Source organism: Motacilla alba, chromosome 20, assembly GCF_015832195.1.
Source record: "Motacilla alba alba isolate MOTALB_02 chromosome 20, Motacilla_alba_V1.0_pri, whole genome shotgun sequence".
In the NCBI taxonomy this organism is placed as follows: domain Eukaryota; kingdom Metazoa; phylum Chordata; class Aves; order Passeriformes; family Motacillidae; genus Motacilla; species Motacilla alba.
Window position 1 is genome coordinate 12759304 of NC_052035.1, and position 144179 is coordinate 12903482.

The 144179-nt window shown below is 43.9% G+C and overlaps 3 protein-coding genes and 1 long non-coding RNA gene across 4 annotated transcripts; 2 read left to right on the forward strand and 2 right to left on the reverse strand.

The window, feature by feature from the left end:
* Positions 1 to 10528: 10528 nt before the first annotated feature.
* On the reverse strand, positions 10529 to 18096 carry RAE1 (ribonucleic acid export 1). Its single transcript, XM_038158741.1, has 12 exons — positions 17963 to 18096; positions 17400 to 17496; positions 17163 to 17267; positions 16501 to 16593; positions 16042 to 16128; positions 15547 to 15633; positions 15249 to 15320; positions 14632 to 14739; positions 14219 to 14325; positions 14039 to 14114; positions 13368 to 13562; positions 10529 to 11867 (listed from the first exon to the last, which is right to left on the reverse strand). The coding sequence occupies exons 2-12, from the start codon at positions 17487 to 17489 to the stop codon at positions 11781 to 11783; spliced, it is 1107 nt and encodes a 368-aa protein (XP_038014669.1). The 5' UTR covers positions 17490 to 17496; positions 17963 to 18096; the 3' UTR covers positions 10529 to 11780.
* A 1460-nt stretch (positions 18097 to 19556) lies between these two features.
* SPO11 (SPO11 initiator of meiotic double stranded breaks) lies at positions 19557 to 32171 on the reverse strand. Its single transcript, XM_038158970.1, has 14 exons — positions 31639 to 32171; positions 30674 to 30818; positions 28497 to 28610; positions 25834 to 25922; positions 25172 to 25238; positions 24857 to 24965; positions 24143 to 24229; positions 22800 to 22836; positions 22467 to 22576; positions 21483 to 21582; positions 20940 to 20977; positions 20221 to 20297; positions 19917 to 20028; positions 19557 to 19676 (listed from the first exon to the last, which is right to left on the reverse strand). Exons 2-14 carry the CDS (start codon positions 30769 to 30771, stop codon positions 19557 to 19559), a joined length of 1158 nt encoding a protein of 385 aa, XP_038014898.1. The 5' UTR covers positions 30772 to 30818; positions 31639 to 32171.
* Positions 32172 to 43750: 11579 nt separating this feature from the next.
* Positions 43751 to 46444, forward strand: LOC119710426. The gene is made up of 3 exons (XR_005259547.1): positions 43751 to 43972; positions 44435 to 44616; positions 46285 to 46444. It is a non-coding gene; the product is annotated as an uncharacterized LOC119710426 (long non-coding RNA).
* Positions 46445 to 55337: 8893 nt separating this feature from the next.
* Positions 55338 to 97198, forward strand: BMP7 (bone morphogenetic protein 7). The gene is made up of 7 exons (XM_038158997.1): positions 55338 to 56356; positions 79743 to 79935; positions 89891 to 90039; positions 91227 to 91424; positions 93072 to 93148; positions 93786 to 93896; positions 94409 to 97198. Exons 1-7 carry the CDS (start codon positions 55840 to 55842, stop codon positions 94556 to 94558), a joined length of 1395 nt encoding a protein of 464 aa, XP_038014925.1. The 5' UTR covers positions 55338 to 55839; the 3' UTR covers positions 94559 to 97198.
* The last annotated feature ends 46981 nt before the right edge of the window (positions 97199 to 144179 follow it).

Consider the following 144179-nt stretch of genomic DNA (forward strand, 5'->3'; position numbering starts at 1 on the left):
ATTTTTTCCGCCTTGTTCTTGTGAAAAGCACTCGTCCTCCTCAAAACACCTACAGATAAAATCCCCAGCCATTAGATCAAAGCTGTAGGAGCTTGGCAGAGCCAGTTTGCTGACACCTCCCCGTGCTTTTACTGCAACAATAGGAGTACCTGAGAAGAGAAGAATGTATTTCAGCTTTCTTTGAGTCATCTCAAAGATAACTCCTGTAAAGGCAAGCATACCTCGAAGTATGAAGCTGCCTTGGGGAAGGCAGGACATTGCTTAGCACAAATCTAAGAGTAGACTGCAAGCAAGAAGGAGAACACAGACCTGATATAAGCCATTGTAGGGGTGCATTTAGGCCTTTGTTGTTATTAAGAAATAAAACTACACAGGTGAGTTGGTGAGGAGGCTGAAAAGTCATCTTTTACAGTGGTTGTACATCCATCCATATCCTTAATGTACAAAATTTGTATTGTAAATCCAGAGCATCCTATTCTCATTCAGATTGGGAAGATTAATTTTATGATAATTCAACACAGTTAAGAGGAGTCACTGGGTTTTTACTTACATGTTAATGCATTCCTCGAGGCTTATGCAAAATTGATACACAAAGGCTCCTTCTGGTGGACTTCAGCAGCGTTATCCAAGAGGTGGAATGGAAGAGCTGCAGATCACCAAACCAATGAGCTGGATTCCACTGACAATCCTAGAGGAGGTGGCACTGCAAGACCACCCAGGTACAGAACCATGGAGAAATGCTCCCTGCCTAAAGGACAAAATCCAAAATATAGCAGGAAGTTGTACCTTTGGGAGCACAAGAACAGGACAGAGGTGGGGAAAGAGCAGCAGGGATAATGTTCCCTGTTCCTTGGCCTCTGCAAAGCTCCAAATTCCCTTCTGTTCTTGTCCCTCCCTTGGCAGTAAAGCTCTGGTGCTCTCCTTGGAATTTGTCTGAGCATTTTCCTTTCATCCCTCAGTGTCTTTGGGAAAATTGATAGGAGACACCCCAGGTCTGATCTGCAAGCCAGTGAAGAACCTGCCTCATTTCTTAGCAAACTGATGGGCTTTATTTTTAAAATGGAGCAGGGCTGCTGTGGAGCTCTGACCTTTTTCAGTTCCTGCATGCTTAGCCAAGACTTCATTGCTGTAGAGCAGTGCCCTTGGGTTTTGCCATGGATACCCGCTTACTGCAACAACAGCAGATGAAACATCCCCCTTAGAAGCTCCACAGTTAAATAAGTTAACTGGAGAGCAAGGGACTTACTGTGGGAACTGTTTGGTTTGTTGGTTTTACTAATGCTCAGTCTGGATGCTGGCCACCAGCGAGGCTGTGAGCAGGGAGATCTTGAGGGAGCTGCATTCAGTGGCATTTGGTTTAGGTTATTGCAGGGAATTCTGCATCTGGGCCCTCTGTCTCAGATTTTTTGGTTTGGTGCCCTGAGCACACCATAACAATTGCTTAACCCAGAGCTGCTGCTGCAACAAGAATTGAAAAATGAAAATCATTCTTCATTGTAACAAAATAGTTGAGCAGAGGAGGCTCCCAAGCAGGGCTGCTTTTTTGGCTTTGGTTTCTGTAGGAATCCTCCAATAGGACTGTTTCCTCTTCTGAATATTCCAGAACTGGGCATGCTGAGTGAACTCTGTTTCCTTTTGCTGGCTACACTGGTTACACAGAAGCAGATCATCAGCTCTAGTGGGCATCCAGAGTGATCTGATTTATTATTCCAGTAACCTGCATTAAAAAAAATATGGATATGGACATTGGTAACTCTGGGACTGAGAGAACAACAAATGGGACACCTCAATTCAATTCTGCTGGACCACAAACATATGTTAGAGTGTGACTAAAGGAAATCTCATTAAAAATCTAATTCTACTTCCCCAAACTTTCCTGCCCACCCATTTGATGTCCCTTCAGAAAATGAAAATTGCATATCTGTGCCATGAGAAAGGACAAACAGAATCATGGCAATTGCAAACAAGATTCCTGAAAAAGAAGAGGCTTGGAGGAGACATTGCAGAGCTCATAACTGCTTGGAGGATCTTGCCACAGGAAATGCACTGCAAGCTTTGGATATAAGTCTAGATGAAAATAAAGGCATAAAACATGGCCAAGGAAACTAAGAGGCTGTGCCATCACATTGCTCATACCTCTGCAACTGCCAGCAGGGAGAATGTCGGATATTCAGGAATCTTGTGCTTTTCACCATCACCATTTCCCAGGAGTTTCTCGGAGCACAGCTTGGCACTTTTCCTTCCACACGCCCTTGTGCCAGCCATGTGTGTCAAGGGGAGCATGAAGCACCTTTTTGGGAGCAGGAAGGACTAGGGCAGCAAGGAAAGGTGCTTCAGTGGGCCCTGTGGTGGTGTCCCCGTGGTGAAGATGTGCTGCTGCCACCCTGAGTGGGCACACCTACATTTCTTAGTGCTTTTTACTCTGCCCTTGGGGAATTTCTCCTCAACCATCTTCAGCTGGCTGTTTGTCCAGGTCCAGCTCCTGGGAGCTGTGTGTACAGACTCTCCCCAGCCCTGGCAAAACACTCTGGGGAGCTGGAATGACACTGGGCTGGGGATTGTCACAGTGTGACAGCAGGGAGCTGGGCTGGCTTTCTGAGCAATCAAAATACTGCCCTTGATTAGGATGGTGGCTTGTTTGCTGGCATTGCTGGCATCTCTGCCAAATAGTTTTGTCATCATCAGTATTGTAATGGCCTAGAGCAATGGTAACCCTTGCCTTTCCTGTGACCTTGGGGATGATCTCTCTTTGACATCTTAGAGAATGACTAATGAAAAGTGCAGATGTTCACATTGCAGCTAGATTGTGCAATAAATCCAGGAAATCCTTCACTAGCTGATCTTAGCTTCTTCTTTACTTCATAGAGGGCAGGAAAGGGATGATAAAGGGTTAGAAGCAGAAAAGCAACAGGGCAAAGCAAACAGCTCATGGTGGTTTCTGGGACAGAAGTTTCTCTTCAGATTTTCTACCACAACTCCTCCATTGGCAGTAAGCACTGGGGGGAGCAGGAGCTGTGAGGTAGATCCAGGAAACATTTTCCTGCTATGGCAGCATCTACATCTCAGCAGAACATTAAATATGTAGGCCAAAATACTGCCTATTTCTCCACGTTTCTCCATTTCTCCATTTCCTTTGGTCATGGAGGAAGAGCTTCTGTATCCCCAGATCTGCAAGGCAGGGCACTGGGAGAAGGGAGACAAGGATAAGGAGATGAAACCACTTGTTATCAACTGCTAAACACAACCTCCAATAAAGATTCTGTTCCTTCCCTGAATTCCTGCACAGAAACTCTGTCTCTCTTCAGTGGAAATATCATCCCATCTCTCTCAGGCTGGGAGTTAATCATCAGAAGGGTTTTCCTCCCACAAAAAGTTTTTTAGGAAAAAACATTCCATTTGAGTCAAACATGCAAACTACATCTCAAAATAGTTAAACAAATATTTTTGCTATTTCAATTTTATGTTGTACTTTGGGAAAATATTAATTGTAACTTCATACTTCTAAAGTTTGAAAACCATAAAACTACATTTTAAAATGAACAAGAAATCATTTAATACTCTTTTTAAAGGAAGGAAGCAGAAAAAGTAAGGCCTTTTGAAACAGCATTAATAATTATATTTTTTTCAAATATTTGTTGAGTTATGTTAAAACTAAGTGGTATTTTCTGATTTAAAAAAAGAAAATGCCAGAGGGCTTCTAACAATCTCTGCCAAAGCTGCCAGGGCCACATCTCATGACCTTTTCATGGGAGTGCACGTGACACTGGTGGCACAAACTGAGCAGGAACTGTCCACCCACTCCAACCAGGGAGCAGCCAGGATGCAGAAGAACATTAAACAAGATGTCTCAGCTCTGGGATGCAGAGCACAGCTGTATGGACACGACAGATATTTTTAACAGCAAAAGACAAGTGGCTCCAGGGCTGGAGCACACCCGTAGCATTGGGCAGAGCCAATTTCTATCCCCCTTCCCAGAGGTGAGCACAGCCAGGTCTCAGCCATGGATCCCCTCCTTAACCTCATGATCCTTTTCCCCAGGTTGCTGTATTTTAGTCCTCACTAATCCACACTCTTCTGTCACATCACATCCATTGAGATAAACAATCCATCTAACTCCGATATCACTTTTCCAGTTGTGACACTTCTAGGAATTATTTAATGCCCACAATGAACCTGGCCAGAAGAACATACACAGAAAGAAAAAATATTAGCATGGCAATTAACCTTCCTTAAAGGTTTTGTTTGAAACTCTTAGAGCCTTCTAGTTACCATGTCTACTCTATTTAAACACAAGGCAGCAAAGGGTCGTTGCAGTGGCTCTGAACAGGATATAAACACAATTGGAATGTCAAGACAACAAAGCAATGTATCAGCACCAACTTATCAGCACTGGGTACAGAAGCTTTTTCCATGGAGCCTGGAAAGGTGTTTTAAAAGGAAAACAGAGTTACCTGCACTGAAATCTGGGCAGGATGATTCCAGCTTCTGCTGATCTCAGAGAGTCCAAAATGGGCCTTTGACAAAAAGAATCAGCTACGATGGTGCCACAGCAGGGCAGCACAGTCACTGACTGGAGGGGTCAAAGCTCACTTGGGCAATGCCACTGGCTCCTGACAGTCCAACAGCCACATCCAGTCTGCTGGAGCAGTGATTCCTGATGGGGAAAAGCCATCAGCAGCTCAACAGGCAGCAACACGATGTCCCCAACACTGCAACAGGACAATGACATCAGCTGAACGTGACAAGTGAAACAAAGGCAGGCCACTTCCTGCTAAATCACACAGCCCAGTTAGTGCCCATCATGCCTTCAGCTAGTGGGGAAGCACACAGAGAAAGGTGCAAGACAAGAAGCAGGGCAGATCTTGCATTCTCAGGAGGACAGAAAGGCTGGCAGGTGGGCTGATTGTATTTTGAAGTCAAGCTCATGAATGAAGTGTGTGGATCAGTACTGAATGAGGAAATCCATTCTGCTGCTTGGAGTATGGCTTTCCTTTTGCCAGCCCTGGGGTGTCAGGGCCAGTCTTACCTCAAAGGACATTTTCATCAGCCTACAGGAAGAAAAAAAAAAACACTTCTCTGTTTGCTTACCAGAAGTGTGGCTGTGACAGCACCAGCCCTGTTAAGTAGCAAGTAGGTCACTAGTGGGAAATGTTATCCTGGGCCCAGCCACATTCAGAACAGTTTGGAGAGTTAAATCATCCTCTCTCTCATCTCCCTGCTGCTGTTTGCAGGACCACCAAAGAAAGGTGCCCAGATGATGAACTGCAGGAGCTCAGCCATTGTGGCAGACAGGTCAGCACTGCAGAATGGCTCCAACTGCATCACACAGCCAATGGCTGAACAAAAGCTGGAAGGGTTCAATGACAAGGTTTTGCTAAGCTGTTCTCTCTAAATAGACCATCTTTCTGTGGTTTTTTGAAAAGCTGTTTCAGCCCAGTTAAAGTGTTTCTGAAATGCTACATACTCGTGTTTGAAGCCTGACAATGTTTCACAAATGTAATGTTCTTCTTTACAATTATATAGATACTGCTCTGTAAATTAAACTTTAATGCCCACACAACCAACTGCTGTCTGCAGCCCTGCTGCTACACTCCAAGAATGAACATTACTTAGGAAAGGGAGATCTCCAAGGAAAAGAGTCAGGTATCTGCAGAAAGCAATTACCTGTCAGTGAGTGATACCCGACTCCATATAAATCCCACTGTTACAGCAGGAGCATGGCAGACAGCTGTCCTTCCAAAGGAAAAAAGGTTGTAAAGATTGTATTTGAACTCCAGTTTAGTCATTTGAGAATAGTTTGAGCTGCTGCATTATCTCTGCCCTTTACTGACTGCAATAATCATGGCATATTCTAAACCAAATGGATCTCCCTTTGCTGCAGTTCAGTAGTGAGCTGCATTCTATAGGCAAGGGAAGGAAGGTGATTGAACCAGTTGGCAGTGGGTCAGAAAAGGACATTTGAGCTTACACCCTTCTGGGAGATGGCTCAGCTGTGAGGAAGTACCTTGGGAAGGGCTGAAGAAAATCCATTTCCTGAGTTTTATTTCACAGTGTTCCCAGGAACTGAACATTGTCCCTCTCCTTGTCTGTCCAGCAAATCAACAATCTGCATTTCAGAAACATGAATAACAGAAAGCATTCCCTGTCAAACTAAAAGCATTTAATGCACCCCCGAGGACAGGCTTAGCTGACCTGGGTGTTTAACATGCAGCTTGCAGCATTTTCCCATTCCTACAACAAACTCGTTGTTGGATCTCAGCACATCCACACCTCACACGATAGAGCAGCAGTTTTGCCTGCAAAAGACACCCTGGGCAGCAAAGGGTAAACTTTCCCTCTGCCCAGAGAAGAGCATTACCTTAATCTCTTATCTCGGCGGCTTCTCAGTGGCACTTGATACAGGAGCTATACCAAACACTTCCTTGAAAACATAAAGCCAGGGATTGGGTTACACACCACTGGAGATCTGTGCCACCAGTAAGACAAAAGCTCCTGTATTACCTGGCACATGCCTGCTAAATTATTGAAGTGTCCCTTCAAACTGAATATATTCACTGCATAATTAGTCAACAGAAGGAAACGGTCTCTCTTTACACAGCTAATGCTGGCAGGTATTGTATCTTTTATGCACTGTAACAAAAAGCATTTGCAGAACTGATGCAACACAAACATTTGGAATTACTCTGTCCATGCACGACTGTTCCCAAGGCACATGCTCCCCTTTGTGGTGCTGCCTCAGTCTCATGTTACCTTGCAACCAAGACTCAAAAATGTGAATTACTTCTGCCAGGTGTAGCACCATCCCCATTTCAGAAGCAGGTAAATGCTGCAAACACCTGGAAGTTTGCTTTGCCCCTGAGGAAGGAGTGAGACCAATTTGGCCGTTCAGGTCCCATTCTGCATCGAGTGGGACCTCTCCACTGATGCTCTGCTCTCATGGGCTTGTTCCTGCTGCTGATTCTTGGGAGCACTGCTGCTCCACGTGCACACAGAACCCAGTGGCAGTCCCAGCTGCTGGAAGCACCACAGCCAGCTGCCGTTGCTCCATGTATTCTGACCTGGCAAGGGAAGAACAGCAGCAGCTTCCTCTCATGGAATGGCTGTGCTGCTGCTGAGAGCAGGATGGGCCCTGCCCTGCTGTATATAAACCTAAGCTTACCTGGAAACGCAAAGAGATGGCTTCCAGCTGTTTGAACACCAGCTGCAGGATGAAATGCAGCTCTACCAACTCCAACCCACAGCCCGAGGTGTGCAAAGACAACATTCTGTCAGTGCAAATACGACTGGGTTTTTCCCCTTTGAATTACACCTGTTTCACCTGACACTAAGGGCTCAGATGGGCTCTTTTAGGGGTCTTTGGCAGAGTAAAAACAGCACTAAATTGTAGTTACAATCAAGGTTTTCTCAGCAGGATATTCTGATTAGCATAGCACAGAATTTATGATTAGTATGGCACAGGGTTCCTACAACCAGCATCAATATGGTACAATCTGTAAATACCACAATACAGAATTTCTAATTTCTTCATAGCCTGGCCCCTCTGCAAGTCTGAGGATCCTAACACAAGGTTTAGTCAATCAATGTGACGATCACATTGACTTGGAAATCATGTCACAGAATGAGCCACTGAGTCCTGAGGAAGCAGAGGACAGTGGAGGCACCCCTGGCCATGAGGGGTCACAGGTCACTGCCCAGCAGCACTTTGGGTCCCAGCTCTCCCCTGAGGATTTCTACCTCTGTGATTTTACAGACAGAGCCCTGGGTGCTCAGCAGCAGCACTGGGCTGGCCAGGGACCTTCAGGCCAGCAGGGAAGGAGGAATGGGCCTGGAGCCCAGGAACTGTGAGGCCAGCAGCCCGGGGAAGAAGAAACTGGTTTGGTTGACTTGGTTCAGGGGACCTTTAGGGCCTGATAGTGAGAGAAGGGGAACAAATACATGACCTGCTTGGTCAGATGTCCACTGAGCAGCTGAAAGAGCATTGCATAGCTCTAAAGTCTTGGTTTATGTGCAGGATACCAGGTACACTCCTGAAAAACTCAAAAATGGAAATTAATTCCATCTTCTTCTGTTCCCTGAGTATTTTGGGAGAAGCTGCTTTTACAAATAACTGTACCTTGTATTCCAGCAGCACTCCAGCTCCGTGCAGAGGCCCAGGCATTGCTGCAGCCCCGGCTGCAAGGAGAGCTCTGCTCAGGAGCCATCAGCACTGCCATCGCCTGGCACCACAGCAGAGTTACAGCTTCGAACTGCTGCATGCCGTGCATCCTGCAACTGCCGGGGTGGAGAAAGTTACTGGGGAATTGTTCCTGTCCTGGATTTGTTCCAGTCATTATCGTGTGCTGCAGCTGCAGGTGATGATCATCACCTGGCTGGTAAAGCTCAATAACCCAGGGGAAATGCTTTACACAGTGAATCTACACCAGAGTTCTGTGAAATACATCAGTCTTACCCAAATGACTGCAAATGGCATTTAATTAGCCAGTCTGGAGACTTAAAAATTAACAGCCATTTCCTTTTGCTCAGGTTCATCTCTGCAGAAAGCAAACAAATTGGAAATCAGTGGTTTCTATAATTTCAAAGGCTGGAGAGTGTAAAACCTCATGATAGTGATCTGACACAATTCCTTATTGTGGGCAGCTGCCAGACACCTCATCTGCAAACAGCACTTCCTCACCACTAAACCGAGCCAGGCCAAAGCAATCCTTTATTGAAATATCCCACGTGATCCCCCCTGGATCTCAAATCAACCTCTCTGCAGAACAACTCAGTGACCAACTTTTCTGCCTAGGAGCTAAACTGGAGTACTCACCAATTCAGGATTGCATTTCCTGTGGCAGATGGTAAATCAATACTCTGCCTCCCTGCCATTGTGCAAACATGTCTTGTTTCATCTGTGAAAGGCTTTAGCAAACCAACTTTGCCAATTATTTCGTTTTCTGAAATACGTTTCATTAAACCAATGTGCAAAACCACTGACACGTGAGAGCAGCAGCAGGAAACTCATCTGAAAATGTAAAATGTTCCCCTTTTGAGGGGTTTAACTGGGCTGCTCTTCATGCCAAAGATTATTTGCCTGCAATAAAACACATTAACAGCAAACTTTCAGAAAACTCAAGAAGTTGTTTTATAAATCAAGCATTTCTATGGTTAGCTTTGGGTACATGTTAGCATCTTACATTCTTCACTCTGTTTTTTTGGACAGGTAACTGCCATAGAATAGCAAGTTAATACATTTCCAGAAATGCACTAACACTTTAAAGGGTGTGAATAAACACTCATTTTTGATGCTTGAAGGGATACAGCTGTGTGTACTTAACAAAAGAACCTCACAATGGTTCCAGGGAAGAGCAAATTGCCAATGTGCTCTCTTAACTTGGGTAATGGAAAACAATTCAGTTCAAAGCCTGACTCTCCTCCCAGCTGAACACATCTAATGTGCACAGCAACATAATGGAAACTATGTCCTTCTAAAATTAGTCTGAACAAGTAGCAAGCGATGATTAAATAATTCTGAAGCCTCACTGACAAAGAAATCCAGTCCAGCAGAGTAAGTACTCAACATATTAACACACAAAGTGTTATGAAACCAGACTCACCAGTGCTGGCCTCAATGCCACTGAAGCAGGTGCAGCTCCACTGGATCCCAGACAAAGGTACCTGCTGAACTCATTTTCTCTCACTCCTTCACATTGTTAGGTATTTAAACAAAACGAGATTTTTTTTTAAAGCAGGAAACAATGACACATTCCATTCTTCCCTGTTTACTCCAGAGGGAGTTCTGCACACTTCAGTGATCACTTACACCTGATCTTCAGCCTGTATTTTTCTTGGTGGCCTTCAGCTGACTGGGAAGTCTGGAAAAATGTGCTAACAACCAAATATTGCTGCATAACAATCACAACCTTAGGGAAAAAATCAACAGAAACCAAAGAAATGTTTGAGCAAATGATCAGCTACTGATTTAAGTGCTGGGAACTCTTTCCTACCTTAAAGAAAACAAATTGAGCATGAATGTGAAATGTAAAACCATGTAAAACAGAGAGGTAGCAGGAAAAAAAACTATCTTGAGAAATAAAACAGAAAAAGTTAATCCCTTAATAAAGCAGAGTTTGGTGTATTTAAAGGATTTTCCTCTATACCAAAGAGGAAATGCCCATCCAGCAAAAACTGATGAACACAGGGAAGAGTCTGGAGTGAAAAGACACTGGGGTGGAGGGAGTCTGAAGAGTCTGTGATTCATCTGTACTCACCATGTCAGGTGTTTGGCTGCTGAAATAGCAATGAACTTGATTCATCTCAGAACAAAAGGCCTTTCACACCACTTCTCCCAGTTCTTTGAGGCAAACCCACAGGAATCATTTGTAGTGGAACAGAAGTTGGAAAATGCATTGGATTCCCAGCTTAAGCAGCTGGAGGAAAAGGAGCTGACTTTCAGCAAATGTCCCTGAATTCCAGTGAAAGGCCAAGAAGCTGCTTTGGAACAGGAAGCACATTGCCTTGCCCACATTATTAGAACAGAGCTCCTGAATATAAAAAAGCATTTAGTAAAAATTTTATTTGAAAGTCAGCATGAATCCGTAACCACCAGCATTAAACCATAACAGTTTACAGAGAATTTGTACAATATGCCATGTCATTCTATACATGCTCCCCCCATCCCCTTTTTATTCAGTCATTATCAAACAAACAATAGTTAGACAGGAATAATAAGCATTCACTTCCAAAAAGAAAACTTTGGCATGTATACAACTGGCTAGTTAAAAGTAAACAGTGGTAGATTCAAGTCAGAAAGAGACCCACTCTTTTTGTTTCACAGCATTTTTGATCAGGATGAAGCTTCCCAGCACTACTTTCTAGTTAATACAAAAATGAGTATTTTTTTTCAGTCCTGAACACTCTCTTACAGGACAAAACCACGTTAAAATGCTCAACTTGTAACTCTAAAAGGTGTCAGCTTCAAAGAAGCTTAGGTCAAAGGGATTTTGCACACATTGGTTTGGTCATGAATAAAACCTTCCAAGGTTTGCTCGTGCTCCTGAACTCTGAGCTATTTCACCACTTGGCACCACTGCAACTTCTCCTTTGAGCTAGAAAAAGCAGTTTGCTCAGAAGTCACGTCCACTGCAGGAGAGCCAGAAAACTCCAAAGTTTGCACTGGGCCCATCTTCTGCCTTCTTGAGTTTCTGTCACTGCTCTTGGCCCCCCACAAACCTTCCCAGTCATCTAAAGAAGGAGGGATAACTATCTGCAAGGCATTTCTTCCTGGCATACAGCAGACAATGCTTCCACTTCAAAAACCAGAAAGCAATGAAAGAACCCCTGAATTATTAATAAGAAATAAAACAAGCCTCCTTTGAGAGGAATTACTGGTGATTCTCCAAGTACTTACAAAAAATACAGTATTTATACAACTTCTCCAGAACGATTATAATTAACATATTTTAATGTAATACTAACAAAATAAATCCAGAGATACAAATGGTTGCACTTCAAAGCAGGAATATCCACCCCAGATGTTGATTTTGCTGCAATTTCATTATTGCTGTGGAACAGAGAGTGGTTAAGCCCTGTAAATATGAGCCTCTCTTTCTTATACACATCAGAGTTTCTAATTTGGAAAGTGTTCTCCAGCAAGTCAGAATACATTTACTGTCATTTTTACAGCTCCTGCTAAATGCTTGTGATCCAAAGTTGACTGAACCATGGTGCACCAGGGCACAAATGGCCAAAGAGCAGAGGCAAGAAGGGCAGAACAAGTAGAGGAGTTCAAGTCAGACTCACTACTTCTTATTCCTGGGCTTCAGCTCTTCTGCTGCATTTCGCAGAAAAATGTAGTTTTTCTTCTGTGGATTATAGAATTCATGACCCTAAAGACAAAAACAATCTACATTTACTCTCTTCAAAGAAAAAAATATCAGCATTAATTAAAATGTAAGAATATGAATATTCCATTAGTTTGGTTTATTAAGATTTAATCTGAAGGCCTTTAAGAACAGATATTGGACCACACTGGTGGATCAGGAACAGCTTATTTGAACAAGCAGTAACAAGAACTACACATATAAAGTAAAATTTAAGAGACTTTTATCCATTTCTATAGTATAAAATAGTTTTAATTTTAAAAAAATAACCACATACCTCTAACTTCTACTTTACAGATGCAGCCTGGGAACTCAATGTGATTTCTTTTAAATGTCATTTGAGGCAAAGAAAAAACTAAACCTTTAATGGCCACCCAGCCTCACTTTGCATTTTCTGTCTTTTAAATGACATAAGGTCACATTTTTTCCAAGTGAAGCCCAAGGTCTACAGGCAACTGCAGAGTTTTCTGTTCCCCAGCTGCAGATGCAAATGTCCTGTTTTGCATACCATTTTCATACTCATTACCAAATTAATACCCAAGTATCCAAATCAGGGAGAGTAAACACTAATAAAGCTACTGAGGTCCAACATGCAAGCTGGAAATTACCAACGCCATGGACCAGAAATGGCTCTGGGAAGGAAGGAAGGTTAGCACTTAGCACCAACTGATTTTACTACTTCATACTGGCTTAGAGATCTGAAAGGTACCACTGCAGTCCACCCAAGCAGCAGAACTGAAGAATTCATCTGCCCTGGCACCAACAAATATTTTAATGTGGGCAGAGGACTAAATAAAATGCAGTGAATTAAAATTTAGCTCTCTGTGGCATGCAATTGAGTTAATCTTTGTGATTTCTGCATTCATTTCACTCAAAACCACAAGGAACATTATCCTCCAAGCACCATGAAAATTAGTTACATCCCAAGCTTGCTGCCCTCCCTCCCTAAACTATTAGGAAGTATTGATTTTCCACAGGTCATGGCTTGCTGTGGGTCTGCTGCATCTGTATTGTTAAGTGTGGAAGAGAAATACATAAACAAGCACCATCAAAAGCCTCACTAAATGGCAGTGAAAATTTAACAGAGAGCATTCAAACACTGGGATAAGTGTTTATAATCACAGTGACAGCTTTTTCCCCTGCACCAGCAGCAGAGATGTGCATTTCACAAGCTCTGTGGGAAGCTGTCAGGGTGCCACACTGCCCTGTGACACTGCCCACGGCACAATGTGTGTGAGCAACCATAGCAACCTCTGAATCAGGGAATTTCTAGTTTGCTCATCCACATTTGTAAACCAGCATCATTTAGCAATCTTGTCCAGCTGGAGCTGAAACACCACAAATTCACAGCTTCAGGGTTAAATTTCATCAGGTGGCTTTCATTTGAAGCTCTCTTAGAAATCAGAAAGGTACACCTACAACTTATAAAAAACAACAAAACCCTCACAAGGAGAAGGGTCTTAGTTATCAACTGAAAGGATGAACATGAGTCTAAAGCCTTCTTACCTTTGACCAATCATAGCTGGAAGCATAAGCAAATATATTGCCATTGTGGTTGAAACAACAAGCAGATATCGGCTGGTCCAGCTGCTCTGAGGTTTTTAGCTTTGTTCTTGCATCTTTATCCCAAAAGCTGAATCTCCCATCAGACCCTACTGTGGCCAGAGTACCATGGACAGGGTGGAATGCAATCCCATTAACCTGCAGAAGCACACAGAGCACCATGTAAAACACCACACAGGTGATGGACACACTCACAGAAGGCATGCTGAAGTCTACGAGAGTAAATACAATAAATTTTAACTAAATAAAGCTCTTAAATCTTTAAAATTTCTTTGGAGAAAAAAAATCCCTCAAAACAACCAAAGAAAAACCACCAAAGCAACAAGAATCTTTTTGGCTTAGTAGCTAATAATTCAATGCATAATGCCATTGCACAGCTGTTGTTTCAATATCTGCACAATCAACAAGTGTCAACTCCACTTGTTGACAAGCAGATTCAATGAAAGGCTGATCCAGTGCTTGTTTTATGAGTATAAAAATTTGCCTTTCCTCTTAAAGAATGACTATGACAGGTCTTTAAATGTGTCTAAGAGCCTCAGGCAAGATAAAAAGTCAAGGAGAACAAAAATTCAGAGCCATTAGGAGTGTACATATGACACATGTTGGATACTCACAGCGTAGATGTCCTGAGGTGCTGATGTGTTTGTTCCATTGGAGCGATGGCATTTAAAAGTGAAATTATCTTTTGCACTGGAAAGGAAATTAAAAAGTTTAAAATATTTTTTTAAAAAAGCTTTTTATTTCCATCACTGTGGACTGAGCAATAGAGAGAGGGTGTTTTATGGAATACTTACGGGTTTGGGGGGTTGATATAATGAATAGCTACTCTGCCTTCAATGCTTCCAAGGGCAAATCCAGTTGGTTTGTTCACTTTGTCTTTGAAAATAGCAACACAGCGATGCTGAATTTGAGAAAGACACAAAGGAGTTTTAGACAGAGACATCTTTTCCACAGAAACACAACTTCAAAGTCATCAATGCAAGGTAAAGCAAAACCACTAGCAAGGTCAAAAGATAGCTCAAATTCTGTTGAGAATCTGGACAACAGTTTAAATTTCTAAATCCTTGTGAAGATCAGCAACAGATCACTGGTTAACCAGGTCATTACCATGCTAAGATAACTTGGTGTTGAAACACCACATGTTTTTACAAAAAATGTCAAGCCCACAGTGTCAATGATCTGTGTAAATACAAATATTATTATTTACCTGGTGTTTCAGAGGAGATTCTATTCTTCTAAATTCAGAAGGTTGGTTCTCTAACTGATAAACTATCAAACCCCTTTCTGCAGTGGCCACAGCTGCCATGGGATGAACCTGGATAAGGTTGTAGAACAGGTTGGAAGAGAGACACTTGTGTTAAACTGCGTGGCAGAACACTCTGAAGAACTTAAAGGAACGAGAGGGAGGGAAATAGGAAGCAGATTAAGAAAAAAGTTCATTTATTCATTCATTCACATTTCTTCAAACACAACCAGTCAGTTTTTCTCTGCCACTGAGAAATTTAACACACCAAAAATCTTCTAATTATGAGCTGATTCTTCCAGTGTGAAGTGCAATGGTGGTTTACAAACTTGCCCAGAACTAAGGGTAGGTCAGTCCTCATGCTGATTTTGGTGATGTTAAAAGGACACTGAGTGTGTTTTGTATGATGAAACCCCCAATTTTCCAGGGCCTGACCACGAAGATCAGATTATGTTCCAGTACCACAATCACACAGACATCAAACACTAACAGTATCCAAATCCTGTCCTACAAAAGGCCCAAAACTTCTTCCTGCTCCCAGTAATCCAGCTGGCACCAGTTTACCACACATCCTGACTCACCACATCTGCACAGTAACATCTTTCAGGGAGCTGCAGAGTCATCATAGGAGTTGGTGAACGGGTATCCCAGAACTGATGGGAACAGAGAACAAACAAATTTACCCCTAGAGCTCAGGATACACCTAAAATTACTACAGGGCAGATAATGTAACTGTTTCATTCTTCTTACAACTCTTTGTGAAGTGAGGCTATTCCATTAATTATCAGAGCTTAATAAAATATTTTCACTTCATGTAAATATTTTTATACACAGATTACTAGCAGGCTTTGTGTCCATTTGTTCAGGTAAAAATCATACCTTCAAAGTTTTATCCCAGCTTCCTGTCATCACACAGCTGTAATTTGGGGCTTTAATCCAATGGATGGTCTTCACAGGAGCATCATGCTGAAGAAAGAAAGGACAAACACACATGCAAGAAGCAAAATCATTAAAGAGAATAACTCTTCTTAAATTACAACTGGTAACTGATTTTAGTCACCATAATTACACAGTCTACAAACAGACATTAAGATCTAATTTGAAAATGTAAATTGCATTTCTGAAGTGAACTGAATGACTTCTAGAAAATATTTTTTCCCCTTTAATGCATCAGGGGGACTTAGTGAGATCCCTGCAGCAGTGGAGAGAGCTCCCTTCAGTAAAGCACAGGAAACAGATGCACAGGGGTTTTAAATCACTTTGATCACCTGTTCATGTGCACTTCACTATCACAAAAGTATAAAAATTAGAAAGGTTGTTTTAAATAAAACCAGATAAAGAAAAAAAACATGTAGTGCTTTGGGCTTTACTTACCTGTGCAATCTGAATTGCTTGATTACTGTTGAGATCCCACATTTTGGCAGTTTTATCACATGAAGCAGTAAATACTTTACTCCCATCCTAAAAAATAAGAACAAACCCAAGAGATTAGTGAAGGGGAAAACTGTCAAGTGTTATTCTCTTCTAGAAACAGTGTAACATCAATGTAACACGTACAGGGACTGCAAGACAAGGAAGAAACAAATTCAAATTTATTTATTACTACGTCATAAAAGAACAAACAGTGCTATTTTTATCAAGCTTTTAATACACTCCTAACTTTTAAGCTCACTTTTAGCCTTCTTACAGCCATGCCAGCCCATCCCACCAGGAGACCCTCAGCACACATTTACAGCAATTTCAGTCTGTGCAATAACCACGGGTTGCAAGCACACACCAATTTATGTGGACTTCAGGTAAAGAACGTGCATTTGTTTGTAAATAACAACATACATCACTCCAGCAGGCATCGAGTACAGGCCCTGTGTGCATCTGCTGAGCCTTGGGAATTGTCTGTCCATTATCCTGAACCTCCCAGCAGCGAACCTGCAGCAGGAGAAGCAAATGCAGATAAACCACATCAACAGGAGTTTGAACAGACTTGTCCTGGAGACTCCAGACCTAGTTTATCCAACAAAATGTATGGTTATAAATGCCAATGTCTGGTATTTTTCAGAACTAGCGAAACCCTGTTTTTATTGCTCATGTTCCTTTCACCTGTAGAGCCAAAACTCAACCCCACAACTTCAATTCCACCTCAAGAGTGCCTTGCAAACCTGTAACCCCACAGCACACTGTCCTGGAGAACCCTGAAGTCTCAGCTGGGCAGAGCACAACAGGTAGAAAACATGCCCACGTTTGTTTTCCCTCCCTGCCTGAGCCAGGTAGGATCTCATCCTTCAAACCAAAAAAAAAACTTGTTATGCTAACTTAATCAATAACTTAATCTTTTTCAGTTTGCAATGATTTATCAACTGTGTTAAACTTAAGAGCCTTGGTACCAGACATAAATTTTGCAGTTCTTCAGCAAGTCAGGTTTTCAGGTACACTGCACAAGCTTTTAGGATCCCATTTTGCAGTTTAGGCACTTTTTATGTCTAACTGAGAATACTTACATCATTTGCCCATGATCCTGCAATGAGGAAATTACCCGGCAGCGTTGGTGGACTAAATGCCAAACAAGATATGCTGTCATCGGGTGGAGATGTTACTTCAATATCCTACGAAGGACAGGAGACAGAACAGCTTTTGAAAACTGTGAAACAAGCCCATATTACTTCTCCAGAATGAGTCGGTAGGTCCTGCTGTGACAAACTGACACACGCAGCAGCACAGAGGGCTGGCACACGTACCTTCATCGGGTTGTGGTTATCGGCTGTGGTGCTGCCGAACATGCTGGTACCTCCGGTACCGAACCCCGACGTTGATCCGAACAGACTCATCCTTGCCCTGCGAGCGAGTGAAAGGTTGAGCCCTGCAGGGCCCTGGAGCGTGCCCGGGGCGCCTCAGCGCAGCCACCACCCCAGCACGCCCCTGGGAGGCACCCAGGGATATCCAAATAAACCAAACAAAATACAGTATAATAAAATAAATAAAAATACACTTCTCGCCGCTGTCGGACCCCCACAGCTCCCGGCTGCCCACCCTCCTGCGGATCCCTCCCCGGCCGCGCCCTGGCAGAGCCAACGCCGCCGTGCCCTGGCAGAGCCAACCCCGTCGTGCCCCTCGCTGCGCCCGCGGAGCCCAAACCCGAGCCCGGCCGGGGGTGCTGCCCCTCTGGCGCACACCCCAGCCCGCCCACCCCCCAGGCCGCCGCTCCGCGGGGCTCCCTCTGCCCGTCCGGCGGCACCCGGGACGGCCCCTGGGCGCTGCCGCGGGGCCGGGGGGGCCGCGGGCCGGGGCCGCCCTCACGCACCGCTGCGGGCCCGCTCCGGCCCGGGACCTGCGACGCGACCGGCGGCGAGCGCGGGACGGGCCGCGCCTCCTGCGCAGGCGCCGCGGGGCGGGGCCGCGGCTGCGCCCTGTGCCGGCGGGGCGGGGCCACGGCTGAGCCCTGTGCCGGCGGGGCGGGGCCGAGGCTGCGCCTTGTGCCGGCGGGGCGGGGCCGCGGCTGCGCCCTGTGCCGGCGGGGCGGGGCCACGGCTGAGCCCTGTGCCGGCGGGGCGGGGCCGGAGGCGGGGCCGGAGTCAGGCCCCGCCCCAGCGAAAGGGGAATCGCGATTCCCTTCCAGAGCCGGGGAGATGTTGCGACTTGGGCTTTTTGGAGATGTCCCCAGTTGGGCTTTTTGGGGATGTCACTTTTTGGAGATGTCGCCAGTTGGGCTTTTGGAGATGTCCCCAGTTGAGCTTTTTGGAGATGTCGCTTTTTGGAGATGTCCCCAGTTGGGCTTTTGGAGATGTCGCTTTTTGGGGATGTCGCCAGTTGGGCTTTTTGGAGATGTCTCCAGTTGGCCTTTTTGGAGATGTCGCTTTTTGGGGATGTCCCCAGTTGGGCTTTTTGGAGATGCCCCTCCTGAGGTACAGCGGCTGCTGCCCCAGCCCTGTATTCCCTGGGATTGCAGTGCCTCTGTGACTCTCCTGCTGTACTGGAAATAAAAGGACGTTTCATTCAAGTTTAATATGGGACAGCCGTAAAAAAACCCAACTAAATAAGTGTACTGAAAATAACGTCTGTAAGATCCACGCCGATGGCTGGGGACATCAATTTTGGAGGCATTTTCTATGCAGTCAGCCTGACTCCCTCTCATAAAAATTACTGTATGTATGCATTACACAAATTAATGTATGTACAATTTACAATAAAAATTAATGTAGTAATGTGCACTTTAATCACTGCAGTTTTCTGCTTCACTGTTTTACAGCCAACAAAATAAATAAAATGAACAACGGATTCTGTTACGATGTGCATTATTAACAGCATTGTTTATTAAGTTCTTAATCAGTAACATCTACTTTTTTATTTTTTCATTGAAAACAAATAGTGATTTGATTGCTGGAAGTTTTATAGCTGCTTGAGAGATGCAGTAATCAGAATTATTTATGGTTTTTAAGTCCGAATTTACGTAAACTCAAAACCTAAAATAATTTCCAAAACCAGGCATATATAATAAATACTTAAGCAAGTCTTTCACTCCCTTCAAATACAAAAAGCTTGGTACAGCATCATGCAGTGCTTTAAGACAGAAGGCAAAACAATTCCTGGATACATTTTTGAACTACACATTTTTCTGGCCAGAAGAATATATTTCATTATCTCTCCTGTGTGTACTATTGCATATGGCACCTTTTTCACAGCAGAAACCACAGAATGGAAGTAGCAGTAGTCTGCAGAAATCATAATTACTCTTATAGTTTGAACAAAGAAAAAGAGAAGATTATTCTCGAGGTACAGAGATAAAGAAACTGAACAAGAAACTGACAGATACTCCTTTGTCCCTGCACTTTCTTTTTCCTTAAGTGCCATCAAATTAAATCAATGTATAGAAAAACATTTCATTTGCAGAGCAGCATTCACAGCCATCCACCAAACTGCAGTTTGTTTGGTAAATAGACTCTGGACAGGTAATCTGCTGAGATAGAAGTTAAAACTTGAATTTCAGCCTTCAGTTTAGATGCTGCCATAATATCTAGCTAAAAGAGGGGAAAAAAAGAGGAAAAATTAATGTGTTTAGAAAGTTAAGTAAGACAATTCCATCCACTCATTGTACGTGCATGCAGAGCTGTAAAGTGGTTCAGAGACATCCCAAGCTTTCTCAATCTTGCCTTTTTTAGGGCTACAAACCTGGCTGGTTCTGCTGTCCCGAGAGCTTGTCAGATATAGGATCTGTCCTGTGGGGAGTAAGAAATAGAAAACAGTAGATTTATACAAACCTCTTTTTTCCACAGAGGCTGACAAGCAATGTAAGGTCTCTTCTGAATACTTGCTAACTTATTGTCATCTTGCTTTGTAAATGGAATCAAGGCATCTTTGCATATGTTTAATCTGCAAAGAAAAGAAAATTCTCACATTTTCTCACACACTTAAAAATATATTTGTCCATCCTATTTCCTTCTATTAAGCCAAAATAATGCATGGAAAGAGTAATGGGTTTAAATGGATTTTTGTGTAGTAAAATTGCATTTCCTGTCTGTGAAGCAGAAGGATACTTCTGTTTCTTCTGAGGATATAACTCACCTCTCAAGATCTGATGGAAGGAGACCAAGCCACTTGACAGAGGGAACAGTGAGATGATGGGCCTCGAAGGACATTGACTAAAATAAGAAAGGTCAGCTGTAACAGTCCGTGATCTGTGGTTTAACTTGGGATGTTCTTTTTCCATTTCTCTACTGAACAGTTCACCCATCCTGCCCTCTGCCTTCACCTATATCTGCCTGCCTTCCATGCAGTGTGCCCATGCCTTGTCTGTAACCATGTCACACAATAATATTTCCCCTTTATCCATGATGTTCCACATTTACACAAGTATCCCTGAGCAAATTCTCAGTCCAGAATAAAATCTTTACCAATATAACATTATTTTGTGGAGAATCACCCATCTCACAATTAGGTTCTCCTGCTCCCAAGGTCCCTCCAGCCTTCGTTCCTCTTCTAAGGCAGAAACAAATCTAAATGGTGAACCCTTTTCTATCTGGACTGTCTGAAAACTGCCTGTGCAGCAGAGAAAAACTGTGAAATATGGTTAAATGAAACACCTGGCATTACTATCCAAATCCTTTTTGTTGCAGGAAGAGGCTGTTTCTGCAGACACACAAGGCCTAAAAATCACCTCTTTGTGTTGAATCAAAATGGTAAAAGGCAGCACACATTCTGACACAGCCTGTAGCATTTCATGCATTCCAGCTTCCAGGCTGGGCTACAAAACAAGGTATTTGAAGGGGAAAAAATGTACTCACCACAGATCCATATTTGTAGACACACATTATTTCTACACCTGGGTTGCAGAATAGCAAAAGTCAAGTGTCTGTTTGTCTACACAGCGGGCATGCTTAAGGAGACTGCTTAAAATATCAGTTTTATGGCACAAAAGTTATGGCTTTATGATTAGTGAGGTTCTTATGGTTTACATATATTTTTGGATTATGTCAAAACAATCAGAATCTCAGCATGTCACCTTCATGTAGTTAAATGTTTCACACTATCTGTGTGCAGTCAATTCAAACCCAAGGATAATCAGCTCTTTTACACATTGCCCAACATCTCTTATTAAAAGTTTCTTTCTTTATCTTGTGTAATTCATATCTCTTAAGACTATTTCTTTGAGCAGCTGCTTCTCACTTTGCAGTAATCTCCCTAATTTCAGGTGGGATCAGTGTAGATACATCACCTTCTGATGGTGTTGGATTTCTGAGCTCTCAGAACCTTCCCATAAGAGTGAGAAAGGGCATTCTGAACACATTTTGCTTTCCTTTTATGCCTTTGAGCCTCTACAGATTTACCATGCGGATCTGCATCCATAAGGGTGAAAATAGGAATTTGAAAAGAATCCCACAGCTTCCTGACCAAAAGTCGTGTATTAAGATCTGGTATGCCTCTTCCCTAAAGAAATAAAAGAGAAGCAGATAGTCTTATATTAACTGAAACAACATCTAGCTACATATGTGTTGATATTTGCCATTTAAAAGCAAGCAAACAAACAAAATGCTGGCAGAAACATTTCTCCAGCAGCTGTTTTGCAGGGAAAGTTCTATGCTCCTATTTTGGCTTTGTGCAGAGGGAGGGCCAGGCTGGGAGCAGCTGGGCAGGTGTTCTGGATTATGGGCACTGCAGGAGCATCAGACATTCCTCTGTTCAAGGAGTTAATTTGTAAGGTCTGGGAATTCATTCATAGATGTACCCTGGTGTCTGCATAGGCCGGTGTAAGAAGGCAATTTTTTATCTTAAACTAATATTTATGGCACTAATGGAACAATGTAAAACCAGTTCTTGCTGTGAGTGACTGAAGCTGGACCATTTGTGGCATAGCAGAATAGAAGTGCTTATCTCTCTTAGGAATGGTGAAATGTTTTTTCCTCGTTGTATGCATATTTCATTCACACATTCCTGTTCATTCCCCTGGCTCCACAGCTCTTTCAGTACAGTCCAAAATCAACCAATTCTGTTTCATTTGGGTTTGCAAAACCTCAGGTCCTGAAGGACAAAAGGTCACTCAACAGCTGAGCCTTGCTGAGACTGAGCAGCAACTCTGCAGCAGCATGGGAAGCTGATAAGCTACCAAGCTCTAAGGAGATGTTTGGAGGAAAGAAGTCTTTAGAGCATGTATTTCATATTTCTATGAGGATAATTAAATTTTTTAAATTACTGTTCAATATGTTTCATATTAATTTCATTATGGCCTTTTGCCCAAGTTTGAGCAGCTCTACAGTGCTAAAGTATTCCTTAAATTAGGTGGAGCTGGAGGATATGAAATACAAGGTGCATACCGTGATCATGATACATGGGGACACTTTACTGAAGAAGTCATCATCCAGGAGTCTCTGGAAAGTTGCATCTTTTTCTACAATTAATATAAATTTGGCATGTGAGGTTAAATCTTTTGTGTTAAGGCCAGCTGCATGTAAAATGATCCATCACACCAATCAATTAAAACTAGCTGCTCTAAAATACCTGTTCTGGAGCCAAGAGCAGTGATCATGACTCAATTTCAGAGCCAACAAGGAAAGCAAAAATTACCAGAATGTTGTTTAACTTGGAATATTTCTTGTTTTTACTTTCTTTTTTTCCATCTATGATTAGAGTTCTTGCTCAAAGGATACTTTTAATTCCTTGAACATTAGATGGCACAGTGACTGCCTAAAACAACAAAAATGAGATTAATCATTTTAAATTGAGAAAATGATATATTTTAAAATAACAACATTAGGTAATGAAGGACAAGATTTCATCCTGAAACCACCATTCCTCCTCTGTATGCAAGATCGGTTCTGACATTTTCACCTCCTTACAAGTGTATTCAACCATTGATATGCACTGTTGTGTAGTGGTCTAGGAGTCCTCCTGTCATAACAAGATGCTTTTCAGAACTATTTGTGCCACTGTTGCAGAAAATTGTTCATCCTATGGGCATGATGGAGATAGTAATACCCTGATTAATGTTTTATCTGTCTTAGCCAGAAAAAAAAGTCTGCTTGATGTGAAGATTGCAAATTTAATACAGACTTAAAACATTTAAACATTCTTTTTGTAAGACCATTAAATTCATTCTTTTACTGGCCTCTAACCTGATTTTATGAGTATTTTGTAGCAACAACTTGAAGACATGGTGATGTTTACTTTACATCTTCAGTCAGGATTGGCTGAACCTGGCAAGCATATGGATGAGAAAACAGGAACTGGGGGAAGAACTTGGTCAGAGAGAATGTGTATATGGAAGTGTGTGGTCTGTTTTAACTCCTGACTGTAAATCCCCCCAGTGCCAGGGTGGAACAACTCAGCAAATAAAAATACGGAGATCAGTAACAGGGGACTGAGTTGCAAACAAAGTGTAATGGGCAGCTAAGGTTACCCTTCAATTTTGAAATGACCAACTAAGGCTTACAATGAACAGATTTTTCAGGAAATTGTGACAGTAGTCAGCAAGTCTGAGTTTTATTTCTGCTTTCATTCTCTGCACTGCTGTAGAAAATCTTTCAGGACTAGGCCAGTTGAATCTCCTCTCCTTAAACCAATTTTGACTGGTTTTCTCTCTCTGCCAGAATGCAATCTGCTATGACAGAAATGCTCTGTGTTCAGAGTGCCCAGCATGCTTTGCTTCAAGAGCACTCATTTGACAGAACACCGTAACATAAAGCCTAAGATATGTAATGCATAGACCTTCCTCTGCAAGGATCCCATGGCAGAAGGTAGTGCTAAAAACCAAATTCAAAGATTTATTCCTGGTAGGTCTAGCTCAGAATTACAGTACCGAGTCTGAGCTTCAGAATTACAATACAGTTAAGCAATATTTTCATCTATTTTATTCACTCAGGTTGTAATGCCTCAATTTGTCACAAGCAGAGGTTTGTGTAATAAATGTCCACTGTAACCTGAGCTACAAGGAGTGCAGGTTATCTTGTACAGGCAGATGCTATGGATTCTGTTTGTGGTTTATAATACATACTGTTGCACTGCAAGTACAATTCACTTTTGTACCATCTTCCTCAGTGTAACTTAAATTACCAGCAACAAAACCTTTAGTGGTAGACAGCTGGAAAAAAAAAAGTTGTACAGAGTAAATGGGAAGTTACTATATTGCATAGACAAAGCAAGAAATCTCTGAAAAGAATTCCCACTGGTACTAAGCAGGGATTCACTCCCATCAGCCTTTTAAACACTAAGCAATGTTTTGTCCTCATGGACAAAAAGGCTTACAAGAAATAATTTTAGGTATGAAGGAACCCTTGCAAGATATGAGATATGAGTCAGTTTGACAGGTAGTTACATTTCTGATGTACTTTAAGTTTTCCTTTAACCCCCAAATTATCAATTCACATAAGTAGAAACTTGTAAGCACGTCTCTTGCACTCTGAAGTTTAAGCACTGCCTTCACTAGATGATAACCAAAGCTCCTGTGGTTTTAGCTGGCAGTTTGTCCCAAACCCTTTGGAAAAAGCAAACTCTGAACTTTCTGAACTTTTTTGGAAAAAGCAAACTTTGAATGCCACAATAAATCATAGGCTTCATTAGCACCAATGAGAATTTTTATTTTAACTATCTAATTCTAGCTGACAACTTTTTGTGGTATTTCCCCTTGCAGTTTAATCAGTTTAATCAGTTTAATCAGTTTAATAAGATTTGGAGATAATGACAGAAATATTGACAAGAAGCCACTTACCACATGTAGACTTCTCCGGGGTATCTTAAGCATGCAAGAAATGTCATTGATTATTTGGTCCACAACACTTTGGCTACCAAACAGCAGAGTATCTGAATAATATATATCTCTATCAAGACAAAATATTGCATTTGTAATTATAATATTGAAACAGCTGCAGGCTCATGAGAATTAAATAAAGAACATGGTTAAGCAGGTAAACCTAAAGCATTCTATGTACAGGAATCCTGCAGGTTTGTATCCTACAGGCTGATTTTTACAAAAACACACTTAAAACACAGCTTTATTTAAAATTGCAGAAATTGACTCTGTTACCTTTTAGTTGCATAAGTGTTGCTCTGCACCATCTTATAGATAATTGATAATATTTTGAGCATCAGAGCTGAAAAAAAAATTACAAAATATTCTATCTATTTTCAGAAATGTGTATGCAATAATTGGTCTTTAAATAAGACCATATTTGTGTCCCATAAATAAAAGTCTGAAATGTACTGTGGAAATACAGAGAGATTGTACTGTTCAATAGACTCAATAATTTCTAGCATAATGAGAAAAAATATGAGGGGGTTAAGTGAGGGAATGTATGCACTAATGTCCAGGCCAAGAAATGAAATGACTGAGTTAGAAAAAGAAATGAGCTTATTGTCTGTATTCCAAGATTCCTTTCTGGCCAGCTTTTTGAAGAAGGGTGATGTTTTTACATTAAGACTTCTTGAACATGCCTTTAGTTGATATCCATTAAGGGAAGGGAGAAACTCTAAGAATATTGTATTAATTTCACTGTCACTCACAGTAATTTAATAGAGGAAAAAAGAGAAAAGCTGAAAGGCTGATCATAGTATCAGCTTATATCAGCCACATGCTCCCAAATTGTAGTGCATACTATTTTAATTTCTGGATGTGTTTTAGGAAGTTGGGAACTAAGGGGGAAAAAAGAAAAGCCCAAGAACTCTGCTTTAGACTTTTTTTAAACTTACCAAATCTTTTTGCTGATTGAGGGCAGTCACTTCTTATTTGTTTTGAAGTACAACCTGGTATCATCTGTAGACCTACAGAATCTTTAAATCTGACATAATGCAAACAAACACAATAAACTGCAGACTCCCTGAGTACAGGTGAACTGCCCTCAGGTAACTCAGACTCAGAAACCCCTTGCCTATGATCAAATACAGCAGTGCTATTTTCAAACTCAGCACAGAAACCATCAGCTTGGGCTTGGGGTGGACAAAGGAAAAAGGCAGCAAAGACTTTCTCAGGAAGATGCTCCAAGACTGAATTAAAGTATAAAGCAGATAAGTTTCCAGACAGAAATAGAAGAAAAGGATTTTATACATGTTTAGAACTATTCATATATCAGCATCAGTAATTACTTAGTATGAAAACAAAAGAAGAAATGAGAAGAAAAAATCTGAATCATTATTAAAATAAAAATCATCTGACACAAGTGACTTCCTGATGTAGACTGTATGAAAAACTATTTCAAAATACAATAATACTATCTAAATTATACCCTTAAATTATTATCAGGATAACTTATTTGTATTCTAAGTGTTGGAAACAAAGGGGGGTGTATCTTGCTCTCTAAACAGGAGTTTAACCTCAATGAGCTCCAGTATTTCATGCCTCACCATTTCCCATCTGAAGGTGCACATTTCACCAGAAGAATCAGTTATTTTCTTAAGGACACTTCATTATTTTACTTTAAAGTAATTTAGTGCCTTATGATCCTGCCTTTAAAGCATTCTTTTTCATTTCAGAGTTCCGTAGGTACATTTAAAAGTGCTGGTGGTTTAATGGCTGTCATTTTATCCCTAACCACATCGTGTTTCCAAATTTGTTCAGGCTAGCATTGAGGAGGAAGTTTTTCACAGAAAGAGTGGTCAAATACTGGAATCATCTGCCCAGGGAGGTGGTGGAGTCACCATCCCTGGATGTGTTTAAAAAAAGACTGGATGTGGCACTGGGTGCCATGATCTGGTTGAGGTGTTAGAACATGGGTTGGACTCGATGATCTTCAAGGTCTCTTCCAGCCTAGAAATTCTGTGATTCTGTGATTCGTTCGTGCAAGGTTTTGCTCCGTGCGTCCTTTGGGTGGCAGAGCGCGCCCGCTGCACAAACCCACAGGGACAGCCCGTGGAGCATCTGCCTGCCAGCTTTACAGTAACTTTATTGTCTTTGTGTTGCAACATTTTAAAGTTATTTGTGCTTTTCGCTTGCCTGCCGCCGACATTGTAACTGAAAAGGAGGAAAACTGTAATCAACATTCCCCTGAATTACTCTCGGGTTAAACAGGGATCACTCCCATTCTTCCCAGGACTGTGCTCACTCCAGCAGGGCAGTTTTCTGTAAGGCATATCTGAGATTACACTTCTCCACCAGAAATTATGGTTCTGTTCTTTTTGATGTGATTGATGACTCTTATTTTTAACATACTGTGATCTTAACTCGTTTTAATTTGAACATTTTCCCCCATATGTGTTCAGATGGTAACTAACAGCTCACATTTGTTTTTCTAGCATGGAATGCCATTTCCCCAAAGACTGCCAAAAATTGCAAAACTTTGTGAGAGTATTTTAATTTTACAGACATCTGAGTGAAACATTTTTGTCAAACTATCAAGACACAAACCATTAAATTCCCTGGAACCTACAAGCTTTTCAGTTAACTGATTACCTTCAGGCCCCTCAGGTTTTTTTGATTGGCAGAAGTTTATTGTTCTCATTAAATGAGTATTCCACCAGAGTGTTACGCCTGGAAAGTTTGCTGTGCTTCCTCAACCTTGAGTGTTGTAATGTGTCCATTTACAAGCACCTCTGCAATCTTATCAATCTGGATATCCTTTAACCCACTGATGTCCAAAGCTCTTACAAGGCCAGAGACAGATTTGTGTTTTCCTTTATTCTTTTGCTAATGTATTGTAGAAATCAGGTAATCTCTCAGGTTTAATGATTTTCAGTTTAAATGAACTCCTTGGAAAAATACTGTTGCACAAGCAGTATAAAGGAGGACAGGTTTCTTTTTCTCTGACCCTGTCTAGGTCAGCTGGCAGAAGATCTGAAATTTAGATAATGTACTGGAAGCTTGGTTTGCTTTATTTTGCTGGTAGTGAACTTAGCACAACACACAGGTAAGAAACACAGCAGGGAGAGGTGAGATGCATCTTCTCTGAAGGATAAAAGGATAAGTTTATCAATGTCATTTTAAGAAATATGATACCATGAGGAAAAGCAGAGGAAAAGAAAGTAGGAAGCACTCAAAGGGTTTGAAGAACAGAATTGCCAGTAATTTCTTCCAGCCTAAACCAGGTTTTTTCACTCTAACACAACCTATCATTTCTGGTTTCTATTGCTTCCAGAAAAGGATTGTTTGTAGGACCTCCCTTTCCTTTCCACCCTCTATTACAGTAGTTTTACATTTCCCTTTGTGCTGTGGTCTGCCATTACTTAATACATGATGCCTGTTCGGAGTGGTTACTAAGCATTACTTCTTATTTGTCCATTACTTTTAAAAATTATTTCTTGATTCCAATGCTTATAGAATGATTACATATGATTAACTTTTCTGGGAGTTACATAATCAAATTCATATTCATGGCATTGGTATTAATAGAAGGCAGGGCTTTTAACTGTTTACTACTTACTCAATGTTCCTCCAGTCTGTTCTGTTGGCCACTGTGAGAACAGGTGCTTTTTTTTGGGCCAGGCTTTGAAGCACACCTTGGATAACATTTTCTATTGCTTCAAGAACCTCAGAACTGAAACAAAGAGGATTAATGACACAGATCATATGATAAAATCTAGTTCTACTTTCAGTTTTATCAACTCTCCCCACTCCTACAAAAAAAAGAAAAAAATGTGAGCCAATGCTGCTTACAGCATACTTTGGGTTCAGGAATGTGGAGGAACACTTTCATTTTTAAATTTTGTTTTGCTCAGTTTCCCTAACACCTTTGCCTTTCTATTGCAAATGCATGAATAGAGGACACAATTTAAAGTATATTTCTGTTCAATCCTGTAACCATCAAATTTTTCACCAGCTGAACTTCTAGACCAACTGGCTGGTTTGTGACTAATGATTAATGTTTTACCATAAATGAGGTAATATTGGCTTTGGCCATGATTTTGGCAAAGTTGTTTTTAAATGCTATAAATTTAAAAAGCGTTCAGGACTACAAATACTTCCTGTTGTACCATTGCACATTAACCTTTTGATCTGCTGCCCTGAACTAACTGCTACGGATTTTAATTACATGAAGGCTCAGTCTCAACAGACACACCATGGAAAGAATCAAATCTGTATCTTTCCCCTAAAAAGACAAAGCAGCCTTGCAGCAGATCCCTTACAGTAAAACTCCAGGCTGGGTTGAGTGTTATGACAGATGCTTTTTATTTTCATAAGCAATCTGACTCCAGCGTTTCAGCTGTCCTTAAAATTACAAGTGTTACTCTGCACTATCCTAAGCCTAGGTAGGAATTAAAGAATTCATGGAACTTATTTTAGCTCAAAGTTTTATCAGCAAAGTCCAATTCTGTCATTAAGTAATACACAGAGAAAAGATGAGTCAATACCAGTGCATGCCACTCAAAATGAATTATCTCAAATCAGCAAGAATGATTTTTAAAATTAAGCAGGGTCTCCTCAAACAATAATGAGCTGTCATTAAAGCTCCCTTCTATCAGCTGAATATGCTTTTCCATTTTATAGCTCAGCTTCCACACTCTCTCCACATTGCTGAAACTAGAGTATATATTTTTTTAGAGCAATCTAAAGTTCCAGAAGAACAAAAATTAGTGTTGAAGACAATAAAAATCTGAATGGGCAGATGGATGAAAGAACAGATAGGTAGGAATTCTAAATCATGTCATTACTTTGATATTCATAAATATTTATTCGTTTTATTCTGTCCATTGTAACTATTGTAATATTCCAGATGTATTTCAGAGTTTGCTGCAGAATTTGCAAGTCCAGGTTTGTGTTCCAATCCCAAGTTCCCCTTTTGCTAGCCAACAGAAACTGGAAATGTAATATCTAAAAGGCAAAAGAGGAGGGAGAGGACAGGAAGTCACCGTGTACCCCCTGCTGATAATTCTGGCCCTTTTTGCAGAAATTATCTGAATTTTAATAAGCAGACATATGACACTGGCCAAGTATGCCTACTTAAAATTCACTGTGGCTTAGTTAACAATGACATCTGAGCAGAGAAAGGGAAGGTGCTGCACAGCTCACAGGGTTTGCCTGATCATTTCTAATAGATTGCAGCAGAGTGGATACTTGTTTCTATGCAGAAGGAGAACAGATCTTTGACATAAATGGCACAAAATATTAATATTATTGCACCTAAAGCTAACAAGATACACAAAAGAAACATTGAGGAACAAAAATCTGCAATGTAAGAAACTAACATACTCCAAAACTTAGACCTGTGTATTGCTGAAGTCATGAGCCAGAGACCAAGAAATCTCTAAATAATAATAGTAATAATATCCTTTTCTTCTTAAAATACCTTCATGATACTGCCAGACTGTTCTAGCTGCTGAGGCTGATGTACTGTATGCAGAAAGACTCTTTAAAAATTGTCTAGGGTTTTTTGTTGGTGTAATTCAGTAAGCTCATTTTGTCACAGTTTTCTGTATTTCTGTAGCCACAGACTTTTTGGAGAGGTCTGAGGCAATGAAGATGCAATCCAAGACCCCATTTGTTTTAGTATTGGATTATGTTTTTGCTTCAGCATGAGCCTTTTTGGTGCAATAGTCTTCTACCTAGTTAAGCATTACCACAGAAAGAGAGTGGAGGTGCTATTTTTTTACATTTTTTTACCTGGAGATGTGGCTCTCCTGACCAGCCAGACTTGTTTCCCTGAAGCTGGCCTTGTTCCCGGCTGGAGTTTCAGTGGGACACAGACCATGCCCCTCCATTAAAGCTGGTGCAGGTCAGTCCAGCTTCTCTGGATAGGGAAGAAGCCCTGTTAAAAAGAGGTTATCACAGAAATTGGAAATGGCTCTTCTGCTTGCTGGACGTAAAACACATGACCTGAGCTCAAACCACAGGGTCACAAAGAAAAGGCAGAAATTTGCTGTAGAAACCAAAGTCAAGGTTTTCTCACCCCTCCTGACTGACTATCTGAAGGCTTCTCCCTCCCTTTATAAAGAGCAGGAGCTGCCACACCCTCTCCTGACCATTTGAGGGCTTTTTCCACCCACCCTGTCTGACTGAGGGCTTTTCCTGACCAACTTGGAGCTTCTCCCACCCTTCCAGACCAACCAAGGGCTTTTCCTTCTCTTCCTGACCAACCAAGGGACTCTCCCACTCTTCTTAATTGACCAAGGACCATTCCTGCCATTCCAGAATGACCAAGGGCCGTTTCTGGCCTTTCTGACCAGCTGAGGCGTTTCCCGCCCTTTCTGACCAGCTGAGGGCTTTTCCTACCCTGACTGACCAACTGAGAGATTTTCCCATCCCGACTGGCCAACTGAGAGATTTTCTCACTCTTCTTAACCTACCGATGGTTTTTCCCACCCTTCCTGACCTGCCAAGGCCTTTTCCCTCCTCTCCTGGCTGGCCAAGGGCCACTCGTGCTGCTTCGGATGCCTGAGGGCTTATCCCGCCCTTTTCTGACTGACAGGCGGTGGCCCCGCCCACCCTGCCGCGCCATGGCCGCTGCTGGACGCTGGCCCTCAGGCCCGTCCACAGAGCTGATGTCCGACCACAAACCCCCCAGCACCCTGGTTCTGGAATAAACCCAACCAGGCTGGCTTGGAAACAGCCAAAGAGCTGATCTGTACCTTCCTCATCCAGCCATTTTCCTCTTCCCGTAATCTCAAATGTCCGTTCCTGGCTGGCGGGAAGCTGAGGGAGATGGAACTCCAGTGCAGCTCCAGCTGTTGAAAAATCCACGTCCTTCCCCAAAGTGGAATTCAACTTCTACTGAAGGAATTCAACTTCTACTGAAGTTGAATTAAAGATTTAGTGCTACTTTTTATCATTTGCCTTCAGCATTCCAAAGGTTTACGACAGTCTTGCGATATGTTGTCAAATCTTTCTCAATACGCTGTTAAAATCTTGTATTCTGAACAAACAATAAACTCCAATTCTGAGAGTCATGAATCACTGGCTTCCAGAGAAGCTGAAATTTAAGAAAAGAATGCTAAATTTTGTAAGGGTTATGGCTGAACTGGGATTGTTGTTATTCATGTGGCGTCCCCGGCCAGAGGGCAGCGCTGCACGATGGGTGACACAGGCAGCCATAGACGGTGAATTTGGGAAGAAACCCCACACATCGAGTATTTTGGTGCATTTCACCTTTAGACATTCAGCTTTTCCTACAAAAAATCCTGTCTGTCACTTCAGAATGTTTCAATCCACAGTGATTGCAAAGATAAAATGCAGCACTCCTGGGAATCCTGGTGCGGGCCAGAGGAGCAGCCCCTGGTAGTCCTTGGCACTCTCTGGTTCTGCAGGGCTTTTCTGTGCAGAGATCAGGGCTCCTGCTCCATCAGCTCCATGGCAAAAAAACCCCAAATAACACAAACTTTAACTGCTCTTACGTTTGCAGTTATCATATGCCAAGTTGTATTTTCAACTCATAACTATGTCATCATAATTGATTCTTCATTAGATGTCTCTCTGAGAGTGTTAGAAGTTACTTAGGAGATAAGTATCATAAGGCTTGTCCTTTCTAGGGAAAAATTTTCAAAGCTCACTGTTGATAACATCATGTTTAGTGCACAGCAGTCAGCAGTATTGGAAGCTGTGCTCAATCCAGCTCACAGCCAACAGCATTTCAAACGTGATGATGCTTGGACTTGTTAGCAAGTTAGATGATGTTGTTTTTAAGATGTTGCTCCATTAGCTACTGCCACCGAACCTTTCCTCTTTGGTACTCATATGAGTGAGCGATCCAAGTCCAGCCTGGGTAGGTAATTAAAAAATTCATGCATTGATTTATTCAAGGAAAACCTCAGGCTATGATGATATGAGCACAAGGTGCTTCAATTAACAGAGGGAAGCCAAAGAAAAGGGAAATAATAAACTGAAATTTTCAAAGCTTTCATCTTAAGTCTTTGGCCTTTAGGTATCTTGAGATCATTCCGGAAATATTTATGTAAAATCTCTGTAGCTCTTTCCAACAACTCTACATCAAAATCAAGAGTTTTTTTTTTTATATAGAACTGCCAAAATTATACCATGCCCCCAGCAACAGATTGCAAACAAAACTCAATACACCAATTTATGAGAAGCCAATTTAACTACTTACTTCTTCTTCACAGCATCAAACAGTAATCATAAAAAACCCCAACTAAAATACTTGGTGTTTATATCTGAGTTAAAAAAAACCAAGTAACAATAACAAAATTTTCTGTGCTTCCAACTTAATACTGCACACATATATGTAAATATAAATATCTCTAACCAGATAAATTTGTATCCAGAACATGCTAAGTAAATGAACTACAATCAAGAAATGGAGTAGCAGATTATTTTTCTGAAGTCCTCTTTCTCTATTTATTTTCCCTTTTTAAAATCTTCTTTTCAAAATACCCACCAAAATTAAATGCCAAATGTAGACTGCATATATTTTAAAAAAGTATAGAAATATGTATATATACATTTATAGATAAATGTGCATAAATATATACTCTAATATGTATTTATATACATGTATAGATGCATATAAGAAGGAAAATCACTAGGAAGGGAAATGAGGAACCAGTTTTAAATGTTAAGATGAGAAGGAAGAAGTGAAGGCAGCAGTGGAGGGATGCAGTTCTCTTGTCCTGCCTCTACCAAGCTGTGCAGTAGATGGCACCACAGGTGCCAGAGAAAATGTTACCACTCAGAAACTGTTAAATTTAACACTGTGATGAAACAGGAGCAACATCCATCACCTGCCAATTACATGAAAAGTTACTGATCTATTTCTAATGAGCAAAGTCCAGAGAAATAGGAGATGAAATGTCGTTCACTGCTAACAGCTCACAACTTCAAACGGGATATCTCCTTCCAAATAACGTTGGTGGTTAAAAAGAACGACCCAAAAATAATGTATGTGTGCAGTCTACCTGGCTCCAGAGTGAGACACACCTGCAAAATATTTATTCTGTGGTGAGTCAAGTCACTGTAAGAGGAAGTGGGGTTTTGTTACTGAAACTCTACAGACCATTCTTAAAAGGAAAAGTACCTTTCATCTAACCTCTGTCAATTTTGATATCCACATCTTCTAATGTTTTTAGGGATAGTATTGTTGGTGGCAGGGCAAAATAGGTATTTGAGACAAAGAAACACAAAGTAAATAAAATAGAATATTCCTTTTTGATAATTTAGCATACATTTCACATGCACTCATAGTGGTTAAGCTACAAACAGGCAGCACTGTATGACTGAACATTTGAACACATAATTTTTACATGCTGGGAAGTTTGTGCTTGCCCAGTACTAACTTAGTCACTATTCCTCCCTCTCTCCTGAACTGGTCTCACACTAAGATAGGACACTCTTCCAGCCTATTAGGAAAAATTCTGATTAAAAAAACGTGTTGAAGGGGAAATATGTTGAAACAAACAAATGGAAGATATTTGTACTAAAATATAACTGGAAAGCAAGAATGGCTTCTAGTCCATGCTCATATGACAGCTTGAAAATAGCAATCTTGAAAACAGCTGCACCACTTCTTCTGGCTTTCAAAAAGTAAACTGTCTTATTTTCTGTTTTGCTTTTGTTGGCAAAATCCTAGAAAGCATCAGCACTCAGGTGGGGTTTTACTCTTCAAATACAAAAATGCCACCTGCTGTACATTAAAACTATTTGAACCTAAATCTGTTGCATTTATGGGAATGCTACACCAGTGGTGTCATGACCCCAGATTTCTGCCAACAGGTAAAACTTGGGGTGGACTTCAGACAGTTGTTATTAACTATTTAATAAACCCTGGGGAAAATGAAGTCAGAGGATGATGCAGGAGTTCTGACACTGAGTGCTGTGGGCCATATAAATGGTGGGTGAGGCAGTTGATTAACATTCTACTTCATTTTTGGGAGGCTAGATTAAAATCAACCTTATGTCATTCTTTAAAATGCATTTGGTGATTTTAATTGAGCTACTAATGTTAATTGGTCCACACCACAAAAATGCCAGGGGCACTGTGATGTAATTTTGGATAAACATTTGCTTTTGAGGGTCTTAAGACTCAGTATAAAATATATCAAATAAAAAAATAGGATGGATGTCTTATCTTAGTTTTTGTTTCTTTTTTCCCCCTACTGGAGAAGAGAAAAACCATGATTCAAATATAAATATGGATTCAGCCTAAAGCATGTCTTACTGAGCTGTTGCACAAGCAGTTCTGGATGCAGCGAGATTGCAGGTCAGCCTTCAGTGAAGACTCTGTGCTGCTTTTCCAGGACACAATTTTAACCCATTCAAACATTCTTCAAGTCTTTCTGCACAGACCACTCTTTTCTCTGTTCTCAGAGCAAACTCAAAAGTGTCAGCTGGATGTCACTGCTGAGACCCATCCCTGTACCTGGGCATGGAGGGAGGGGTGACATTTTGCCCTGTTTTGCCTCGTCCTGCTGCTGCTGGCCAGGACAAACACCAAACACCTTGGGTTTGGTTTGATGGATCATCTTCCAGGGACCTTGCTGCCCGCTGCTTTAGGGATCTAGGAGGCACTGGAAGAGAAGAATCACCCAGATGTCCCACAGCCAAAGGTGTGTACAGCTCACAGCCACAGGAAGGTGTTAATGAAATGTGTAATAAAACCATGGAGTCTGTGCACATAAATACAAACTCCTATAAAATAAAATTCTCCCTGACTGATCTCACATATTGTTCCCAAAGGGAGCTCATTGCAGAATTTGGGCCTTAAAGAATTGAATAGAAAAGATTTATATTATTCTCTAAAGAGAAAAATCTTCTGGCAGCAGCAGGAGTTTGGAGCTGTTGACTAAGGACTTTTCTACCCTGGAAAGCAGACTGGAATTGCTATTGCAGGATCAGCTGTTCTACAATGACTTATTTGACCCACGACTTTTCCAGACTAGAATATCCACACAGGGAGCTGTTGTGGAGAGTTTATTCAGAAATAACTGTTTTGGTCACCTTTCCCACTTAGAGAAATGCACAGTGTCCATGCATAGCTGTAGTAAGCTTGGTTTATTTTTTACAGAAAAATACTTTTTGTCTGATATATAACATATGGCAAAATGGGAAAGTAGAAAGGGAATTTTGAATAAGATCATGATGCAATTGATTAAGATCCTTTATTTAATTTACTAATATAAGATATATTATTATAATTTACTATGATTACTTACATACTAAGAACATCTCTACATCTGCAAGGTTGTGTCCATTACAGGATGTTGCATCAGTTTAACTAAATCATTAAAAACCCCCTCATTTCTAATTAAGTCAGTGCAAAAATATTAACAAAATTACTTGCTGTAGTCTCTGCTGGATCTCATATCTCAGTCATCAGCCTTGTGGTAACATCGTACACGTTGTTAGAAAGAAATATACAACAGTTCTGTGCTTCTGCAAAATTCAGGCTTTTCTGCTGTTAGCACTTTCATTTTAATAAACAACAAATTAACAAGAAATAGCCATTTGCTGCCAGCAGTACCTTTGCTAGGTTGGGAATTCCTGTTTGTGCCTTGCATGACAAGTGGGCCTAGCACTTATTAACAGAGCTCCTTTCTAAAAATCTGATGTAGTGTTAATTTATTATTTCAACATTTCCCTGCATGTCCTCTACTCTGTAAAGTTACAGGGTCTCTCATGCATTGTACTGGAATGCTTCCATGTTTGGATCCATTCATGAGGAGTTTTGCGGGCCAGGAATGCAAGATTGGGACCCTAACGTGTCAAGAACAAATAAAAAATATAGAAATGACATTGTGGAAGATACCATCAACCACCCATTAGCCCTAAGAAAAGAATATCTAAAGCTTTCTTTATAAATTAAACTGAAGATTACCTGTCTGCTCTTCAGTGAAGTTTGATACTTCATCAGAAGGAAAATTAACGTGCTCATCAACCAGTGCAGATTCTTAGGTGGTATGGCGAGCTGGATGAGATCATATCCTCAGCAAAATTATGGAATGCTAGGAAGTAAATCAGGAGAGCCAATTCCTAACTCTCATTTTAACGATGGGGTGCCCCATATTAGTCATGAAATGTAAGCAAATAATAGGTGTTGCTGAACAGCTGCTCTTACACTATATTGGCCCTTCCCTCTGAAAGATTCGAGCAGGAGAGATCCATTCCTTTAAGTTTTAAAAACATTGATTTTCTACATATTTCAACTGTTTTGTGATGGCTAATACATCAAAAATCTTCATTTTTTAATGTATTTTTAAGAACAAGCCTTCAAATTCAGAGACTGGAGAAGCATGACTGACCAGGTTTTTGTAACACTCTGCTCCCATCTTTTCATTTCAATGGTGTCCAGCTCTCAGGAACTTGTTTTGCCTCCATATTTCATTTACTGTCCTTGTGCAGAGAGGAAAACAACACAACCCAATGAGGTAACTGTGCTCCTATAAGGGGCGTTTAGTCACTAATAATGTAAAATTTTTTTTTTTTAATTATGCAAAACCCAATATTTATGGAGATTCAAACTGATTTCCAATCCTAGTGGAAAACTCCTCTTTTTACAACTTCTATAGGTTGGTGTCTGCTTTATGAGAAATGTTCTTGCAGAATATCCAGTCATTATCCTCATTCATGTTAATTTTCTGCTGTTGTGCAGTAACAACAGTCTTGATTATTTTCCTGTGTTGCAGATCATTCTGTTTTCTGTTTGGAAGCTAAACTGAAAGTGAACTTTTACTCTGAAATTATACACTTCAGTGTTTTATATGACACTCTTGTAATAAACATATTAAATTATATACTGTGATGCTAAAGCACTGTAATAAAAGTACTCGTTGCTGAGTGCTTGAGAAATTATGAAGCAATTGTTCTCAAGTTTTCATGACTGTAAAATCCCCAAATGGACTTGATGTTTGAGAGACATTTCTGTGCAACACAAATGCATAATTTCCAAATGAAAAACTTGTAAGTTTTGCCAACTGACCTCCTAGGTAGAGCCTTGCCCATAAATGCAGCGAGGCAGATTGGTGCTAACGATATGTAAAGTTCATCTTTGTACTCCATTCATTCTCACTTCATTACTGGCAAGATTAGTAATAGCCAATTTGCATTGATTTATACCAGCTATTTACAGTCCCCAGGGCACACAAGTTATTCATCCATGGAAAAACCTGTCATACTCTCCTTTTTTCTAGTCATGCCTCTATCTATGTGGTAATAGAGGGATGGAGTTTCTGCCTCTGGTGTGTCCTGCACAGAAGCCAGTGTCTCCAAAGCCAAGCACAACAGAAAAATATGGCTCTGCCAATAGCTGGGATGGTGACCCAAAGATTACAATGAGAAAAAGGCTGAAGTTCTCAAACCCTTTTTTACACTGATTTGAACAGGCACAAGCAGCTCCCAGACACCTCTGTGTACCAATGTGGCAAGGAAAAAGGCAGTGATGGAGCAGAGCAGGGACCTGGCAGTGAGGCTGGACAAACTCAGACAGATGGGGCTGGTTATGCTGTGCCCAGTTTTGGCTCCCCCAGTCCTAGAGCAGAGTGCAGAATAGACAGGAGGTTCTGTGGAAGGTGCTGGGATACTCTGGGCCAAGAGCACAGGGGTGAAATGAAGGAACTGAAAGTGCTGGGCTTGCTTGTCCTGGCAAAACAGAGGCCAGGGACTGGTCTCTGCCTGCACAGCAGTCACAGAGATGACAGCCAAGTTCAGGGTAGGTAGTGTCATAACACAGAACAAGGAACAGTGGCCATAAATCACAGCGTGGGAGGTTCAGTTGAAAATTAGGAAAAAATGTTACTCATTTTTCAGGCATTCTTTGAAAAGCAAAAACAAAACCCCCTCAAAAACTACAAAAAACAACACCCAAGTATGAGTACAGCTGGAATACCCAATAGAGAACAAAAAAATTGCCATCCTCTGGTTTCTTATTGTTTCAGATATCTCCTACCTTTAATATTACACAAATTACAGCATTACACCCAGTTAATCTTACAGGCATTTTACCTGGTATTGTTTAAAATTCATTGTATGCAATTAGTAGTTGACAGAATGCCATCTTTTGTTGAGGAATGAATTCTTTTTCTACAAGCAAACCCCAATAGTGCTTAATTTGCAATGCAATATTGACTATTATCTCTGAATCAAAAATTAGTTCTTCACAATGAATTCATTCAATTGTTTAGGCACTATTGAATCACTGTGTCCAATGGGATTAAAAAGAAAAGTTGAAAAAAAACTCAGTTGAAAGGAAACTGCAAAATTCCATTGGCCCAAAACCCACGAGCATGCTAATTAACTAGAAGCAGTTACCTGAATAATCAAGACAGGTTTTTTCTTGTATTTATTACCTGCACTTTCAGGTATTTGTTACATCAGCTGTGATATTTATCTAAGCATTGGTTTACCACATGTGCACGAGAGTAAAGGGGTTAATTTTGATCACTCACACTACAGATATTCCATTTAAGGCACTTTGTGACGCCAGCAAGTTTTCACCTTTCCCTCAGGATTTTAAATCCACTAGCACTTTTCAGATGGCTTATAGCAATTTTAGTGCTTCCCAAACACAGTTCCAACCATTCAGCTGCTCAGTACCCACTGAGAAAATCGGTTTCCTTTCCTTTGCAACTTTTCAGCTTCTACAGACCAGTGGTTAATATTTTCAATACAGACTCTCTATTCAAGAAACACAAAATGTTTACAACATGGGTGACATAATTATCTCTACAGTGTTAAAACTCAAGACATGAATTTGCCTAGAGGCAAACTAAGGCTTTCTCCACAGAAAATTTGTAATGGCAAAGATAATGTCTGGAGATATAGAAATATAGATTTATGCTTTATTACATTGATTAGTGTTTGAAACTTTTCTTTTTTTAAACCCATTCCTGAGAGTTTACCCCTGTTGTACTGAGTCCATCAGATTGGATCTGATTTAGCAATGTCTCTGTGCTTCAACATTCTGCTGCAAGGATTCACGTGCCCACACATAAATTTTCTTGATGAGAGAGGCTTCTGTATGAACTTCTTAGAACAGTTGGCAACAAAATATAAGAAACATCTACCACACTTCACTGGATTGGATTAAGGGATGAAAAAGTCAGAGGAGAGCACACACCACAACACTTTGTAGTCCTGTTTGACAACTAAGGGATAAATTGCATCCTGCCCTCTATTCTTAATAAAAAGCATAAGACCCATTATCTTGTTAATCCAAAGTCCACCTAGACTAACATTCTCCTTCTGACAGCAAGAAATACCGGACATCATGAGAAGAGTACAAAACCAGTGTTTAGTGATGTATTCCCAACATGTTTATGACTCAAAGACTTCAGGAATAACTGGTGGGAATTTGTATTCAAGGACTTCTGCTGGTGTCTTTGTATTCATCAGGGCTTTTTTTTAAGGATTTCCTGCACATTTTTAACATAACACAACCTGTGACAGGGAGTTCCACAGGTCAACTACTCATTCTCAAAGATGTGTGTTCTTGAACCAGACATCTCCTAATAGTTATGATGCTCCTTACTCATGAACAAGACAGTGAATAATCAGTCTTCTTCCCCCTTTGCCATGCCACTAGGTTGAGGTTTTGGTGGGTTTTTTCTGAATTTTAATGTATTTCCACAGTTTCCCATAACTCCTGTTTTCATGGACTATGGAAGGAAGAAAAGATTAAAAAAAAAAAAGAAAGAAAAGAGGGTGAAAATGGGAAAAAAAGACAGAACCACTTCAGAAGCTGAAGCAAGATGGAGGGAATGCAGTGCTCAGGATGTTTGCATCTCTGTCTGGGGCAGGGAGAGAGAGCAGGAAAACAGGCTGGGCCCAAACACAGAGGAAGGAGAGTGGAAATCCCCAAATGACAGGAACAGGTGACAACTTCAGGCAAAATCCTTTGTCTTGTTTTGATGATAGAGGTATTGAAATTCAGAAGGAATTTTGGCCATCCGAACTTGGCTAGAAGCTACACATTCTCTCTGTTCCTTCCTTTCCTCTGTGTTTGTCAGGTCTGCAATCAAATGAAAGAAATCCAGCTTTAAATTCCTTAACATCTGGGTGTACACAGGCAGGTTTTACCTCCTCTATATCCCTGCAGTCCTGCTAATATTTCATCCCATGAGAACCTGAGATCATCGTTTGGCTTCCAGGAAATTCAATGTACTGAAGTACACTAAGGAGATACACCATCCTCTCTCACCACTGGAGGGAACGTTTTTGCCCTTGACAAAGAACTTGGGTGTCATTAAGATAAAATAGATTATGGAGAATTTGATATAGGTGTAAATGCTTCCAGATATTTAATCAATGGGGAAGCAGTGGAACAGGTTTAGGCAGCCTACAGGTTGATGACCTGTTCTGATAAAACCTGGCTGGCCTATTGAAGTCATTCAATATCCATTCCTGCTGCAGTTTCTCATGGCCAGCTACTTACATGGAGCACAGATTCCTGGTTTTATTACCTTTTAACTTGCCACCCTCATACAGGTTATTGGAATAGGATGTAAGAAAGTAATCTGAAAGCAGCATTGAAGTTTTACCTATCCAAAAAGACCCCCGAAAAACCTCAACAATAAACAGCCCCCCCAAAAAATCCTCAAAAACCCCCAAGAACATAACCAAACTATTATATATATCCAGATTGGGATGGAGAGGAGGAAACTGTAGGAAATATTGGCTATGAGTCCTACCATATGCATAGACATGAAATCTTGGCTGCCCACTGTATGAGCTAAAAGGTTGGATAGTAACAGTGCTCTAGAAAAGATTGAACCCTGGGGCTTACTGCGAGGCAGTGATGGATTTAATGAGCTGGGTGTGACTGGAGGGAATGAGGGAGATTCTTCTCAGGATGTGCCTGCACTTGAAACTCTGTGGATTTTGTGCATCTGTGTTAAATGATTTGAAAAAACTATTGTGTGATCAATGGCACACACACACACCTCCTCACAACAGTGCCCTGCACACATGATATTCTCATTTCTGTCCTTACAATTCCTCCTGCAATCACAACAGGCTTTTTAGGAGCTTAGTTTAATTTCTCATCGTGTTCAAACTCCTTTAGTGTTTTGTGTTACTTACCATATGTTCAGATGTGAACCATCTCACCCCTTTCCTGTTACAGATAGAAACAAACCTGGCAGATTAGCATGCAACTAAAACAAAAATGCCCAGTGAAAAGGCTAATGCTATGGTTTTGCCTCTGAGCAGCAGGCTGCATTAAAAAGCACATTTCCATTTACGCAATAGAAGATTTTGTTAGTCAATAAATCCCTGCAATCTCAGAGGAAAGAATTAATCTTACATAATTGGAGTTTTGTTTCAGGAAATGAATTTATACTAAGAGATTCAATCTCTTAATTAAAAAGATTTAGTGTGTTTGTGTTCCACTTAGCAGTTTTATTTGTTCTTTAATTTGCAGGAGTCCATACTGGGAAATAATTGAATGAAAACGCCAGGAGGAATGGGATGTGCATACCAGGTCTCTGTGCAGACAAGAACCAGGATCTCTTGAGATCTGCTACTAGTTTTGACTTTTAAAGACCTCGGAAAATCCCTGCACATGTCAGTTCTCTGTAAAATGAAGTTCAGCAGTGGGTTATCTCACAAGGCTGCTGTCAGCGCTGGAATCCAAAGAAGGAGCAGTTGGTAAATGCACTACTGGTATTACCAATGTAACAAAATCAAAGAGAGCAGGATAAGATTTCATGGATGGGAAACACTGCCTTAACAAGAGCCTTTTTCAAATGTCTTCCTCTCCTGACAAAAGATGAGGAAATTACTTGTAAATGCATTAAATTGTATTATATGAGGGGAAAAAAACCAAGCTGCCACCTTTATATTGTGCCAGGAGGAGAAAACCAGCATCAAGCTGTACTAGGTACAAAAATGTTTGTATATTGAGAGTGATCCTGTGTCGAGTTCGTGTCCCAGTGTGGGAATTTTGTTTGCAAAAGAGCTGCTGGGATTGTTCTGCAAAGAGCATCCAAGCCTCCGGACACGCCTGCCCTTCCCAGGAACTCTGGCTGCTTGGCTTACTCTTTGTGGCTGGGAAGTCTGAAAAGAGTTCACACAGGAGCAACAGGATCAGAATTCCCCTCTCACCTTTTGTTGCAGAAAAAGAAAAGGGTTTGATCCGGTCCTCTAAAACTGAACTGAACCACAAACTAGCTTGTTACACTCACAAAACCATCGCCTTCCTAACTACCGGAATAAAAATTGTTAAACTTGCTGTTTTCAACCAAATATAGCCAAATATCTTTTAGACCTAATTAAGATTACTCTGCAATTATCATTTGCTATGACTTAGGTAAGTTCTATTGAAAACTGATGTAAGGAACCCTCACCCATGGACACAGGCACATATTTCATCTAACCCAGCACTACCAGTTCCAGGTCATGCTGATTAATGCTTTTCACATAACCACACTTCTTATTTCAAATGTTAATGCCTTCTTAGTGCAAGGTGAAAGTCTATCCAATGATAGAATCCCTTAAGAGTGTTAATTAAACAGGACAATAATAATCCACTGGTGATTTATAGTGAGGTGGATTACTAGAGCATAGTGGTTGGTCTGATAGGCATTTATTGCCTACTTAACCATTTAAGTATAACAAAAAAAAATCATTGTGGGACAAAAGGTGATGAATGTTTCTGCTAAAACAGTCCATTAAGATGATTCATTAACATTACAAAGAGGTCTGCAGCCTGTGTGCCACTCGGAGCCTTTAAAAGTCTGGGAAAGTGAGAGGCATTACCATAGGAAATGCTTTATGCTAAATGTGCGCTGATAGAATCTAAAGTCCACTTTCTGCAGATAACATCACTTTTTACATTTTGCACTACAAGGTCTGAGGATGCTTTGTACTTCTCAATTCCTCGAGAATGTATCTTCCAACAGAGGAGAGGAGCAATAAAAGTCCCAAAGCTCTGGCATACTTTGGCGTCCCTCACACTTCCCTTTGAACTGATGGGCCTGGAATGCTGAATCGCTGGTTGCACCACTGCGGAATGACATGGGAGCCGTGAGTTATGGTCACAACAGCTACAGCTTTATTAAATGCGCAGCAAATAAAGCCCCTATAATGATCTTTTCAGGTCAAATAACAGCAGATGCCTGCTGTGTAACAGCAAGGTGGTGTACCAGGCCTGACTGCTACAGGAATTGTAGGAGGGTTAAATCAGCGTGTAAATGCATCCAAAACAGCAAAATTAAGTCTTCAGTATTTTCCTAACAAATTATTACCTGAAAGTGGAGCTAATGAAGCTTGGTTATTCATGGATTTATGCTGCAGCTTTTACATCTCCCTGTTGGAATAACCCCAGGTGTCCTCTACCATATCCCACTCCAGTCCCTCCAGCCCCCTTCATCCCTCACCTCCCCCCTGCAAGAACATATGCAGGCTCCCTTATTCCCTGGGGAATACCCTAGCATGCCTTGGCATCTTCTCCCAGCCATTCCTTGACTTTTGTTTTTGATTTGGCAGCTGAATGAAGCAGTGTTTTCACCAAGGAATATCAGAGCAATGTGCAAATCAGTCGAGAGCCTTGCTGCTGTCAAACACAATGAACAATTGCTGAACTCTCCCTTCTCCCTCAGTGGGAGAATTAATAAGGATTCCTTCCTCTCCTTAGATGCTAATTCTTGCAAAACTGGTAAGGACAACTGGTAAGTGTCTCCAAATCATCTGCATAACCTGTGACAAATGTGTCAGCATCTTGGAAACTGGGTCAGACAAATAATTAGATTGTGTAAGTGATTTCCCTAGGGAACCAGACTAAGAGGTGTGATAGGATCTGCACTGACCAGAAGTCAGTAGAATTTTGTTTATAGTGTGTGCAGCACCTGTCCAGACTACCTGCATGGTCTCAAAAACAAGCTGGACCAGGTTCTAGGAGCACAACAAGACACTTGCATCAGACCTAATAAATTCTGCCTCTCAGTAGATAATTACCCTGGTTTATTTCTCAGTCAGCGAATTAGCACAGCTACACCAAATCCTGGGCTGGAGATGACTGAGATAGATTTGTTGTCCCTGCATGGCATGAATTGTCACTTCTAGATACTTCAGTTATAAGTGAAACACTACAGATGCTGAGTCTGGACAGGGGAATAGAGCTGAGGGACGCATGTGACATCAAACACAGCTCTCCCCAATACTGTTCAATGTCTTCTAACTGCCTGGGGAGTTGGGCAAGCAACATTTAATGTCTGGTACCAAATATTGATTCTCCTAGGAAACAAGGTACTGACTGCATTCATGATCTCTGACCAGGCTTTATCACAAAGTGTGCTGCACTGCACCAACCCCATCTGCAGAAATGGGATAACTGTTTCCAAGCAGGGCCATTAACCCAGTAATCCAAAAGCCAGCCTCAGACATGGTAAACATCTTTCAGATGAGCTCTGCTGATTAATGAATGGAGGGTGCTGAGGTGTGGAGCTGTGTCTGGTGAAACACACGCTCCCCACCTCTGCAAACTCCCTTAGAGTCCCCTGGGACACTTGCAAGTCTGAGTTCTTAGTCAAGAATGCCCAAGGGTGCCCAGCACTGGGGAAGAGCCTTTGTGGGAGGATCAGGCCTGGGTGTCAGACAGAAGGAAGGAATACAAACCAGTGGGAGGCTGGCAGGAGCACAGGCTAAACCAGAAAGAGAAGCTGAACATGTGCGTCCAGAGGCTTGATGAGATTCAGAGTGGGAACAAGGATGAAAGGATTGGTTTGAAAGATCTGTGTTTGCAAAGCAAAGGAGAAGGGTTGAAATTTCCACCTTTCAACGCATTTTCTGATTTTTCCCCCCACATACTGAATTTAACCTACTTTCAGTAAGAGCTGAGAGACAGTCACCAACATCTTCTTATATTTTGCTCTAGAGATTCCTTACAAAGTTTCCACAAATCTACCCACCAGATTTCATCACCCCAGACCACACTTCACTCATGATTTCTTCTTCAACCTACAAAAATACTGAAGGTAAACACCTCAGATTTGTCAAATACAGAGAAAGATCTCACCTCAGAAAACCCGGTTGAGAGTTTTTAAAGTGCTTTATTCTATCAGAAAATGCTAACTTGCAAAAAAAAAATATTTTTTTTTCTGATTTCCATGGAAATACAGTTAGGCAGGTTCAGATATTTCCATGAGAAAAATCTGTTCTGAATGAGGATGGAGTAGAAATGTGAGGGGTGATTTATAAGACTCCCAAAGCCAGAAGCATACCCAAATATATACTAGCACCCTACCAAACACAATGGAATCACTGTCTGTTCTCCATGCAGCTATTTTATTTTATTTTTTCAAAATAAATAAATAAAATAAATAAATAAAATTCCCCAGGCTGAAGAGAAACTGCCTGATGAAACAGCTGGTGACTAAGTCTCACCTACGAAGCCCAGGACTCCAAGCAAGCTCTTTTTCAACCCACTGAAGAGCCCAGATTTCAGTCTGACAAAAATAATGTTGAAAACATTATGTCAAATGTCTGCTCCAAATCCCATAAAGCACTCCTTGGACAGGGCCCAAGTAAATACCCTAGCCACTGGATGTTGGCTATTCTGGGATGTCTCATTCTTTCTATTCATGTTTTGTTTTTTAAATCATTCTGTGACAAATCTAAAACAAATGTCAAAACCATTAACTTTTTTATACACTAGATTTTTTTTTCTGTTTCTGGTCAACTCTAATTCTCAGTGCACCACCCTTAACTCTTCAATTCATTTCTTCTCTTCTAACTTGGTCCAACTTGCTGGCCTTTAGAAGAGTGAGAGATACTTAGCTCTTGCATGGGGAGAATTAATTTGATTTGTGCATTCTGTATTGTCCTATATCACTGATTTTTAAAATTACTTCACAGGCCTTTGGGGCCCATAAGCTGCTTTTACAGGGATCCAAAAAGGTAAATAAGACACCTTGCTTTGGCATGACATAAAGAATTGGCTGCCACCAAAGTCTGCAAATTAGAAAACATTAAAGAACACTGCTTTATACAAATATACCTGTGTCCTACTGCTGTTAGTATAGGTTGAAAGCTTGCAATAAGCTTTTATTTGCACTGGGATAAAAAAACTATTAACATTATTAAAAACTAAGTGAATCACAACATTTTTTGGAAGAGAGCAAGAAGAATACTTTGGCTCAGGAGATGCGTGTAAAACCAGATCCATCACTTTCAAGAGAGAGCAATTTTACAACAGTCAAAGTTAATACAAAGTTCATGTTGTTACTTTTGCCTCATGTACCCACATGAAAACTGGGCCAAATTATCATTTTGTCACACTTGTTTTTCATTATTAAAAGTTATCCCATCTCTAATGTGATCCCTAAGCATGTGAGTGGCTAATCAAATGCAAATAAAATCTGCTTTATGTGACATGAAACAGTTAAAAATCCATTTAAAATTTTATCTGATTGATCAATTAATTCCCATAAACTTATTTAGATAGATTAAAAAATACGTTTTTTCTTTTGTCTTTCCACTTCAACTTCTCTGAGGCAGCAAATTTTAGTCAGATACAGTTAATATCTTGTTCCGAGAAATTTTCTGTAAAAACTGTCTTGAAATGTGTATTTTTGAGAAAAGATGTGGCAAGATGAATACTGTACTTTCATGCTGTCATATTGCAATTACCACATTTAATCCTGAAAACTAGAGCTACCACACTCTGGGTCGTGCCGACGTGCACACAAACAAGAAAAATAAAATCAGATTCAAAATAAAATTCAGATTCAGGTATGTGCTCATGGATCTCGGCCGTGCTGCTGTGAAAACAGCATTTTCACAGAAGGCAGGGTCAAGTCTCAGCTGCTCCTCCTCAGAGCTGTCCTTTAACAGGAGCATTTTCTCTACCCCCAGCACAACAAGCAGCCAGGAGACAATGAGGCTCTGCAGTTTATGAGCTCCCTTGATGGCCAAAGTGCTCTTCCATACCTACCAAATATAGTAAACAGTAAATGCTCAGCTTTTTGTTCTTGCCTCAAGGCTTAGAAACAACTTGCAAATCCTCTCAATTCGCTTTCGTCCCCATTCCTTCCATTAGACTTGCTAACAGTATCTTTCACAAAGATTCTTTTGTTTCTACTGCAAATCTCTTGGAGATTTCTTTGACATTTCTCTTTCTCTCAGTATCCTGTCACAGGGCACTGGACCTTCATCCTGGGACTTACCCAAATCCTTCCTTTTTCCAGGACACACAAAACCTTCCATCCCACGCTTTACAAAGGAAGAGTGTAGGCACTATCCCTAACCAAAAATCCAAAACCTTAGAGCTATGAACTGCTGAACTCCTCCCAAAACTGGCAGAGCGCCCTCAGACCCCCACCACATCATGGAATTTTTAAGATGTTCTGATTATTCTTACTTTTCTTCGTGTTTTAGCCTTTACTCAATATGTACTTTCTGTCTTAATGGATGTTCTTCTCTCTTCTCCTTCCTCAATTTCTCCCTGCTTCCAAATAAAGCAGTAGCCTATGCTTTAAGTTGGAAATACCCTTATTAAATCTGAGATTAAAACACAAACCCCAACTTCTTTCAAAAGGAACTGGCATTTTTACTTGCAAATGTAGCCAGTGTAAATTCCCAAACCGTCCAAATTAGGGATGTTTGCTGTCTGACTTGTCATCATTTCCCAATTACAGACAGTAAGATGCTCTGTAAACAGGTTTTTGTTGAAGTGGAAGGTCTCCTGTGCTGTTCTCCTCATGTATTCAGGACATGGAAATAGGGACAGGAATAATCAGGAAGTGATTCAAAATCTCCATAGCCCTCATCTGTGTGAGGACACTGCCTGTGCTGCACGTATCCTGCAGTTACTCAGCTGGAAGAACAGGAGTTTGGCCCTGTGTGCTTTCAGTTTATCATCATAACTTCCATTTCTGTACACATTAAACAACTGAAACCTTTCCCCTGCTCATGATAAACATGTTATTCACGAAGATGGATTTTACCCCCAAAACAAATGTGAGGATCTTTCTGGAATGTAAAAATCTGAACTTCTCTGGATTTTACATTTTCACGAGCTTAACAGACAGCAGCTTATCGCAAGGAAATAAGTTAAATTTTTATATGCAACTCTAAATAGTCTATTTTATAGCTCCTTGATTTAAATAAACAAAAAAAAAAAAACCCCAAACATCCAAACTGCTTCCTTCTGCTCTTTCCCCGACAATCCATATATTTAGTACTCTTTATAGGATGCTAACTGTGGAAATCCATGCTTTTAAATTATGCTTTTTGGGTGCCTTTGAACAACAAAAACAACAGATTCTCTCTTGCGGTCAGACCACCAGAGCGGAGCGAAGTGCAGTAACTGGGAGAGTTTCTGCCCCATGTTCTGCTCTGCTTGTCCTTTTGAAAGGGGGCTCAATGAAGAGCCTTGTTGAGACCTCCGCTGGTGCCACTGTTTATAGAGGGGGTCATTAGGAACAGTTTAGTCAGAACAAAAGGGGTTTTGTTTCTATTGTCCCGCTTGCAGTTTGACGATGTCTTAACTGAAAAATTATCTTAATAGTCCGACAGTATATATTCGCCTATGGGGCTCAGACAACTGCAGAAAGGGCTTTGGATGAATGCTGAAAAGATGCACTTGACAAAGCCAACTCAGTGCACGCCGAGCACCATTTAGGAAGCGCATTTGTTCTGACTGAAAACTTAGAAGCGCCAGTCTCGGACAGATAAACTCCTGCAGCACTGCACTTCCAACCAAAGCACCTCCACAAAAGGGACAGCGGTGACACCGAGCGCTCCGCACCCAGGGGAGCCGCAAACACGGACACCTCCGTGCTGCACCCACACACACCAGCAGGGGAAATCCGCTTTTCAGATTATTTAAAAACCCTCCTGATTCATGATTTTGTGCTGCTAAAGGTCTGGGAGCTGGAACCTTCCCCCAGCCCCGCAGAGCTGGGGCCAAGCCCTGCTACCCTGCTCTGCTCGGGAGGGGATTTTTGTGGCCAGGGCTTTGGAGAATCAAATGACTCCCCAGCTTCCATCTTCCTTCAGACTGGTTCAGAAACGCTGCCATAAATCACCGCCGATATAAAGAAAGTTATTTTAGAGGCAGAACCAGAAACAAAAAAATGCACATTGTGTCTCTGCAGCCCCATGCAGCTTGGAATTGGCGGCTCAAACCTTCCAATTGGAGTGGCTCTAATGTGTATTCAAAATAAACTGTGAAAATAATTGTTCCTATGGAAATGAAATATAAATAAAAGTAGGAGCTGAGACCATATAAGATAATGTTGGACCAAATTCTGTTTCCTGCTTATTGAAATGCACGAGATAAGCCTCAACAGGAGAGAAGCTGTGGGGTGCAGCTGTTGTATATAATCCTGCTTCCTTCAGACCTGTAAAACCAGCAGTCTCCAAAGATCTCTCTGCTCCAGCAACACGAGTTTTATGATTCAGGGGCATGGTACATATGGTTTAGCATACACACCCCAATTTTCCATGCAACCTCCCCTGTTAGGATTACTAATACTTGTGGCATGAGTAGTTTGTACAGCAGCTGTGCAAGGGTTATGCAAGCATTTATGTACACATTGGAATAAAGGCACAAAATAATGGTTCTTTTGAGGTATTACTCTGCACCTGCCTGGAGAGAAAAAGTAAAGTCATCCAAATTCATCCCATTGCATTCACAGGTCGGGATCAGTTATTTTGTTCCCTTTGAAAAAAAATGAATATGTTTCATATGCTTTTTGTTCAGTATATAAAATAGCAAACATCCCTGCCTTTAGTGAATGCAAACAGCAGAAAACTGAAAAAGGCATAAATGTGTGTTAATAAGAAGAATCCTGAATGTCTGTAGGAGCAAAGATCACCATGTATTGTAAGAAAATGTAACAGCTAAGCAGATTTTCAGAGGCACATTTCCAAGGTGCTGCAGCACAACTCAAATCCGCTCCCAACAGTGACGTCCGAGCTCGTGCCCAGCTTAGCTTCTCACAAATATAAGCCTGAGATCTCAGATGTTCAGATTACAATGTTACCAACAAAGGAAATACCTGGGCTTGTGCCAAAAGCGTCAACCAAATCAAGTGTGCACACAATAATTTAATAGTACAAAATTAAATTCAGTTTTCTTCGAGCTGCTTTGGCAATATTGGAGTCTGCATTAAACAATATTCCCAAGCCTGCATCTATGCTGCAGAAATAGATTAGTTACTTAAAGTTTAAAGAGATGATTGAAGTACACTGGTGTAGGTATGCATGCTCATACCAATATATAAACATATACAGAAAATACAGCACGTGCTAATATTCAAATTGTAGATAAAGGTACAATAAATGTAACACTACAAAAGTTTCAGTAACGTGAACTCATTTCTAATGTTCTCTGAAGAAAATAGCAATAAAAGGATCCCCACGGTGATCCAGTTTTAGGAAGTGAAGTGCTGAGCTGTGAAGGACTGAACTCTGTCCACTTCCCCCAGTTGATGAACATTAAATTCAGTGCCATAGCCCCATTTCATAAATCCCAAAATTCTATTTTAGCTTGCACTGGCATCCTCAGAAGCAATAATGCCTTTTTCACAGCCCAAAACACAATTTCATTTCTGACTCTCCTCTGATCAGTAGCATTGAGAATCAACATTTAATTTTTATAACAAGATTGGTATTGTCCAACAGAGCACAGCTCAACCCAAATCTGTTCAAATTCCTGGATTACAGCTAACATAATGGCTTTACCCATAATGTGATTAACTTCATGTTGGTGAATATGTTCTCAGTAATAATGCTGGAGAGATGACGAGAAACTTTGGTAAGAATGATCCAACACAGCATAAAAAATACGTGAGCTAATTATCCATTCTTATACAAATAATAACACTGTTACTTTTGCTGTGTTAATGTTTTTCATGCAAAGAGCATAGACAAACAATTCAAAATTCCCCAAACACATGTTAGTTTAGTGGAACTATTTGGAAGGAGAAAAAAGTTTGCTATAATTTAGGAGTTGCACTTTGTTCAAGACAAATGAGAGAAGATGCAAAACAGAATGGAAAAGAACCATGGTTAAAGTTAAAAAGAGGACATCAAAGTAGGAAGACAAGGAGCTTGAAACTGAATCAGCAGAAAAGAGGACAAAACGCTTTGTGTCTAATTTTTGAAAAGTCATTAAATGAATTTCTGAGCAGAACCCACACTTGTTACTGGGTAAAAAGTTTGGTAAAACTTTGGTAAAACTGAATGCAAATGGCCAAATTCTGCCCCTGGCATATCCTCACATGAGGATGACAAATTCACCCAGCACAAACCTGCACATTTTTGTGCATTCTGTGTTTTTAAATCAGCCCCTTTATTTATCTCCTAACTACACACTTCTAAATATTCTAACAAAAAAATGGCAGTAGTTGGTACTAAATTTGGGTAAGAGTGTGCCCACAAAGCTCACAGAGATCAAAAAGTTACTCAATTGGTAATGTGGCTTGTGCAGAACCCCAGAAACATTGGGAGTCTGTTTTTAGAGAAATGATCTGAAGCAGCAAGTGCCAACAAACAGGGATTACTTCATCACAAGCATTTCGTTTTCCTTCTCAAGAAGAGGAGGCTACATAAAAGAAGTAGAGAAGACTAAGAGGAAAAACTGGTTTCTTAATTGATCCAGGAAGGAGGAGGAAAAAGACAGTGACATGAAGGTGCCAATATTTCAGCAACCTGTGTGGAACTGATCCTACAGGAAGCAGGATAGGGTTTACACAGCAGGCAGGAAAGGAGGGAAGAGAAGGACGTTGTCCATGAAAAAAGGTACAAACTGGATTGCCTTTCTGTTTGAAAGGTATTTGAAATTCAAGCTCGGATCTGAGGGCTGAACCACTGCAGTTTGAGCTGCATCATCCTTTATTGGATCCAGCAGAATAAATGCTGCCCTTTGTTGCGTCCCAAAGCAAGATGAAGGCAAGAGCTGGGGACTTCACATCAAAAAGTGATTCTTTACCAAACTCAGTTTCTCATCCCATGCTGCTGGCATGGTTTTGTTATGCTGTTTTAAGTACCCCCATTGCCAGCTCTCGTGCATTTATTAAAAGGAGTACAGGTGCAGCAGGATCATAGAAAATACTGTGTAAAAGGGAAAACTTTCCCAGCGTTCCTACAAAAGCACAGGTTACACTTGCAACATTGCCTGTCTTTTCAGAGCATGTCCTGCATTAAATCAGAATATAGCTGAATGTGGCCTAACCCAAACCACTTAGACAAAACAAGAAGAAAATAGTTTCAAACATCACTTTCTCAAGAAATTTGTCAAATCAAGAGTTTCAAGGTTGAGTTTTTGTTCTCTGTTCTTTCTCCAGTGGCACCTACAACTCCAAGAGCAATTACCTAAGGTGTTAATGAGTGAGCAGAGAAGCCTCCCACACTTTTCCTTTTCTTTCTTTCAGAGCACTACACTGACCTGAAGTTTAGTCAGTTTTTAAATGGGAGCTACAAGCAATTCCAGTACAAGTAATTTAGGCAGCAGAGACACCTGCTCTCCAGCTCATTGTTCCATCCTTGCAGACTTTTTCATCTCATATCCATGCCAAAGGCAAAGCTCCTAGTCCTACTGCTGCTTGATGAAAGGCCAACACTCACAACTCTGGAAAAACAGTCTACAAGGAACAAAAAAGGAAGAGAAATCAAGTTGTCTGCAGCTGAAAGGGAGAGCAGAGAGATCTCAAATCATCTGTCTGCCCTTCCTACGGCAGCCTGACCCAGACACCCTCTCCTTGCCCCCAGCTGTGCATTCCTGTGGCCTCCCTCATTCCACCACAACATGCAGTCAGTCAGAACAAGAAGCTGATCCAGCAGAAAATTATTTCAGCAAAAGCAAATACACAAATGGTTAAAAAAAAAAATTAAAAACAGAATCAGCTTTCTGATCTGTGTGTAAGTGTTGGTACCAGCATTGCAGAGGGGTGGGGTTGCACAGCTCAAGGTCCAGGCTGGGATGGGATGAGAAAATAAAGATCTTTCTCAGGGGGAGCCTGGCTTTAAATCAGCTTAAATTGATCTAGAAACCACACCCTCGGCAAGGAAGAAATTTAGGCAAATAGATGCGTGGTGAAGAGCAGGTTAGTGCTGCTCCTCAGGAAGTACAAAAGATGCTGGAGAGTTTGATCTTAACTGGGCAGCTGAAATTCAGCTGCTGGGTTCTGGTGTTTCCATCCGTGGGGAGCACTGGGAATGCAGCTACAGGGGGGATTTTTGAGCAGCTCCACTGAGTGTAGCAAGTGCTTTCTTGTTACCTAAGGTGGATGTAGCTCCACAACCTCTCTGCCCCCTCCATCCCCCCCAGGCTTGAACCATTCCTAAACATGTGTTAGGTTTGAGCTGAGGGTTTAATGCTGGTTCCACCACTATTTCAATAGTGCCATGAGTCATTTCTACATGATGCCTCAGTTTCCCTGTTATTAAGAGGTGCACATGCATGCATACAAGCACATTGTATCATTCATCACGATTCCCATGCAGTTTCTTGACTGGCTATCTGCTGTTCACACCAAGATTTGAAACATAAAGAACTAAAAGAAGTGCTGAATATTAGTTTCCAAAAGAGTCGCAGGATCTGGTCCTGGATACTACCAGATGTTGCTCGTCTGAAAATATTAACAGAACAATCTATCAAAAATCACCCCCAAAACCACTGACCTGCTTTATCCTCCACCCCTCTTCTTTCTCCTTTGCCCAAGGAATTAATGTCAGCATAAACTTAATGTATATACATATGATTTCTGAGGTTATCTCAAGCTCAATTCAGTGACCCAAATACACCATCCTGGCTTCCCCTTCTTTCCAAGTAAGATTTGGGAAGCATTAATTTACATTTGTCATCTGTTATTATTATTATTATTATTATTATTAATTACTGTTGTAGCAGACATCTACCTGGGCTGATTGGGACTGGAGCTCCATTACTGTAGCTGTTCCAACCACTGAGTTAAAAAAGTCATTGCTTTAAGAAGCTGACGATCTATTTCAAGGCAATATCCCAAAAATGGCATGTACCAGGAGCAGGGGATGGGAAGGCAAGGGTGCAGGGTAATGGAATGGCATAAACCACCCGTGTGCACAGGTTGATAGTTTCATTTCAAGCAAATGTTCCTGGTTTTACCACTCTTAGAGATTATCTCCCCCTCTGGATTTCTAACACTTCTCCATTAACTCTCCCCACTGCCAGCTGGAAAAAGTGACCCGGGGCTCTGTGCACAGAGACACACATACGTGTCTGTGTAGGTGAATATATAATCATCACGTCTTAAATTATTTAATGGAGTTTGTTTTGTCACGGGCAGTCTCTTCTAATCTGAATTTATTAAAAAAAAAAAAAAAAAAAAAGAGCAGGCAGGAAAAAGTGTGTACTGGTGCTTGCGCAGCCAGCCGATGTACTCGCATCTATAAAGTCTGTGGGAGTTTGGGCCCCTTCCTTATACATAAACCGCCCTCTCTCCTGGGCTGTCTTCTCCTTAATGACGTTCACGGCAATTTAGGCGCTCGGGACCGGCTCAGCCTCTCGCCGAGCCCGCAGCCTCCACAAACATCCTGAAAAGCAACCTGAGCAGACGTCCCTCCTCGAGGCAGTTCCAGGGATTTTCTCTCCCAAGCGCTTTGGAGCGGGCGAGCGAGAGAGAGCGCTTGGGTTTAGCCGCCTGCTCCTCCCACCAGAGACACCCTCCCGCCGCTCCCCGCCGAGCCGCGCCGCTCACACGGCTCCGCCGCGGCGTGCGGGACGCGGGCAGAGCGCTCCGCTCCCGCTGCTGGGGGAAGCGCCTCGGGCCGCCGCCGCCGCCGCCGCCCCGTCCATGGGCCGGTGCCGCTGATCAGCCCCCGCCGCCGCCGCCTCGGGCCATGAGCGGGCTGCGGCGCCTCCGCGGGGGCTGAGCGCGGGGCCGCCCGTCCGTCCGCGCCCCCCGCGCATGCCGGTGTTGGGGCGCGTCCCGCGGCGGGGCAGCCCCGCGCCCCCCGCGCCGCCCCGCAGCCGCCGCCGCCGCCGCGCCGCGATGCCGGTGGCGGGGCGCGGGCAGCCCGCCTCCTGGCTGCTGGTGCTGGGCGCCGCCGCGCCCGCCCTCTGGCTGCGCTGCGTGCTCGCCGACTTCACGGTGGACAACGAGGTGCACTCCAGCTTCATCCACCGGCGGCTGCGCGGCCCCGAGCGCCGCGAGATGCAGCGGGAGATCCTCTCCATCCTCGGCCTGCCGCACCGCCCGCGGCCGCACCTCCACGGCAAGCACAACTCGGCCCCCATGTTCATGCTGGACCTTTACAATGCCATGTCCGTGGAGGAGGGGGCGGCGGGGGCCGCCGCCGAGGACGGCGAGGGCTTCTCTTACCCCTACAAGCCCATCTTCAGCACCCAGGGGCCGCCTCTGGCCAGCCTGCAGGACAGCAACTTCCTCACCGAAGCTGACATGGTCATGAGCTTCGTCAACTTGGGTGAGTGCCGCTCTCGGCGGGGCTGGGTCCGGGGCAGCCGGGCAGGGAACAGTACCGGGGGGAGGCTGGAGCGGGGACCTGGCCACCGACAGGGACTGGTGGCGCAGGTGGCCCCGGCTGGGAGCTGTTTCCCGGCGGGTCAGGTGGGTGACAGCCCACCTGGGCAAAGTAGCGGCCCTCGGCAGGGTGGCTGCTTTGTCAGGCGGTAATTGAGTGGCACCGACGGGGAGAGGGCTCCGACTTCCCCTCGCAGCATTTGGACAGCCACGAGCTCTCCCCACGCTCCACACACGCCGGCACGCTGAGGTTCTTTGTCGTCTGCGCCCTTTGATAGTTGCTGCGCGTCAGCAATGGGATTTGCAGGTAGGAGTGAAACAGGACGATCAGCAGGTCTGCTCCACATCCCACACCGCCGGGCAAGACACGAAACCCGGGCAGGAGCGCGGCGCGGGGCCCGCACAGCTCCCGCTGCTCCCGCGGGATGCGGAGCCACCGGGGCTGCGGGGACGGCTGGCTGGGACGGTTCCCTGCGGCATCCCAGCGCCGCGCTCCCTCGGCCCGAGGGGCTGAGCTGCTCGCACATGTTTTCCTAATGGCTCGGGAGGGATTCCACAGTAAATCCTTATTTACTCCCGCAGCTTTTCCTGTTGACCCCGGTTTATGCCGCTAACTCGCCTCTTTTCACGAGCACATGTGGATGGGTTTATGCAAACGATACGCGAGTTGGCACGCTTTGTATGCGCCTCGCTAGGCCTCTCTAATTGGATGCCACGGCCCAATCTGATTTCTATTTGCTCGCTGTAGATTGCACACCCGTGTGGACTGACTTGGCCGGATTTGAGTAAAACACTGTCAGGGTGCGCATTCTATTTTAAATGTATAATTATAGACCTGGCTCGCTCCATCCGTTTTTAGACCTCGTCATGTGCAGCTCTCAAACCACACACGTACAGACTGGGTGCCTGCAAGTTCAAGGCAGAACCTGAATCGTATTTCCAAAACAAGATCAGCTCAGACTTTGTCCCAAACAAAGGGAAACACAAAGTGCAAGAGGAGCACACCTCTGGCACATAACCTGCCAGGAATTACACACCCCCATCTCCAATAAATCCATTAACACCTTTATGGATGTCACTGTTCTGGACACTTCCACTGTCTGAAACTTCAGAGGCAGCGAAGATTAAATCACCACCTAAACCACCACCTCTCTAATCCCAGCACTTTAACTAACTTGAAAAGCTCAGCAGCTGCAAAGGCTCTGTGACACACGTTAATAATTATTAGACACGGTAGCCATCCCGGCACAATTCTTGCATGATAAGGAGCCACGGGACGATGTGGGAGAGCTCTAGTTTGCATGAGCTGCGCCTCCTTATTAACTGCCATAAGCTTCACAGTGGGAAGCTCGGAATTACATCTGGCCCGGGGGCTGTGCTCTGTGAGGGCTGGTGCTTTCCATTTGGAATTACAGTGTTTGTCTAGTCACTGCTGGATACTTAAGCCGATGAGCAATGATACATTTAAAATCAAATATTTGAGCAGTCAAAAGTACCAATAGCAGTCAAATATTTGACTTTGAAGATAAGGGTGACCTTGCTGACACTGTTCTGCGTGGTTCTTGGGTCCTACACCGAGTGCAGGGAGAGCCCTGAGCAGAAGACAAAAGATGTTCAAATAACAATAGCGAAATTCACTCTTTGCTTTCCATTTCAGTAGAAAGAGCCTTATGAAACATGTAAGTACATAATGGGAGGGAGTTTAGCTCTGCTCCTCAGGTGCAGTAATTTACTGAATCATCAATGAAACTGCGTTGCTCCTGTCCCACATTGCCGATGCAAGGAAGAGTCTCCTTGTCAGCTCATGTAAGAGTTATAAGAAAGAATTAAGAATTAGGCCACTGATGGATTTGAATACAAAGGAGTGGAATCGATCCATAAATGTGAAATAAAAGTTACATTTTGGATACGTCTGTGTCTATGTGAGAACTTTGTATGGAGCAGGTTTCACCTGTATAAGCCTGATAATCGACATCTCGATGCAGTTTGGTGACTGCAGTGGATATATTCATTCATTTCAACCTGCCAGGGTTTGTGTCAGCTTAGAAATGCAAGAGTGTTCTTTATGCAAAATCCTGAATGATTATTTTATTTCATTGCTGTCAGCATGGTCAGGGAGTAGTAAGAGCACAAGCAAAGCCTGGTAGTTTTAAGGACAGGTGGAATTACGACCAGCAGGGCACTTTTTGGAGGTTTATCTGTGCTGTTTTGTTCCCTTGTCAACAGTGCATGCCAGGACGAGTTTAAAAAGGACACAGATCTATAATAGCTTTCTTCATCGCCGTGCACACCTTTCATCCCATTATAGGCATCGCTCTTTCATCTTTATAGGACAAAGGCAGGCTTGTTTATGGAGGTTTTAATGAATTAGAGCAGCCACTCACTCCATATATAATCAAACACAACACCTGCTTTGAGACGTACACTTTTCTGTGACATTCAGGGAAAATTAGAAGATCTATTGTAGAACTGAATTTTTGTGGAGACTTTCCACAATGATCCCTTTTAAAGCAGAGCTGAATTCCTAAATGCAGACCGTAGTAAACTGTGTCCTACTTTTGTAAGAGATACTCTGTGAGCATTGCATTTCACAGGTAGGCTTTTATTACTACACCAGAGCCATCACAATGAGGAAGTGTCACAGCATAATAAAGTTTCATTTTAGCATGGAGGAAGCAAAAGCGAGTGAAGAAATAATACTTTGAAATTTCAGCCAATAAAAAATGGTAATTCCAGGCTTCCAAATGCTAATCTACAAAAGCACTTTCTTTTTCCTTATTCATATTCTTCATCCATCTAGTTGTACAACTTTAGAGGGAATAATATTTTTTTAAAAAAACTACATTGCAGGACTTACTGGGCTACATAGTAAAAACCCCAACAAGAAACCCCCCATACATTGATTTCTATGGAGATACTGTCTATATTTAGTGCAAAAAATTTATGCTGGATATTGGTAGGGAGGAACCAGAATACAGGTGCTCCGTTTTAGGGAGCTTTGTACTAAAGCAAGGTTTTACTTACTGTAAAATCCTGACAACTAATTAGATTTAGATTTATAACCAGTTAATTTACAGGCTATATTTTGTCTTAGCTTACACCTGTGTTAAGATGAATGGGGAATGGAGTTGTGTCAAGAAGGAAGTTATTTGTAAATTAAAAGAGAATTTAGCCACAGTGGTCTGATTAAGTTAGCCAGTTAATTACTGGCTAATTTTGTAAAATTTATTACTATAATTTTAGCATTTGGAATTTAATTTCAGATCCTGTCCAATACAGTTTACAAAAGGATCCATTTTAGGAACTGAAAAAACGCAAAGCATTCTCTGCACAAGTTTAATTTCAAGTTTATAAACAGCAGCTAAGGAGTAAACATCCTCTAGATGACTTAGGCCTTCTCTTCTAAAAATAATTGCGTTGTCCTTATGCTGGTAAACTTGCCTTGGTAAACAGACTTGCTTAGAATATTTTTAAAAGAGTCGGCACAAGTGATACGCAATTTGTTAATTTGTCTCGTGGTTGATTATAAAATGAACAACGTTGTTTAATCCTGGCAAAAAAGAAGTGGGGGGGGAATTAGTCATTCTTGGAAGGAGCACTTGAAAGTGGCTTTTGTTAATATAAATCAAGAAGCTGAAGAGCCCCCAAGTTTCCTTTTATTTCTTACCATCTGGCTATCCTTTTTGTTGACAAGTGTTTGGCATAGAGAACCATCTCTTTGCCCTTTAATAACAGGCTTTAACACTGTAGGGTATTAGAAAAAGATTCTATAACAGTTAAAAAATTTCCTTCGGGGAATACTTTATAAAGTGAGCACGGGCTGCAGGCATTTGCAGCTGTAACCTGGCTTGTGTTAAAATTTGGAAGGGGCTGCCTTGCATTCCAGCTCACTACAGGCCTTCATTGGTGTACAGCCAAAGGTTAATATAGATGTCACACAGTTTTTCTTTGGAGAGCCTCAGATATAAGAGTACGAGTACAGCTGTGTTTTTAGTAACCCTTTCATAATCACTTCTTTTAAACCTCATTTTCCTGCTTGTATAAATCAAAGATTTTCAAGGATATTTGACCTGGATTTGAACTTATTTGATCTTCACATATTTCCCACTTGAAACAAAGCAGATTAAAAGTTAGCCCTGGATGCCTGGTCCCGATCACATGGTTTGTCCATACATTAGGCCAAGCCCTCGGCTTTTTTTTTTCTTCTCTTCCACCTAACGCTGTTAAAAGCTCTCAAGCCTGAACAGGTACATCCCATAATTGTTTTGGGCAGTGTGGATATGTGCAGCCCTTGGTGGTGTAACACTGGCTGAGGCAGAAAGCTCGCAGCCAAGGAATGAAGCACCATGCAGCAAGTGACCAGCAGCTATTCCCTGAATGGGCAGACTCATCCTAGAGAGAATTTAATTAATTTTCTAATTTCCAGGTGTAAAACAGCAGAGCAGGACAGGAACTATTTACTCTGCCATGGGGGTGTGCTGCTAGCAGAGAAAGGAGCAGGCAAGGACAGATGTCCTTACACAAGGAAAAAGGAGCTGGAAATTGTCCCCATCCGCTGGCACACAGCAGATTTATCCCAGAGCAGGGTCTTTGCTCTGTTCCCACACAGGCTGTCCTGGGGGGGGTGAATCCCCCTCTGTGAGCTGCAGCTCAAAAGCCAAAACACAACAGCTCTTACAGGGCTTTGAAGGTGACAAGCCTTGATGGCCAGGTCTTGTGATGCCAGTGACAGGAGCTGGGCACCAGTGGAGCGTGCAGGACCTGCTCCCAGTGGCCCCGGCTGTGCCATGCCTGTGTCTCTGTGTGTGTCCCAGCACCCCTCCTGCAAAGGAGCTTTAATGGCCTCTGGACAGGCAGCACAAAACCAGGCACTACATTCCCTGGAAAGAAGCCTGAAACACATTTTCGGGTCGGCGGGGAGAGACGTGTGAGAGAAGGTTACACAAGTGGTTGGAAACATTAATTAAAAAAAAAGATTATAACTATTAAAGCCCAGTCAGAGCCGTTGACAGGCTCCTTTTAAATAGGACACTGTGATGTTTTAGTTTAATACATTCTGGCAGTGTCACTGGGGTTAAGGCTAATACTGGGATGTGTGGATCCTGTCATGTTATTGTCAGGAGGAATGCAGGGATTAGGTTGGAGAGTGGCGGTGGGTGAGTGCTGCAGCTGTGTACACTTATTATAAAAGATTTAAGTCCCACTGGTAAAATCAATATATTAAATTGCAAGAGCCCCTGTTTTTAATTAGTTTAAATCAAATATACGGTTAGTGCCATTAGGGCTGCTGTCCTTGAACCAAGTGAGGAAATGCTAATATTTATGTGGAAACTGTTAATTCGTGGTTAAAATGATAACACGTTTAGTTTTATGCCTCTAAATTGTCCTGACTGGATGAATACCAGTGAGAAGTTGCAATGATGGATGAAGTCATCTGAGCAAGAACACAAGTAAGCAAATTTTGATAGCATGCCAGATAAGGAGACTACCTGTTGATATACAGCATTAAGAGACCACGATATTTTAAACCCTTTCCAGTTCTCCTCTCTAGGGCCTACATCAAAGTACTTTTATGAATTAACTATACATATATCTCAAAAATATATACCATTACTATATATAAACAAAATATGCTATTTTATATATGTCTATTTCTTCTCTAAATGGAAGAAACTTCTAAAGAAATGAGAGAGCTGTTTAAATTAATTTCAGGATGAAGATTTTCCTTCTCAACTGTTTGAAATAAACGAGACTACACACAAGGACTAATCACAGGGATAAAGTTCTGCACATGCTTAAGTTTGGAAAAATGGAAACCCAAGAGAAAATTCTTGGCTAGGTCTTCATTGGTGTAAATTGTCAAATTTCTACTGAAGCTGGCCCTGTGGTCTCATTTATACAACTCTACGTCCAAAGTAATTCCCATAAACTCCCTCTTGATTTACACGAGCACCACTGAGAGCAGAATTGGGCCAAAGAAGTGCCCCTGTGTTGAAATAATGAGCATGCAGTAGTTTCTGCTTGAGCTTCACAGAGTTTTCTCTTCTAATCTTGAAATTGTTTCTGAGGAAAGCTTCCTTTGCTGCAAACAATCAAAACATGAACCAGCTCCTATTAGTCACTGCTTATCATTATTATTAGCCCGATCCATGTTGTTGAACTACAGCTGAATTCCCATCCTTGCAACAAACAGAATTTAGCAAATAATGTTTGACAAAAATGTGAAACTGATATTTCTTAATACAAGACATATTTCATATGGAGAAACTTCAGTGCTGAAAGATTCCTGGTATCAAAATATCTGAATCATAGTACAAATAAACAGCGCCTTGTAAAGGCTGCGGGGCCAAATTCCGTGCTGGAGTAATTCCACTGAAGCTAGTGGAATTGTGCCAGGAGATAAACTGCCATCTAGATTTTTTTTGGTGTTGAAGATTTTGTCAGTAAAAATCTTTGCTGCAAAAAAGGTTTGCAGGTAGCAAAGATCGAACTGATTCTAATTGAAAAAGCCCTTTTGGAAATCCTTGTTTCATGGATGAGGACCACAAAGTTTGCTGAGCCCCCCCTTTGTTTGGTGTATGTTCTACAAGTCCATTATTTATACATTAATATACCTGATTTACAGCAGGTAAGAGAGAAGCCACCATGGGCATAATCCCCACCACACTGTGCCTTACCCCTTCTTTTAAACATTTGTGCCATCGACATCTCAAAATCAGTGAAAATCCTTCAGTGATCTAGACTGAGGATTGAATTAATGGCAACTTTGAGACTACAAGTTTTAGTGTAATTGCTTTATTGTTTTGGAACCAAGATGCTTACAATCCAGTTCCTGTGCAAACATGTTTAACGTGTGTTAATGTGTTTCAAAACCAGACCCTCTCCGCAAAATTCTGCTTCTCATTAATTGACATCAGTAGCATGGTACAGTATTTCAAAGCACTGGCCAAATATAAGCTGTGTTTCTAATTTCCTTACTTTCCTGTGTTTGGAATGCCAATGTTAATTTGTTCCCATGGAAGAGTGAGAGCTGCCAACCACAGTTTTATATAAATGGCTTTGCAGTGCAGGGCTGCCAACATTAAATGATACTTAGGAATTTTCATGACATTTTGTATTTAATGCTGTGTGTGTGAGAGAGAGAAATTGAGGGAGATGTATGGCATGTTGAACAGCACAAGCTCTGATGATCAAGGCAAATGTTTGGAGAAATTTATCCTTTGAGGAACTGTTACTCAATGCTTCTTCTCATTTAGGATTTTTTAATAACCTGTCAGATATTACACAGCACATTCCTTGTGCCCAGCAAAAGGCTGTTTTGCAGGGAACTTTGTTGCTAACGATCTAAACAATTCCCCCCCACACCCCCCAATAATTTTAGTTATTTATTAATAGATGAGCAGATGGACTTTAGTTTATGTTGTTCCTCTGATCATTCTGAGCTGGATTGTAAGAATGTGATATTACTCAACGTGAGAAAATGCAAAAGCTAAAAAAAAAGCTGCCACTACTAAGGAACAGGGGAATTAACTGATTTAACTGGCAACAGGTAATTTTTCTTCAGCAGAATAGTAGCAGCTAGATAAAATCACTTGCCTTTAAAGAAAATCAAGCATTATCATAACTTCTTTAGTGGTATGTCTGCCTTTGTACATAAACCAAATGTGAAATTCCCTTTAAACAACGTTTATTTTAAACTGATAATGGTAAAAACAAAGTCTGTTTATGTATTTATCCTTTTATTCCTGGAAGATATTCAAAATACAGATTGTTCATGTTTCAGTGGATTCCCTTAATGAGTGCTATGGTTTATCTCTCCATTTCCCCAGTTTATTGGAACAGGTGCAGTGTCTGCCATCTGTGCCAGCCCCGTGCTATACCAACAAACAAAGTGTTGTTTTGGTTCACTGGATTTAAAAGTCTCCTGAGAGTAAAGAAATGAAAGAGAAAGAATTTAGAAAGTGCCTAGTGAAGGAAAGGCACTTCAAGTAATGTGCTTTGTCACTCAAGCCTTCCCGTAAATTACCTTAAACTATTTCTGAACTGTTTGAAAAATATTATCTGTGGAGGATTAAGTTTCTGTTGCACCTCGGAGGTTCCACACTATTCTTTATCATCCTTACCCTACCACAGTAGCTTCCAAGTTAGAGTATTTTGTTGTCAGGTTGAATTAAGTTTTACAGGAGTAAAAACTCCTTTCTTCCTTCTCTTAAAGTGGAAGAACTGTGAATTTTCTTTTTTTTTTTTTTCTTCAGTGTTTCTGCTTCCACCTCATTTAAGAGATACTGCAAATAACCATCCAAGTTTAAACAAGATTATGTTGTAATTAGACAGACAAACTCATAATTATTTAAGGGCTAAACCAACAACAACAACCCTTTCAGGTTCATTTTGACAGTGTTTATCCAGTGTATCTGGAAAGGCTTACAGTTAAAGTGCCTGAAGGGTGGGGATGAGATTTTTCAGCATGCAGTCAGTGCTATCGGGTCCACCTGGCCTGGGAAACTATGCAGGCTTTGTAGTAGAGAAAATCCCTGAACTTAGATCTTCATGGCAAGCTCTTAAAAGCTACCTTCCTTAAAAAAAACCAACAAAAAACAAGGAAAAGGAGGGCAGAGGGAAGGCAGCTTCCCCCTAAGCAATAATTAAAGCGAGCAGGAGCTCTCTCAGCGCTGGGGGAGCAGCAGATGAGCAGATAATCAGCAGAGCATCACCCTGGAAGGTTTTCCCTGCTGCACACAAGAGTTTTCAAATGAGCACAGAGTTTGCTGTGCTTCTGCTGCAGCCTGCCCGTGCTGGGCTGAATCACAGCCCCCACAGCCCCACTGATGTCACCCCAGCCCCACTGATGTCACTCCAGCCCCACTGGTGTCACCCCAGCACTGCACAGCCCCACTGATGTCACCCCAGCCCCACTGGTGTCACCCCAGCCCTGCTCAGCCCCTCTGATGTCACCCCAGCCCCACTGATGTCACCCCAGCATCCTCACTCAGCTGCAGCAGCCTGGCCCCAGGCCACCCCGGCGGTGAAGTCACCAGCCCTGGCACCCTCTGAGGAGCTGGCAGGGTGTCCTGTGCCCAGCCTGGGGGCTGTAAATCAGCCTGAGCCTTCACTCTGGCCCTGCAGCCCCTGGGCCCAGTCCTGCCTTTGGCCAGGGCCTTGCCTCGGCACTGGGGGGGCTCCCTCGGCTTTACCAATTGTTCTTCCCACAGCTCAGTGGCTGTAAAACCTTTTAAAAGAGACCAGAAGAGCTCTGGGAGAAGTACTAAAAAGTGCTCATAAAATAATGCAGTATGAGTAGCTGGGAGTTTTAATTCTGATTAAAAGAGAGAAGAGTGTCTTCCTGGGTGAGGCCTGGGGATGGGGCTGGCTGTGTTTCCCTGGTGGGTGTCTGGAACACCCACTGACTGTACTGAGTCCTTTGGCACCCCAAGGGAAAGCAAATTCAGGTCTGTCATTTAAACGGAAGAATAAAAATTCCCGTCATTTAGAAATTCTGAATTCTGGTGCTTACATTGGAGTATTATCCTTTTGTATCCATATTTTAACCATTTTATTTACATAAGACAATTATCTGTAATGCCACGAATCAGTCAGCACTAAGAGGAATCCATTCCTAATTGTATTTGTTCTAAACACAAGCTGCTCTTCCCTTGGTTCTCAAGGTTAAAACTGACTGTTTTTTGCATCGCTAAAAATATTCTGAACAAAATATTGCTACTTTAATTTGTTTATTTCTCTGCAGTCATTATAACCCCACAGGGACTTTTTAGATGTTAATAAAGGGTACTGCACATCACTTTTCCTGAAGCTTGTGTGGCACTGTAAACATGCTGAGTTTAAGCTCCCCTTTCTGACCATATCCTTAAAAAATCCAGCATTTGTTAAGAGAATGGAGGGGATTTTTTTTTCTTTTCTTTTTAACAAAAAGAAATAAAAGGGGTGGGGGGGGGAAGAAGTAACTTTAGCCTCAATCTGCTAGCTACATAAAACAGTAAATGTTCAGTTGAGGCAGGGAAAAACCAGAACTGCTAGAGACTGGTTGTTTCCTTTTGGAGGAAACAATAAATGTGCCCACTTGTATTTTAACAACATTACTACTGGGCCCCCTAATTACACAAATATACTGGTAATAAACTGCAGGAGAGAAGAACTGAAAAAGAATCATTCATCACAGATCTTTTTCCTCAGCTCTTAGGGGCAACTACTCTTAAATCTTGGCCCAAATCAGGAGATGAAGATATTTCAGCACTATGTGATGAATCATTTGTCTCCCGAGACAGGTGAAAAGGAGAAGCAAATCAGACATGTGGTGTAAAACTTCTCTCATTGGCGTGGACACAACTTTGACCTCTGCATACAATAGTTCCTGCCATCCATGGCATGCACTGTAATGAAATTACCAGAATATTAGAGCCCATACCCACGGAAAACTCTGAGCGTTCTGCTGCGTTAAAGCCTGACACAGGGAATCCAGAAACACACAAAAGAATCCAGAACCAGGCAGAAACACATCCAAGCAAACCCCAAACATTCCTCCAGCAAACAGCAACTGTCATTCTTCTCATTAGTCCGCAGCTGTGAGATGAGAGCTGCCTCACTGAGAATCCTGCAGAGGAGGGAGGTAAATCCAAGCCAGCGTGTCTGATACGCTGAGAGGCTCCTCCCTGGGCTGGCAGCTGTAGCTCAGCAAGTGAGAGCTACAGAGAGCTCAACAAGCTCTGTGCTCCTGCTCCTTCAGAGATGCCTTCACGAACCCCACACGCTCACTTCTGTGCTATTTTTGCCAGTCGCACACAACAGGACGAGAGCTGCGCTCCCTCCACTCGTGCCAGACCCACGCGAGGACACCAGGGTGTATTTCAACAGCTGATCTTTTACCCCAGAACTGCAGTTGCAAAATTGTGTTTGAAGACACGCAAAAACCAAAACAAAACAGAAAATGCTGTTGTTAGGGGCTGACTCAGGAGGCCTGGAGGGCCCAGCCCTAGTGAGAGGCTCAGCGTCAGGAATCCAGCAGGGCTATGGTATGCAGGGCTAGGTGCTGCTGATGTCACTGATGGGCTTATCTTGTACCAAAAGAAAATTCCTCTTGTATAAAAGGGATCGTGGGTGGGAATTAAACTGCAAATAAATCTTTGCCTCGCCCTCAGATGCCGTTATGCCTGGGGCATGGGCCACCAACGTTTAGAGTGTAAAGGGGACAGGCACGTGCCCATGCCCTACACGTGAATATATCATGTTTATCTTCCTGAGGACATTCCTGAAATAACAGTATAAACTTGCCATCACTCTGAGACACTAACATTTTACATCTGCAAACAGGAGTATATGTGGATGTCAGCAACCCCCAGGTCTTCAACACTCCTAGCTCTCAGGGCTGTGTAGAGTTAATAAAGAACAAACAGCAGCCTGCCTATTTCTCAATAAAATAAATGTGTTGCACAGCAAATGTTCCTAGAAAGCAAAAAGCTCCTGTGCATAAGCTATGAGTCCCATCACAGGCTAAAGGACAGTGAGAGGATGTGTGGTGCTGGCAGGGAGGGTCATTCCAGGCAGTGACCTCCTCTCCAGGTCCTGTGTCCCAAACCCAGTGCCCCACCTGAGCTCGCCTCTCTTGGCAGCACAGAGGAAACATGATGATCTCAAAGAAAAATGTGAACTAGGTCATGAAGTCACGCTTGCATGAGGAAGGGCACTCCACAGTGTCTTTGTAAGCAGTAAGTGAAGTTTCTCATGGTTATTTTCCAAAACATCCCTCCAAATACTTCATTTCTGTCTAATAATTATAAACTGTGTTAATACCACTGGACCTCCCACACACAGAACACCTGAGAAAGAGGCAGTGGCTGTAACAGCCTGGGTGCAAGGAGAGCACTGCTTTGGCTGGGATTTCCCCTCTGGGGCAGCAGGACCTTTCCCCTCAATAGTTTGCTGTCCCCTAATCTCCCAGCTCTCCTGGCCCAGAGCTGCAGATGTTTGTCAGTGCACAGACAAGCTCAAAAGGCCCAGCTGGTCGTGGTCTTGGGGCACAGCTCAGTGTGTACATTCCAAGCTGAGATTTTGCTGATCACAATCAAAGGCTGAGATCCTTATCTGGTGGCCTCATGCCTGATATCTGCTGCTTATTTTGTACTATCCCACAAACTGCTCTCTCGACAGCACCAGAATCTGGGATTTCAGCTGAGAAATCCAGCAAGTTGTATGGCTTCAAACCTGGGAAACTGGTTTTTAATTATTTTCCTTTTATCCCAGTAAACCACAAGAAAGGCTGGATTCCCTGCAACTCCTGCTGTGCTCCTCCCAGGGAGCCTGTGCAGGTGTAGGCCCACACTCCTGCAGCATTTGGGGGGATGCTGGAGTTGTTGTGGCAATACAATATTAAAGGAGGATTAATTAGATTTCTGCTATTTATTTGGGCAGCTGTTCAGTAGATGAAGGGAAGTCTCATGCAAATGAAATGAATAAGCCCGAAGAGGCCGATGTCCAGTCGCTTCCCCACTCGTGTCCCTCAGCACAGCTGGTGCAGAAATGGGCACACTCCTTTGGCAAAAATGAGGCATTTGAAGATTCCATCAGCTGAGCTTTCCCTTTCAAGTGTTGCCAGTAGATGCACAACATATACATGTGCTTTTAAAAGACTTTTATTTTGAACTCAAGATGTGAATCTACGGCATTAAGAAAAGCAGAACAATCCTTTATTTAGCTGCACCTGCACCTTAATGCCTAATGAGTTTAGTCTGATGGAATCCAGACCTCAGGAAGGATTATAAATTCTCATTTGATTTCATTTACTTCTAAAATACCTTAAACCAGCTGTACCAGTCCAGAATCCAGTCCTTCTTTCTCTATCAGTTTTTCAAGGGTTGAATCTTTTGCTGTCTTAAGTAACTTCATGCTGTCCAATGATATTGCAATAGTACTAAAAAACAGAGAGCAGCTTGGAAAAAAATCATGTAGTAGAAGACAATTAACATATAAGCATCTTAACTGAAAAGCATCACATTATGAGCACAAAAGTTTCATAAAGTTCTTTTGGCCCTGGAGGGAAGATTTGGAACTCATTCTCCAGACACCAGTGGTACCTTTAGCCATTTCTGTCTGTTTTGTATAAACACATCAGAGATGCTCAGCCAGTGACCTTCCCAAAATTACTGACTCTGGCTGCTTATTATGAATAGTAGCTAATGTATCAAATAAGACTTATTTACCCCAGTGTAGGTACTGGAATGCAAGGGGAAAAAATGATCCTGTTACATCTCTGCATGATCAAATCATTGCACTGAAGAACTAGTACAACAAGATTTGATTTCAATTTGCATGTCCTCTGCACACGCCACTTGCAGATTGAGGTGCCTGTGCCCCCAGCAGGCTCTCATTTTCCTGCAAGTCCTTCCCTTGTGGGCTTTTCTCCCCATTTTAGGTTTGCCTGTAGCAGTCTCTCGCTGCCTCTTATCTCCCCTGGCTGAATGCAGTTTATTTCTGACCAGATCTGCTCAGCCACTTCTCTCTCCTTCCTTGGGTCTGGGGATGTTTCCATTTGCTCAGTGTGTACAAGCACTCAGGGCAGGCTGCTGGTTTTTGCATCAGTGATATTTTGAGACCTGCTCAGTCTCAGAGCAGGTTGCAGGAAGCACCTTGGGTCAAGTGTCTGGACTGGGGGATTATTTTTCTCAATAAACCTTATTGCCACTTAACTTTTCTCCCTCTTTGTGCTCTGCAACCTCTTCCCCCTTGAGACACCCATCACCCTCCTGCTTTCTCCTCCTCCCTTTTTTGTGCTGTGGCTGCCACCTCAGCCTGATCCTCATCAGGAATCCTCCCCAGACTGCCACTATCTCCGTGACCCTTGGATGCCCTGGCAAAATGTGTGACTTGCAATTCACACCTAACCCTGGCACAGCTTTCCTGGGAAGTTGGCCTGGCCAGATGCAGCTCCCTGATTCCACAGCACCAGGGAAGCAGCCTTGCTGTCCCCTGAATTACAGAGTGAGTGAGCAGTGTGATGTAGCCATCATCTCTGCTCAAAGGGGAAGAGAAAAATGTACTCCTGCATCTTCACATACCTCCCACAGCTGCACCCAGAGGATTTGGGGGATGTGTTAGGCAGCAGCATGCCTCTGCTCTCAGGCTGTGTCATTCCCCACTGTGCAGACAGAGAAAAGAAAGCAGAAGCAATGATGAGCTTCTGCCTGTCCTTTTGCTCACTGCTCGGTTTGGCTGCAGGGACGTTTCTAGAGCAGGGTGTGGAGCAGCAGAGCTGAGGTGCTGTGCACTGACCTCAGCCTGCCCTGTGCACCCACGGTCCCTGCAGGAGCTGCTGTCCTGGTGCATCCCATCTTTCAGGTACAGAGAGACACAACAGCCCTGCTCTGTCAGGGGTGAACACCAGCCTGGGTTAACCCTGCTCCCAGAGCCAGCACGAGAGCCATCTGTGATGGCCACAACACTGGCCAGCTGGGGGACACGGGATTTGCAGCATCACCACAGTCCCCAGCTTGCCTCTCTGGAAAACGGCCACCACAAGGTTTTGGGAATGGGAGAGCTGGTGGGGCGAATTCCAGGGTCAGCACTGTCCTGGGTTCCCCCTTTGCTGTGAAAGGAGGAAGAGAAACAGGATCTGAGTGTCTGGAGAGGGAGGCCCTGCAGGAGATTTCCTTATAGTGGATTCCAGGAGGATGAAGGTAGAAATAGAGGGAGTCTGCCAAAAGGAACAACTTCATGAACTCCCATTTTTTTTTCTTTTCCCTGTTACCCCTCCCCGAAGTCTCCATTCCCTCACACCACTCAAATCCCACAGCAATCCTCAGTGCATTACAGCAGCTGCAGATGGATTGCAGCTCCATGTGCTGCTGTGTTTCACGTGACAGGGCTGTGAATAAGGTATTCTGTAGAAACAAAACTCTTCCCTGCTTATTTAACTTTGCTTTCCCCAGATACACATGCAGACACAGCAAACAGCACCAGGAGTCACACCACCGTTGGTCTGTTTACTATTAGGAGAGTTTTGTGTTCTCAGAGCAGTCCCACGTGTAAATTTTTCACAATACCTTTCATCTCGTCTGGCTCTGCTTTCAGCAGAGAAACCACAGCCTGAGCGGGCACCCATCAGGGTACACTCGGGAAAGAAAATGGATTACCTGTGCATAACCTGCCCAGAAACTTCATGGATGTTCTTTAAAGAGAAATGGTTTTACCATCCAGCATTGCCTCCAAGTGTCTGCAGAGAAATCCCAGCAGGGAATGTCTCTGAATTCAGACAGCAGCAGGCACGATTCTCTCGGTCATTTCCTTCCCAGTGACTGTTTCCCCCTTTGCCATCTACCATACTTGGGAATTTTAACTTAAAGGACTCCTGGGTGACACGGGGCGGGAGGATGTGGTGACTCACAGCATCCTCTGGTCCCCACACCACATTCCTTGGTGGCATGTGGCTCCTGGGGAAGCAGGTGGCTCCCGCACCGCGCTCGGAAGCCCTGCCTGGCCTGGGTACAACACCAACCCCAGCACTGGAAGAACACCAATTTAGGAACACCAGGAAGGGAGAAACACCATTTTCTGTCCTGAGCAGCCCTTGCTAGCTGAAGTTTGACTTAGTGAGGAAGAACTTGCTGCTGTTTGGGAGATAATTAAACCCATCTTCCCTCGCCCGGCTGTTTGCACACGCACAATGATACCATTGTTCAGAGTCATGCAACACATATGCTGACATTAAAGTGTTTAATCTTGTACTACAGTATTCCATTATTTTTTGGACATCTGTACATGATAGAAAGGCTACGTATTAAGGGATTTGTTGACAAAGAAATGGCTAATGCTGATACATGTGTGGACTGAAAGGATCTTTCCAAGTTGTGTTCTGCAGTAGGGAGGCTGCTGCTTCCCAGGCCTGAAGCCTGGCACAGATGTGATATGCACTGTTGCTATTACCACTTTTCAATTTATAACAAGGAGTCAGTGTTCAGAAGAATTTTGGAAGCTCCCTGCTGGGTTTGTGGCTAGGTGGTCTTGCTGGCAATACCAGCTCCATGCTGAAAGCTGAAAAAATGAAGTGATGGCTAAAGGGAGAATATTAACTCCAGAGGGTTTTTTTTTTCCCTTTTCGAAGCAAAAATGCTTACCCCAGATCACTTTGCAGGGTGAGCACTAAAGAATTTCCAACCTCTGGGTTTGGGGATGGGGATTTATGGAGCCTGGTTTTCATCTTCTTTGAAATTAGTGCATTAGTCCCGCTCTCCACCCATGGATGGGGCAGGACTTTGCCCTGGCACACACTGAATTTACCACGCAAGAAAACAGTTTATCACCTTCTCCTCCCTCTACTTGGCTGTAAAATGGGTCCCTGAGCAGAGAGCAGCTGGGTGCAGGTTCCCTTCTGCTGAGCTCTGCCTTGGCTCAGAGCAGCCCCTCAGCAAAGGGCACACGGGGACAAGGCATCGGGGTGGGCTTGGGCAGATGAGCCCAGAGCCCCCCAGATATCTGGGGGTGCTGAGCCTGTGGCTCAAGGACAGGCTGTGTTTTCAGAAGTGCCAGGATGGCAGCAATCCCCCGTGATGGGATGCATTAATGAGTTATAGAAAAACCACAGGCTATTTTTCTAGTAAGCTTATGTCACAGATCAGAATCTAGGCTGTATTTGTTTTTCCTTAGGTTTCTCCAAAAACCTGCACTAGCTTCTAGATGACTTGGAGAGCTGCAACTATTCCATGTAAAAGGCCTGCCAAGTACTGTTTTTATCACTCTTTAAAAAAAAAGAAATTAAAATATAACCCATCACACACCCCAGGACATTTGCTCTACTCCATTTATAGAACTCCCAATTTATATTCTTCAACTATTTCTTCAATTATTTCTGTAACTGCTGCTTTAGCTGCCTAATGTCAGCATGTAAATCATGAAGCCGAGAGAATGAAACAGATGAAAACCAATCACAGAACTTTGCATTCCCAAATTCTTGCCATTATAAATTTCCTGCCACTGCCCCTGTAACTCTTGCTGTCAAGGACAATGAGGAGGGAAACATGTGCCTTTGCAGGCTGTGGCCTGGCATGACATTATTGCAATAATCTTTATTATAGTCCCCCTTTTCCTCAGAAAAATATAAGGACTGACCTCACATTTCTTGCTCAATCAGGCATCCTGCTGAGCCCAGTAGGCTCTTTCAGCTGCAGAGACCGCTGGATCCTTCCCCTAATTGGTTTCCTCCTTCTTGAACCTCAGCAACATAAGGAGAAAAGGCCTATATTTCATAAGTGCCATGGTTTTATCCACCAATTTAGAGACAAAGAAGTGCAATTTATAGAGGGAACATTTAATGCCTGTTAATTAGAAGCCCATCAAGAGGTCTCGAATTTGGCATCCCGAAAATTTACAGCTCAATTTCAGCACCACCACGAGCCCCGAGCCCAAGGGGTGGCCCTGGCCTCCCTCCCGCCGTGCTGGGAGGTCCCTGGTCCTCCTGCCACGCTGCTCTGGGGAGCTGGGACAGGACAGGACCCACCCAAAAGATCACCTGGGAAAGGGGAAATTTTGGAATACACTTCCCAAGGGAGACAGGAGGGTGAGGCAGGAGATAGGAGTGGAGCTTCCCGGTGAGACACGGGCTGGAAGGGCTGGTGGGGCTCAGGTGGGGCTGGTTGCTGGGAATCTCTGCACTGAACTGATGCAACAGAGCTCCTGAAGCTTTGGCTTTGGTCTCGGGAGGGACAATGGAGGGAAATAAAGGTAAATTTTCTCGGAAAATTTAAATAAGACTTTGGCCTGCTGGATGCAAATGCGTCAGTCAGAGTTCAGTTCACTGAGGCTGAGCTCCACCCTGGATCTCAGGACAAGCCAGGCAGCCCTCGGCCACCTCTGAAGGAACAGTGCTCATTTTCTGTAGCTCTGCAGCTGCTGGAGGGAAAGCAGATAAAGACTTTCCTGCCCTCTAAACTCACCACACAGGTAGACTCTGAAAACCTGTTAGACCTTAATGCCAGAGCGTGGCAGATTTTTTTTGGCATCCGAAGCTCTGAGGGGCTTCTCAAGCAACTGCTGATGGCTCAGCAGCAGCCTGGCTTGGAGGCTGAGGCAAGGGGGTGTTGTCTTTTGGAATCTATTTTCCTTTGACTTATCTTTCAGTCTCAGGAATTCAGGACCTTTAATCTATTTGAGATTAAAGTCCTTTACAAATCCCTTCTGGCCTTTTTTGGGAGTGAAGAAGTTACAGACACCCTGCTGCACATTCCTTCTGGTGCCTTTTTCCATTGTAAATGAGAAGCAAGTAGTTCTAATTGTTGTAAGCACTACAATAAATGAGACAACTGCTCTCAAAGTGCCTTATAAAAACAATTAACATATTATCAGGTGAAAGCGTTAACACGAAAATTCAAGATTTTACTTGTTTATATATTCAAAGTGTATTCTAAGTGCATCACTCAAATGTGCCAGGGAAGAAGAGGTGTGGAATTGCCAAAGCTTTCCCAGTTTGGCAACCTGAGAACGGAGTCTATTCATCTGATGTTGAGTTTCTTTCTGAAATGCAGGTTTTTTGCATCTTCAGAAAACAAGAGAGTAAAAATACCTAAGCAGGGAGATTGGCCTCCTGTGAAATCCATTGAAATTAATGAAAATATTTCTACTGACTTCCCTGACATTTAGATAAGCTCTTTAATGCTTCAATAATAATTATTTTTAACACAGTCATTCTTGGAAAAAAATCTTGCTGTGATTCACTAGTCCTTTGCTGAACACCTGGGGCTGGTGGCTGGCATGGTGCTGCCGTGCTGGGATGTGTGGGGAGCAATAAAAACACTGCAAGCTGTGCCTCAGCATAATCCTTGTGTCAGGACTGGTAAACCAGGCCTGGCCCATCAGCAATCCCTGACACCACCCCGAAGGCCCAGCCAGGGTTTGCAGAATGAGCTCAGGGTGCCTTTGCACTTGCCAGCAGAGATTTACAAAGGAGCTACGAAGAGTTTGAGTTAGTTTATTTCTAACCTCAACATACTTTGCTGTGAAAATGACCAAATGTGAGATCAGTTGAAGCTTCCAGCTTTATGCTGATGTGTCATTTGCTTTGGAAGTTTGAGCACTTGGGGTGCTAAATCAGGACCTCAAGGTTTTCTGTCCAACATTATTTTTTTGGGACAGGCTTTAACTGCATTGCTGCAAGTTCTAAATATCACCAGCCACGCTGTTTCATCCCTGTCTGCTAATGTTTTTAAGTTCTGTATCTTCAGCACACGCCAGAACAAGCACCCAGTATTTGTTGACGTTTTATCTCCAGCTTTCCCATCTTTTTGGATCTGATACCTGGCTGCCTCACACCTGAGCACATGTACCCATCCTGTTTGCTTTTAACCATCCCTGTCAGTTGCACAACTGTGTCCTGCCCCCTCTTGCATCACCATCAGGCCACAACAGAGGCTTGGAGACACAAAGGACTTCAGAGAGCTGGGAGCCCTCTCTGTGTCAGATAGAGCAGCACTCAGATCCTGCTCAGATAGGCAAGGCCAGGCTTTCAAAGGGGCTGATCTGACTTGCATATTTGTGACAGGTGTGGCCAAGCCACTGATAACCACCAGCCTGAGATATTCCTTGTTTTGGCTGCATCACCTTAATTGTTCCCCCACGGTTTTTGGTGTCTTGCTTATTTTCTCATGCATCTGATGTCCTCCTCCATCCCACAGCTCTCAGCTCCCACTGTCTCCACCTTTCCCAAGGACGATGCCAGAGGGAGTGTCTCATGATCTTCATCCACCATCACTACCACACTCACTATGCCAAGGGTTATTTTACACCAGCCATTTTTGAGCCCTGTGTTAAATTAAGCCTTTTAGTTAGGCCAGATTAAGCCCTGTGTTAAATTAGGCCAAATTAAGTTAGAATTTGTCTGCAGTGGTTGTGCCTCCGAAATGCAATAGTGCTTCTAAGAATGAGGAGAGGCTCACACACATCACCTGTGAGTGACTTTGGATGGTTTTTAAGGAGAGGAAATGCCCTGTTTTCCCACAGTCAAGGCGCACAGTCTGTTTCATAGCAGAATTATTTTTCAAGGGTGTTTTTCCTTTTCCTATTTTACAACCTTTGATTGCACATCCAGAGCTTTGGCTTCCTCTCCAAGCGGCTGCCTTGCCAAGGCATTTGAATTGTGAGCTGGAATTTCCAATGTTTGAAATTAGCATCTGGGCTAAAACCATTCACCAAAGCCTTTGAGTAGTAGATTTGTGAGAACTATGAGCCTGGGACAAAGATGAGTTGAAGTTCTGTGGGCAGAAGGGCTATGAAGCATATCCAGCAAATATTCAAAATGCTTGATGTGTTTTAAGGGAGCATTTAACGTTAATTTAACATTAATGGTGAATAAACAGCTGAGATTAAGTCCTTCAAGGATGACCAAAAGGTTCTTCTCATGGTCATCGTGTCAATAGGGATCATGGATTTTATAAATGTAATGGAGGAACTACAGTCACATCCAAAGAGCTGCAGCAACTCTCCTGACTGTTTCAGTGAACACTTAAAATACCACTATTCCCCCTTGCCTTTTTTTTAAGCTCTCCCCGCACTCTCCCCCTTCCAGCTCCTCAGGTAATTAACTGGAAACGACCCAGTTGCAGCATTGTCAAAGGTCTAACACCCATCAAACCCAGGAAACTCAGGCTCCTTGAATGCTCCCCTGCTCACCCCGTGCTGTTGTGCTAAAGGTATTACAGGGGTCTACAAAAAGTGCTTGATCAGATATACTGTACCACATGTTCCCAAATACCAGCACACAGCAGCATGACTGAGGGATAGGATTTCAGCCTTCATAATGAAGAGTCTTGCTTTTATGAGTTCGAGTCAGACCCTTAACGTTATTTTAACATAGATTTTGGTGTTTAATTATGTAATAAGATTTACTGCGGTCATCTAACAGATGTTGATTCAGGGTCAGTGTTTCTCATAAATTAGTTCTGAAAGGATTTGTTACTTCTGGGTCAGCAGATAGGTCCAGAGTGCAAAGAAAAAGGGGAAAAACAATAAACACTGAGTTGAAGGGTTTCTTGGGATTCTTTCTTCAGTTACATATCCACATATTTTCATGATCTTAATGACTATAGCCACAGGAATGTTTGCTTTAACACTAAAGATGGCTCAGGCCAAAACCCTATATCCAAACATCTGCAAAGCATGGGAAAGTTCAAACTTTGGGGCTCTTTATTTTATGACCCTGGCTGTTAATTTTTCATACTAACACGACACATTTTTTTCTAGGGCTCAGCAGTGGGAATTGCTCTGAACTTTAGCAGCACCCCAAAAAGTTTCATCTTCATGTGCTTGTTGTCAGAGCTTGTGTATAAAGTGCAGCTAAAGGCCAGTGTTGGTTGATGTAGATGTCATCACACACATACTGAAAAACTGCACCCACCTTCCTCTGGAAGTTCAGCCTTCCCATGTCTTTGGAAGCAAATCATATTTGTACATCCTACTGCTAACAGCTGCAACTAAACCCACACAGCATTATACTCATTCTTCTACATTTGTGGTTAAAGGAGGGATTCCATATTAAAGTATTTGTCGTTCCATTTTGATTTAGTTGCAGATAAATTCCTTTAAAACTGAAATTATGCTCTTTATATCTTGTTCTGCTAGGAGTACTTTGGAGGAAAGGGATTGAGGCTCGTTTAATAGTGTTGCTAGCACGTCCAGGGCAGTTGAAGCCTGCCAAGTCTTTCACAAACACTGGTGGATATTCACAATATTCCTCCACATCAGGGTAAGAGACACTAAATGTTGCCCCTGAGATGTTTTAGTAGAGGTGCAACAGAGACTGCTCTACACATAAAACCATTTGCTAAACTTAGCCACCTTTGTCTTGGAAAGTTTAGAGGTTTCATACCTAAAAATCTCCTCTAAGATGAATCCCAGCTATGAGTAAGAGCTCAGAAGCATTTCCCTGAGCAGCAATCACACAGTGGCAAACTGGACTCCTCACAGAAGGGATGTGAGAGAGGAGGAAGAGTCCATGGCCAGCGGCTGAGCCTCAGCCAGCAAAGCAGCACTGAACCTGCTCCGTGCTTGGACACAGCCCTGCTCCCAGAGCCTCCCCACGCTCTGTCCCTGCCATGGGGACACCCTGGCCAGGGCTGATCTGTGTTGGTACCATGCAGAGATGTACATTTAAACAGCACTTTCCAGACCTGGGCTTGAAATGCCTCTTTTTTCAGGAGTAATTCCCTTTAAGTCAATGGATTTACACAATGGATTTGCTGCTGCCAGAAGAAAATCAGGCCTGTAGGAAGACACACATTCTTCGCCAAGGAAATCTCAGAGCTAACTACTTGAATTGTGCACTCAAGCTGCAGAGAGGTCAAGTGGACAGACGACAGGACTGGGACATATAGGAAGTCCCTGGTTCAAACCTCAGCTCTTAAAATGTCATGCGTTGTGACCTTGGGCGAGTCAGTTCATCCCCTTGTACCTCCATTTCCCCCTTTTCCTTTGTCTGACTTGTCTGTTTCGTTTGGAATTTGTTCCAAGAAGGGTGCCTTGCCTCATGTGTTGGGCTGGGGCACTGACACCTCTCCTCCCCCTTGCTGGAGGACTGGCTTGAAGCCTTTGTTTCCTCCCAACACTGACCCTGCTTCCGTGCCACAAGCAGAGCTACCCGGGACCACCAGCTGTCCATCAGGGGACAGGCCGGCCTGTCACCCCGTGGGATAGCACACATCCCAACACCAGCCTGGGAGGATCTGCACTTGTTATTTCACAGTCAGGGTTTGGGAGGTGGAAGAAAGAAAGTCCTCACTTTGAACAGTTGCTTCACAGCCCTGATCACTAAAGATCCTTTAAAATGAAAGCTTTGACCCTACGGAGCGGAGTCGTGAGCTTGTGATGAGTTCAGCTGGCACCGAATGTGGGTCACTGGCATGAAAAGCCTCAAGGGCTGGAATTTGTGTCTGTAGTGTGTGGGTATGTGTGTGTGTGTGACTGTCAGGAGCAGAGCCAGGCCAAGAACCAGCACTCCTGAAAAGCCCCATCTGTTTGTCTCAGCTCCTACCCACAGCAGCTCGGTCGTTATCGGTGGCAAATGTCCAGAGTCACTTGTCGAGCACAAAGCTGCCAAAAATCATTAAAACACAATGGCCCCCTGTGCCAGCCAGCTGTGAAACTGTTCCAAAGGGAGCCTGATAAACACATATATGCCCGTAATAGCCCAGATAGAGGCAGGTATTTCCTCTGTGCTTTAGTGATCTGAGATGCTGCCATCAGATATTCCCGCCCTTTTCTGTTGCGGCAGCTCGGAGCGTGTTGGCTGGCGAGGGGAAGGGGAACAAAGCAGGTGCCTAATGGGCTGTTTTCTGTTTCAGTGGAGCATGACAGAGAGTTCCACCATCAGCGCTGCCACTACCGAGAGTTCAGGTTTGATCTCTCGCGGATCCCGGAGGGGGAGGCGGTGACGGCGGCCGAGTTCAGGATCTACAAGGATTACATCCGCGAGCGCTTCGACAACGAAACCTTCCAGATCAGCGTCTACCAGGTCCTGCAGGAGCACCCGGGAAGGTGAGGGAGCCACAGGGAGACCCTGCTGAGGGCACAAGCACAGCCTGTTCCTGCAGGGAGTCACAGCCGGTGCTCTCGGAGGTCTCGGTGCCTTCAGCAGGACTGGCTGGGTTTGGCATTGGGGCGTGCAGGGGATCCCAGCGATGCTGCTGCAGCAGCTCCTGTGTGTTGTGGTGTGGGCACAGGAGCCTCACCATGGCCCAGGGAGCATCCCCAGCACTCCTGCTCTGGCCTCTGGGAGCACTCAGTAGCCTGGCCGTGTGCTAGCGCAGAAAAACTATCATAAACCAGGAATATTTCAAGATTTCTGGAAGTACTCCCCCCTTCCTCCTGCCTCTGATGGATCCTGAGGTGGCAAACCCAAACGCTTCCTTTGGAATTGTAGCTTAATTACTAGCCCTTATTATCAAAGGCATTCGAGCTCCCTAATTAACAAAGACAGATGACACCATGCTTTTTATATTGACTGATTGTTGTGCATGTGCAAAACTACAAGATGAGCTATTAAATCCCTTCCAAGCAATTATTAATGTATGCCAAGCTCCCTGACAAATCCTCCAGGGAACTTGAATAAGAACATATGTTCAATTTTCTCATCTGGTTTTAGTTCCAATTAATCAGCAATCCCAAACCACTTATCAAAGGCACTTAGTTTCATTTGCAGATTTCTTTCACATACAAATCCTACCAAAAATGAGATTGCATTTATTTATGTGAAAAGTATTTACAATCACATTCTAGTCAGAAGTTATTCTTTAGGACTACTGAATATGGGCTAATAATACTACAGTCCTAATTTAGGTTTATGAAAAGAGAAACACTAGGGATTTAAAAAGTGGAAAGTCCAAAAGGGTAAGAAAAGAAAGTATAATCAGGACTCTGGCTTTATAGTTTTATAAGAGCTAATAAAAATGCAGAAAAAAATTGAAATATGTCAGGAAACCTTGTCAACTTTTTTTATTGGTGAGAATTTCTGCCAGCTTAGCTGGATGGTAAAAATATTTAACCACTGGTGTGTTTCCTTCCACATCTGAAATTCTGATTTTATAGCTTAAAACTCATGGCTCTCCTGGCATTCCTAATGATGCAATTATCTGCAGTGTTTGGGGACTGTGCTAAAACTAATCTATTTTTATCAAACAGTGGTAATTCAAACTGTGCATTTTAACCAGGTCTTCCCTAAAGGAGAAGGCAACAAGCCAGAGCTGTGCACAGGACCCACCAGACGTCCTGCTTACCCTAAGCATTTCAGTTCATTCCCTCTTAGGCCATTCCAGAGGCAGCAGCCTCCCTTTGCTGTATTTCTTGAGTGGGTTATTTAGGTGCCAGCCTGCAGGGATCACCTTCCAGTCTTGGGAAGAGCAGAAACTGTAGATGTGCTGGCAGAGGAGGAGGCACCAACCTGTGTGCCAGGGCACTGGGGAGCTGCCAGGAACCTGTTCTTGGGTAAATGACCTTCCTCATCAGATGCCAGGGAACTTCTCCCCTCAGGTCCTGATGAGTGAGGTGCCCACTAGGAATCTTACTGACAGAGTCAGAATGAGATCTGATATCTTCATTTTACAATGGTGCATCCAAAAGTTTGTTACAACTTTGTTTAGAGAGGATGGGAGGGTACTGCAGGGGAGCAGCAAATGCTTCTGCAAACTCTCTCCTCCACTAATTCCTATTCCTAAAGGAAAAAAACCATATGCAAAGGGTGGGCATATACATCAATCACCGTCTGGAAGAGGTGAGGAATCTTGCTAATTATACAGATGTTCCAGCCACAAGACTAGATGCAATTTTACTGCATCATATTCACCACAGCAACACTATTTTTAATGAGTGTTCATGCATATTCCCCTTTTGCATACATTTTGGCACAGGCTGTGGTGAGTTTTGAACAGTTTGTCCTGAAAAAATATTCCTGTTGGTTTGGATTGACCAAAGGTAAAAATATTGTCACTACCATTTGTACAAATATTTGCTCTTTTTCTGCATTTTTCCACTGACATTTTCCACCCGGCTCTGTCACAGCCCAGTCATCCAAGTCAGTGTGTCATTGGGCAAGTGGAGAAAGAAAACAAACTCTCTCCAGTGTTGATCAAAAAACACCCATTGACTTTGATGCTTCCTTGGCTGTTTGTCTCATCCTGAGCCGCTGGAAAGTCAGCCCCATCTGACGTTGCTAGCAACAAGAGCAAAACAAAGCCAAACCCTCCCCCCCACGCAGGCAGGGAAACCTCTGCTGCCTTTGGGTTTCCTTCTGCCAGGGCTCTCCTGACACAGAAGCACTGCTGGAATTGCCTTTGGAGACCTGAAGGTGAAATTCTCCAGGCTGTGCAGTGCCCCAGGCACAGCAGCTGCTGCCAGGGGCAGCTCAGCATCATCTCACACACAGCAGAGAGCAGGACAGCTCCCAGAGCCACACAGCAGCACAGGGCGAGCTGGAAAGCTCAGGCTGAGGGGGACTGGAGAGATTTTCCTCTGTGAGATGTGCTGAAGGCAGGATTTTCAGTTAAACCACAGAAGAGCCTCCAGTTTGGAGGGTGTGATGGTGCCCTCAGCTCACTTCAAGCAGAGGTATGAGCAGTTCAGCAGTTAATGACTTCACGAGTTCAGACAGGTTGGAGGTATCTAACCTGCAACATCTCTTGTGTGCACTTCATTGTCAGTGAAAAATACAGGCTTAGGTGTTTCCAGAGCAACAGCTGCACCCCCAGCAGATTATTCCTGAAATCCTGCCCCTCAACAGCTCAAGTGTTTGCAGGGTAGAACCTCTCCCCCATCCACCTGCTCAACCTAACAACCCTGGCAGCGAGAACGAGGGCCCAGCCCTTCCTTTGCAGCAGCTGAGATGCCACTAGACTTTGGACTGCCAGAAATTACATCTCTGTCAGACTGAAGATATTATTACAGGTGTTTGTAGGAAATCAGGCTGAGTGATCGAATATTCTGACTTTTCCAATCTTTCCTTGCAAGGCAGGCTCTTCGAACTGGCAACATCTCCTCGATAAAAAGGCGTGCACAGCATTCTTCAGGCACACAGCATCAGTTATTCACTTTAGGCAAACAAGTACATTCATGAACAAAAATGTCCCAAATATCACAAACACTGATGATGTTTTAACTGGTATAACATGCCTCAAAGCTTTCAAGTGCATAGCTCAAAGTCCAGTGACTCATGTCCAACTTCTGTTTGGACTTCATGGCTCACTCACCCAAAAGCCTGGGAGGGTGTTTTACAAAGCCAGTGCCTGACTTGAGCAGGGTGAGAGCAGCAGGACATCCAGTCCAGGTTTGAGGTGACAAACCCTGCTCAGTGGGAGCTGAAGGTGGCCACTGGGAGCCAGGGGCTGCTCAGGTCTCCTCCCCCTGGAAAAGGAGGGAGAGCAAAGCAGATTCCAGTGCTCAGTCAGGGCATCTCCCTCAGTTTATTAACCTGGAGCTGCAGAAAAAATGCAGACTGTAGAGCAGCCCTAAGGCTCAGAGCTCGATCCTGCTTTTCTGTCTGCACCTTTTGAAGCTGAAATACCTCATCCCAGAGTTACATCTCCTGTTTCGTTGGACCCAGCTCTTGCACTGCAGAGTGAATCCCAATCCCTTTGAAGTTGATGGGAATTTTGTTACTGGAGAGAATAAAACAGGTACTTGACCAGCCTTTGGTAATTGAAATGTAGTTGTTACATGTTCACTTTGTGGCCATTATGGATTTCAAGGGCTTCAAAGGCAGTGATTTGAATGCTCATGTTACCAGCCCTACAGAAAAATCAGATCTTGCAGGATGCATTCCTGGGTTTGACTTGCAGCTGGAACCCTTTAGCTTGAGCTTCAAACTACACCACTGCTGCAGCAGATCAAACCTGAGCCCCTCTCCAGACCCCTTTCTGCCATTCACTGGAGTCTGGTTCCATGTTGTGGGTTGAAACATGTAATTCTAGTACCTAAGAAAGGCTTAGGCCCAACCCATAAAGCAGATGTGCCTTTTTTTTGGGGCTTTTTTAAGTACCAGTGTGATCCTTCTGAGGATGGTGCAGCACAGCCCAGTTGGATTTAATGATGTGCCCCAGCACCACGACAGTAGCTGCAAATACTGACAATAACTTGGATTATAATTTTTTGGGGACTTATCTGCAACTCAGTCATTTATCTCTCAGCAAGTAACAAGGGAACCTGAGCACAGAGATCCTGCAGCTCTCCAAGAACAGAGCTATATCTGGTTTTCTCCTTCAGACCATTTCTAAAAGCCACCGCAGCCTGCAAAACCTTTGACAAATCTTGAACTTAGCAAGGCACAACTCTTCACAGGCACTTGAGGGGCTGCAGGAGGCATTTTGCATACCCCAGTGGGTCCTTGCTGGGTCAGTGATGCACTGATGAACAGCCCTTCAATGCTGAGCAGAAACAGCTGTACAGAAAGTGTCAGAGATATGTGTAAAACCTCATTTCTCCCAGCACTGTTTTTACAACAGGCTTCATGTTTAGGAAACACGTTGCATCTCAGTAACAAACTCCCGTTGCCACTTTTAATCAGCCTTTGAGATTTAGATCTTACCCTTCTCCAACACTGCCTGGGAAAGGCAACACAGCCACTTGAAGCACACAAACTAAGAATCTGCCACAATTTTGAAGTGAATTTAATTTTCCCCTAGATTCAGCAGAATTTACACAGATCTGTTTCACGACCAGTACAGCCAGTTTTCAGGCCAATCCTTGGAAAACAGCTCTAAGCAAACTGAATTCCTGCCGTGGACATCCCTTCACCTGGCAGAACCCCCGGGCCGTGTTTGGCTGGTGGCTCCTGCCTGGGGGCACGGGGAGAGCTTTTATCAGTGGGGAGAGTTTTTATCAGTGGGGAGGGAGAGGGGAGGATAAGCAGGGGATCCCAGGCACAGGGAAGGGAAGGTGTGGGAGGAGGGCTGCATCAGGTCTGTGTACAGAGGGTGTTGCAAACGTGCCAGGGAGAGGCCCAGGGAGATCCTGGGGCCCTCTCAAAGTAGGAAAGTCTGAAAAATATTTTCCTAAGCTTGTCTTTGGACAGCTGCAGCTGACTTTAAGCAATGACACCAAGCAAGCTGGAATCTGGATACGGCAGGTTTTTAATCCAAACAGATGTCTTCTAACCCCACATCTCCTCTCACCCTCCCAGGATGCCCTTTTTGCCTTCTCCTCCCTCCACCTGCTCAAACCTGGATGTGAATAACCCCTTCCCCCCATGCCAGCTCTGTCCTTGGGCTGCCTGCTGGAAAACTTGCCCCCGTGCCTGTGACCCAAACAGCCCCTCTAGGGCTGGAATAGGAGTTGAGAGGAGAGGATTGTGCTCCTGCCTTAGACACTGTGGTTTACATGCTGAATCAATGAGAATTCAACATATCCATGCCTCAAGCGTTTCCTACTTTAAAACAGAAGCAGGAGGGTTAACCCACATTTGTAAAGCCATCCAAAGGCTGTTGCAAGGTGCCTCTGTGTGGTTACTGCTTAAAGTACTGATAGGTTTGGAATTCCTGCAGGTAGAGGGAGGGATCAGGGCCGCCCAGCTGCCAGATGTGCTCTTCGGGCTGAGGGATCCCCTGTCCCTGATGCAGGCAGGGACAGCAGGAGCTGCTGCTGTCAGGACAGAGCCAGGTGACCCTGGGGGCTGGTCACAGAAATCACCTTGTCTTACAGTGTAATGGAAATTGCCAAGAGTCACCTTTACCGCTGCTGCCTGTCCTTTTTCCCATTTATTTTTATCCCACTTGGAAGTGCTCATTAGTGTTTACTACCACTTGTCAACCAGCAGCTTGAAATAACAGGGCTGACGAGCAGGATGGGGACAGTGAGTGAAGAAAACAGACATAAAAGCAGGGACTGTTTGGCAGGAGGACTGTCCTAAAATAGTGTAGACCTTACAGCATTATAGTCTATAAATGTAGAGTTTTATCTCCTGTCCCCTTGCCAATGCAGAATTTCTGTCTCTTATGTTTTCATCCCCGTTCTCCTCGTGCCCTGACTCACCAAGGCAGGTGACTGGGGCAGATGCAGCACTTCTCATTTTTGGGTATATTTCTAGTGTTTATGGCTTCAGACCAAGCTGCATCCCAGGGACTGAAAGAGGATCCCAGCAAAAAGCAAAGAAGCCCTACATACTATTTTCATGAAGCTTCATGGTTGTTAATCCCTTCTCTTATTTTAGAATTGCCATGTTGCAACAATTCCCTTTGTCCCACACCTTCCCCTTCCTGCCTTATCTGTACTTGTGTTCTCTTATTTCTGTGCTCACCCCCACAATCCTCACTTCTTCCAGCCCTTTTCTCTTCACTAAATATTTGTGATCCCTTTCCTTACCAGCATCAGCCCTTTGGCAGGTCAGCCCTTCCACCTCCATAGCTCCAGCTGCTTCCCAGACACGATCTCACATGCATCCTGCCCAGCCACCCTCACGCTGCTGTGCTTCTTACTCAGCCCTGAGCCCAGAAAACAAGTTCACTCAGGAAGTTTCACAGACCACACAGCACTTACGTGACCTGTAGACAAATTTTTGGGAGCGCTTTTTAACAGGAGGTGACTCTCCTGTCTGGCATCCAGTGTGAGACACGACCAAAGACATCAGCAGGCAAATGCCAACCTCCTGTCTTCATCTCAGGCTCCACTGAGAGCCTGATGCTTGAGACAACTGAGCAGAAAGCCCCAAATTTTATCATTGCTAAAAGCTCTGACACTCCCACTGATGTCAGTTCTTTGAACACTGAGCCATTTTGATGTGGTCTCAACAGAACATACTTGTGGTCTGGATCCAGACTTTGTAATTTATGTAACTCTAATCTAGACATTAACATTTCCATGTCCCAGCTTCATTTTTCTGTAAAAGGAGGATCATGTGCCTTTCCTATCTCTTGCTCTGGAAAAAGAGCAAGTACAGTTTCTTGCATGCACTAAAATTCTAAAATGAAGGAAATGAATGCAGGGCCAAGGAACCAAAGGGGGTTTTTTTGCCTCCTTGCTGCAGAGCCATCACTCACATTGCTCCAGGAACATGTTCTGTGAGTACACAGCTGGAAGGTAAGGTACAGGAGTGAGATGTGCACTAGAAACCTTTTCTATTTGGGCTCAGATCTTTATCTCACAGCTAAAACCCAAAGCAGCCACATCAGTCAGACTTAACCAGCACTACCTTCTGTGACAAGTCATTAGATGGGAGCCCTCAGAATAAATGTTGTTTAAGTCTTAGCAGAACAACATTTCTTTGCTGTGTTTACTGTGTCTTGTCCAACAAGGATATCTCGAGGGCTGGCTGCCTATTAGCTGGTGATTTAATGCTGTTTGCCTGTCTTTGGAGAGCAGGACATTCCACTTAAAGGAGGTTTTCTTTTAGAAAAAACGAGAGGTTACTTTTCATCTCAACAGCAGCCACATCTCAGGAGCCTCTGCTTGCAACAAGTGAGGTTCTGCATCCCAGCCCTGGCCACTGCTGGTGGGCCAGGGCAGAAAGCACCCAGGAGTGCTTGAACTCCTCCAAAGGGCATCTGACACGGGGCTTTTTGGGGGTCCAAATGTTCCAAGTGTGTGTGGGAAGGACATTTCCCTTCAGTGGGTCCCTTTGATGTCTCTCACTCTGGGCTTCCCCTCCAGGCCTATTGTTTGCACATTGCTGTAACTACAGGAAAACAAATGTATTATACAATTTCCCAGACTGACTCACCCTGGTACTTGGTGCCTCATGTTGTCTGCTTACCCTGATTGCATCATGTCAGCATGGGAAGCTTAGAGGCTGTTTTTTCTGAGTAATAATACTGCAGTTGAGCAGTAGCTGAAACAAAACAAAAAATAATTATAATGATTGCTACCATCATCAACCTGCAAACTACAAGGGGAGAAAACCAAGCAAGCCAAGTCCCTGTTAACTAAACCTTGTGTGAATCATGAGTTCCAGTCAGGGGCCATGCTTAAATAATGGACTATGTGAATAAAACACCCTTTACTCCTGGAAACTTGGCCTCAGCCACTGGAACGGGCCAATCCATGCAACTCCCTCATCCCTGGCTCCTCTGGGATGTGTTTGGTTCAGAGTGTTGTAAACAGGGAAGGGTGGGAGGTGTCCTGTGCTGTGGGAACGGGGCCACTGCTCCTGGGTGGGGACGAAACCCCAGGAGATCTGTCCCCTGGTTGGAGTTCAAGCATCTTGCATTGCTGAAACTAACATGACAGGGGTTATCCATCCTGTTTACCCTCACTTTGCCTGGGAGCACTCAGCAAAGCTGACTGAGCTCCCAACACCTGCCTTGAGCCTCTGCATTGCTGCACTGTCCTGGTTTAGGGCAAATTTGGGAGAAAAACCAGCCGTTCCTGAGCCACCCACTTTGGCTCCCAAACATGCACTGGAACACTCCCACAGGATCCCCTCTGCCTTAGCAAGGAGGTGCTGCAGCACTCTGATGTAGGGCTTCTTCCACAAACCAGAACTTTGCTTAGAATCAGGCACTAATTGCACCCTCAGCAGCACCGGCTGCACATTCGGCCATGGGGTACCCAAATCTCTCCTGCTTTAGGGAGGAAACACAGAATCCTCTTCCTGCACACCCTGAGCCATGTGCTCATGTGATCTGCAGGAACTCATTTCAGAAATTTAATTTCATGTAAGCCAGCACAGTCAGAGGTGGGTGGTGAGACCCTTAGCTCACAGAAGAAGGCATCGTCTCTTACACACTCCGGCCCACTAAGGTTGAAAGGAAAGATAAATAATAAAAGCATTGCAAAACCCCCTCCATTCCTGTTCTGCGTGGGACAAAAGCTTCTAATTTCTTGGTATGTCAAAGGGAAAAGAAACTAAAAGCTGTGAGTCAAAAGCCCTCATGCCAACAGCTCTCCTCAGATTCATTTCTGATCACTCGGTGTTTCATGCAAACAAGAGGCACTGTGTAAACCAAGCTGAATACACATATTTGCACTGACAAATCTATAGTGACCAAATTCATAAGGCCTTTTAAAGCTTTGAGGATGTGATTAAAGGGTTTTTCAAGGACAGTTCTTCATTCAAAAGGATATAATTACACTTGAACAAGTTATCATGTTTGTTCATTGTAGGCACAAAAGCAGCTCTTACAGGACTTGTCTAGACACTTCCACCATGTGTCTTTGTTCTTCTATTCAAGTAATTTTTTTATAAAAGAACTACAACAGCATCCATTTTTTAATCTGAGTTTTATCTCCTTTTCTGATAGGAGAAGACTCTCTCCTTTACAGAACCTGTATTTTCCCAAATTTTAATTTTTCAGAAAGAGGCCAGGAAACGTCTTGTAAATCTGAAATAATTTCACCTTTTTCAAAAGAACAGAATCTCTCTATTGAGGATCTTTTCCATTTTCTGATATTATTTCTTCAGCCAGAGTAACCCAGCAGTGGCCTTTAAAAAAAAAAACCCAAGCAATGAATTGAAAAAAGTTTATGACCCACAGCAGTGCAGACCCGTGACTGTGCAGAGGGTTATTGCCTCAGTCAGTTATCTGCAACCTCAGATGAGCAGATTTTAAAAAAGCCTATTACATAGCAATAAAATAAATAAAAAAGCCCATTATGCATACATGATAATGTATGCACACCGTTGTTCCAGCTGGCTTGCACCAAAGCTACAGTTATGCATAAAAGTCAGGAAATTATTGTGGAAAGGCTAATGAGCAGCATTGTCTGCCCAATTACTGGATTTGCATATGCAAACAGCAATTCTGCAGATCTGAGCCTGGCAGAAGTTTTTTTGAAGTTGCATCAGGAGCTCAAGATTAACAGCAAAGTAACCCCAAACCAGCTCAGCTCTGCTTCAACTCATCCTCCTTGTTTTGAAGAGAAGAGAATTTTCACCTGAGGGTGACTGGAGGGGAACACAGACCAGCCCAGCTCTGGCTATCGCTGAAATCCCAACCCCATCCCAGCCTAAAGGATGTTTGTGGAGACTCCAGTGGAAATCCTGGCTAACTGGGAATTCTGCGTTTTGTTTCAGGGATTCAGATTTGTTCCTGCTGGACTCCAGGACGATCTGGGCTGCAGAGGAAGGGTGGCTGGTGTTCGACATAACCGCGACCAGTAACCACTGGGTGGTGAATCCCCAGCACAACCTTGGCCTGCAGCTCTCCGTGGAGGGCATTGATGGTGAGTGTCACAGCCCAGCACAAATCAGGGACTCTGTTTCATGATTCCCAGCCAGGGGAGCCACTAAATATCATATGCTGTAAGTACAGCAGGGTTTTGATGCAACACTTTATGCTTGGGCAATCCTCAAGGCTTTAAGTGAAGTAAAATATCTAAGTAAATCAACCCCCATCCTTTCATTGCAACTGCTGTTACATGATCTGTAATCATGAAGCAAATACAGTCTATTTAAAAAAAATCTTACAAAATAAATGAACTGGGGGCCCTTTTCCCACACTCTCTGGTCAGGGTGCCTTGCAGGGCTTCTCCAGGAAAGTGTTAGCTGTCTTTTGGCATGTTTGATTTGTGGCTGACAAGGCTCAGCTCTGGCCTTAGCTAAAGGATCACAAAACCATAACTTGGATTTAGCAGCAGCACTCAGTAGCTTGGGACAGAATAACCCTGGGTGTCACCTCTGCATTGCACAGCAGCACCCAGACACCCCTCGACAGCAACAAGGAGAAACATTGAATTTCCCACTGCCACCCTCTCCTTGCCTTTTTTTTTTGTAAATAATTGATTTAATTCTACAGAGAAACCTACTAATTGTCTTTTATGAAAAATCAAATTATTCTAGAGCCCAAGATGAAGGATGGTGATGAAGCCATGATAATTATCATGGATGATAATCAAAGTATTATACAAAGTTATCAGGTATGGCAGTGGCAAGATGCAGCAATAAGCAAAATGCCTCTAAACATTTGTTTCTCTCAGCTGAGGTATATCTGGAACTCTGTCAGCATTTCATACAAGGCATTTTTATTTTAAGCTAATAACCTTCCAGTGGGAATTTAGTGTTCCTATGGGCTGAGTTTTACGGTTCCTTTTATAGGATCACTTCAAATTATAGGTTGGTGAACTTGAAGAAACCCCTCCAAAGAATGCAGGAAAAGCTAATGCTAAACGGATTTGGGGTAAAGCAATTATATGTAGGAGAAGTTAACGTAACTTTTACACACAGATATAAAATGAAGTTAGCTGTGCTGAGCTGCTCTTGTCAGAAGCAGCTTTGCCCATTCAGCCCAGGTCTTTGGAGGGTGGATGGCATTCCCAGGAGCGCCCCTGAGCAGGCAGCAGCTCTGCCCTGAGTTATCCTGGCTGCTGCCAAAGCTGCTGCAGCCCCTCTCACCAGCCTCTTGTGCTTGCAGGACAAAGCATCAACCCCAAGCTGGCGGGGCTCATCGGCAGGAACGGCCCCCAGAACAAGCAGCCCTTCACCGTGGCCTTCTTCAAGGCCACCGAGGTGCACCTGCGCAGCATCCGCTCCACGGGGGGCAAGCAGAGGAGCCAGAACAGATCCAAAACACCAAAGAACCAGGAGGCATTCCGGGTCTCCAACATTGCAGGTACAGCACTAGGGAGTTTGTGGGGTGCCCCGTGGCAGGAAGGAATGATGAATCTGACTCTATGTTCTTAGAAGGCTGATTTATTATTTTATGTTACTATATTGTATTAAAGAATGCTGTACTAAATGATACTAAAGGATAGAGAAAGGATACAGACAGAAGGCTAAAAGATAATAGTGAAAACTTGTGACTTTCCAGAGTCCCGACACAGCCCGACCCTGATTGGCCAATAAGTCAAAACAATTCACATGAAACCAAAGAAACAACCACCTGTTGGATAAACAATGTCCAACCACATTCCAAAGCAGCAAAACACAGGAGGAGCAAATCAGATAATTATCGTTTCCATTTTTCTCTGAGGCTTCTCACTTCCCAGGAGAAGAATCCTGGGCAAAGGGATTTTTCCAGAAAACAAGACAGTGACACAGCACAGCTTGGCTGGGGCCACTTTGCTGGCTCTGGGATGATGTGGGAATGGTTTCACCCACGTTATCTGTTTGCTGTCCCTTTGGTCCACCACTGGTTTGAAACGGTGTGGGCTTAGGGTTGTTCCAAAAATGTCAGGGAAAAGAACGTTTGTTTGAAGTGATGTTGAATTGAGGGATTTCTTAATTCAAATTTTAAAAATACCCCAAGCATCTAACAAGAAAAACTCCTTTTCTCCTATATGAAATCTCATTTTGAAATCATTAAAGCAATCAGTGATCAGTGTATCTGAATCCAAATGCTGTTCATTTTCAGGGCTCACGATTTTAAATTTAGCCCCTAAAAAGCGCAGTAGTCCCAAAATTCTTGCATAGAGGAGGAAAACCCATTCATTCTCTGGATAACCACGGCTATTCTGGGGGGAGCTGTGCTTCCTAATTTGGAAGAAAACTCCATCAGGCATTTGAAATAGAAATGTGGCTTAATTATGTGATACCTCAGAGGAACGGCCCCTGATGAGGATCCCAGCAGGAGCCACAGCTCGGGGCTGGCTCTGCTGAGGCAGCAGCAAATTCCAGCTGCTCCTGGGAGTGCCTCACTGAGTGCAAGGAGAGGTTGTGAGGACCAGAAGGAAAAGGAAAACAGAGCTTCCAATCATAATTTTATAGAATTATTAAGGTTGGAAAAAAACCTCCAAGATCATCAAGTCCAACTTTTGACCAACTCCCACTTTGTCAACCAACCTAGAGCACTGAGTGCCACGTCCAGTCCCTTGAGCACCTCCAGAGATGGGGACTCCACTGCATTCCTGAGCTCCTCCCAGTGCCTAACCACCCTTTCAGTGAAGAAATTCTTCCTGAGCCATTCTTTCTGCTTGGGTTTTCAGCTCAGGCTGTATGTCCAGGATGGACAAAACTTTAAAACTGCACTGATTCTCCTTTTAGGTATAGGCAATAATCAGAGTGATCTGTGTGTTGCTATTAGGAGGTCAGAGGAAGTCCAGGGGAAAAAAATTAAGATAAAAACCCCACTTTCCCAGGCCCTTTTTGGCTTTGCACAAGAAAGCCAGAAGTGCATTTCATAGATGTTAAACCCAGCCATTACTATATGACTAAAACCTAAAAACCCAGCTGTAAGTGCACCAGATGAGCAGCAATGCCTCGCGCCCTGCTGAGGGAGCTGGGGCAGCCCAAGCTCATGGCCATCATTGTCCCCTCACAGAGAACAGCAGCAGTGACCAGCGACAGGCCTGCAAGAAACACGAGCTCTACGTCAGCTTCAGGGACCTGGGGTGGCAGGTAAGGCCTGGGGGTGCCAGGCTGGGACTGGGCTGCCTTGGACATCATTTATCAACTGCAGCAGTGAAGTCCAGCCACTAACAGATGTTTTATTTTAAATCCTAAAGGGGGGAAATATTGTTAACTGCCTTTAGCATGTTTAAGTGCTTCTGCTAAGCTGGGTGTACAAATACTTAGTGGGAGGCTGGCTGGAAGCTCAACACAGTCAAGTCCTTTTGAGGGGCTGTGGTCCTGCAGGTCCTCAGGCAGTGCTGAAGGCACACACGGCTCTCTATTTTCATCTACCTGGTTTTTTAGACCTGCTTAAAGCTATTTTCCTTTCTGAAAGCTTGTCTGCATTGTGCTGCTGGGTGAAGTGATCCTCGTGGACAGCCAGGACACTGCTGAATGGATAAACAACTGAGCCCAGATGTTCAGCGTCTCTGTGGGCACATCTGCAACGTGGGGTGTGTCCCTGCAGGAAGAGCAGGCACTTTAGAGGCCTCTAAGAGAGCTTTAGAAAGGCCAGATTTTTATTTTGCAGGCCACTGGATCTGTGCATGGATGTATGGAGGTTTAGATTTATGTGCTGGTTGGCTTTTTTGTTTCACTGCATTTCTGTCCTTCTCCACAATCTAATGGCTTCAATTTACTCAAGGACTGGATCATTGCTCCGGAGGGCTACGCTGCCTATTACTGTGAAGGAGAATGTGCTTTCCCCCTGAATTCCTACATGAATGCTACAAACCATGCCATTGTACAGACACTGGTAGGTGCACCCCATCTCCTAGCACAGGCCTACACCTGACAGCTGCTACTCAGAAATAAATTTACGCACAGCAGGGTCTCAGAGCTAAAAGGGGAAGGATCTGCCTTAGCTCTCAAGGTGCCTGCAGCACCTGGCCCCACATGTCTGGCCTGATTAGAACCTGGCCAGAAATGACCCTGTCCTTGCTGCAGGCAGTGGCAGGCTCTCTCTGGGTTGAAAGGGCCCTGTGAGAGACACTAATGGGGGTTTAGTCCCACTGCATGGGAAGGAAGGAGCAAGGCACGAGACCCACTGTCAGCACCTCTTGGGGAGACTCTGAAAGGATCCAGTCCGTGCTGCCAGCAAAAGTGGATTTGGGGTCAGGCTGAGAATCAGTGAATCCCAAAGTTACACCGCTCAGCTACTGTCTGAGTGAGGGTATGGGACAGGCAGAAGGTTGCCCAGGAAAGAAGAATATGGGGGGAGGAGAGGGGAGAAGTAAATCTTAACATTCCTCTATTTTCATTCCCCAGGTTCACTTTATAAACCCAGAGACTGTGCCGAAGCCCTGCTGTGCTCCCACACAACTCAACGCCATCTCAGTGCTCTATTTCGATGACAGCTCCAATGTTATCTTAAAAAAATACAGGAACATGGTGGTACGAGCATGTGGCTGCCACTAGATTTGTAGGACAGAGAAAGAAAAAAGAAGTTACTTGTAAAGAGTGGGTTTGTGTGGCTGTGTGGGGTTGGGGGAAAGGCTGGTGCTCCAGCCATGGGTTTAAAAAAGTCCCAAACCATTTTAGGACCAGGCCTCTGAAAGTTCAGACAATGGAACAGTTTCTGGATCTAAAGAGGCATTTGAACACATTTTGTTTTAGTTTATTACAGACAATGAGCTTGTAAACTGAAACAAGCCAGAGAAACCATTTAAAACCAAATCTGCTTACAAAATTGGCTCCTACAGTACATACTTTTGCAAATGAGTCTTTCTGGAGATTGCAAACTCACCAGTGCTGATTGTGAGTAAAACAGTGATAATCTATCCAAGGTGAGACTGTGCTGTGACTAATAAGTGTGTGTAGTTCCTGTAACACAGTTTGCAATAAAATAAGTGAACAAAATATACCTGGAGTGAACAGGTATTTTGTTAGAGAATTATTGCTTCCATCCCTCTGCTTCAATTTCATAAGCAAAACCAAGGATGAGTTACATGCAACTTCCAGTTTTAAACTACAGTAGCAAAAGCTGGATGTGGATTGACACAAATTCAAAGGATAGATTAGACTAAGGAAAAAAAAAATCAATTGGCAAGTAAAAAAGAGCTGAAGAAAAGCGCTTCAAAGAAAGAGAGTTTTGGGGTGCACTTTTGTCTATCAACAAGGAAGGAAATTTCCTCTAGCAGCCAGAAGGTATTTCAATTTGCTATGAACTTGAAACAGGAAAGCAGCAAAATGCTGAGAACCAGGGATTAAACCTGACGTTTAGCTGGGGTGCCCTAAGCAGTTACTGTAAGAGCTGTAACTAAAGATCCTGCTGCTGTGTGGAAAATGTCCATTGACTTCCCTGAGGGAACAAGTTCCAGCCCTTTTCCAGGAACATGGAGACTCAAGTCAGAAGGTGCTGTGAGTTGGGATGTACACCCAGCCCCAGACAGACTGGGAACAAGCCAGGAAAGCTTCCTTCCTGGGGCCAGTGCTTCTGATAAACCCCCTGCTCTCTTGGCTTCACCTCAAAAAACCCCACAACAATCCCCTTCAAGGGCCACCAAGAAGCTGGAGCCAGAAGCAAGAAAATGTCCCCTCAAGGCTTTTCTTTTTCCTTCTTTTAAAGTCACAGGTTACACAAACATCACACTTGAGTAATTAAGGCTCAATTAAAGCTGTTGCAAAGAAGAATACAGAGTTGCAGTAACCAATCACAAACCAAGTCCCCACTCTGGCACGCACCGCAGTAGGATTGGTATAAATTTCACCGGGGAGATAAAAAGAAAATAATGCCCATTAAAACACCATGTCCAGCACACCCAGCTCTAAATCTCCAAACTTCAGAAAGCTAAACCTTCCAACAGATGGGTCCAGGACATCATAAAACCCTGGAGATGGGTCTCTGCTCACTGAGCAGATGGGGCCATGCAGCCACAGTAGGGACTTGGCTCCATGTCCTGCCTTAGAGGAGAGTCAGAGAAAGAAGATAAATGAAATTCTGGACTTCACTCACTGCTCTTCTCCCTTTAAGTCACAGATCAAATCCAGACCAGATGCCTCACTTTAAAAAGAAAAAGCAAAGGAAGAAAAAACCCTACTGTCTATGAAATAAATTGGAAACTTGTTTCTGATGGCCCAGTTCTCATCTCATTTCAGTCAATTGGTGTTTTCCCAGCAGTTTTCTCAGTAGCAGGATTAGGCTGATGGGAAAGGGGAAAGCCCATCCACAGCAGTGGTAGGTTTTGGATGGGGGCCTTGGCGAGCAGCTGCCACGTTGCCAGATGTGCCTGGCATCCCCCAGACCTCTCCAACATCTGCAGGAGCAGCCTGGCTGCAGCAGGGAGGACTGCAGCAAACCTCTCCACGGGGAGACTTTGGGCAAACACAGCCAGCCACATGGCAGAACAACAGCTGGAGCCAAAAATCCACCTCTTGTGGAGCCTGCAGACAGCACCATCCACCATAACCAGCCAAACCCACCCTCAGTGCATCCCTGCTTAGAGCGAGGAAATCACACAGAGAGGAAGCATCTTTAGGCACTGCATACATATACACACCAGTTTGCTTCTGTAAACCTCCTAAAGGAAGTGAAGGTGCTGCCTAGAAAGTTAAAAGCTAATCAAGCCTGAACTTCCACTATTTAGTAGTCAAGGATTAGTTTTCTCTCGTGGGTGTTTCAGTGTTGGTGGTCGCCGCGTTGGTGTATTGCGTTTTTAACTTGGACCACGGTGTCTTGCTGTATAGGACTCATATATTAAATATTATGTGGGGATTGTTTCTGTTTTGGTTTTTTGTTGTTGTTTTTAAGCGTAATAACAGGATTTCTGTTGCTAGGGTCAACATCAGCTTCACTGTTTGTACATTTTTGTGTAAATAGTTGTCACAAGCGGAAGAAGAATTATTTATTTCCATCTCTGAATTCCTTTTCAATCACATGCAGGAAAAATGATTCTGGGTTCCTAAACACATTTGTTTCCTTATTTAAGAAGATATTTATTAACAGTTGGCAAAAATGCATACACATTTCTGGTTCTTTTCATAGAGCAGTTGTCAGAAGCCTTTTTGTACAAACTAGTAAAATAAATCAATGCAACTTTACAAAAGATATCCCGACAACATTGTGTATCTGTGTGGTTATTCTCCTTTTATTCAAAGAACCTTTCTGGCTGGACAAGGTTTCATCTTGGGCCTCTGTTTTCATGCAGTTCAGTCTCTATGTACGGGCAAAACTGTCACATGTCATTATTTGGGGCAGCTCCTTCGGTCCAAATACAACAGGGAGGGAAGAATAGCAAAAATATGGATGTGTTTTGCAGTCTGTGCTGCAAAGATCCATGATTGAATTATAGTGCAGCTGTCAGCAGCTGTTTCAAAGAAGCAGGGGGTAAATTAGTTCTGTTTACTGCTAACATAGTTCAGAGATTTAGTCATCCCAATAAAATTATAGAGGCACAAGAAAGGAAGAAAGAAACTCCAAAGAAACATCAGCCAAGAAGCTGACATTTTCTAATTTAGATTGTTTTAGCATATTTGAAAGATGCTGCTGGCATGAGGTTTCCTACTGTGGATACCACACTGCATTGCTATGGAGGCAGCTGAAAAAAAATAATGGTCTAAATCCCTCTATTAACTGAGCATTATATCTTCAGGGCACAACAGCAATTTTGGGGTTCTTGTTTTCTTTGAACTGTGAGCAGAGTTGTGCCAGCTTACATAGATATATAATCCTGGGCCAGAGGATTAAATCATCAGCATTTGGGAGTTAATCTGCCATCTTCCACGAGCAATTAGAAATTCATAAGTAAATTTGCTTTGTGCACTGCTCTGGGAGTCCAGTAAAGCATCAGTGGAAAGACCTTTACTGATGTTAAACGAGACCGACTCGGCTTCTGCAGGCCTGGACTAAATTTAGAAAGAGGATCCTCTGGTATTTCTCACTGTGGTCCCAATTCTCTTCATTTAGGTGTAAGGCAGGGGTGGTGCCAGCAAAGGGGAGAAAGAACAAAACTAATATTTTTGTTTTGCAGGGCCAATCCTGCAGCCAACAGCAGCTTTACCACTGAGTTCAACACGTCCAGCCATGAAATATCTGCTGGTTTCCAGCTCTGCCACAAATACACACAACTTGCTGGATGTGCTTTGGAGCAGCTTTCCCAGCCTAGGAGCCAAAACTCCATTCCCAAGCTGGTTGCAGCCTCCCCTCGCTCTGCAGCACTCCTGTGGCTTTGTCTCCTCATCTACTGTTCTGGAAGAGGAATTCTTGACATGAATACATCCACTGCCATAAACTGGCAGGGCCATAAAACCCTGGTGAACAAGCTTCCAAACAGCTAGATTTATCTGAGTAATGACATTTTAAAGCACATTTAAAACATTTTATAGAACAGTTATTTTAGCTTCCTTTCAGGCCAAACTTTGAGGATGTTATGTTTGCTTAATTGAGCTGTTTCAGATCTGTTCCAGCACTGACACAAAAAAATCCTTTTGTCCCTATGCAGGAAACTGCCTCTGTTGCTGCCAGTGTTCATATAATAAAAAATAATGATTTAAATAAGCCTTAGTGCAATTTTAAAATTCCTGATTGTTATGGAAGTGTCAGCTGTAAAGCCTAAAACCAGAGAGGGACAGCAGAGCTTGCACAGGCAGAGCTCAGGGCATGGCCAGGGGCTGCAGGATTCCCTCTGCTGCTGGATTCAGTCCTTCAGCAATGGGAACAGATACTTCTGGATAAAAATCCCCACAGACTCATCTTTTGAGTCCAGAGTTCACATCCCCTGTATGCTTCCATCCAAATACCCTGCCTGCTGACTTCCACTGCTGCCACTAACACATTCTTCTCGGTATCCAACCTTCCTTCAGAGAGAAATTCTGCCCAATTAAGCTAAAAGGAACCAGTTTGAAGTTTTTATTTATCAGGTAATGATTGACAAGACCTCGAGGCAAAAAGTAGGAGCACTTTATGCTACAGTCACTCATTACCCAAGTACAAAAGCAACAGAAATGGGTTATTATGGCCACTTTGAGTTACTCTGTTTTAAATAAAAATATCTATTCCCTTTTTCTGCTTAATGCTGTGGAATTTGTATTCCTAAATCAGCAGCCGAGAAAGACCAGAAGTTTAGGATAGCAGGTTTAACACACTGATTTGTTTCCTAGCTGGTTTTCCAAGGATCTATTTAGTAAGCAATGGGAACAGACTTTTTAATTTTAAAATTTGGAAAGTTGTCTCTTGCTACTGTGAGGTTTACCACTTTGGGATAAATCTGCTGCTTTCTCCAACAGAATCCTCGTGTATGAATTAATTCCATAAATGAAGACAGCACAATCTTTAAACAGTTTAAGTTTGGCTTTGCATTTAAAAGGGAAATGGGACAAGCCATAGACAGATTCATCAGCTTCATGGTTTTTTCCCCCCAGTGAAAGGTACTGGGGAATGTTGGGGGAAAAAAGAGGGCTCAGCCTCAGCCCCACAAACCCTTAGAAAGACAACTTTGCACTTGACCAGCAGGCATGGTCAAGCATTTAACCACTTGCAGGCTAAAGCTCTACATGGGGCTGCTTGAATTAACCTGACCCTCAAAGAACTGCCTTGCTTGTCTGCAATAAAACCCCATCCCAGGGCAGTCAGCAGTAATCTGGGGACTGGGGCAGCTGTGTCTGGGGCGAGTGCCTGTGCCCAGTGCAGCCTCCACGGCTGTAATTAAAACCACGCTCAGCGCTGAGGCGGCTCCTGAGCGAGCAGCTCTGTGCTGCTGATAACTTGGGCCTAATGGGCTTATTTTAAGAAGCTCTTAAGAAGAAAGGAGGGGATGCCAGGAGCTCAGTGGGTCTGTTGTGCTTTAGTGTGTCAGCACCTGGGGCTCCAGCCCGGCACGTTGGGGTTGTGCTCAATTTCCAGAGCAGCGCTACAGGTTTGGGATGTCACTGTGGTTGTGGAGGGCACAAAGGGCCACAGAGGATTTTCTGACCTGGCTCCCCACCTTCCCTTCCCTTGCGTGATCTCTCCACTAAGGTCCAGAGTGGACAATAGCCCCAGGAGTGGCCAGACACTGATGGTGACACCAGCCAGGTGACCTTTGGCTTGGCTCATGAAGGAGAACTGGTGCAGGCTGCTGGATTCATTCCCGTGCTGTTTGTTGCTGCTGTGTCAGGTGCTTCATTTAAAATATGTGGGAGCAGAGACATTGAGTGTCTGGATTCAGTTATGAGGGGTCAGAGCTCAAAGATATCATTTCTCAGGTCCCAACAATTTAAGTCATTTTGCTCAGTGTTTAAAACAAGCTGTAGACAAGAGCAGAGCAGTGGCTCTACATCTTCCGCCTCAGACTCTTTAAAAAGAGAGATTTGAGCAGCTGCTTAATGAGAACAAATCCCTCATTTTAGCTTCGATCTTAGGCTACATACTAAGCACACAAGAAAGGAGAACAAACCAACATATCAGCTGATCCAAAACTGACATGAGAGGAGCTTTGCTTCCGATTTGTTTATCCATTTCTCACAGTGATCTACTGCCCCTGCTGACCTGGATTTGGCTCCTGAAGTGAGAAACCAGCTCTTAAATCCACTGAAATGAGTTGTTCTTCCTTAACAGGGAATGACCTGGCTGAACTGCAGTTTTAGGAGTTAATTACTCCAAGGTTAATTACTCCAAAGATGGATTTTGTGACACCTCAGGGGTGAGTTTTAGAGGAGACAGCAAGTAGAGGTAGGGCCAGGCCTTTGTGAGAAGAAAAATATGCAGATGCTGCCTTTTAAATTGTACAACCAAGTTCTGAAATCCATCTTGCAGGGCTCCCCTGGAAACCCAGCCAGTGGCTCTGGGGAGAAGGAACACAACACTCAGAGATTGGGCCACCATCAACCTGGAGCAACTTGAACCAGGAGATCTTTTTCCCCTAACACCAAGGCAGACTTTTTTTTTTATTCTAAATCAGAAAAATGCACAAGCGATTCCAAGTTCAGCCCATGAGTTGTTTTGGTTTCACATGACTACTGAGAAATCAACTGTAAAAGCTGGTGCAGTTACACAGACACATACCATGCACAGAATGTGAACTGTAAATACTGGCAGGGAGTCTGGTTTAAGAAGCTGCAGTTAATGTTGTGTCAGAACAGCCCTTGGAACCCCCATTTCCAGAGACTTATAGTGCAGGGGGTGGGGAGGGAATAAATCTGATTTTGCTGGAGCTTTGCCTACAACTTCTCAGCCATAAAGCCTTTATTTATGGCTGTTACACAGCATGAAGGATTCAATTTGTTCTTTGTTATGAAATTCAGTGGATCATGTAACTGTTTATTTTCAGATATTTAAAAAAAAAATTAGTATTTTTGGTTTGCAGGAAAAAACAAAGCTCCTCACAGTCTACATTAGTGGGGATGTGCTTAGACCACACTTGATAGAGACAGGGGGTCCCAAAGCCCTGAGATTTCTCCCTTGGCCAGGAAGAAATTTCCTTCCTCCAGCCCCCTCTGAGAGCTGCTGGAGGCACTTCTTCACGGGAGTAGGTGGAAAAGCATAACCAATTCAAGGCACAAACTGGATCAGCTCTTCACAGCTTTGAGAGATTTCCTGCTTCTAGTAGCAGCTGAGAACAAGATGCTCAATAAAAGAAAAAAATCACAGCCAAAAAGAGACGTGTGTCTCCAGTGACTCAGTGCACTTTGCAGTGGCAATGTGGAGTCACAGTGACAGTCCCATTAATTAACACTTGCTAAGCATTCCCTCTTCAAAGAGTTTTTATTGATGCCAGTTAAAAAGGAAGATGCTTGTATTTTGCATTCATTTATTTCATGTTTCTCATCTGGCTCAAGAACAAGCCTTGAGAAACCTGTTTTTTGGGCAAGAGGTAACAGCCTCAAGTTAAAAGGAGACGGAGGCTCCTTCCTGGGAGCTGTGGGAGATTGACAGCAAATTAAGCCCACGGGTCAAATATTATGTTCTCCAGATGGGAGTGACAGTCTTTGAGGAAGCAGATCTGGTTTTCTGCTGCAGCACCTCTCAGAAAATGAAAAGAAAAACATCTCTGCTGGCACTGCAGGATACTGGAGTGGCTTTTGCTTCATTTCCAGACCATGTGTCACATACCCTGGTGTCTCCTCAAGTGTCTTCCTTCCCTTTATCAACAGAGGCGGAAGACCAGGGATGCATCAAGTCTGTCCTTCACCTGCCTCCTCTTGAAATGCTCTCAGCAAATGGAGAGGTGGGACAGATCCCAAGGATTGTCACCATCCAGGTCAGACCCTGGCATACCAGACTGCATTTACTGCTCCTACAGCTTAAAAACCAAATTATTGGGGGTGATTTATGAGAATAGGGACCTCAAGGGCTTGTTCTAGGCTCAGGATCCCCCAGTTTTGTCAGCCTCTGGTTGAAAATACACAGGTTAATTGGACAGAGGCATGGAAAACCCTCCCCAGCTCTATTCCCTGCCTCTGAAGGGAGTGTGAATGAGCAACATGCCAGAGGTCACACACGCATTTGCAGAGAAGTTTACATTTAATCAACATCTGTCCCTCCCACCCAGCACATATGAGAATCTTCTGGGGAAAATAACAGTTAATCAATTCACGAAAATACTGAGCTACAGCTCTTCCCTCCTCAGTCAAATTAAAGACCTTTTCTGTGCAGGGACAGCTGATAAACACTGTGCCCTGTACTTTAGGTCCTCATTGCTGGTGTCTACCTTAATTGCTGCTTCCCATTTGCTTTGGCCCCTTCTCAAAGGAGGCAGCACATCTAATTGCACACGGAGGGAGATGTCTGCCTCTGATCTGTCTGAGCAGCTTCTCCCTCAAGTAATTTAGAAGTGTCTCTGTTACTCTAAACCAGTAAGTAAGAGCAGCTTTGGGACTCAGCCATCTCCCCCAAACTAAAGGATTTTCCCTGTTCAGTAGGATGTTGTCACATTTGGCCGCCAAAACTGCTTATTGTGCTGTGAGTTGTCAGCCAAAATGAAGCTCCACTGCTGCCTGAAGTTGTTTTTGTTGAGGCCTCCTCATCTTTGAGAGGAAACTGCCAGATCCCCCTCCCCACTCCATTTTCTTCTGCCATTTACTCAATTGCATTAACAGCAGCAGCAACGTCAGAAAGTTTGTGGTGATGGGACTGGAATTCCTCAGTGGAGTTTGTCTTAACACATCCAGAATACCAGATATCTACTGAGCTATATATAGAGATAGGGCTGCATCTCTGAAAAATTAAAAAAAAAAAAGGCCTATACTTCTGAAAGCCACAAGGCCACAAAGATAGATTATGTGAATTACTGTCATTACCAAAATTGCTGGGTAAAGAAGAACTTCTAAGCACCCTGCATTGCTCTAGAAGTTTGACTATAGGAACCACGGTAATTACAAAGTATTTTAAATCATGCCAGTACAAACATGATCTGGAAATGGAAAATACCCTGCTAGTCACTGCATCTGGAAATTAATGGTTGGCATGGAAATGCATGGAACTGGTTACTCATGCTGAGCAGTGGGCACGGTGAAGTCATGTCCACCACCACTCCTGACTACCTTTGACTGCAGGCAAAGGTTATTTCCAGCCTCACCCACACTTCTGGCAGCCCCCAGGTGCAAGGGCTGCTGCTCACAGAGAGCTGGCATGGCTGATAGGGGACTGAGCTGGCAGCTCACAACATCCCCAGGTGTCCAGAAAGGTGTGACACACAAAGGCCAAACGGCCACACAAGCCACACCACCTTCTCTCACAAGATCAGATCAACATTTAAGTCAAAAAAAAAGCATTCTAGTGAGTGTGTTTGGAATAATAAATGTCAGGAACTTCTTGCTAAAAAACTGTGAGAGAGGAGTCTGTAACCAAGCAAAAGAAGAGGAAAACCCAACCAACCAAAAAAATCTTTACAGCAACTTCCAGAGTCAGCTCACACATTTTACTGGCAAGAACAGCTTTTCTCCCCAGCCTCTGCACAAGGAAGGAGCTGTGGGTGCACAGCAGAGAAGGACAAAGCAGAAGCTCCTCCGTTTGCATCACACCTGAGCCCTGGCACACAGCAGACAGGTTCCCCTGTCCCAGCTGCAGGTGGGAGAGCTGGCCTGTTGCACAACATCCTGGGGACTAATCTGCAACACCATCAGCCTGGAGAGAGCCTGTCCTCATCCACTGCACAGCAGCTGTTGTGGCTTCTGTCTGCCAGATCAAAGGAGAGCTTATTCCAACAGGCCAGCTCCTCAGGAAGCTGGGATCAGCCTGCTCCGGGCTGGAGCTCAGAGTCCCTCCAGCCAAAGCAGCAGGCTGAGCTCTGCTGCCCTCAGCACAAGAGCAAACCAACTTTCAAAGGCAGAGCATCTCCTCGTTCTTTGTTTCTGCACCCCTGGTTCCAAGCAACACTTTTGGTCCCCAACCTGGATAGAGCAACAGCCACTCTTCCCTACAGATCAAGCTACAGCAGCCAAACTCACAGTTTCAAGATTATTTTGCCTGCAGAGTGTGCAGAACTTGCAGGAACCAACTTCAGCTCTGTGCTGCACCCAGTGAGGGGAGCAGGGTGGGCAGCAGCAGAACAGGGAACAACACACAGAGCCAGCAAATTTTGCCAGCTACAACAAGTGAGGCCACTGCCTGAATTGGTTCTGTCACAACCAGCCCCAGTCCTGGTCAGGACCAAAAAGAAAGCAAAGCCAGAACAAAAAAAATCATTGGAATAATAATTAAAATAATAGAACTCTAAAAACATGATACAGAATCTCCTCCTCCAGGATTCACACACTATCTCAAGCTGCAGCCTGTTCAGTGATCAATCCCAACACCTGTTTCTCAGACACTGCAAATCACTGCATCATTTATTTAGGACTAGGAAAGATAAATCTTACCTCTCCAGTACCAGAGGTCACCTTTTCACTTCCTCCATGCACTCTTCCCAAGAGAAGTAGGCTGTGACATCAAGGTAGCACCAGCATTTTGTCCTTCCAGGGAAAAGAGAACTCGCTCCTTTCTGAAGTCAGCAAGATACCAAAGGCCACAAGAACTTTCCCCTCCTTAGGGCAAGCTCTGGCCTCTCTAACCAAGCCCCAGAACCGAGCTCCCAGCTCAACTTCTCAGTGACCTCAGCAACTCAGTCCTTTCTGGGACCTTCTGATTTTCACCTCATTTGGTGATAATTTACCCTTCAGTTTTTAAAATTGGAAGCACGGGGTTGTCTCTCCCCATGTGCTATGGCTTAAGTATGGAGAAGCCTCTCTCTGCCCCTCTCGCAGGCTCCAGCCTCAAGGAACTCACTAATTAGTGATTAGCAGCTCATCCATGCTGCTGATCACCTTCACCTCCTGGACTGTGCTCTCACCCAGCCTGTCTGAGGCCTCTGCTGGCCACGAGAAGCCACCCACACACCTGGCCCTTCTGAGAGGGGACTTTCTACCCTACATCACTGCAGGGACTCGGCAGAACCTGCCCCTGTCCTGCCTCCCTCTCCCTGCCCAGAGAATCAGGGTGTCCAAGCAGCTTTTGGGCTGTTTTACACGTCCAGCTGGGCAGTGGGGAGGGAGTTCCCAGTGAAATCTCTGGTTCCATGGAAAGCCTGGTGTAACAAAGGTAGATTTTTCACATCTCATGGCTCATTTTAGCAAGGGTTGCTCCCAAAACAATCCTCTCCCAAGCTGCTCTAGAAGGCTGGGGGGCCCCACATCTGCAGAGGGCTGGGGAGCCCTGCCCAGGTGTGTGGGTGTGCAGGCATGGTCTCAGATGCTCAAGGCTGCACACAAGGAGGTTTGGTGGAGGCACAGAAACCCTGTTCCCCTCACATGTGCCTTGCAAAGCCATTTCTGGCTGGGCTGGCTGTCCCCAGCCCTGTGGCAGCCTCCCAAGCACTTCTGCATCTTCCTCAGAGCCACAGCTCGGGTGATCGGCACCACTTTCATGTGGTCTTTGTTCCCTCTGCATCTGGGTCCCACATTTAGGAATCCAGCACTCTGCAGTGCAGCAGGGATTGGGTGACAGTGCCCCAGCCACTTAACTGGTTGTCTGCCAGTCCCCCCTTCTCTGCAGAGAGATCTTCCTCCAGGTCGGAGGGATGGGCAGCACTTCCCACACCTGCACAGCGTGTGTTTTAACAGGGGGGCTGTGAGTCTAAGGACTGCAGCAAAACACACCCTGTCTTAACACAGCCCTCACTAGAAATTAACTGATTTACACATCAGACACCATCAGAGCCTACTCTGGCAAAAGTTCCTATATTGAATATTGATCATTTCCACTCTCATTTCTGTCCTTTTAACAAGACATAACTCAGTACAACTGGAATGAGCGGCACTCGGAGTCTTGATTTCTGCTTCACATCACCCACTGCTAACTCCGTGCAGGAGGCCTCACCCGCCATTGCCACAGCTTCCCCATCTGTAAAATTTTAATTCTGCAGAATTTTGGAAGAAATGGCTCTGACGGGATGGGCTGTAAAGGACAGAAAGCACTGCATGCAGGGGGCAGAGGCTGTGGTGAGGAGTCTGGAGTGACCACAGTGAGCAGACAGGAATGAGGGCAACCAGACTGCCTGGAACGGGTCACCACCACAGCAGGAGCTGGGAAATCTCACACCAAGTCAAAAAATTGGGAAGTGTTTGGCCCCCATCCACCTGTCCTCATGCAGGCAATGCAGGGGCCTCTCCGATACTTTGTTCAGTGGAAAATTTGTCCTCTCCAGATATTTGTGATGTGTCACATCTCTCAGCCTGCTGCACACACAGATCTGCCAGCTGAGGGTTTTATAGGCCCCGCAGGGAGAGGAGCAGAGTGAGCTGATCCCATCGCCATGGAGAAATAATTAAGAGGTTTTGTTGAGTAAGGCTTGGAAAACAAAAAGTGGAAATGACTAAGGGCCTTAATTGAAATGTATTTCAAATTTACAGTTTCATCAATAATTTCCTTTTTCTCCACTGAAAAACACCTCTGGAATAATAATTAAAAAACCTCTATGAAAAAAGGTGTTGTATAAATAATGTACAGATGTCAGACATGGGGAAGAATTATTTTAGGTTTAAACTTGCAGCACAATTTGAAGGAAGGCTGTGTGAAGAATTTTTAAAAATACATTCATTTTTATTAGAACTTCGTGTCTGTCATTTTTCAGCCTGTTCCTCATAAAAAGAGCAAATTTAGGCTTCTCTGGAACTGTGGTTTCCATAAGCCAGGTTTAAGTATAGGCACAAGACAAACCCTACAAGGGGAGGAGGATCTGGGAAAGGCTCTTGCAAATTAGGGTCAGTTTTAAAAAAAAATGTGTATTTGTCTGACTGTAGGGATGGAAGAAGATTTTGGCTCACTCATGAGCTGTTTAATTCATGCACAGAAAATAGTGGATGTACATGGCCCAGAAAGTTGGGAATTGTGGGGATCCCTGCTGGATGGGCACAGCTCTGGGGATGGAGCACCTGGAGTATCTGGCAGTCAGGAGCAAGGATGGCTAAAGAGGTTGTGGGGTGCTGCTGGGGACATCTGGGGATCCACGGGACTTCTCTGTGCCTCCTTCCTGTGTTTGCACACCAGGCACTTGGGGCAGACCCAGCCCATCCACGTGGATCCTGTGCAGCTCACGTTTCTCAAAGAAAGTTGAGGCTCCTTTGAAAGCTCATCTTGTTTTCTCTAATTCAATCCGGAAAAGAGTCATATTAATACCAACAGATACTGCCCACACACAAATCAGAAAAATTAAAGGGCATTGCAAAAGTGCCTGTTTCCAGTGGTCAGATCAGCTGCAGACGGAAGCAATTGGAGCTGCATTAAAACTAACAGGCTGTAATTGTCCAGAGGCATTGTCTCACAGTGCAACACTTCTCTTTGGCTCTTCACAGAGACTTCTTGGAATTTTTTCAATTGCTTTTCTGCTTGAAGTATATGCTGCATTTCAGATCTTTCCTTTCCATGTCACAAGAGAATGAGCTAAAAGTTCATCAACAGCCTATGGCAACATCTCAGTGGAGAAAGTTGAAGTCATTTCTTAATGCCATTTCTTATTAGCTATCATCATTGTGTAAATGCTGCAAGTACAAGAGCGCAGGAGGTCTGCTGTTAATCATTATGAACCTTGGTTTCTCCCTGCCTAGCAGTTAAACCTTCAGAATCATTTCATTTCTTTAAAATATACAGAAAACTGGCTTCTCCCAGACCCTTGGGTGTTCTAGTGAATAATACCGTGGACTCGGTTCCCAACCAGCTTTCTGTAGTTAGTTAGTTAGATAGATCTTCTATTTAAAGATAAGTTCCATCCCACCCCTCTGCAATCTGGTTATGATTACTGGTTACTGCCACCCGCAGACTGATAAACTTATAACAGCTGCATTGCAGGAAATCACCTCCAATTCAACCCTGATGTTGTAGGGATGTCTTTAGTTAGCTTAAATAGGCTTTTAACATTCATTTTTTTGTGTGCAAAACACCTATCATTAATTTTGACTCGAGAGATCAAACAGTTAACAATGTGTTGATCCTAGCTTACTTTTAAGTGATGTATTGTATCATTTCTGAGAGTTATGAGGGGTTGATATTTTCTTTTACTAATGCATCAAAGTCGATAAGTGAGCGGGGCAAACCCGCGTCCTGGGAAAGGAAGCTATTAACAGCTCTGCTCGGAAGGTTCTGAGGGCCACATTGCGTCATAGCCCTCGAGTTTATTGAATGTTAACTCTTTTTTTTTTCCCCCCCTAACCAAAGGAAATGAGTTTCTATAATCCTCTGCTTTGAGCTGCATCCTCAGTGGGGTAATGAAAAATGACCCACGCCATCCGATAGCGCACTGCTTTGCACACAATAGATCTTCACAAGGGCAGGCACAATGCAGCTCCAGCTCCAGCTCTTTCTCCTTGTTGAAACGCACAATGAATTTATTTATTGCTGATCTAAAAGGCACTCGAACAGAACGGGCACAGCGGGGGAGTCGCCCGAGTTTAACTTGGCATGGTAAGAAAGCAGCCCCAGAGAAAATGACCAATGTGCAGGCCTGGGAGAGCAGAACATTTTTATAAGGAGGTTCTTGAAATGGTGGGTTCGTGCACACGCAGAGAGCAGGGCAAATTGGTTCCACGAACAAGGCATCTGCTTCCTTGAAAACTTTTTTTTTTTGGCAGAATTTGTATGCGAGTTGGGCATGTTGAGTGATTTATGGGGCCATTAAACATACACTAAATCAATCTCTATTAGGGGGAAAAAAAAAAAAGCACCATGTACTTAAAAAAGGCCCTGGAGCGAGATTGCTGAACCCAGGGTCTGATGTTGCGAGGCAGAATGGTCACTGGCAATTTGGAGATGTAACATGAACTCAGTCAGTCAATTTGGATATGATAGTTTTTAATGTTCCACGAATCCAGCAAAATGTGTATCCAATTAACTACTATTAAAGGACCGTATTTATAAAATAATACTTTTGTGGTCAGGTTGCACTTTTTCCACTCATTTCTGCTCGCAGTTCAGGTTGCACATTTTGTGTGTTTGATTAATACAGACAAACATCCATTTTGGGCTGGCTGCTGCTGGCAGGGCTGGGCAGAGAAGAGGCTTTGTCCCCATCATCACAGAATTACGCTGGGAACAGAGGCAGGAGAAGGATTTTCTGCTGGAACTAAGCAGCAAGAATTAAAGCAAGAGGTTGTCCTTTGCTGAGGGATCTCTTCAACAGGAAGATCCAAGTGCTGGAAACACTGAGTTGGCAAAACCCTCAGCTGTTTACTCAGTGCTGTTTTGAAGCAGAAGAAATTCGTAGGTGGTGCAAACATGGCCTTCAGTGCATAGGAAAAACATCCTCCTTAGAAAACACATCTGAGTTATTTAAAGGATATGTGCAAAACGTATGCATCCCAAAACAGCCCCTCTTCCAACTTAATTTCATTTTAAGACCGTGCAGTGGGCAGACATTCACAAATTCAGGCAAAACAAGGTTTTATGAACTCCCCTCTGAATTGCCTATGCAAACAAGCGTAACGTTCAAATGGAAACAGGCCAAGAGTGTTTTGTGAATAGAGCATTAAGATATTTTCTTCTTGACTTGGTAAGGGGTGGAAAATCTGTAGCAAAGCCCTACGGCTTGTCAGAGAAAATTCTCCTGTGTATGTGTGTGCACACACACACCTAAGTGCAGGAGAGTGACATGTAAAGTTTCTGACAAGATGGGATTGGGGAACTCAGGAATTCTCTGTGAATCCAAGAACATTTCTCACCCAAGTTCAGCATTTTATGCCCAGCTTTTCCCCAGTATTGTTCTCAGTTATTTTTTTTTTCTGATTTCCAAATGAAAATATTTTAAGTGTGAAATGTTTGAGTTTCAAAAATGAATAAATGACTTTGTTTAAAAATTAAAGGAAAAGGAGCGATCCAAAGCTCTCAGGAAAAACAGAATGAAAAGGCAGAAGAATGAGATTGTGACAGAAGCTGACACGGATACAAGAGAGGACATGGAAGTGATGAGGCTTGGACTTGCTCTAGGGTCCTGTTCCTCCACAAGAAACCCTTGAGCTCCACCACACCCAGCACCTCCTGCAGCTTAGGGACTATCTGGGAGAGGTGGCTGGAACACAGAATCAATTTTTTCTGTGGACAAGAGGCAATGGGATTTAAGTTTTGGATCCCACTCTCATGGCTCTAGGGTTCAAGGGCAGGGACAGCTGAAGACACAATTAATGTAACAAATGTAAACCAGGTAATGACTTTGGTGATACAGCAGAATAGCAAGGAGAACTGGATTCCTCTGAGTACAGGGAGATTTTACAGTGTTTTCTAGTATTTTGGCAATCACGTGCACGCTCATGAGACTCACATTTCCAGAAAATCCAGAAGTAGATCTTCTCTCTAATGACCTGGAAAAGTGCAACAGCACCAAGATTTGATAAAAGACACCCCAGGCAGGTCAGTGGATTATGGGGACATATGAGAGGGTTCTCCCCAAACTGCAGCTGACAAATTTGCAGCAGAGCAAACACTTGATGGGGACAAAAGCCCTGGGCTGTCCTTGGCTTGGGGACTCTGCCCTGCTTGGAGCCACCATCTGCAGCTCCAGGGTCTCCTTGCACCCCAGCTTTGCTGCCACTGCAGTTCAGCCAGTCCTGGGGCATTTTCCATCAAACCATAATTTTTCCCTCTCCTGCTTGCACAGTCAGTGAAATACCCAAACCTGCCTCGCACATTCTCCTTGGCTTTTCTCCTCTGTTTCATTTGCATTAAAAAGAAGCAAAACAAAGCTTCTCCCCCCAACCCAAAACAAACCCCCTTTCTTCCTTTCTTTCACGGCAGAAGAAAAACCAAAATAAACAAAGAAACAACTGCCTTTCCCTCCTCCCTCCTCAAACCCTCGGGGGCAGTGTGGAGGTAGAATGCCCTTTCTAATTTCATTGACAGTGCTGTTGATATATAGGGCAATTTTATCTTAACAACCTGTAACAAAGGATAAGACAGTAGTCGTCTTGCATTCCAGACAGTAGGAGATGTTTACTCATTCTCCCAGCAGACTCTCTCATCATTCATCTAGACTTTATTGGGATGCCAGGAAACGGGAAACCTATAATTTGAGAAATGTATCACACAGAGAAACTTCTTCTGTTTGGTAAATAAAAGGTAGCTGAGGATCTGAAGTTAATTTGCTTTTTAAAACACTGTTCTCACCAGTTTCTCATTTCTTCCCAAAACTTTACTTTGAGCTAAACCTTTACAGAGTGTGGTACTGAGGAAAAACATCACTGGGCACCTCAGGAAGGACTGGGATGTGTCCTAATCCCAGGGCTATGCTGGTTTTTGAGGCCATGCTGCCAGCAGTGGCTCAGAGCACGAGATGTGTCTGTGGCAGGGATGGTTTTTTCCTTATCTTTGGAGGCATCACATTGTCCATGCTGGAAACACTCTGAGCAATCTCCTTCCGTGGGGCCAAGAGGAGGGGGAGGGAGAGAGAAGAAAGCACATATTTTGCAGCAAACATTCTTACGGGCTTTTGCTCCTTAAGTGACTTTCACATGAGTGTTTATTCCTGTTTACGTAGCTCGACATGAATGCCTGGCTTTGATTTGAGGACAAACTGCCCCATAAACTCATGAATGTCTGAATTTAACCTTCACCTTTCCCCCCTAACCTTCACTCTTGCTTTCCCCTTCATAATTGGTGACATTCTCACAGCCAAATTTAATAAAATACGTGTTACTGAGAGTGAACTAGACTGTGAGCACAGATGGAGGCGGGGAGGGATGGAGTGTGATGCTGGTCAGTGCAGGGGAGAAAACTCCTGCTAAAACCAAGTGCCAGGACATTTCCTGCTGTTCAGAACCAAGATTCCCAGTGGCCAGAAAACCATTAGCAAATGAATGAGCCCAGTCCTCCTCTACCCATCAACCACAGCTTGGCTTCTCCCTCTGACAAGTCAAACAAACACCCAAATTCATCAATTCCAGGCTCTCTGAGTGCCATTGCCTATGGATCAGGGCTCCTGCCATGCCTCCCATCCATGCTGGCTGCAGGGCTGCTGTGGGAGCTGATCAGCCTCTCCCAGGCACAGCATGCTCATCCTGGAAGGAAGCAGCCACCCCTCCTGGATATCCATCAAAGAAACATTTCTCCTTTAAGCTGTGCTCCAGCCTCTCTGCCCTGCAGTTGTCAGCCAGGAGCAGGGCTTGCTCTGGCACCCTCCTGACAGCTGCCACTGCAGCTGTGTGGGCTGCACAGGCTTCATCTCTGCTCAGATTTGGGCCCTGTGGTTTTGAGGCTTCTCACCCCACGACAGATTCCCAAAGAGTGTGGTCGTTGTCATCTCCCAAGTAGCCATTAAAACCAGAGTTGAAGTCAAGGTTATGTTGTACCACAAACCTTTGAAGAGCTTCTTTGCGTGCTCTGCAAAGCAAACCCAAAGGCTGCTGATGTTCTTTCCTGGGTCCAATCCACCTCTGCTGTGAGCTCCACCTAATCCTGGGGAGTGACTGCAGGGTGACTGTGGTCAGCCCTGTGACCATTAAAGGCCTCTCACGCTTGGACATATCTGGTCGTGGCTGTTCAACTGCATGGCACAGGAAAGAGATTTTTTTTTTTCCTCTCATTTTATACATGAAGTCCACTTGGAAATGGACCTCAGCAGCTGCAGCTTGCTGGAGGCAGTAATGGATGGAGGTAATTTACCCCGTGTATTTTTTTTACCCAGAAAGGAAATTTAGTTTTTAAATGCAGTCATTGTGGGGTAAGAAGAGAAGGAGGAGGGAACTGAGAGAGGATAAGAGGCGTGCCTTTAATGACAGGAAAAGAAAAAATCTGTGAGCTCAAACTAATGCAGCTTCCAAACTCAAATAGATGTCACCATGGTGACAAAGCCTCAGACTTCATAAATTTTTTCCTCTTCCCGTTTGTGGTGAGCTCTGGTACCCTGTTAAATACATCCAAAGCCTTTTAAAGACTCATTGGAAGCATCTGATCCAGTAGAAGATTTCCTCATAATAACACTCATTAGATATGGGGAGAAACCACATCTCAAGCTGCCTTCCTGTCTCTGAACACTAAAGACACGAATTTTGGAGTTAAAATTCATTGCCTATATGAGACTCACTTGCATAAATGTGATTTCCAGCCCAAAAATTCCAGGGGGGAGGCCTGTGGTAGGGTAATAATCCCCAAGATCCCCTTCACCTCAAGATCAGTTCATCAAAACCCAGGGATTATACATGTGTCTGTAAATAATATTTGATGTAACACCAATCCAGTGATGAACTGGAACTTGAATCAGGCTGGTGTGCAGAGTCCCAGCCCATTTAACCTTTCAGACAGATTTAACTCATCACACACACGTGTGACTGTCCTTCCAGTCAAAGCACATCCCAGCACTCCAGAGCCATCACCAGCTCAGGACTGTTTGGAGACCAGTGTGAAACCCCCTGGCAGTCACTGCAGACAGCAGCAAATAAAACCAGCATTTCATCAACCTGACCTGCAAGATCTCTGAATGCACCTGATGCCCCCAAACCTGAGACTCACAGCAGGTTCTTCTGTGAAATCCAACCAGTTTTGGGCCCCAGTGTTGACCAGATATGCCTCACTCAGCATTTGCCAGCTACAAAAATGTCATGGGCCTGAATATTTCAGGATTTACAGCTGCAGAAAACTCTCCAGTGTCACCTTTCTCCCCTTTTATGGCTCAGCCATAATCTGAAATTCAGCTGAATACAAAGAGCTGCCTGTAGACAGCTAATCCTAAAGACAGAGCTTTGTGTGAAACTTGAAGGGAGAAAAAGAAGGAAAAAGAAAGAAATCACTGAGAGGGATTGGCAGGAGAGACAAATATTTTTGGCTAATTTTTGCTAGTATTCCTCTATCCTGGTGTGGGGCTGAACTGAGAGGCTCTTTTGCCCATTCTCACACCACGTGCTCACCAAAGCAGAAAATTCAGCACACAGCAAACACCAGTGGGGTGGGAGGGGATGGCTGAGCTGGGGAGGAGCAGCAGCCTCTGCTGTCACACGGGTAAGGATTATCCTCGGGATCAGCAGTGAAATCCCGGGCTGATAATGCTGAGGTAATGCTGATAATTACACAGCAAAGCCAGCCTGTAACCCAAGTCCTAATTGCATTTAAAGAGCTCTTCTTGCCTCCAGGGAGCTGCTGGCTTTGGGTCTTCCTTGGGAAGCTGAGTGGTCCTGGCTGTCTCAAACCCCCCCAGGTGCTGGGGACCTGCTCCTGTCTCAGAGCTGGAGCAGTATCTGCCCAAGCTGCTCAATTTTTTGCAGCATTTCCAGCTGTGCTGACCTTTATTTACACAGGCTGTGATCCAATTCTTTGTCACAGTAGCCTGAGGTACATCAGGCCCCTCCACCTTTTGGCCCTGGTCTTTCCACTGGGGTCAGCAGAGTTATTCCAAGTACCTTGAAAGTCACCTGACATTTTCCCTGCCGTGCCTTTCCTAAACACAGAAATGCTGCCCTCAGGCACCAATGGATTCCCACAGGTATTGGGAGGCAGAGGAATAAATTTAACCTTAAAAAAAAATAAATTCTGTAACCACCACTGAATTTCACATAGTGACAAAACCCGTCCCTAAACAGAGACCATCCTACACATGGGAAGTCAGTGCCCTCCATTCCAGTTTGGGAAACCACCAAACAAGGGGAATCTCCATAAAAGATACACTGCATATTCTTCCTGCCTGCATGGAATTGTCATGACATTGCTGCTCACTTAAATCAGGAATGAAAGTGTGAAGGATCTTGAAAACAAGCTAAAACAGTTGAAAGCTAGACAAAGACATAAACAATAAACAGCATTTTCCTCTCCTATTGTATTACTACAGTGTGTGTACATAAACAAAAATGGGGTTTATAGGGTTTTTTTTCACTTCGTGTGTTAATCACTTAGCAATAGGCTTAATTTTTGGTATTGTTTTGGGAATTAGTATTTATTAGAAGAATTAGGAATGTCACCCCTGTTAAGGATGCTGAGAAGAAAGCAGAACTGCCCTGGTGCTGTCTGGCTTTACCTCGCAGGGTGTGCATGAGCCCTGGATGGGAAGCCCAGGGAGACTTGCAGGGGAGCAGGAATCCCTGCCCAGTGCTCAGCCCTGGCTCCCAGGGACACCCAGGGATGAGCTTTAGGATGACTCCAGTCTCCTTTTGATGCTTACAACTCAATTAATTTTGCAATCACTGCCCAGGACAGCTTGTGAAACCAAAGAGGGATGATCCAGCTTTTATTGGGAGAGTTTTTACCCACTGCCAGCTGCGGGATGCTGTTTTACAGTCTGTGCCTCTTTGATATCTGACACAAGCTGCTGTGTGGCTGCTTACCTGCTGAAACTGTTTTGATTTGTCCTGGTTCTTTCTTGTCTGCATATGGTTTGTGTCTAGGTATACTTTGCTAATCTCTCATGGCATTTTTTAAGTAGCCCAACTGTTTTTGCCTGTGCTATTTTTGGTATGCTGAGTCTAATTGCTACCTTGCAATGAAAAGGATCTAAGTGAAAAATACATTTCCTACTTTAGTCATGATCAACCCTTTAACACAGAATTTAAAATATTAAAACACATACAGAGTCATTATAAAAGTGCTTCTCAGAGAGTAAATGAGTATTTTGTTACAATATTTATCTAAATGTATCAAAGTAAGACACAAATCTGAGATTAAAACCTTTAAGGCAGAATCTGCAAATTTTATAATGTCATATAATTGGATAATATTAAATTAATAACAAAAACCAGCACATTTCAATATCCTTCCACAAAAAAAAGTAATTGTATCCCCATGCTAAATACAAGGACCTAAGACACAGCACCAGATTCCCAGGAAATAAATGCTTTACCCAGGAGGCAGCTGAGCTGTGCTCATTTATATCCCCTGAGAATGTGCACTGATTAAAACACTGGGTCAATGTTACAGGACAGGGAGGAAACAGGAAAAGATGTTCAGGGCTGCTTTTGTGATTTATCCATCACACAATGTTTCCTCACTTTGCGTGGAGATGGGCAATGCAGTACTTGACCTCAGAAGAGAAAAATCATTAATTTTTAGGTGTGGCTTCAGTTTCTCTGAAGGGATCAGCCTTGCCTCCATACAGGTGCCAGAAGACAGACCCACTCCCCTCATCCTCATCCCTGTCCAGGTGGGACCAGCTGGGATCTGGTGCAAAGGATATTCCTTCTGGCTGAGAAGAGGCTGTGGAATGCCCTCGTGGCCCAGCACAGCCCTGTGCCAGGGGGACAGGCTGGGGACAGCTTACACCAGCGCCACTGCAAGAGCTCTGCTAAGCCCTGGCCTCAGGAAATCCTGATCCCCAGGAATAAAAGTCTCTTTCATCTTATGGGCCAGTCCTTCCCCATGGTTTAAACTGAAAGGACCACATAATCCTGTTTTTCTGTGGGGATGTTTGTAACCCAGGGACAACGTGTAATCCTGCTGCAGTCAGTCCAAAACTCTTGGAGGAGAATCAAGGGATGCTGTTATTTGTTATTCCCATGGAGTGGCTGGTGAGCAGTGCCCCAGAGAGTTGAGAGAGAACCTCAATAGGTCCCACTCCTGTTCCTCCTTACATCACCTTTTATTTCAGAAATCGAGCAGGAGTAAGTGTTCAGACCCTTGTTGTGATTTAAATTTCCTCCCCATAGTACAAGTCTTTACCTCTGTTGAGCTTTTCCAAACCAAAATTGCTTATTCTGATTGCCAGAGCTAGACCTAAATTAGAGACAGAGAAAATTTGGGGCACCAGAATTCCACTCTTACTGAGGAATCATTGTGGGTGAAAGGAAGAAGCTGCCATTTCTGCCACTCGCATGGACCATCTCACTGGGTAACACCAGAAGTTGTTCTGCTGAGGTAAAATCATCTCACCTATCAGGCTAAACATGTTTTTACTGATTGTCTTAACAAAGTGCATTGAGCCAAACTGTTCTTACCTCCCGGAGATGTGACTGGAATGGAATCATTTCACACTGCTCACAGAGCGAGGCTGCAGGAGCTGAAGATCCATAATTTTAGTCCAATTTAGGCCGCTTTTACATTATATATATATTAATTAATAATTGAAATCTTGACCAGAAGAATTTGTCACCCATGGACAGGAGTAAAGTGCCCTGGAAGAGATGAGAATTTTATTTTGGGTGAAAGCAATAACTTAAAAAGAAAAGGAAGAGGGCATTAAATGTGCTCTGAAGAGAACGGTACCGGAGGGACCCCGGCAGCACCGGCGATGCCCCGGAGGGGTTCTGACGGTACCGGGACGTACCAGGAGGTACCGGGGTGTCCCGACGGTACCGGGATGTACCAGGAGGTACCGGGGTGTCCCGGGGAGGATTCCGGGGGCTACAGGGGTGTCCTGGGATGTCCCGGGACACCGGGATGGTCCCGGCGCCGATGGAAATCCCCGTCCGCTCTCTGGCGGCCGAGCAGCGGAACGGCAGCACCGCAGCATCCCCGGGATGGAGGATCCCGCCCGCAGAGCCGAGACACGGACAGCGGGGAGGGCAACGAGAGGGACCGGGACCGAGGGGGGCTCTCGGCTCCTTGTTCCTTGTTCTTGGAAAGCCAAGAGCTCCTGGGGAGAACCAGCAAGATACAGGAATAGGTGTTAAGGGGAAGGGTGAGAAACGGAGGGCACAGAAACAGCAGATCAGGGCACCTCGGCGGTCCCTGCCACGCCGACCCCTCCTGCGGCACTGCCGGGCTCCGGACTCCTCCATCCCCTCCCTCAGCCCACACACGCTGCTCTCCCAACAAACAAAGGTCTGCATTCCTGCAGCAGGTGCTCGCCGAGCTCCGCAGCTGCTCCAGGCTGGGTCTGTTTGCAGCAGCAGGACTCTGTAAGTCACCCTACGGTATAAAGCCACCCCACAATACAAAGCCACCCCAAACCATGCTCTGTGTGCTGTGGACTGGGGCCACTCGAGGAGATGAGGTTTGGGGGTCCAGATCTCAGCGCTCTGAGTGTGCACCAGCTGTGCAGGGTCAGCCCTGCTCCTGGAAGCAAAACCCCATGGACACAGCAGGTGCAGACACTGAGCAGGGCCTTTGCTCACCCTCTGCACTGGGCCTGAGCGTGGCTGCTGCTTTCTGCTTCGGGGCACAAGGCAAAGCAGTACCTGCACCAGGGAGGGAACCTGCACCAGCCCCGCCACACTGGCAGCTTTCAGCCACGTGTGTTTGTTACCTTCCTTATCAGAACATTTCCCAACTACTCCGCTTTGTCAGCCCGAGCTAACTTCTGTGACATTTCTATACTGCACACAAGACTGGAGTGCAAACAATGACTGTGCTCCTCAACTGGACAGGAGTTGCATCCCATGGAAATGCTCCTCCATTGACAGAGCACAGCCAGAACCAAAAACTTACCTAGCCTCACCATGAATGGTCCTGCTTTAACTTAAAAATACATATTTCATCACATTTCATGTGGGTGCTGGACTTCTTTTACCTTGCCATCCAACACAGTGTCTGCCATCACTGAGGGCACCAGTCTGATCCATAGGTCCTCGCCTTCAGGCTGCTTGTCCTTCCAGGTACATTATGTTTCCTTTTACACATCTATCTATCTATCTATCTATCTATCTATCTATCTATCTATCTATCTATCTATCTATCTATCTATCTATCTATCTATCCATCTGTCTATCTATCTATCTATAGATGTATATATATCTCAATATCTGTATACGTGGTTTTTCATTGCTGTCGGCCCTCTTCCCTCCTCCCAGCAGCAGGATCCCCCAGCTACTCCCGAGCTGTGGCTTTGTCCTCACCCACCTTCCAGTGGGAGCCCACAAACCCTTCCCCTCACTGAAATGCCATTCCTGGGTAAATATTTTCCCGTGTGTATCGTGCAGGTGCTCCGGATGCCGATCTCGCTTTTTCCTGGCGTCGCTGCTGAGAGGGAGCGAGGGGCAGAAGTGGAGCAGCACCGCTGTGCTGTGGGCACTCGGGAAGGACTGTCCTCAGCCCCCTGTCCCCTCCTCAGAGCGATCTGTGCTCGAGGGACGTAAAAAACTCCCGAACACCTGCGTTTTTCCCGAGGTTCGCCGCGAGCGGGCAGCGAGTGCCGCGGGATGCCGGGAGGCGGCGCTGGCGCCGCGCCGGGAGCCGGGAACGGGCTGGGAACGGGCTGGGAACGGGCTGGGAACGGGGCTGGGAAAGCGGCAAGGAACGGGAATGGGGATGGGAATGGGGCTGGGAATAGGCTGGGAACGGGAATGGGGATGGAAACGGGGCTGGGAAAGCGGCAAGGAACGGGAATGGGGCTGGGAATGGGGCTGGGAATAGGCTGGAAACGGGGCTGTGAATGCGGCAGGGAATGGGGCTGGGAACGGGAATGGGGCAGGGAACGGGAATGGGGCTGGGAACGGGGCTGTGAATACGGCAGGGAATGGGGCTGGGAACGGGAATGGGGCTGGGAACGGGGCTGTGAATACGGCAGGGAATGCGGCAGGGAATGGGGCAAGGAATGGGAATGGGGAATGGGGCTGGGAACGGGCTGGGAACGGGGCAGGGAATGGGGCAGGGAATGGGGCAGGGAACGGGGCTGGGAACGGGGCTGAAATGGGGCAGGGAACGGGGCTGGAATGGGGTTGGGAATAGACCGGGAATGGGGCAGGGAACGGGGCAGGAACGCGGATTCCGCTCCCCGTGTCAGCCCGAGCGAACGGGACGCGCAAACAGCGCCGGCCCAGCCCGGGTGCGAGGCAGGGCCCCTCAAGCCCTGTACAGAGAACTGTTGGTATTTTGGGGGGGCGGCTGGCTCCTGGAGCCGAGGTGCCCCCGCCGTGCCGGGCAGTCCCGGTGACACGGACCCCGTGTGCTGGCAGTGCCACCCGGGCTCTGGGCACTGCCAGCAGCTCACAGCCCCCGGCAAGGATTCCCTTCCAGTGAGGAGTCCCGTGGATGATCCGCTTTTACACTTTGCTCAAAGGTTTAGTGTCAGAATGAAATGAAAATTCAGTTTCAAAGACAAGAATCTCAAACTTGGAGCACCGAAGAGTATCCTCACAGCGACCTCTGAGCCATCTCAGCATCCTGTGAAAGGATTCTTTGCTGGGTTGTCTCTCTGAGTTTTCTAACAACTGGTTAGCACCTTCTTGGGGAGGAACAGGGCCTTGGTCACACAGAAATCATTCCTCGGGGTTGCAATTTTATCATACAAATAAATACAGATAAATACTTCAAAGGACTCTTCAAGCTTGTACTGAGTTAATCAAACAATAGCAACAAGGCTGGGTTATGTCTCCTGATATCTTCCCAAACACATCCTTTAGAAGAGTAACTGCTATGGTGCTGATTTAGCATTCCCACATTATTAACATTTCTATTTTAGCATCACAGAAACTTAAATGCTGAGTATGTATAAGCAAGGAGTTCCAGTTACAAAATTCTCTCATACTCATGGGATTCCTAATTTCTGAAATTGTATTTTATTGCCTTCATTTTGCAAATGGCAAAAATACAATGGCTCCCTTGTGAAGTTATGCAGTGGAGTTTGCCACACAGAATATTTTGCAATAGTCTTTGGATAGATCTCTTTGAGATCTAGCAGATCTCTGATCTACTGCATGACAACTTGCCCTCACCTGTGCACCATCCTGGTCTCTCCATCCCCCACAAACATCTCCATCCCTGACAAAAGAGCACCACAAAGCTCTCAAATAAGCTCAGCTTTCCCTCCAAATCTGGCACATATTTAGCAGAGTTTCCCTTTTCATTTCCAAAGCTCTGCATTACTTTGTGCCAGGCTTCCCCTCTCCCTCATGTCCCAGTCTTATCCCTGCCTGCTGCTGCTGCCTGTGCTGCACTTCTCCCTGCTTTTGCACTATTCCAGTTGCCTGGAATAACCTTCTTATCAAAATGCAACAAGCTGTCTCCAGCTCCTTTACAGACCATATGAACATCCACCTGTTCCCCTGACTGTAACCATATGCCTCTGGATTTGTTCTGGAGCGTGGGAGGCTGCTTTGTGCAATTTGGGTAAGATCCAGCTCCCACTGAAATTGAGGAAAAAATTCCTATTGATTCCATGGCTCTCGCACCAAAGGCTCAGATTGGAAATCTCATGGGATGCTTTCCTCATGTTTTAATTACTGCAGCACACTGGGCACATTTGGGATTCTGAGTGCCAGCAATCATTATCATTAAATTCTAGTCACAGAACACCAGGCAAAGAGGTAAGGCTGGGCTTGCCATCTCAAAAGGGCAGCACAAAATCACTGTAAAGTGATTTATATAATACCTCTTCACATGTCAGAGTTTGAAACACGGCACACAAGGAGATAGAGGCACCTAAAGATCCAGACTCAGCTGGGGGCAAATCCTCCCAAGTGCAGCTCTCCTCGGTGATCTGAGCACACAAACTATCTCTGTATCAAAAGAACTCTGTCAACACTATTTGTGCAGAATCATAAACATAATAAATCTTGCCAACTCCTCCATGAACTGGCTATTTATTGCACTCGTCTCCGAGGCTGGAGCTGGAGGCTGCAAACATAAATACTGAAATGATGTGTTGCATATGCCGAGGCTTAATTTGCTGTGTTTGATTTGAGGCTTACTTCTGGAAGGCCCTCAGTGTGTAGCCCGCAGTGCTCCCTGCCCAGGCTGAGAGATAACAGAGATAACAGAGCCCAACAAACCTCATCAGCCTCCCTGACAGATGCAGGAGTCAAAGTGATGGCGTGAGTGCGGCAGCACAGCCAGACTGTGAACTCCCACAGCCACAACTGGACCAGCGTGAAGGGCAAAGACAGAAAATCCAACCCAGAACCACGTCCTGAGAGCAGAGAAGGTGGGCAAAACATGTCTCACCCTCACCATCTGCTGCTGCTGGTGGTGGGAGACCTCCAGTGTGGGAGTCTGTCTGCATTGCAGGTGTGGTCAGGACTTTTCTTCAGCCCCAACACCAAACCTGGCAGCTGATTTGATGTGCTAAGAACTCAGTCCTGGCAACCCCCGTTTTTTCACTGAAAATTCCATTTCTGCAGTTTCAAACAAAAGAAGTCTTGCCCAGATGGGTGTCCCCCACCCAGGAAGATGATTCCCAGTTCCTGGAGGTCAGAGATTAGAGCAAGCACAAGGCAGGGGCAGATCCAGCCTCCGAGTGCTCGGGGGGATGTAGAAATCCACCTTTTATCATCTCCCCCTGATTCAGTGACCATTTAAGGAAGTGATTTAGTGGAACAACTCCAACAGGAGCTGTTGGGACTCCTCGAAAAGGCAGAAATAACCTGATGACAAGGGTGGTTTCTGAGGTCCAGCATCTTGCTTGCTCATTAATTTGTTTCCAAAAGAGAACAGCAGAGAAAGGAGCTGAATGCAGCTTCCCAGCATCTCTCTTATCCTGAATTTTGGAGCAGACAAGAACACATTGGCACCTCCAGCTGCAGGTCAGTGATTCCTGATGTTGGGCTTACATTTTGGCCATTTCTTTTCTTACAGAAGATTCTGCATGAAAATTCTTGTCTCAAAGAGCTAACAAATTTCAGCAAGAACATAAATGCCAATTTCTTGCTTTTAGTGAGAAAATAAATATATTTACCCTGGTTTTATCTGAAAAAGCCCTTATTTCTCCCTCCTTTCCCCACACATTTCAATTGCTGCTTGTAGCCTGAATAAAATACTATAAAACTGAAGCAATATTTCCTTACACATCTTATCACGCCCACAGGAATTCAAAGAAGGACTTTGTATGAAGCCTCTTGCACAGTTTTGTGTCTACTTACATGGTGCATCCAACTGGAAGTTAAATGCCAGCTAAGGAAATGGAGAAGGATGATGCAAGCTGAACTTGTCCTTATAACCCTGGGATGCAGGAAGTGATGGTCTCTCTGATAAACCTGAAAGAAGAAGAGATAAATTCACCCAGCATTCTGGGGGGATTGGTCTGCACGCCTCTTGCAGTGGTGTTCTTTGCATGTGAAATTCTTCCCTGCTTTCTGTGCTGCTGTCTGGCATCTCCTGTGCTTGAAGGACAGGGAGAGTCTTTAGGAAAGCAGAGGGAGGTTGTTTGAATGAGGCACAGGGTGTTCAAGCTGCCCAATTCTAACAAAAGTCACTCACGATTTTGGGTGCTGCATCTGACACATCCAAAAGAGGCTGCATGTGCAGGAAGGTAAAGACAGGATGCACTCTTTTGGATAAGACAAGAAGTGACTTCAACTTTCATGGCAGCTGAAATCAAACCTGACAGCACATTTAAACATTCTGTTAATTTAGAAGAGAAAAACAGGCAAAATGAAAATCTGCTTTAGTGATCTTTTCCCTGGGCACGAGGGAGAACCAAATCCTCCCAGCAAAGCTGAAGCTGAGCTGTGTGATGGTTAAACCTTCACCTCTAGCAGTCAGTCACCACTGCCTTGTGCATCTGGGCTGAACAAATCATTATTGACTCAACTTCTGCAGCCCATCCAGGGGAAGTTATTGACTGCACCAAAACCATCAGTGAGGCAGATTCATGTGCAGGGCTGGCTTTTCCTCTGGATCAGTCCTGCTCCCTATCCCACGCACTCAGCACATCAAAAATTGCAAAATTATTCACTTTATATAAATACATATATATGTATTAACACGCATATAGGAACCTCCTCTCTAGCTGCAATAAAATGGTTAAACAGAATGTAAACTGTCATTAGCATACCATGAGATCCCCTATTAAAACCTGGAAAAGTGTGTATAATACCTCAAATATATTTTTATTAGGTTTTTTGAGTGAAATACCACATCCCTGTTGTTTCCAAATCAGAACAAATTAAGAGATTTGTTTCACATAATTGGTATAATTGGTGACTTAAAATACAGCCTAGTGGAGAATTATCTACTTTTTATCTCTGGCAATTTCCATGTTACAAGAGCCCAGTCTGTATTTTACCTTTTCATAAAATCATTCATTGCTTCCTGGTCTACATTAGATCTCCCTAAAAGTTCAAAACACTGGCTCTAAAATAATGAACCTTCCAAAGATTTTTTGGTAATCAGTTCAATTCCACCTGTGGACACAGCCAAGGGCTGGGAGCTAATCTCTTTGCCATTGCTGTTTCCCTTTTTTGTTTTCCTTTTCCCTTCTTAAACTCCTGACAGCCAAAGGGCTGTTCCTGGGCTCAGACCACAGGAGGAAACATCAGCTCTAAGGAGGATTTTCAAACAGAGGAATTGCCTTCCTGTGTCCAAAGTCAGATCTGTGAGGACACGTCCACAATCAGGAGAGGCACATCCTCCCCCTCCCGGCCCAGAGAACACACACCACATCTGAATCTCCCACCCTGAACTCTGGTTTAGGATTCATTCAGTGCCTCCAAGTAAGATGTCAGGGTTATTTTATCAACAAACCTCAACCAAAGGTCCCCCACCGAGCTGTGTGTTACAGAGGGACGCCGGGGATGGATTTTACACAAACACACCGAAAACTCTGCAGCTTTGCCTCGTTCAGCCCTGCCCACTCCAGTGTCTGAGGATGGGTGGCAAAGGGAATGCATTTAACAAGAAGAAGACGACATTAAACATCAAACATCCCTTTGCTTCTGACAATTAATTGAGAAGAAAACCTCATAATCAGTTGCAGACTCGCTCTGCGTCGCGAGCGTGACTCCGCGCCATTACCGCGCCCTGGTCCAGAGCGAGGGTTTGGTTCTCATCTTTGTGAGGATGGAGAGGCAGCAGACAGAGCTGAGAGGTTAAAGGTGGCAGGAGGAGGTCACCAAGGGTGTCACTGTCTCTGAGCCAGCCATAAATAACAGGAACCAGTGTGGTCTTTGGTTTTTAGTGCAGCTTTAAACCCTGGCTGTCAGGGAGGTGCTGGGCACACAGAGCTGCCCTGCACCAAGGGCTGTCGCGAGCAGGACGCATCCCAAGAAAGGGCTGCCCAGGGAAATTTGGCTGTGCCATCCCTGCAAGTGTTCAAGGTCAGGTTGGACAGGGCTTTGAGCAACCCGGCCTAGCAAAGCTGTCCCTCAGTCTGTAGGTTATGTTTGCTTTCACCTGAAAGCAAAAGTTCTCACAAGGAAGCCCGCAATGCTCTAATCTCTTAGGACAGCACTTGCATAAAAGCAAGTGTTTATATAAATGATGCCACTCACTTCAGGCTGATTTTAATCATCAAAGGAGAAAAAGCACATTTTGTTTGGTCTTTTACTAGTCAAAAATGGCTGGTATTTAATAAGCCCTGGAGCCAGATCTCAGTAGGACAGGCTTTTTATGGGCCAGAGGCACCTACTATACTGTCCTTTGCACACACAGCCACTGACCTATGTCCAGCTGATTTGAATTTACTTCCTAAATCTGATGCTTCACCCAGTTAGATCAAAACAAAAAAAAAAAAAAAAAAAGAGAGAGAGAGAGAAACATGGCATTTCTAGACCACAGTTCTTGGTGTCACTACATATTACTGATAATTTAGGAATGCTACAGAACATCTCAAGTTAAAAGTACTTTCATGGTTCCAACGGAGAGGTAAAACAGATGGGGTTTCAGCATGACCTTTCAACCTACCAGACACTGCTGACCCAGATTATAGTTCAACAAAGCTGCTCCTGGATTCATGTTACATTTTGGGAGAAACACCAAGGTTACAGTGAGAATGGATATGCTGCCCAGAGGCAGCTCATGTAGCCACGGGATGGGAATGGTGTGTCAGTCCTACTGCCTGTGCAGACACCTTTATATCTCTTTTGGAGGGAGCCTCTGCTCTCTGCCACTAAATGCTGAGAAAATAATTCAGGAATGGGAGAAAGAACAGTGAGAGATTTCAAAGAGAGGATAAAAAATGAGTAAAATGGGCAAAGCACTGCAGTTGAAAACACTCTTTTCCCAAGCTCAGGCTTCACACCAGAAAGCTGGAGCTGAAGGTCTGGTGGTGGTCAAAGAGAGCAGGTTTTACCACAGAGGTGGCTGCATTCCAGCACTGGGGAGGGATTGCTGGTCCTGCCCACCCAGGATCCCCTGGACTCATCTGTCTGAGCTCAGCCAGTTGGGAACTGGAGGGGGACCATAAACCACCAAGCACTGTGGCTTCCTTTTGCAACTGAGGGAGTTCCTGTCAATGTGCTATTATTTTAGACATTGCAGCACTAAAAATAGTGCCTGTATATTTTTTTTTTTAGCAAGCTTGTTGTTTTCAGGAGCTCTGAAAATATAAAGGGTTCCATAAGTGCTCAGAACAAGCTTGTGAAATAGCTGGAATACAAAACCACTTGAAAATGCTGTTTGTTACATTTCCCTATGAGCTCAACAATAAGATTATGCTATGCAGGCCTTTTTGCTAAAACACTGGGCTCTTTACTTAAAATTTATTTTACTGTAAGAAAATCTGGGACGTCTACCTAGGTTTTCCTCTATTCCATATGGCAGCAAAAAATCTGCATTCTCACAAAATCTTTCCAAAATGCTGTCACCATGCCAAAAGCCTCTTCAATCTCCTTGCCCCCATGACAAAATGTTGATGAACCAGACCTTAATGATGTCTGCTTGTAACAACAACACTGGACAAACAAACCTTATGTCCTTCAAGTGGAGATCAGCTGCACGAGAAGGACCAGGCTGCCTTAATCCTCAAAAGACTGACATCTGTCCTAATTGTGAAATCCAAACAGCGTTTTTAAAGCAGCTTTAGAAGGTGCTGCCCATGTGTGTTGGTGTTTGTTGGAGCTCTGCTGGAGCCTTTGCCCTGGCAGCAGCAGAGCCCCCGTGGGGGCAGTGCCCCATCCCTCCTGTCCAGCACAAAGCCCTTGGGATAAAACCTGAGGTAGCCAGTGGGGAATTTCCTAATGCATCATCCCAGCAGAGCTGGACGCTGAACAAGTAGGAGCTTATCACCAGGTCACTGCTCTGCAGCTGAAATGGATGATGATGTGCTGGGAACTTGCCAACACTTGGTGTTGCAACATTTTTACAGATTATCCCCTGTGATAAAGCCGCTGCATTTAATGAGCTTTGCCAGCTCAGTTATGGTTTGCACATGGGGCAAAGTGAGTTTTGGGCTGGACTTAGCAGTGCCTTTCATCCAAATTTTCAAAAAGTGATTTGTCCATATTTTAGGTCTCAGAGCTGCCTTGTGAAATACCTGTTTAAGCCCCCTAAGAGCATCAGGACTGGATGTAGGGATCCCAGCTGAAGGTCTGTGGAGCAGTCCCTGGCAGTGGGCAGTGAGAGCTGCCCTGCCTGCTGGGCAGCATGGGAATGCTGTTGGGCGATTTTGATGTGCTGAATTTGGAACCCGAGTTTCAGAGGGCTCCCTAGCAGGAGTTCTATAGATTAAATACAAAATACATTGAGAAGGAGCTCATTCTCCTCACTCTGAATCTGCCACCTGCTCATTTCATTTTGATACCCTGTTGTTGCTTTCTTAGAAGAGACATTCAAGAACAAAAAAAAAACTTTTTAGGACTGACTCAAAACTGTCTGACACCCATTACTCACCTTGGATTTATCTAAGCTGTACCTTCTTGCTTTGACCAACACACACCTGCACAGAAGTCAGATCTTGTATGGCAAAGCAATAATCCACTCAGGTTGTGTGACGTGAATTAATAAAACTGACACTAATTGCTAGATTTGTTGCTTCTCCAGGCCTGCACTGCCCTGTTGCCAGGGGACATGGAAGGATGGGGAGAGGCAGAGATCAGCTTCCAAAAATAGAAGAAGTTTGTATTTAGATGACTGTGAATATACACAGGTACTCTTTGCTCATCTTCCTTCACCACTTATTTTCTGGCTTTAATTACTTAAAAACCCCTCATTTTAAAAGACCATTATTTTTTTATCAATCTTTTTCTCCCATCCCCAAACGCAGGTTTAATGTTACAGCAACGGCTGCAAGTCCAAAGGAGACAGATTTTCTGTCCCCACCCATGAAGAGCAGTTGATTCACTCCCAGCCTTGCCAAGGCCATATGCAAATCGTGCTAATAGGAGCAGCTGCTGGCTGCACAGCCCAGGGGATAAACACAAGTTCTGCTCATGCTGCTGCCCCAGCTCCCATCCCCAGCACCGCGCCTGGCTGGATGGAAAGCACCGTCCCTGGGAGCCCTCTGCAGCCCTGGCAGGTAACTGTGACAGAGATGCTGCGCTGGGGATGCAGCTCAGGCAGCAGCAGGGAAGCCTGAGCAGGGAAATGTGCAGGAAAATGTGTCTGGGCTCTCCCCCAGCAAACTGGCACTGTCCTCGGGTGGCAGTGCCAGGCTGCAGCACATTAAGGCTTGGCCTGTGTTTTCTGTCCTTCCATCTGGATTTCATCCTGCTAAGTGGATGTTATTTGTGTATGTTCTGCAACTGAGAGGATGTTTTAGAGAGTTTTAGGGTAAGCACAAGGAGGATACCTGGTGAAACTGTTCTGTATTAAACACAAATGACAGACTTTCTGCTTTGCTTTTTTAAAGCTCGTCTGGCACAAATATCTGGATGAAGCCAAGGCAGGGAAAGACCAAGCCAAGGCTGGTGAAAAATGGGAAAGCCTGGATGAGCTGAAGGTCCACGTCCTATTTTTCCCCTTCCAAGAGCCCTCTGTCCCTGCTGATGCTGCCCCACAGAACTCCAGGGCATGAGTCCAGCTTGTCACTGTTTTTAAGAAATCCTCTTAAAAATCCTTTATTAGGAAATTGTCTTGGTGCTTCTGAGCTCCTTTGGTGGAAATCAAATGCCCCTGCTTTGTTAGCAGGGTTAGGATGTCAGGCAGCAAAGACTGATTCCATTTTGTCATTTAGAAAGTGTGTTAATAAGTGTAATTAGAAACTATTAAGATGGCCTTTATCATCCAAGGGACATCACTGCACTGCTTTCTGCTCCTCTCCTGTTCTCAATCCTAAACTGGCTATCCATGCTTCTCATTACCTAAATAAGTCTGGATTTTTGCAACATGTTTTGCTGTGGTCACTTTATCCTTTGGTTTATTTATTTACTTGAATCAGAAACCAGAGCCAGATCAGCCTCCTGTGCCCTCTAATCTCTCGTTTGCTCACACAGCCCACGAAGCAAAGGCAGCCCAACAGAACAGGTTTGAGAGCATCCCTTGTTCTACCTGTGCACACTGCCAGAGCTTCTCCTGGATCAGTCCTGGAGGACACAGGAATGTCCATCCTGTGGGCTGCAGCTTCCCAGCTCAGGTAGGAAACCCACACTGTCCCAGTCCACGCGGATCCTGGTGGAGCTTTGGAGCAATCTTCCCCTGTAGTGGTTAAAAAAAAATCAAATGTGAGACAGAGATTTCCTGTGATTTTCAAGATTTCAGAGCTACTCCAAGGAACAGGCCTTCAATGATTGTGTGACATACAGTTGGAGTAAGGCTGAGGCTGAATTTCTTAGAAAATAAATAAACTCTTTTTAGCTCTGGAGATAACACAATTAAAAAAAAAAAAAAAACAACACCACCAAAACATGTCCCCCTACTTTTCCTTTCTCCCTGGATCACATAAATTTGGGGGAAGAATATTATCAGTGTGAGACACAGTGAGTAGTGAATGCACAAATGTTCAGAATGGACAATTTATTTGGGGATAATCTCTCCTGCCCAAACCCCATCTTTCTGCTGCCTGAGTAATGGTTTGCAACCATGTGTCCAGTTGTCTCCACATTTGAGGCTGAATTTAATATTCCACTTTGGGTGCAATTTTTAGTTCCCTTGAATGCTTGAGAGGAGAACATTCAGGGGTTTTTTCCTCCTCAAAATTCCTGCCTTTGGCTTATTTTAGGACTCTTCTGACCGTCACTCTGGACTTCATCTGAGTCTCGGGGCTCCAGAGTTCTGCCCAATTTCAGATTTTGTAATAAAAGTTTTACCAGATTTACCTTCAACTTCGGAAGATGCAAACCATTTCTATTCCCAATTTAATGAACAACCTCCAGCCAAAGAAACCCTTTTCCCACCTCAAGAAATTACACTGTTTAAATGGAAAAAACCCTGGTTTTAATTAATAATGGAGCATGAAACACATATAATTTACAGCAAGGGCCCTGGAGAAAAACTCTATTGCTGTCAAATTACTTCAGCAAGATTATCCATAGAATCAAAATTCCAGTCACAGCAACTTGAGCTGTTCTAGACTGTAATCAGGAAAAAAAAAAAGGCTCCACCTACTCACCAGTGAAAACAATATATCCCCTGAAAGAAATCTTCCAACTTTCAGTCCTTCTGGGTCTTGTGCAATATTTTGTGGCTTTTCCTAGCACTGTTTTTATGATGTTGACAATCAGATTTTCAAGTGACATCAATACTGGTGGGACAAAACCAGAAACAAAATGAACTGGTTAGAGCATAGACGTTCTGGAAAGTCCAAGCAAATAATGAATTTAAAAATGCATTTAAAAAACCCCATAGTGGATCTTAATTAAGAGCCTGCCATTTTTATGGCAAAGGCAAATCATCAACAGCTTGTGTTCAAACTTGTATCAGTATTTCCTTTCCTAACAGTCCTAACAGGAGTGTAGGTAACAAAATTAAGCGTGGCCACACACAAGACAAATGCCATCTGAACTGGACCAAATTGCCTGAATGTCTTCTGGCTCAACACCAGCAAGAAGTCCACCAAAAAATAGCCACATAATTCACCACCCAAACGTCAGCCCTTCCCTCAGCACGAATCAGAGCCTCCTCTAATTGCTCCCAAGTGGCAAAACCACAAGCATGGAAGTAAATGAACCATGATAAGAGTCTCTCATATTAAAAGCATCATAAAAGCCTGAGCACAAAGCCGAGCAAGAAATGCCCTTCTCCACATGGCCCAGCTCCACCCCCGGGCGCCGCCCGCGCTGGAATTCGGCCTCTCCGTGACAATATCCCAGACATGGCATTAACACTTCTGAAAGCTTTTAGGGATCAAAGGTTGCCCCCTTCACAAGTTTTTTCATACCGAGGACATGATGAAGTAGTCTGGCTCTAGCTGGAAAAATAGTTCAGATGGCACCCGAGGGGCTGTGGTGAGAGGAGCTGGTGGAGAGCTGGCACCGAGGCTGGCATCAGCCTCCTCTGCCCTCATGCAGAGCATGCCTCTGCTTTCCAACCTCGGCCTCTGGTGCTAAACTGCAGAGGGACTTTGTGGATGAAGCCCCAAACATGGGGAAAACTCCTGTTTGCTCAGGAGTTAACTCGGACAGCGAAAACGTAACAAGGAGCTTGCTGAGGATCACGGGGCTGCAGCAGAAGAGGCAGCTCGGAGGCATCCATCCAGCCTTGCCCGGGCGAGGGGAGGGCAGCATCCTCCCTGGGACTGACACAAAGTCAGCCTGGAAGCTGTGCAGACAGACAATGATGTTTTTATAGGTGACACATCCAGAGCTAATGCAGCTTCTCGGTTCCTATGACAAAACGGGCTTGTCACCGCTCTGTCTGTGCTGGGACGGCGAGGAGAGCTGTGCTGCCGCTGGCTCCAGCTGCTGGGAGGGCTGCATTCCCATCCCTGTGCCCTGGGAATTAGGTACTCAGCACAGCATTTGCAAGACCCCAAATGACTCAGCCATCAAAGCCGTGTTTGCAGTGATTTTTCAGGAGTTTCAAAGAGCTTTTTGACAACGTGTGCCTAATTCCTTTAGGCGCTATCAAAAATGCTGCCTACCCTGGGGATGGCTGACTAAACAGAAGTCTGAACATTCATGTCATAAATATCTCGAGACAAGCCTGTTGATTCAGTGAAATGTGTGGTTGGCTCCTATTGTAAGTGCATTCACAGAAAACCTCACAGTGTGCTGCCGCTTGGGATTACTTGCGAGCAAAATAAATGACAAACATTTTGGGGGGTTTTTTAAATAACATTTTGATACATTACAAAGTGGCTTTTCTTTTAATTTTACACCACATCGTTTAAGATGACATGAAGCAACATAATTTGCTGAGACAAGATACATACAAATAAATAAATAAAAAGGGATTAAAAGGAAAGCCAGTTCTGAAAGTCTGTGAGTTGGAAAAGGCTGTAATTTAAACCAGAAGGGTCTGGATTAGATTATCCTGACAAGCTAAAAGGAGGCAAAATTGTGCTGTGCATTTATGAAGCAGAAATGAAATTGAGGGGAAGCAATGGCTTCAAAGTGAAAGAGTAACTTACAAAACCATCTAATTCCAGATCTGAACCCAGATCTGATAGTGTTTGGCAGCTCCAAGCAAGCCAGAGACCTTCAGAATCCAGAGTCAGTGATGGGCCAGGCCACTGACCAGCAGGACAACCATATCTCGTTGTGGGAGACTCAAACCATTATCCAGCAGATCATATGGAAGAACATCTTCCCATGGCAAAATATCTTGGGCATTGGGAGGCAAACACAGCCATTGGCCACCTTTAGGGAATTCAAACATCTTCAAATTCCACTGTTGTCTCCACCACAACTGCAAAGCCACGGCCGTGATGGGACAGATTTACTGCAGTGAAAATACAAACCAGCATCTGTGACACTAACTGGTCAATCAGAAACCAAACCAGCTCAGAGATTTGAGTTCTAGAGCAGACAAAGTCAAGCATTACCAACCAGAGCAGAGCTGATCTGATAGCTCAAGAAACACCTTGTTTTACAGAGTGCCAAATTCCAGAGCCTCAGCTGAAGGCTGTGGGCAGAGGTTGAAGCAGAGACCTTCACCCTCCCCTCAGCTGTACTGGCTGGGATCTGTATCCCAATTTTTTTTCCTGAAATTTTCCAAAATTTTACCATGGCGAATAGAAGTGTCACTGGATCAAATATTTTACAAGGAAAATTACACATTTCTCAGGGTCAGTAATTTCCACTGGAAACCTTTTCACTTAATAATAAAATTAATTATAATATGGATTTTGTAGAGTAATTTGAAGAAAAAGAGCATCATTAAAACAATACTCATCTAATACAAATAATTACTATAATAAAACTTCAAAGAATAGATGATCATATTTACATTATTCTATACTTTATGTCTGAAGGTATCCTACACAAATTTGAAAAAGAAAGTACTGGAAAAGTACAGCAACTTCTGGATCTTAGCAGCTCTGCTAACCTCTCTGGGCTAAATGTCAGATTAAAAAGAAATCTTTAACTTCTCAGAGGCCTAAAAGTGTAAAGACCCAGTTTGTCACAATGACAGCCTCCTTGCATTTGTATAATCTGGGTTTATGGAGAAATGGCTGCAGAATGCTGGCACTGGCACTTTAACCAGGAGAACATAAATACAACCATGCCAAAAGCCAGCCCTGTGCTGGGAACAGTCACAAATCCAACCTCTTGGGCAACACTTCAGCAAATGCAGCCCCACTTCAGCAAATGCAGCCCCAACTCTTCTCCCAGTGAGGGAACAGAGTCCCTGGCTGTCTATTCTCAGGCAAGTAGAAATGTAGCTCCTACTTGCTGAGGTTTTAATGTCATATTCTTGATAATCTCATACATTGAGCATGAGATTCAGCCTCCTGCCCCAAGCCCTTCAGCTCATGCAATGCCTCTCTTTACAGCCTGCTTACAGATATATTTCAATTGGCAATATTCGAAATTTCCAAATGGAAAATAGCTCCTGGTGTGTGAATATGGCCAAATCACAGGATGATTTTATTCCCACCAGTTGTTGCCACGCAGTATGAAATTACAGCTCGTATTACTCCATACCATGGCTTGCAGAAATTTGGACCAAAACTTTAAAAATATTAATGTGTATGCAAATGGACTCTTGCACATAAATCAAGCACACACACTTAATAATCTGGTGCTTTGGCTTTATGAAATGATAGATCAAAGCAGAACAAATGAGAAGATGGAACCCAAATTAACACATTAACTGAAACAGAGCTCTCTCAGATCCTGGAAACCACGCTCTGTCTGGGTGTCACATATCCAATTACATTCCTCGTAACTCAAATGACAGAACAGACTGAGAGAAGCGAGGATGCCTATTCCTACTCATCACCAGCTACTCAGAGCAATTTTTTTCAGAGTACTAGTAATTATCCTTAAAGGAGAACAATTAAAATCCAGTGTAATTGGAAGTCTGGTTATGATTACGGATGAGTCAAAGTGCTTTGGAAAACGAACACAGAACTGTTTGGAGCTCCATTGGTATTTTATTAATCATGTCATTAAAATGGATACATAAAGTGGGTGTAGCTATACGGTGGGATTTTCAAAAGCTCTCAGCACTAGCCACACTCTGCTCCTAGTAAAGTTGGCAGGAATTTTATTCCTTGAGTGTAATGGGAACAGAGTTACGCCAGAGCAGGGCATTTTTATAGCATCCAAGCCTTATTGTTCACAAGCAGCCAATTCTCTCGGCATTTCTTTAATTCTTTCTGGTGATCCCATAATCCTGACATTATTTCCCTGTCCCGGTGGCAGCCCCAGGACTGGAGGTGCTGCAATACCTTGAGCCTGGGGAAATAATGGGGCAGAAATCTCCCTTTCCTCCCCACGAGGATGAGAACTGGTGGGAGCTTTGAGGATCGAGGGATTTGGCCTGAGTTTGCTGCTGGGGGCAGAGTGCACAGACTTGGCCGTACAGATCTCCAGAGTAACACACAGCAATTAGGAGCAGATGGTTGGCATCAGAGAGCAGCTTAAAGAGACAGCACTGAGAGTGGAGAGCTGAAAAATAACATAACAGGAGATTTATTTGTGGTCTCTGGTCCAGGGCTGTCTAAGAAATATAAGCAGTGGTTGGTACTTTCTGCTCGTCACAGCTAACGTGGGACCTTGAACCAAACAGATTTTGGCTTTCTGTTTTGCAAAACCAAAGCCTGATCTGGTAAGAATAAGTCTAAACAAAGCATGACCCCCCCTCACACTGCTCCTCTGATGTGGCTCCTTCAAGCACCAAAACTCCAAACAGGTCCTTAAGGAAGAGCGGGAACGCACCTCAAAAACACAAAGCTCCAGATTTGTTCACTATCCAGGATTTTGCTCATGAGTCTGTTTGCTGGCACTGGAAGCATGGACTGAACCGTGCTGGACAGAAGGACAATCATTTGTGCAAATGAAAGGTCAAGGAGAAGCAGTGGGAACGCAGGAGTAGCTGCCTGCTCTGCCCACTGCTCCAGCCAGCTCTGGAGAAATCCCTCTGCATGCATGGACAGCCTGGAAAGACACCTAACCAGACAGATAACTTGAAAGCTATGACTTTAAACTCTGCCATTTGTTTTGTGCAGCAAAATCTTCATTTTAGGAACCCACCTACCGAGATATTATTTATACCAATCATACAAATGGCATTTAAAAGGTATCAAAGGCTCTGAGACAAAATCCAAAGAATACACTGAAATGCTGTTCTAACAATTGAGAGGATTCCCTGCATAAGATGCTAAGATGAAGATTTTCATTTTGTAATTAAAAGGAAAAAAAATATCTGCTTGTAATCCGCTTGAAAAGTGATCCCCTTGGAATGAACAGTCTTAATGCTTTACATCTGAAGGAAGCAAGGTAAGGCAGTACTATACTGCATTTTGTTCTATCGGAGGGAAGCTGGAAATAATCTGGAGAAAAGATTATTTCCAACTTTCCAGCTCTTTTTCTGTAATTAACAGGATGTAAGACATAACAAACAGAGGCTGAAGAAAACCACAAACTCTCCATATGGGGTTCAGTTCCTGTTTACTAGTATCCTGTTTACAGCATAGCCTTTGATGGTCAGATAATCAGGCCTCTCATGTTCCCAGAATGACCACACTTATTCTGTACTTATTTAAGGCTGGGAAGACTTTTTAATAAAAAAATATGTCAAGGAAACAAAGCAGAGAGATTGTAACAATATGCATCACTACGGAAATACCAGACTCATTGTTATAGAATACAAAATTACCAAATGCCCTTTTGTGTGAAAACAGAAGGATGATGTGAGTTGCCAGTTCAAAGAGGGGCGAGGAACAAAGTGCTTTCCCTCTTGCTGCTGCCCTGGTCCACGTCTGGGTCATGTCACTCAGGTGGAGGAGGGAGAAATACCCATTTCCCAGGACAGTTGCTGGCCAAGGGCTCCCTTGGGCAGGGGGCAGGAGCTGCTTCCCGACCTGCCCTCCTCAGCTCCAGGCACAAGGAGGACAAGGGGGTTTGGCTGCAGCTCTGGCTGCTGCCTTGCTCCTCTTTAACACAGGGGCCAGTTCAGAGCATGGCCCAGTCCAGCACAGGCTGGAGGCAAACCTGAATGGCACCAGAACAAACGAAACCAAACCATTCTTACACTGGGCAGAAGCAATTCCCACCTTGTTGTGCCCAGCTCTCTTTTGGCTGAAGAGTGAAGTGCATACAGAAGCTGCCCCAAATAACAAAAATTGTGCACTATCAGCTCCTGCTGTGATATTCCTGGGCCCTTGGGCATAAAGCTTGGCTTTGGAGACGGTTCTTTTCCAGTTGTGACCTGGACTGGACCACAGATCTACAGACAGTTCTGAACTTGGGAAAACCACAGCAACCTGGGCTCACTATAACACCTTTGGTACTTGCTATGATGTCATCTTCCACTGCCTTCTCCACAAAAGAATGTACCCTCTTCTCTACACAGCTTCTTCCCCTCTCTTTGTCACACACAACTTTTAGAAACTTCCTTCTACTTGGCACAGACCAAATTTTTGTCATGTTTTTGTCACAAATTCAACACCACTAATTTAACTGCAAAGTTTTTTTTTGACACTGCTGGTTGTGTACACAGTGTACAGAATGTACAAAAATGGGAATTTGTATTTTTTTAGTTGCGAGGAGGGTTTAGGAGTAGAGAGGCCTGCTGCAGGAGAGCTTCCTATTTTCATTTCTTCTTTTGAACTTGTGTTATGAGAGCAATAATTTAGAGAAATTACACTTGGCAATCAAGGCTTTCTCATCACTTTGCATGTGCTAAGAAAAGTTGCAAGTGTTTAAGTAAATAAAATTAAGAATGATTACTAGATAGTCGCTGAGAAAACATTGTATGACAGCTTTTATCTCTAAGAGAACTAAGGTTTTGTTATAAATAAAACTGCTGAAATTATGCATTGCAAACAAGTAAGGTTTTGCTTATTTAGATTTTTCTTCTGATAATTTTTTTTTTCATAAATACCTTTTCATTTTGCTTTTAAATCTGTTCAGAGTTTAAAATGGTTTACATCCCAAGCCACGTTGCTATACCAGGTCTACTGATGTCATCTATCTGCTTTCTACACTGAATGTATAAAAGGACAGCTCATCAGAAAGCCAGGGGAATTAATCTATTGAGATAATCTGAAAGAAAGTCTAACCCTTACAGGGTTCTGCCTGTATCAGCTAAAATCAGGTGAATTTATAGGCTATCATTCTTCCAGCCCATTAGTAACACTCTTTGGATTCGTTTATTTATTTATTCTCCCCAAAGAGCATCACTCCTATCTTGTGAAAGAAGAGGAAAGTCCCCATGACTCACAGAAACACCTGAATTAGTGAAGTGGGAAAGGAGTGCTGGTCAGGATCCGCTTCCTCAGGGACATGGTCTCCTGGGAGAATGGCCAGTGTTGAAAAATTTCTTGGAAAAAGATGGAAAGCAGATGGAAACTTTTTCAACACTACTGTTTTGGTATGTAAATTATTTCAGTGCTCCTGAAGAGGTTGAGATTAAAAACTTCAGAACATAGTTAATTAACGGTGATAATCTTAATATAGTTTGCACCATAAATATACCTGGCCTTTAACCCAAGAATAAAAGAGATGTTTGGAGGGGTATCATGGGTGTGGGAGATTTCAATCTTGTTTAGCCTGAGGTTTATCTCAAGAACTGTCTTGGGCCAAGATCTCCTTTCACAGTCTCCTGGTTCATACCACTATAAACGAGGCAAGAATCTGGCCCAAAAATTTTATCAGCTTTAATATCACCATAATTACAAACAGCCCATTACTCTCAGCAATTACACCACAGAGATGGAAGTTTAACTCCATCCTTACTCAGAGATGTTACACTTCTAGGTGATGCCTGTGGCACGGCCACACGTTCATCCATCTATTCCACCCAATATTCCTTGGGGCAAAGGTGACTTTAAGTCACGTTGAGGACATCCCTTTGGGGCAGAGCCCCTTCAGAGAAGCACTTGGAAAAGCAATTCTTCAGGAAGAATTAATAAAGCTGGTTTGGAGAGCTCTCCATACCTGAGAGCCAGGAAGCTCCATAATCAAATAACATTGCCAAGGGCTTTTCAGCCTGCAGGAAAATAATTTAATTTCACTCAATTGCTCCCTAACCATGAGAAAGTCTTAATGATGTGTTGGTCAAACGCTGTCACCAGTTCAGCACCAGGTTTGATAGGTCAAACAGGGGCACAATTTCATAAACCTGGCTCAGGGCTCAGTGAGCTCACTGCCACCTTCATTACTCAGGTGCTGCTCACAGCACCTCAGTATTGTTCATCGAGGTCAAATGAGTCACTTGGCACCTCTGCAAGACAGCAGGAGATGGAACAATAAAGGCCAGTCCCAACTCCCTTGATGCAACCAGATAAAGGCACTTTCTGCTCCACAAACACACCACGGTGGAGAAACCTCTTACCAGGCTGTGACTTGCTATGAAAATACAGTTCTTTTTGGGGTATTTTATTCTGGGGCACTGGAATACCAAAGATCACTCAATATTTTTAAGGGACAAGCAATTTGACTTTGCTGTTCTGAACTCTGTAGAATCCATCTTACAAGTTCAGCCATCTGCCTGCCACGGGCCACGAGCAGCTGCCTTTTAGCAGAAAGTGAGGATTGGGCATTGTTTTATTATTATTGAACACCCTTTATGTTGATAATAAATCACTTTAACAACCTTGTCACTGGAAGGCTCTGACAAACCCGCTATTGCACAAGCCCACGTTCCACCCTCTCAATCCAAGAGTTTTGGGGACACCACTGCCCCAATTTCAGCTCACTGTGCTATCTACATCCTTTGACAACACAATCCCCTGGCCAGGAGCTTTTTTCCAGGCAAAACCCTCCTCAATGCTCATCTCCTGAGGTGCCAAAAGGCCAGGTCTTCAGCTGAGATATTCATCACGGAGCCATGGTTTTCTCAGTAAAACTGCTCTCCAAGAAATCCTTCTCATGGTGCCTTGCTGAGAAGATTTTTCTATTCTCTTCAGTTATCAAAGAAGAATAAATATTAAGTAGAATTGGTCAATAGTTTTTTATGTGGTTTCTTTTTATTGCTGGATTATGCTGCTTTGCCCAAACAGATATAGTTGGGAGGGGTGGGATGGCTTCAGTAGATTTTTTTCATTTCAATTATTCTTCTAAAAACAATGGCTTTGAAATGGTCAAAGAAGCTTTCTTTGACATTTTCAGAACTGAATAAAATCTTCTTCATTTGAAGCAGCTTTTAATTTTCAAATATAAGTTGACTTATCACCAAAAAAAAATCTAAAGACAGAGATGAGTGGTTTTCTGTTGTGGTATGGGAAAAACATCTGAAATCTTAAAAGCTTTCAAGGTACAATGAACCCATTTTTTGCTGAATTCTAGGACTAGATATAAACTGTATAAACTTGTGGATTAACTGACAGAACTATGTTTTCCAGAATATACCAACAAACCAAAATCTAATCTACTAACTATGAGATACATTGACAATAATTGCATTAAAGTGAAATTTCCTCGATTGAAATTAGTGCCAAAGCATTCTGTGAGCTGAAAAGACCGGTCTGGACATATCACACCCAGCTTTTTCTCAGGAGCAGATCTTGCAGAAAGAGCCACTGGGTTGAATCTGACCTGATTCTACTCTCATCATCATTTCTGGCCCCTCCACTCCAGCTGAGACAACTTCACCTCTAAAAAGCCCAAACTAAAAAATCTTCAATTGTGCTAAGATGATTTTAAGACATTGGAGTTCGAACTGGGAAGTGGGCCCTTTTTAATTGAGAATGTGACCAAGAATAGAAATTAGGAGAATGAAAAAACCCCCACGTGCTCTCCAAAGTGAGTGGTGTTTAAACATCAACCGTCAGGCTCTGCTCATCAATGGCTGACTCAAGTAGTGCAAATATGTCTTTTAGTCAAGTATTAACCCTACTAGAAAGGGGTTTACAACAGAGAAGTGGTCAATCAAACTCCCTGCTCAGATAACAGCTCTCCACCACACGCTCCCTTGGGAGAAGCCCTTAAACAACACATCAGATCTCCTAGGTAACTGCAGCCCTAGATGAGAGCTGTTTTATGAGTTTCCTAATTAAATTTCACAAACTTCATAGCAGTGACAGACTCCTGGTTATCTCTGCTGCAGAAATTCAGATGGGATGCCAGAGGGAAAGGATGGGGCCGCTCCTCTTATTGCCTGCCAAGATTTCGTGCTACCGGTTACACTCGTCAATCTCTATCTGGAGCAGTTAAGAGCTATAAAGAATTCATTAAAAGGGCTGAGATTTATTAGAGGCTCCTCAAGCTCATTAAGGATGCTGATGAAATGTGAAGCCCTTGAATCCACACGCCATCTAAGAAACGCTCAAGCAGAGCCTATCAAGTTTTGGCAGAGAGGGGGAACATTTTCTTTTTTTTTCAGAATTTTTCCCCCAAAAAAAAGTAAAATCTAAGCCATAGTTCTAATTTTTGTTATCATTGCTAGAAATTATACTTTTCAGCTGTGTCTGCTTCCTCCACCCCCTTCATGAATACAAATGACAGCAAGATTTGGGTGTTGCACAGCCAGAAAGACAGGAGGGAGATAAGAAATATTAGAATTTGGTATAAAATGTGGGAAAAGCAATAAAAAAAAGGAATTAGAGGACTCAAGTAGCAACTGCTGTGGAAAAAACAACTTCCCCCTCAAAATACCTCCAGTGAAATACTGGAATAACTAAAAATAGTGAAAACATATTTGATTTCCTCCATTTTCTGTAGGAATTTCAACCATTCAAACATTTCAGTTACACTCAAAGCTCAGAAGTTTTTGGACTGAGCAATGTTTTTTTTATTTTCAACCAAACTGTTTTAATTTTTGCTTTTTCTATGAAAAAATGCTTTTTCAAAAAAAAAAAAAGGCAGGGACTTTCTGCAGAATTATTTTGTCTCTGAAGAAATCCTCAAAAACATTTACCTCTGAAAATGCCAGATATGATTGAAAGAAAGGAGAGGAAGACACAGATGAAAGGAAATGTGGAAAATTTTCACCCTATTTGAGCTGTAAAGAATGATGCAGAGGAGATGCCAGGTGTAGACTTGCCTTTAGTCCATCTCCAAAGCTGAGCTCGTCCCTCCTGCACATTACTCAGCTCAGTCAATAAAGGCAGCTCAAGCCCCAAACAGGCTTCTGAAAGGAGAGGAAAAAACCCCAAGCTGCTCTCCTGTAGAGCAAGAATTGGCAGAGTTTAGCTCAGCAATGACCTCCAGTCCAGCTTGGTGTGAGATATTTTCTACAGGGTCTTGTAAAGGCAGCAGCTCTGCCTCAGACAGCTTTCCCTCTGCGTATAAAGACTGAGATGCCAAAGGCACGGGAGTTTCTGTGGCCAAATGAAATGAATTCTGTGCACCAGGCCTCCCCCCCAGGGAGGGATTACAGCCCAGGTAATAAGAGAAATTCTCTAACGAGCATGCATGTGAGAAAAAGCAGAGTCTGTGTGCAGGGTGTTGGGTTTGGGAGTGCTGTCACCCCATGCAGGGGCAGCCCAGCCCAGGGTGGCACGTGCAGGGCTGGAGATGAGAATGCAAACCACAGAGACTTCCCTGAGTGCCAAACGTTTGTGTTTGCTGTATTTTGTATATCTCAGAATGCAAATACGGTTGAGAAAATGATGCTTTGCATCTAGATGGAGATTGAAATCTGAGGTTCCCACAGATTTGTTCTCATTCAGGCCATTCTAGAGACATATGGAAATACCCCATAAACTTATGCTGTAACAGGAGAAATGTCAACAGAAACCTTACCAAACACATCAGGAGAACATGAGTCTACAGTGCCCTCTTTTCTTAGTCCTCCCCCACTTTTATATTGAAATAAATGCCTATTCCTCTAGGTTTATGTAAATTCTGCTGGTTTTGTTTTTTAATTTTAAATCAGTGTCAGCAGAACAAATTACCTCCCTGACCAACACCTAACCTATTTCAAGAGGATTTCTTCTGACCACCAGCAACAACCACAGAGGAGCTCTTCGTGTGTTGAGAGAAGGAGCCTTGTCCATGTAACCAACAGAGCAAAGCCAGGGCTGACCCAAGCAGATCAGCACCCAAACAAACCCAGAAAACATTAGCAGAGAAGCTTAAATTCACAGGATAATCAGTGTTCATGTCTGAGATCTCCCTTGGCAAGGCAAACACGTGTCCCTGCAATCCACACACAGGAACACGTGAAGAGACTCTGCCAAACAAAACCATAACAAGTTCTTGCAATGCCAGTGACTCAGACTTACCTGAGTTAGATAAGGCAGGGAAGCCCAGTTTGAACTCAGAACCCACCTAAGGAAGGGATGGGTTTGTACTGTTTTCACTGCTGTTTCCAGGTGCAGAGATGCATGTCCTGCCCCTCTCCCTGCTTTCAGAACTTGGGTGACTGAATTTCCAGCAGCACAGAGACTCCTCAGTGCCATCAGTGATGCTGTTCAAAGCCAACAACACCTGGTGAATGGTGGGGATCACTCCAGAGCTGGGACACCAGACACACAACACTCGGTGCAGATGCAGGCACGAGCCACCTGAGGTGTGGTGCTGCTCTGCTTTGGGCTGGATCACAGAGCCCAGCAGTCTGTGAAGCGTAGATGCTGATAAATTCCAAAACTCAGACTGCTTCTTGCTATGGAACAAGTCACTGCAGAGATACAGCGACTCCTTTCCAACCATCACACTCAAAGTCAGTGACAAAGTCAGCCCAAACAGCTCTCATTTGCTAATTCTGTGCTTAAACTGCAGAGGAGCCTTGAGTCCTCGTGCTGCAGGGTGGGTGGCTCAGACTCATGGATATTTATGCTTTTTTTAATGTTTTTTTAGGTGTGTGTGCCTTTCTTGGAAAGTGTGCGATGGAAAAGCCACCGGTTCATCTCCCCATGTCTCACAGCTGAAGAAAAACAGTGGCAGTACATTAAAGACTCAGCTGAGTTGCACTGGGGACCCAGCAACCCTTAAAGCAATCAGGAAAACTGTTTGTGGTTTTGTGCCTTCAATTAATACTAGCACCAAAACTTCTATGCCCTTCTCTAAAGAGGAGTGGAACTCCAAACCTCTGGGCTCACTTCTCTACAAGGTTCAAGACATTTATGCTCTAGAACCACCTGGAAAAAACTGCCTGTGAGTTACAGCTGTGCTCTCCTCAGGAAAATAGACACCAGCCTTTATCCTGTATTTCTCTTTAGCAATATCAGTGATCTAGGTGAAGACATTGTTATGCCAGCATGGATTAGTTACACAATCACTGCTTGTGGAGGGTGTGGGAAGCTCATTACATCCCTACAACAGAGAGCAAAAAGATAGAGAGGAGGGTTTTTTTTTTTAATCCACAAGACTCCAAACAGTAATAAATACAGCCAGCTCTGGAGCCCACCAAGCAAGCAGGTGAAAATACATTAACACGAGCATTTACTGTAACAAGTCTCTTTTTTCCCCTCCAGACATTTCTGCTCATTCAAAATGTGCAGTGATAAATCAAATTAGATCAAATACAACTGTCTGAAAGGAAGCCACACAATAATCAGTTTTGAATTTTCCCACCCTTCTCCCATAAAAAGCCAGTGCAGTATTACAGAAAGTTAATATGTGCATCTTGCCCATTATATCTGGCTTGAAACGGTGCAAAATGACATCTGATAGCAGCTTGTATGGACAAGCTCTTATTACACATAATTACTCAACAAGGTCTATCCTAAAT

Coding starts and splice junctions, on each gene's coding strand:
- RAE1 (XM_038158741.1), bottom strand. CDS start 17,489: ATGAGTCTGTTCGGATCAACGTCGGGGTTCGGTACCGGAGGTACCAGC. Junction 13,563..14,038: donor CACCTCAGGACATCTACGCT/GTGAGTATCCAA, acceptor GTGCTTCTGCAG/GTTAATGGGATTGCATTCCA. Junction 11,868..13,367: donor CCAGCTATGATTGGTCAAAG/GTAAGAAGGCTT, acceptor TTTTGTCTTTAG/GGTCATGAATTCTATAATCC.
- SPO11 (XM_038158970.1), bottom strand. CDS start 30,771: ATGGAGGGGCATGGTCTGTGTCCCACTGAAACTCCAGCCGGGAACAAG. Junction 28,611..30,673: donor CAGGAGAGCCACATCTCCAG/GTAAAAAAATGT, acceptor TCTTTGTTTCAG/TTCTGAGGTTCTTGAAGCAA. Junction 25,923..28,496: donor ACAGACTGGAGGAACATTGA/GTAAGTAGTAAA, acceptor GCATTATGTCAG/ATTTAAAGATTCTGTAGGTC.
- BMP7 (XM_038158997.1), top strand. CDS start 55,840: ATGCCGGTGTTGGGGCGCGTCCCGCGGCGGGGCAGCCCCGCGCCCCCC. Junction 91,425..93,071: donor CCGGGTCTCCAACATTGCAG/GTACAGCACTAG, acceptor GTCCCCTCACAG/AGAACAGCAGCAGTGACCAG. Junction 93,149..93,785: donor TCAGGGACCTGGGGTGGCAG/GTAAGGCCTGGG, acceptor AATTTACTCAAG/GACTGGATCATTGCTCCGGA.